The 144,179-nt window shown below is 42.8% G+C and overlaps 1 protein-coding gene and 4 long non-coding RNA genes across 7 annotated transcripts; all 5 read right to left on the minus strand.

Moving 5' to 3' along the window:
• Positions 1-1,201: 1,201 nt before the first annotated feature.
• On the minus strand, positions 1,202-28,894 carry Usp42 (ubiquitin specific peptidase 42). Of its 3 annotated transcripts, XM_059249527.1 has the most exons (18): positions 28,767-28,894; positions 19,859-20,105; positions 18,448-18,648; positions 15,556-15,666; positions 14,714-14,816; positions 13,897-13,964; positions 13,245-13,315; positions 12,253-12,335; positions 11,546-11,657; positions 11,027-11,167; positions 10,759-10,859; positions 9,136-9,289; positions 7,943-8,674; positions 7,745-7,839; positions 5,431-6,894; positions 4,271-4,572; positions 2,801-2,852; positions 1,202-2,223 (listed from the first exon to the last, which is right to left on the minus strand). In XM_059249527.1, exons 2-17 carry the CDS (start codon positions 20,094-20,096, stop codon positions 2,845-2,847), a joined length of 3,984 nt encoding a protein of 1,327 aa, XP_059105510.1. In that variant the 5' UTR covers positions 20,097-20,105; positions 28,767-28,894; the 3' UTR covers positions 1,202-2,223; positions 2,801-2,844. The 3 variants fall into 3 exon arrangements, with proteins under 3 accessions (XP_059105510.1, XP_059105508.1, XP_059105509.1); XM_059249525.1 differs by lacking the exons at positions 1,202-2,223; positions 2,801-2,852 and having other exon boundaries at positions 2,899-4,572; XM_059249526.1 differs by lacking the exons at positions 1,202-2,223; positions 2,801-2,852; positions 28,767-28,894 and adding an exon at positions 24,263-24,386 and having other exon boundaries at positions 2,899-4,572.
• Positions 28,895-30,558: 1,664 nt separating this feature from the next.
• On the minus strand, positions 30,559-51,316 carry LOC131898184 (uncharacterized). The gene is made up of 6 exons (XR_009375865.1): positions 51,237-51,316; positions 49,800-49,962; positions 43,213-43,371; positions 41,778-41,940; positions 35,289-35,447; positions 30,559-30,682 (listed from the first exon to the last, which is right to left on the minus strand). It is a non-coding gene; the product is annotated as an uncharacterized LOC131898184 (long non-coding RNA).
• Positions 51,307-67,126, minus strand: LOC131898185 (uncharacterized). The gene is made up of 4 exons (XR_009375866.1): positions 66,987-67,126; positions 60,643-60,801; positions 59,208-59,370; positions 51,307-51,395 (listed from the first exon to the last, which is right to left on the minus strand). It is a non-coding gene; the product is annotated as an uncharacterized LOC131898185 (long non-coding RNA).
• An 18,640-nt stretch (positions 67,127-85,766) lies between these two features.
• LOC131898333 (uncharacterized) lies at positions 85,767-95,309 on the minus strand. Its single transcript, XR_009375900.1, has 3 exons — positions 95,155-95,309; positions 93,719-93,881; positions 85,767-85,889 (listed from the first exon to the last, which is right to left on the minus strand). It is a non-coding gene; the product is annotated as an uncharacterized LOC131898333 (long non-coding RNA).
• Positions 95,310-111,952: 16,643 nt separating this feature from the next.
• On the minus strand, positions 111,953-117,286 carry LOC131898486 (uncharacterized). The gene is made up of 5 exons (XR_009375945.1): positions 117,171-117,286; positions 115,868-116,026; positions 114,684-114,846; positions 113,123-113,281; positions 111,953-112,106 (listed from the first exon to the last, which is right to left on the minus strand). It is a non-coding gene; the product is annotated as an uncharacterized LOC131898486 (long non-coding RNA).
• Between the last annotated feature and the right edge of the window lie 26,893 nt (positions 117,287-144,179).

Raw genomic sequence — 144,179 nt, forward strand, 5'->3', positions numbered from 1 at the left:
GAGGTAGCTGTCACATAAGATTTTGGGGATGGTGGTCAAGGCCAAAACTCCCTCATGTACCAGACTGATCACTTTTTGGTTTATTCCCATGCTTTTAGGCTTTTACTTTTACTAATACCTCAAATCTGAAACCTTTGTTTGAGCTGCCTGGCTGGTGTGTATGCAGCTTGGCTTCCAGTCTTCCATGATCTCTACCCCACAGCCTTCACCACCTCAGACCAGAGCCTGCTGCTGATTGGGCACCTGTGTGTGTTGCGGGGGCTGGAGGTGGGGAACTGACATGCCTTCCATCAGGACTCTGGTGAATCTGCCTTCTCATGTCCAACCCAGGTATGGTCCTGTGGATACAGCGCTCTTTGTTGGATGTTGAGGATGTTAAGCATGAGGCCACCTCATGGTGTCTTTAATGCCATAGTCATCTTTGAGGGGACTTTGCCTTATGGCTGTTGGTTGGCTGATGGCTGTTGGTGCTAAGAATCCTAAGTTACTGGCTCTCAGAGTATCTACATGGAGTCACCTAACTCAGGTTATGTTGTGACAGTATTAACCCCAAGGGCATCTGGCCACTTCCAGGGCTTGCAAAGGCTCGGTCATACTCACGCCCTTTGTCTGCACTTATCATCAAAGCATTAAGCCCTACTCTGGCCAAAGACAGTATCCTGTCCTGCTGGGCCCTGATGTCATTTTCAGGTGTAGGTAGACTGGCCCTGGAGGTGTCAGAACACTTGAGTGACGAGGTCCCACCGTCTACCTAGGAGCTGTTGGAGATGCAGCAGCTCTGTGCTTCGTGTCATACTGATTTCAGAGCTACAACTGTGCTTTGCTGACAAGTTAGGTCTGTTACAGACCAGAAACCACAAGTGATTTCTTTCTTTTTATCTTAGAAAACATTTCTATTTACAATAAATAGTATGTAAATAATGTACATATGTATTAATTTCTGCAGTGTTTGTTATACAATGTACATACTCCCACAACCTGCATGAAGAAATATCCTATTACTGTTGATATCAGAACTTCTGGCTCTTTTACTGCAAAGCAAACAGCTAGTAAAATGGAGGGCTTACAGCTGTCAGAACTATTGCAAATACTGTGTTCCCTAAATAAAAACATACTGCTAAAACACAACTGCCTCAGACTCAATTCTTCAAAACAGACATGGCTGTGAGTTTATGGAGAACAGAGTAAAACTGAGCCAGAGTTGTTGAATTTGCTGCCATTTATATACTATATAAATTTTACATGCCGTATATACAGTGGGGCAAGTGCTTTTTTAATCTTAAAAAAACAAAGATCAACTTTAGACATCTCTGAACAACACAAACTGTATAAACCATACAGATTATTCAGATACACACTGTATTAAATACAGTCTTTTCCCCACTCCCGTCTCCTGATGCAGGACCAGTGAATTATAAGTGTATCACAGTTTGATAGCATATCCATATTAAAAATAAAATCACAGTATGATTTTTGTCTGTAACTAGAAACTTGAAGGGATCAAGCTGACGACTCAGACTCCAATATCATATTGTCGAGACGAGACACAGTATAAAAAGTGTTAGGTAATAAAAACATACTGTAGGCTTTACAAATAATGTCTGGATTATACATTCATAATGCAAATACTCATCATAACTGGTAAATTGATTGGAATAGTTCCACAAAGTTCAAAAACAGAACTTGTCTATAAAATACATCTTCAAATCTTGAATACAACTAAAATGTGAAGCAAATTAGTTTCTAGTATCAGACATTGCAGAGGAAGCCTCGAAGGTCTAGTTGAGAGCTTGGGTCTTTAAATTAAATAGACGCACTGTGGGTTTGTCCTTTTGAAGTCCATGGTTCCCAGCTGGCTGTGCACCAGATGTCTAGCTTGGAGGAACATTACATGAAATACAAGTAGTCAACCTGAGTCTGTAGTTAAGCAGCATCTGAGATGGTCTATTCCAGGGCATTATTTTCAGTGTGGTTTTTATGTACACGGTAATTTACAATGTTCAGCAGTGTACAAAGTATCCGTTTGGAATAAGGGCAATTAAGAAAAGGTAAAAACCAAAAAAAAAAAAAAAAAAAAAAAAAAAAAAACCTTAAAAAAAAAGTTGTCCATGGTAAAGTCTGTACAGTATTTACTAAAGAAGCACCACGCAGTTTGGACAAAGTTATTTTCTATGTTTATAATTTAAGCTGGGTTGGGGATGGCTTCTGTTGAAAATGTTGAATCTGAAAGAAAAGAGGTGCAAGCATTAGCTGAAGGGAGGCTGGATGATTCCCCCAGGGCTTTGAAAAGTTCCTAAAGTGAGTTCCTTCCTGAACTGTAGCTGGGAAGCCAGGGAGGCGCCATCTGCTGGGCCCCACAGCTGCTAATCGCCTCAGATTCACTTTCACTGGGCAGAGAAGCTTACAGTCTTTGTCTTGATGACAAAGCCTGTTAATTAGCTGCAAACTGAGCTTCTGTAGCAGCTCATTTTAAAGCCCTCTTTGCAGACTGGACTGACAGACATTGTCCTTTTTGCTTCACCAAGTGTGGGCTATGAGTTCCTGTCTCTCAGGGCCATACAATAAAACACCAGCAATTAGGACCCCCGATATGGCCCCGACCCGTGTGGCTCCTCTCTGCTCTCAGATACTTAACCCCACTTCTCAGCACAACTTCCATGTCTGGACACGCTAGCTAGTGGCTGAGTGTATGCTGGAGACACAGACCCCCAGGACCCCAGTCTTTTCTTCAGAATAAACCCAACTATATCCACTCAGCACTTCTACAAACGACCAAAACAGAGACAGGAGAATTGCTTACCGTAATTTTTTTTTTTTTTTTTTTTTTGTTATGAGGCCAAGGCTTTAATCACCTGGAAGGTAAAGTGAGGAAACAATTTAATGTGTGTATAGCTGAGGACTGACTACAATCAGTTCCTGCAGTTTGATGTCAGCTGCTGAAAAATCACTCCTACAGGATGAGCAAGCAGACACTGGCTGGCAGTGCTTCAAAGAACACCAACAGAGGATGCTCTAGAGCCACGCCCGAGGACCAGGTCTCTGCCCCAGCATACTGCTGTACATTCTTATGTGACAGACAGATTTCAGCCCAAAGAAATGAGCTCAGAGTCCTACAGAGAGCTGTAGGAAGAACTGAAGTTTGTAAGGAAGGGTCAGTGGTCACAGCAGAGGTGTGGGTGCAGAGGCATTAGCTGCAAACCAGCCACCAGTTTGGGGTAGCCTGATGCAGTGTACGAGTGGACTGCCAAAGAGCAAAAGGTTCCACTCGGTCACTAACACGTCTCTGTAGCAACACACGTGCCTTTTATTCGTGACCATAATCTTTGGGTGTCTGGGGCAGAATGGACAAGCTTTTTATATCAAGGACCAGATGATGAAAACCTTTTCAATGGGACAGGCCATGTCTTACCTCTACTGAGTGGCACCAAAACAGTACAACACAAAACACGAGCTTCAGCCAAAGTCTACTGATTTCACACAGTGTTTCACTTGAACAAATACTACTAAGTACTTTCAAGTGTTAGAGCCGTTCTGAATTGCAGGTTAGGCTGTAGCCCCAGGGCTACAGTTTGCCAGCCTCTGCTCTGGCCCAACTGACATTCATATCCTGTACATTTTTTACAAGCCAAATGCTCCCATTTAGAGGAAAAGCTCACTAGAAACAGGGTAGGAAGAGAAAGGGGCAGCCAAGCACACTGGCACTGGTCTGTAATCTTAGCACTAGGAGGGTGAGGGAGGATTTGAGTTCCGGACTAGCCTGGAACCATCATTTAGGGAGAGGAGATCCAGTAAAAACACCTCAGAAACCAGCAGCCTGGAGGATGCCAGAGCCCCACATTGTAGATACATCTCTAGAGACCAAAATACTGAGTTATGGCTTAGGAAATGGGGTATGCTAGGGCCTTTAGGGATTCAGAAGTTAACACAATATACACACACACAGATGTACATGTGAGTGCACACAAATATACACACAGGCACAGAATACTTTAAAAGCCAAAGTTCTGTGTGACACACATAGGCGCTCTGAGTTCCAGGGGGTCTGAGCACATAGGTTATGCCCGGCCCAGCTCCATGCAACTCAGGCCTTCAACAGAGGTCACACCCAGCCGGAGGTCAAACCACACCTCTGCTCATCGGGAGGGTCTTGTTTGGGGGCATCTTGAGTCCACTCTCACACCCTTCTGTGCCCCTTACATTTCTGTGTTCAGGACCTTTCCCAAAACATGTTAACTCAAAGAGCTGTGTCCTTCATTCCCCATCTTCTTACCCTGGCCATACTCTGACAGATGACATCTGTCAGGCCGGCTTTCCATCCTTAAATGCTTGGTTTTCTCCCGGAGAGAGCCACTGTCTTCCAGAGGCAGGCCATCAGCCAGCAGAAAGGTGCCCTCCGTTCTCCGGAAATGGCCGACAGCCTCATAGCTTGAGGACTTCGGTAAATGCATCTCAACATCTTTCATAAAGTCCTCTGACTTCCTCGAATGTCTTTTCTTTTTCTTCTTTTTCTTCCGGTGTCTATGGAGGTCAGTGTCAGAGCATGCTCCCGAAAAGTCGGATTCTTGCTGGTGCCTACAGAAGAAGCAGCCAGAGTTCAGCACCAAGGAACACTGCAGTCCTGGTTCTCCATCCCCTGGGACAGTGGCTATGCATCTGTGGGCAAATTTCTCCTGCCAACATGTTTCCTTTCACGGAAACAAGTTTTAAGCCCAAGGTCTTCAACTACACCACCATGGTCCACAGCACTGGTTTGCCTTAGCCAGGCTTGGCACATTCTGCCACATGTCCAGGACAGGATAGAAGGCAGCCGTGACCTGCTGCCTGTTTACAGATAGCTATGGCAATCTTCCCCAGTTTTAATGTTAAGTGATGTCAGCTAAAAGATACAGGAATTGCATTCATGCTCACAATTCAGACATCAATTAAGACTGTCACCAACAGTTAAGCTCCTAAGTGATACAAAACCAATCAGGTGTGGTGACAGCCTGTAAATGCCAGCACTGGGGATACTAAGGCAGGGGATCTAAGTTGGAGGCCAGCTTGGGCCTCAAAAAGATACAAAAACATTTACGACTTCAAAATGAGAAATGGTGGCCTACAAAGGAGACAAAAGCCAAAGAAAGAAATGGGTGTGTCCTAAACTCACTCCAAGTGGGCAAGCAGGCAGAGGAGAAAATACAACAAATACACAAATATGATGATGTATGTCAGGCCAGAGAGAGTTGTTAGGGACCAACAATTTAAAAGCTGTGTGAAACTTTAGAGATGGGTAAAATAATCAAACCTCAGCAAACTCCAGTGATTAAAAAAAAAAACAAACTGGTGGAGCAAGACCCAACCCTCTGGCTTGGTATCATCAGGGCAGAGCTGGCCAGGCAAGTGCTGTGGCCACTCCAAGCTCGGCCACTGGATCCCCTCTCCAGGTCTCACCTGCCGTCTCGATCCCGATGTTTATCTTTGGACTTCTTTTTCTTTTTAGATTTTTTGTGCTTCTTCACCCTTGGCTCTTCCAAAGTGTCCTTCTCTAGACTTTTGTGGGCTTTTTTGTCTAGGCGGCCATCAACATTTTCTAGAGTCTCATACCTCCGTTTCCTCGACTTGACACTTTCGTGTTCATGAAAGCGCTCAGGGAGGCTGTGGCTGCTTTCCTGCACGTCCAGAACAGCCTTCTCCTGGGGATGCCTCTCGAGGGGCAGGGCAAGGCCAGGGGCTTCTCGTGGGTTGTGGAAGTGGGGCCGTTCCTTCCCCCGGGGTTGCGGCTCCCAGCCCTTACGGCCCCAGTAGCCGTCTTTGTGTGGGCGCCCAGGCTGGGCAGTGCGTTCATGTTCACGACCACGCAGAGGCCGCCACTCTCGGGCCGTGTACGGGGTGTACCTGTCATGGTAATACCTGCATTTGTCCCACCGCATCTTGTCTGGGTAGAATCTCTCCCTGACCCAGGCATGCTCGTTTTCCAAATGGTGGTACCGGCTCCAGTCCTGCTCTGGGCCATTCCTAACCCGTGAGTGATGGTGGCTGTATCTGCTCAGGGAGCGGCGCTCAGGGCTGGCTCTGTCACCATGGCCCAGGTGCTGGCCCCCATTGCAGTATGTATTAGCAGGGTGGCGCTCCTGCTTGGGCCGCTCTCGGCTGTAGCAGCGCCGCTTCTTATGGTGGTGGTCCTCTGTCCGGGCCCTGCCATCCCTCACATGCTCCCCACTAGAAGAACGCTCTCTCCGGCTTCGATAATGTCCTCGATCCACTTTCCGGAGGCTGCTCATCTTTTCCTTAGCTGGGGAAGGCTCTTGAACTTTGGGTCCCACCTTGCTTCCATCACCTCTGTCCCCAGTCACCTGCTCGGCAGCCCCTTCACAAGAGCTGGTGGTCCTGTCAGGCTGAGGGGGCACTGTGTCTGCAGAGAACCCTGAGCTTCTGGAAGAGTCTTCCGCTTCCTCAGATCCCTCTGTGCTGAGGTAAAGGAAGAGTTTCTGCTCACACCCATCACCTGGGAGTACTGAGGGAGCCGGGCTCAGCCTCTCCACTGCTTCAGCCACGCTGGAGTCCTGCGGGTTCTCAGCTATCTCCCCTTTCACTGCTTGGGTTGGCTGGCTCGGGCTGGTAGTCAAGTCATCAGGGTCACACAATTCGGGCGGTGGGGCATCCCCCAAGGTAGTACCGGTGGTGTTACAAAGAGCAGTGCTGGAGGGCGGAGCCTCCACAGGGTTAGCTGAAACAACAATCGAGGAGTCTTCTTTGGTACAGTTGATGGTAGGTTCCAGGGGTGACATGGTCGTAGGGGTCTTTATGCTCCCATTGGTGACGGCCTCCAGTGTCTCAAAGGGACCAGTCTCATCACTGATGGGCTCCAGCTGTGAAACAGGGTCCTTCGGGGGGCTTTCCCTTGTTGTAGTCCAACTACAGCCCCATCAAAACAAAGAAACAAAAGCGATGGTTAGACTGACGGCCACACGGGACTTCCGGACAGACAGCTCTACTCAACAGCCTGTACTTTAAGCCTATCTGATGAAATGCAGTCTGAAGCTCATCATTCCTGGAAACCAAGTTTTTCTTTTCCCTCATTAAGTATGAAAGAAATGTGCATCAGGACTACTTCCTATTTTCACAACTCTGCAGTTCTAGACACTTCATACTTTCAGCTAAGTATCTAACTCATCTGAAGAGCTACATGTAGCCAGGAATGGTGACTACACGTATTTGTAAGCCCAGCATTTGGGAAACAGGGCAAGAATTTGAAGGCAGCCTGATCTACACAGTAAGTTCCAGGCCAGCCTGGACTACACAGTGAGGCCCTGTCTCAAGATCTAGGGCTAAGGGTGTAGTGCAGTTGGTAGTGCTCACCAGCATGCACAAACCCTGTGTAGAGCAGGTGTGATGGCGCAACCTGACAACCCAGCACTCAGGAGGAGGCGGCGGCAGGAGGATTGAGAATTCATGGCCATTTTCAGCTATACAGGGGACTGGAGGTCAGTCTCAACAACGTGAGTCCCTGTCTCAAAAACAAAACCAGTGTTTCCAGGAATACCACACCTGCAAGAGGGCGTGCAGGAGGAAACGTCAGCTGAACCCGTCAAGGGAACGTGACTGCTGGTTTCCTAGGCTGGTATTTTACTCTAAGAGGTAAGCTAACAAGACCCACAGACCATCATACCAGCCTTTCCACTATGTGATGTGCTCAGGCACACTGTGTGCTCAGGCACACTGTGTGCTCAACTCACACTGGCACACTCACTGACGTGACTCCTACCTCTCTTCACCCAATGGGCCCTTTGCCTGGTTAGTAAGCTTGAAGGTCTCGAGGATTCTGTCTTCAGGAACAGACTGTAAAGGAGCAGGGGTCACCTACAAGGAAACAAAGTACTTCAGCTCCAGTGGCCAGCTCCATGCCTAATGAAATCCAGCTAAGTGAGCTATGAGAGTTGAGACCTCCCTCCCTGCTGCTTACCTTTCCAGGAAGACCATTAAGTTTGGAAAAGAGGTTTTCTGTGTGTAGATCGGGCTGGACCTGGCAGCTGGTACTGTCAAAGGCCAGGCCGTTTTCTCTCAGGTCGCTGTCTGGGCTGTTAGCACCATTTAACGTGACAGATTCTTGCAGCTCCTGAGGCGAAGCCTCACTGTTCTCATCTTCAGCTTCCGGCCCGTCACAGGAAGTGCTGCTGGCCGTCATAGCTACACCATTCTCCTTGGCCAGGCCCTTTGACTCCTCATCAGACTCTTCTGAGGACTCAGCCCCGTAGGGGACCAGCACGCTGGAGCTCACCTTAGCCTTGCCGTTCACCATGGGCTTAGAACAGGATTCACTAGGGGAAACTGATTTTGCTACTTTATTAGAGACTGATGTCACGGGTGCGTTCGAGGTAGACTGTATTGCAGAGGAGTTAGTGACGGTGGAGGAAGGTGCCGCCTTGCTAGGGGCCTCCAGAGAAGGGCCATGGAGGTTGTTATTCAGCTGTGCCTGACCCTGGCGAACAGGCAACTTGTTGTGAATACTGATGGTAATTTTTTGCTTCTTGGGGTGCTCTGGAATAACTGAGGGCCTGCTGACAGACCAGCTTTGCACAGAAGTCGAAGCATTAACAGGACTGGCCCTGCTGACGCTGGTGTTTCTGTTAGGGCTTGACATGGAACTACTTGGCGTGTCTTTCACTGGTGTGGTGCCATTCAAGTGTGGTGCATTCTATAAGGAGGAACCGAACAGTTGGGTCAGGACTCTAGACACAGAGTACACAATGGTTAGGGCCCTTCTCATTTTGGTTTTGGTAACTGACAAGCTTGACCTATGCAGAAATACCTACCACTCTGTTATCTGTTTACAAGCAAACTCTTTCCACACTGCCACACTCCTAAGATGACCCACAGACATGAACAAAGTGTCCCTGAAAGAGTTTTACTTCCCTGAGTCCAGCTTTAATTAAGAGCCCAAATACCTAGCCCACAAGAAGTGTGGGAGTGCACATAAGAGGGGCCTTCCACACACTCCCTAAGCAGCCACTGGATCATTACTCCCTCATCCTGGAGCCTTTTATGTAATAAAGGGCTACAGTGACCTCAGGCAGGAAATTCAGCAGATGAGGCAACTCCTGCAGTGATACCAGGTTAGGGATTCAAGCAGAAATGCATTCCCAACTGAAGCGTTACCTTCATGACATGGGAAGGCAGCTGGGGTCCAATAAACCCTGGTGCTGCCTGCTTGTTGTTGACGACCCGCTGACTGATTCCTGGGCGGGGAGAGGACTGGCCAGGACTATGGGTAGGATGAGTGGGTTCCCCTCCATTTTTCACATCATGTGACCTGAGGACAAAGAATGAAATAGCTTATATGAGGAAGGACATCTCCCTAGAAAATTTATTTACAAATCCAACAGTACTTAGCCTGTCAGACAGAAATGGGAAATGGAGCTTCCATGTCTCATGGACAGAGCTACACATACCATCTCCATTAGGCTGTCAGTGCTGGGTGCTGAGGCAGGACACAATGAACTGATTCAATGAGCGCCCCCGCCCCTACAAGTTACATTACATGGCCCTGGCTATCTTGGAACTGGGTATGTAGGCTAGGCTAACCTCAAACATACAGAGATCCACGGGCCTCTGCCTCTTGGGATTAAAGGTATACCACCACACCCAGCACCAACTGGGTCAAGAAATGTTGGTTTCAGTTTGGAAATTTTGTTATCGTTAGTTTTTGTCTTTTTGCTATTGTTTTGGAGACATGGTCTCATTCTAAAGCTCTGGATGGCTTGGAACTCACTAGTTTTGGCTGGCCTCTAACTTGGGGCAATTCTCCTGCCTGAGTCTGAGTACTGGGATTACGAGCATGAGCCTCCATGCCCGGCTCTTAATTATGTTTTAAACTGTATTATTTTGATAGTTCTGCTCTCTAAAAAACTATTTTTCTGTTTATGTTTTCAATTATAAATATACACCATCATAGAAAATCTACAATATCAACTGTCAATGACTCTACATCTCCCCTTCTGATTCAGAGTGTCTCCCAGGCGTTTTGCCCATACCGTTCTTTTCAGTACCAGCATTTAATATTTCAAACTGTTTCCCCTCCATATACATTCAGCACTTTCCCAGAGCATAGAAAAAATAAAAAAGGCTTTATGAAAATCACTCTCAGCAGAAAGATCAAGAAATCAAGGTCATTCTGCATTATACAGTAAAGTCCTGATCTCCTCCAACAAATTACTCTTAACACTGGTATAGTACCTCAACCTGTGGATATGATCATTCTGACCTGGTTGAGTATCTGGGGATAGTCTTAATTTTCAGCTACTTGGGATACTTTGTGGGGCTGAGAATGTGGCTGATAGAAGGCCTGGCTGGCATGTTTGAGACCCTGGGTTCTACCCCAAGTACCTTACAAAGAAAGGAGACAACTTGGAGCATGTATCAGATTTCTCCAAAAATAGAACTGGTGAGTTAAGAGCTTGCAGCCACAGCAGACAGAGTGGGCCCGAGTGCTGGCAGTGTCTGACTAGAGGCCTGTGTTCACGCTGGGGAGGTACTGGCTGAGAGAGAGCACAAGGGCACACAGCCCCCTTCCATGGCCTCCTCGGGGCTGCTGTTCCCTCCTTCTACGCTTGTCAGTGAGCAGGAAGCTACAGCAAACTTACACTCGGAAAGACCTCATGCTCAGGCACATGGCAATTAATCTTTAACTTGCCGTTTTTAAAAAGCAGCTCAAAATTATGTTGATGAGGGAAGAGAAACTGACACAACAGCAAAGCTGACAACTTGTGTTCCAGTCAATACCTGATATAGAAGAGCACATAAGCTTGCTGGTTAAGCACCGATCTAATATCACTGGTGGACACGATGGAATCATTCATCTGATACCAGAGGCCATTGCTAGCCTGTCAAAGAAACCACAGAGAGGCTGGATTGAGTCTGATGTCAAGGACCACAGTCAAAAACCACCTAAGAAAAATAGACCATCACACCTCACTGTAAAAGTCCCACTGTTGACCCCAGGAATCCAGTGCTGTCCCACAGCAGACTTACTAGCCACCCAGCAGCTTACCTTTATGTAGCAAAAGTAGTGGCCAGCATGACAGTTAAAACCAGTGTGTACCAGCACAGCATACAAAACATAAATAATTGGTTCCCCATTGGGCTGAGACATATAGGGCCGAATATCAAGGTACTCAGGATATTTCACATCCTAAAAATAAATGGGAAGAGTTAGGGCCATCATCTCTGAAGACACAGGTGGCCCATGTTTTCAGCTACAGGCATACACCTAAGGATGGTGTTTGAGGAAGGGACTTGCAGGACCAACAACCCTTGACCCCAGAAAGCCAATGCATGGAATAGAAAAGAGCTGAGGTAATCCCATTGTTTTTATTTGCCATAAATAAGGAAGGATCCACACTGTGAATCTTCAACAAAATGTAACAGGGACAACTCTAGATGTCACTCATGACTTATTTTAAGTGACTCAAGCATGTGTTATATCTTAGCCACTTTTATCATTAATTGAGAAGAAAAGGGGAAAATTCAATGTACAGTGATGAAAAAAAATCACAAATCATGTATATACCTTAGCAATTTTTCCACCAGTGAAGTTGGCAAAGCGCTTCAGTGAAATGGTGAGAACATTAGAGGACCTATGGATGGTGAATCTCTTTGAAGCTGGAACCATTTTTTTGCACCTTGAAACACATAGGAAGGAAAGGTTGGGATGCTTAGTATAGATACTTCAGTGTTTCAGTTTTTATTTTCCTAAAATACTCTAATATTTAAAACAAAGAAACTAAATAAAAACAACAACAAAACATCTCAGTCAAAACAGTAAAATTAGAAATTCCAGGAGGGCGGGGGGTGTGGGTCGCCTAGTATGGACAAGGCCCCGGGTTCAATCCTCCATAACACCCACATACACAGAGTAGTAATAATAATTAATAATGGAGGGAACTGCCTGACAACATAAAAGATACGTAATCTGATTGTTCAGGAAGATTAAAATTCAAAAGCCAGGCTGGGCCACATAAAAGACTCTGCCTTTAAAAAGACAATTCCAAACACTCAATAACTGATAACTTGGGTTAGGATACAGCTCCATGGTAGGGAACTTGCCTAGCACATGTGAGACTCTGGATTCCACACCCAGTACCCCAAGCAAAAAGGACAGAGAAAAAGAAAATCACCTAAAAAGCACTTAAAATTGAGTCAATGTCTAACTTGAAATAATCCTAGGAAAGCAAAGCCCTCTCCCCAAAGAGGGAGGAAACTGTCACCCTGGCATACTTGCTGCATTTGTAGGAGTTTTCTCCATCCAGTTGTTCCGGCTTCACAAACTGCTCTAATGCCTTGGTAACACTCTGAGCAGCCTAGGAAAGGGCATAAACATCATGTCACTATGCACACTGCCAGGGGTTGAGATGGATAGACAAATGCACACACATATACTCCTACCCTTTGGGTAGAAAAGCAACAGGAAATGTTTATGTAATTTTATGTTACTGTTCATGATGTATCTACTTTTATACATCTACACAAGAAATTATGCCCTACCCCCCACTTTAAAGACAAGCAGATTAAACAGAACAAAAGTAGATTGCAGTTTGACTTCCACTAGCATAAAAATAAAACCAACAAGAACCAGGCATGTAAACTATGGAATATCTTTACTAGACCCACTATAAAATTGCCTAGAGAACAATACTTCCAAGCAGAATCAAATGAAAACAGCAGACAGGCTAAGGCATAATCATAAACCTATCTTCATAAACAGAAAGCAATTTTGGGCTTGAGAGATGGTTCAAAGGTTAAGAGTGCTTGCTGCTCTTCCAAAGACCCAGAGTTCAGTTCCCAGCACCCACAGGCTGCTCGCATCATCTATAACTCCAGCTCCAGGGATCCAATGCCCCCTTCTAGCCTCTGCAGGAACCCACACACACACAACACACACTCACAGATACACAGACACTGAAGTTTCTAAATCTTTTTTAAAAAGCAAGCAAGCTATTGTGGAGCAGTATAGATCACACCACTCAAGAATGATTCTGAGAAACAGGTTTTGCATTTCTATACAATATTTCTCCTTTGTTTAAATAAGCACAGAACTGCATCTGTAATCAGAAAAACAAAGGTTCCAAACAACAAAAAACAAGAGTGTGAAAAGTTCAATGAGCTAAAATTTCTAAGAACAACCACCATCTATGTTTGAATGATATGAACATTCATAAAAAGTCCAAGGCTACGAAAGGATGTTAACTACCGTTAACTGCTAGACTCACCTTAATCTCCAACGTTATGTCCAGATATGGATCAAAGGTATCTGAAACACCCTTGCAATTTAAACATTTAACTGAAATGAAAGAAAATATGAACAGTAAGTTCTTGCCTTACCAACTACTGAAAGGACAGAATACATTTCAAAATAAAGAATGTAAAGGTACAACTTTTATTACAGTGAGCGAAAAGCCTGTAAGTAAATCCTACACACTGTGGATAGAAGTGCCATAAACTTAGCCCCTATAAGCCACTGGCTGAAATATAAAGTTCTATAACCTCTAGATATCTTATGATCCAGAAATCAGAAGACTTTACTCTGCACAAGCGTTTGCACACATGAAGGTATCTGATTATGAATGCTCTATAGTGCACGGATACTAATACCATCAAAACAGAAACCCATTTATTCCCCAACAGGAAATGAGATTGAATTCTGACTTCAACTGGAAGCTTTCTAGCAGTAAGAGAAATATGAAGAGCTTATGCACAGTATGCTTCCAGTTTGTGTGTGCATAAGCACGTACCGGAAGAATATACTAGAAGCAGAGGTCTGGGCAGACCTGAAATCTACTTTTCATTATTATTCCACTCCTACTGTTTGCATTTTAAAACCCTAAGTGTGTATGTTAAGATGAACCTTCAAACAAAGTTTACCTCGAGATCTTAGGTAGCCTCCAAATATCTGGCAGACCAGGGTGGTAGCTTGGGTGTGTCTGTCTAATCTGAAAAACATCCAGATAGTGACATGAGAGGAGAGCTCAGCAAGTACTGTGGCAGGATTCTAAAAGCATCTGTTTATAAAGAACAAGAATTCAGAGGAGAATCACAAACAATGACGTCAGAATGTGTGGCAGCTGGAGATTAGCCCACTGGGAGGACTTAGTAAGAGGAGGGAAGGACCTGTTAGGACGGAACTTGAGGCAGAGAACTGAGAAGATGCTCTCTGCAGAGCTGTGCTGCTTTCCTTGCTGAGGCCTGGCAAGGGGAGCTGAAGGCAGAGCACCTTCCTCTGCTCAGCATAATGGTCACTCAGACCCATCCTTGAGACTTGAGATAATGAGAGCACAGAGGGACATGTACAGGTATCTGCAACCACAAAGGTGGGTTGTGACCTTTCATTCTAGTCTTCCTGGATCTGCATCTGGGTTCTAAAAAGCTACAGAACTGATACCCGAAGAGGGCGTGGGGGGGGGGGGCGATTTCTGAGTCTGGAGATGAACAAGGAAAGCATCAGGCATGACTAAAGAGGAAAAGCAGCTAGATTCAGACCTGGAAACTAAACAGCAGCAAGACTGTTGCCCAGCATGTAGGATCAACAAATCCGAATGGGTACAGTAAGTCCATTTCCTTACAGTTCAGTCATTTTAAAAGACTGCAGATCAGGGGAAGGTACAGCAGACAGATCTTGTGCCTTCGAGGAGACAGGCTGAGAGCACGGCCTGACGAAGCAGCGCTGACTCTGCTCACTTACTTGTTGCTGCCATTTAAACAGGCTTTCTGCATGGCATCAACTGTGTACTGAAGAAATTCATGGGCGTCTTCTTGGTTTCCAAAACGGAAGTGTCTAGCTATACCTATAAGATTTGAAGAAAGACAAGGCCTTATTATTAGATACCCTGTGCCATGGTGACACCCTTAAAAGCTACACCTTGAACAATTGCCTGGAAAAATCCCTGAATGACTTGTTTTTTGAGGCTGAGTCTTATGGATCTCAGGTGGGCCTTAAACTCCCCATATAATTGAAGATGACCTTGAACTACTGATCCTCCTGACTTCAGTTTCTAAGTATTAGGATCATAAGTATTTGCATCACCACACCCAGATCACCTCTTATTTTCAACAGCTTTTTAGGCAAAGGGATAACCATATACCTAATTACCCAGCTAGAACCTTGAATGAGTTTTGTATTCATTTTTATTACAACTTGGCTAATTAAAATGATAAAAAGATATAGCACAAAAAGCACATTGATAAAAGCTAGGAGTGATGGCACATGCCTATGCTTTAGTACTTGGGATATGGAAATCAGGAGTTCAGAGCCATCCTTGGCTACACAGCAAGTTCAAGGCTAGGCTGGGACCCTGTCTCAAAAAGCATGAAGTGTGTAAGAAAACTGCATACAAGCTCTGAACAGTGTTGTACACCTGCATCCTCAGCATTTGGGAGGATGATACAGGAGGAGTGCCATCAGTTTGGGGCTAGCCTGGGCTACAGCATGAGCCTTTATCTAAAAATACAAAAAGGAGGCAATGTGGATGATAACAAATAACTAGACATGGAATACTGACATGAGCTACTGCAGTTGAAACTTACGCCGCATTTCATTGATGACGAACATAGGCTTGATAACGTCCCCAGGGTTGCTGAGTGCCTGGGTAATGTGTGTTTGCATTATGCACATCATACAAAATCCTTCTGTGTGGCCTGCAAGATAACAAGAACCCAAATGGGCAAAATGTGACAATATGCAACAGGAAGATAGACCAGAACTGAGGGGCAGATGCCCAGGATGCAGCAACAGTGCCAGCTCCCATGTGCATGCCCTGAGCTTGCTGCTGTCATTAGTTTTCATTTCATTACTCTAGGAAGCCTGAGTGATAGGTCTACACTGACTGTTTTAAGGACAAGAGAAGAAATGTGCCCAAAGTCAGATCTCTATTAAGCAGCAGAAGTGCAAGACAAAGGTTCTGGCTGTTTAGTGGAAGAAGGCTACTCTCTAAGCACAAAAATGTGAACAACTACCACAGCAGAAACCTGTGCAGCACAGTGGCAGATGCTTAGCGTGTGTGAGGCCGAGTTCAATCTCCAGCACATCACAGAAATTAACTAAAAAGGGATTTAAAGTAGGAAATGTCTAGAGGAAAACAGTAAAAATATCTCTGACCTCAGACTAGGTAAAGGATTTTACATCATATTTATTGTGTTTGTATGTGTTTGGACACACATGCCAGCGTGTGGAGGGCAGAGGACCATTTGTGGGAGTTGGTTCTTTCCTTCCACAACATGAGTCTCAGGTATTAAATTCAGGCTGTCAGGCCTGGTGGCAAGCAACCTGACCCTGAGTCATCCTGCCAGCTCAAGACTTCTTAACAGAACATTTTAGATATAACTGATAAAAAATAAAAAGTAATGCACACAAATTCGGACAATGAAAAATAAACTTTCCAAAATACACTGAGATGAAAAGACACCTGTCAGTGAAAACATTTACAAGTCTCAATCTAACATTTCCAAAATATTAAAAACAAACAAACAAACAAAAAAAAAAACCCTCAAAATTCAACAACTGTAAAACTAGCTCGTTTACAGACAGGCAGGATTTAAAAGGGTGACGGGGAGCCGAAGACGTAAGCTCATGACAGACTGCTTGTCTAGCATGCCTGAAGCCCTATGCTCCAACCCCAGCACTCCATAAACAGGACATGGTGGTGCACACCTGGGATCTCAGCACTCAGGAGGAGGCAGGAGGGTCACAAGTTCAAGGACATCCTCTACTAGCAGTACAGCCTGTGTGGGCCTGCCTGGGCTAGGAGAGCCTGTCTCAAGAAAAAAAAAAAAAAAAAAAGATTTGAATAGGTATTTCATTTCAGAAAATTAAGTATCCAGAGTTCGATTCCCCAGAAGATGTTTAACATCATTACTAATTAGGGAAGTACAAACAAAAGTCCCAACAATCAGAAGAGACTACTAAATGTCCCTGATGGTGAATGTCCCTGATAGTGAAGACTGGGGCTGAGGGTACAGCTAAGTGATAAAGCATTTGCCTAGCAAGCATGAGACCCTAGGTTCAAGCCCCAATACCAAAAATAAATAAATAAATAAATAAATAAATAAATAAATAAATAAATAAATAAAAAATAAAAGCCCTGTTCACACCATGTTAGAAAATGTATGGTGCAAACAGAACCTTCATCCCTGCTGGTCAGGACTTAAATATCACAATCCCTTTGGAAACAGTTCTGTACTGTTTAAAAGTTATGTGCCCAACATAGGATGAAGCCATTTCATTCTTACTCAAGAAATATAAAATACTTATTTTATAAAGACTGGCAAATATTTGCACCAGCTTAAATTTTTGTTGTTGTTGTTTATTTATTGGAGACAGGGTCCCAGGTAGGCCAGACTGGCTGGAACTCACTTTGTAGTAGAGGATGACCTTGAACTCCTGATCCTCCTTCCTCCACCTCCCAAGTGTGGAGCAGTGTAATTCGGGATGGCTCAAAACAGGTTAATAGCCAACCAAATAGTGGTATGCTTATTTATGGAATACTATTCAGCAATAAAAACAAACCACTGATACATGCAACCAACAGAATAACGTTGAATTAATTATGCCAAGTCAGGCAAAATAAAATACATACTTTATAACTCCATATATGCAACATCCTAGAAAAAAACCCACACTCATCTGCTGTGAAAGGGCGTATCAGGAGTTGCCCAGGGTAGAGGAAGGGAGCAGGTGCAGCAGCAGGGAAGTGGGCAGAGCAGAGGAGCCCTAGGAAACCTTAGGATAGGATGAAGGCAACTGTGGTCACAATCTCACAATTAACCTGTGAATCTGAAGTGTGTGATTTACTGTATATCAATCACACCTCAGAAAATCTGTGGAGAGGGATGGGGACAGTAGTCAAAACCTCTGAACTAAATGATTTCATTTCAAATTTCACTAGTCAACTCTGAGCTGGGCTTCTACTGAGTTAAAAGAAATCTAAAACCAAGAATGCCAGCTCACACCTCTAACCCCAGCACTTGGAAGGCTGAGGAGGATGTCTGCCTTGATTTTAAGGCTGGCAGAGCTATACAGTGAGACACCCCAACCCCTCAAAAACTAGGGGGGTTTGAAATGTCAACTGCTGACAAAATAAGCTTCTTTTAAAATATTTTACAGATCAAATTAGGTGTGAAATGCTCCTTATGCAACCCAAACACCAACCCTGAGTACCCCCCATCCCACCTTCATCCCGGTTTCTAAATCAGCAAACCAACTTCCCAGTAATCATATAACTTGGTTTCTTGGTTTGTTTTGTTGTTGTTGTTACAGGCTGAGGATTAAACCAATGCCCTGGTGCATGCTAAGTGAACACACTACCACTGAGCAAAATACCATGCCCATTTAGTATTCACTAAATACTTCATGTTCAAGACAGCATCGAGGAAGCAAACCACAGCACTGAAAACATGCATACAAAAGTACACAGCACTCACATGTCTTGGAGTGTTCATGGGATAACATGTAATTGGCGAGGGGTGGTGTGTAGGTCAGACACTGCAATGCGGCATTGGCAAAACAGGTATTGCCCAAATTCTGGAGCCCAGCGCCAACTCGATGAGTTTGCTGCCACTTAAGACAAATCTTTTCAGATGGAAATAGAACCTTTTGAGGAGGAGCAATGCCATCACCTAGGACTTAAAAAAAAGAGAGAACAAAAAATTAAAAACAAAGCTTTGCACATTTCACACGCAAAACACACAGCAATGCCTGGATCTGATCAAGCTCCTCTACCTCATTCCCAGCCTGCCACAAACACCGAGCAGACAGCCACACTGAAGTCCAGAGTCTGAGCTGAGATCAACTCCTCTCATCGGGCTTCTTCAATCATTTTCAAACACAAGGGATGGATACAAATGAAAGGATCTTAGAGATACAAATTCACTTAATGTGTAGATTTCATTTAAACTAATTAAAAACTATACTGACTGGATTTATTTGTATTTATGTGTGTCTGTTCCCACATGTGGGCACATACAAGCACTGGTTCCCATGAAGGCCACAAGAGGGTGTAAGACCCCCCTGGACTTGAAGTCACAAATAGTGACTCACTTAACAGTGGTGCTAGGAAGTGAACTAGGGTCCTCTGCAAGAAGGACCAGCACATTGAACTGCTGAACCATCTCTCCAGTCCCAGACATTCTTTATTTTTGTGAAAGAATTCTCTAAGATGTACATACTAAAATGCTTATAGACAATGTGGCATATTAGACTTGTCTAAAATACCAGGGAAAGACAAGGTGTGTGTGCCTACTAAGTACAACTCCCTAGGCACATGTGCTTGCTTATATACACATACACACACACACACACACACACACACACACACACACACACACACAGGAGAAGGGGTCAGTGGGTGGAGGTACAGCTAAGTGGCCATGTCAAAGTTGACTGATGGCTATGTGAGCGTTCATTAGAATTCTATCTATTTTCTCATACTTTTTCATAAAAAGGGTCTGGGAATGTAGCTCAGTTAATAGAATGCTTCCCTAGAAGGCACAGAAAGTCCTGCATTTGACCCCCAGCCCTGCCTGCCATCCCAGCATTCGGGGGTAGAGATGAGAGAATCAGGAAGACAAGAGAATCAAGGCCAGCTTTGGCCACATAATGAGTTTGAGGCCAAGATAAAGTTTATCCTTCAATAAATTGGGAATTTTAAAAAAAATCCATACCCTGATAACTAAAACTCAGTCTACCCTCCTATTTGTGACACATGTTAGTAGTGGGTGTGGGTGGATGAAGAATGAGTGCTCATTAGAAGAAAATGAAACAGTGGTAGACTTGAAAAGCACTGCCCTCCGAAGCATGTGCACAGGAGTTCAGGCAGCAATTCCGCAGTCATACCTTGGTCCTTTGGTGGTGATGGTTTTGATTTATCGGGTACAGATGAATTAGAATAAACTACAGCACCAGGCACTGGCCCTAATGAAAGTGTATGATTTGAAACATCACTTATTGAAGACACGGCACCCCAGCTGGCAGAGCCTGTGTCCATGTCTTCAGGTGAGACCGCCTCAGAACTGCCAGGCTGGTTCTGACAGGATGATGGGTCTGAAGGTTCAGTTTTGTCAACTATGGTCATTTTTCAACCCTGCAAAAGACAAAAAGAATGTTTGTCAAAGGGTGAGAAGAGCAGTCTACTTCGCCAGCCTGGAAATTTCTGTCTAGCCACTTAACACTATCTTCAAACAAATCACCCAAACATAAAACATTAGTGGGGGTAGAGCTGTAGCTCAGCTGGTAAAGGTCCATGAAGCCTGGGTTCCATCTCCCATATTTCATAAACTAAACTGGCATAGTGGTTCATGCCGGTAATCCCAGCATTGGAGAGGTGCAGGCAGGGGATCAAGAGTTCAATAAAAGACCCTGTCTCAAAAGCAGCAGCACCACCACCAAAAAAACGTGTATCCTATACCATATCTCCAAAATCATCTTTCAGTTTATCATTAGGCACCTCAATTCACAATTATATATATATATATAAAACTAAGAACATTTTTTTCATCTCTACTGCTTTAAGCTAGGAACATTCTACACTTTTAATATACTTGACTACATTTTCAATTCATATACCATTTCTCAGGGCAAAATCTTAATTACATAAAGAGAATATGTAGCTTTGATTTTTTTTCCCCCGGGACAGAGTGTCTCCATATAGTTTTGGTGCCTGTCCTGGATCTCACTCTGTAGACCAGGCTGGCCTCAAACTCACAGAGATCCACCTGGCTCTGCCTCCTGAGTGCTGGGATTAAAGGTTTGTGCCACCACTGCCCGGCCTAGCTTTGATTTTTAACTCAAAGTCTAAAATACCATTGTATGAAATTTGAAGTTTTGAAAAATTATAGCTACAAAAAAGTCTTATCAATTGAATGCATTTTCCTGAAGTCTACGTATATGGATTTATAACTTTTAAAATGAAACCTGTGATTTTACTAACATCAAACTTTGAACACAAATGTGTGTATTGAATTCTCTATGAATCTTATTTTCAAATCTACTAATTGAGCTTTTTCTATGTGTTGGGCATCATATTAATTGCTGAATATATATTAACTTGCTAAATTTTCATGATGAACCTTCAATCAGTCAAAATCTGCAAGGTTTACAGAATGAAGCAATAATAGCAACTCAAACTAGTCAGTGGCTGGGACAGAGAGCCAAGGCCAAGAAACTCGGCTGGGCTGTTGGTTGTCTAACCACTGTACCACCTAGTCAACACAGTGCTTTTAAGAATGGTCCAGGCAGCCAAATCTACATGTCACACCCTGAAGAAAACCTTTTAGGAGTGTTCCACTGACCTCCCTATGGTTCTTCCCAGTATCTGATCTTGGCACACTTTGGTCTCTGGAACGTTCCCACCATAGGGTCCATTTTTAGTCCCCGTTCTCACTGAGCTCCTGCAAGCTATTATCTTCCCGCTTTCTACTTTCTGGCCAGTTAACACTTTCAATCCTCAGGTTTAGAATTCACTCACTTCTCTAGGATGCTTTCCCTGACAATTCCTTTCATCTCAAGACTGTATTAGAAACCCATCCTAGAGTGTTTCCTTGACAACACTTTTCACCCCAAGACTGGGTCAGAAACCCATCCTAAAAACTGCCCTCTGCTGATATCTACAGTAGCATGCAGTAAAAACTTACTCCACCCTACCTGGCATGGGGAAAGCTTTCCAAACATGTGTTCAACAAATGAATGGAATCATGAAAACAGGAAGGAACTAGTGTTTGCTTTGAGCACTGGCTTGTGCTGAGTGATTTTACAAGGCATCACATTTAGTCCTTTAAAAACTCTGAACTAAGGAAGCACCTCTAAAATCTGGCCTTTAGATATTCACTACTGTAAAGTACGAACAGTAATAAAATCCTCACGTACTTGCCACTTCAGTGAACAGTGTCACCATGTGCTTGCTGTTCACAATATAAGGTTGTTTCTTAAAAGCTTCAACCTTCTTGTTTACAATTTTTAATTAAAGGGAAGTACAATGAGAGGACAGTTATGTAAAAATAGAAAGTCAATTATATCTGATTTGAATATTTAATCAAATAAAGATAAATGACCTTCATTCACAAGAAAAATTGAACCTATTATCCAAGTAAAGTTTACACTTTTCTCATCCTACAGGCAAAAGAAATAAGAAGTGTATTGATGAAAGAAAGAAAAACAAGAAACAGGAGGGGAGTTAGTTAAAGGAAGAAAGCCAAAATTGAGCAATAAGGAAAGGTTAATCTACCCTTAGTTAAAATAACATTAATGACAGTAAAACCCGATTTTCCTGAGATAAGCAACCTTTCCAGACAATGATTAACAACCAACCAAATAAAACATCACTATTCTAGGAAAGGTGGGGTAGCAGGCTTAAAAGAAAATATTAAGGGAAACATAATTCTAGTCATCAATAAGTATGTTATTGTTTGATTCTGGCAAGACTAACCAAATCCATTCATCATTCTTCATTTAGATATTCAGCCAATGAAATCTTACCCTAAAACTATCAGGTATCAAACTAAACTCCACCTCTTAATAGAGATAACCTTTCTTAAAACCCAACTATACTGTGTAAGACAGGATTCATGTGGCTCCTGTTCTTTATTCTTACTAAAGCTTCTCAAGGTTAGTGTTCAAAATAGGACTGTGAAAGTAACTACTTAATGAAAGTTGAGCATTTCCCCTAACACCCTCTCATGACATACAAAGTTACAAGAGACCATTTAAAAAGACTCCAGCAACCTGAACAGGGACCAAAGTTGGATAAATGAACAGGACTAAGAACTTTTACTTGCTTATGTCTCTTTTATGGGGAATAAATGCTAGGCTATGTTAATCTTTTTCATTTTAAAAAACAATTATCACTAAACACTGTGTCACTCCACATACACACACAAAAAACTTATACAGGACTTCTTCATAAACAATGTATTATATTGTTTACAAGTTCTTGTAACATTTCCATTTTAAGAAACTTTAAAAAGATGCCATTTGAATTTTAATTATATTTAGGTAAACGGAATGATTAGTCTTAAACCTCTGCAAACCAAATACTTACTGTAGTCTTGATTCAATGATTACAGAAAAGAAAGTGAAACTGTCCCTAAGTAAAAACAAGTGTAACTGATTATTCACAGACCTATGCACCTGAATGAGTGACACGTTAAAAGCAAATGTTTAAAATGCACCCTTTGAAGAAAACGTTATCCTCCATAGACAGCTATAAGAACCTGCATCGGGTTGTTACTTTGTAAAAGGGGCGTTAACTAGTTTCTCAACACTTTTTGTTACTTGAGTGTATTTACTTGAAAGAACCACAAACAAGCAAGCCCTAAGGCCTTCAAATATAAAAGAGCTATTCAACAAAAGTAATCTCAACTGTATTCATTCTAGGGAGGTTAAAGTCCTGGATTGTAAAACTTTGGTCCTGTCAAATTTTCATTTCAAACATCTGAACCCGATCCCTCCCACCCGCCTTTCCCCCCAGGTAAGTCGGTTCTTCCTGCCCCAAAGATAAAGAACGTGAGGGAGGGAGGCACACTTGCTTTTTTTGGAGGGGAATGAGCTACGGGGCTCCTCCCCCCAACACCCCCAGCCGCCCGCCTCTCCTTCGGGTGCCTGCTCCGGCGTGGGCAACTCGGGCGTTCTGCGGAGAAGCCGAGTGGACCGCGCCCGGGTGGCAAAGTTTGTCTGGGGTGGGGGCGGGGTGGGGGCGGGGAGGCCAGCCCCGAGCTCCGAGGGGCCGGAGGTGGCTCCTGAGGCCGGAGGTGGCAGTCACGCGGGGGGCGGCGGGCGGGCCCCGGACGCCGGCTACACCGTCCCGGCGTGCACACGCCCACCCCGGCAGCTCCAAACGCGCCTGGCGGCCCGGGAGCAGCCGGCTGCAGCGCGGCCCGGCCCGCTGGCCGAGGGGGCGGGCTGGGGCCCGTGGGGGTGGGAGCGCGGTGGCCATGGCAACCACGGGGGTCCGGCCCTCCCCGTGCAGCCCCAGCGCTGCCTGCGCTGCGAGCCCTCCCGCCCGCGGTGGCCGCCGCCTCCTGCTCCGCGGGCCTGACTCGGCCGGGCGGCAGCAGCGCCGGTCCCGCAGCCGTGGGGTCCCCGGGCCGCCCGGTGCCTGGAGAGGGGGCGGCGGGCGAGGGGCCGCGCCAGTACCGGCGGGCCGCGGCCGGCTGAGGGTGGCGGGGCGACTGAGGCCGCGAAGGCAGGACACGCGGCCGGGCCCCACGCCAGCCTGCAGCGGGCGGGAAGGAGGCGGGAGCTTACCTGACCCGGCTCGGCACTCGCTCCATCCCCCTCGGCCGCCGCCGCCGCCGCCGCCGCACACAGCCCAGCCGCCCGGCGGGGGACAATGACGTGCCTCCATCCGGGCACCGCCGCCGCCGCCTCCGGGTCAGCGCCGCACCCGCAGCTCGCCGGCCGGGCCGCCAGGGGGCGCGCCAGGGCCGCGCCCGCACGCGCCGCCGCCACGGCCTCCGCCGCCCAGGGGCCGTCGCTCAAGAGGCGCGGCGCGCAGCTAACGGGCCCGGCAAGCGCGGGAGGGGCCGTCGCCCAAGGGCGGCGGGGCGCGGGCTGGCCTCGCGCGTCAGCTAAGCGCCGGGCGCCGCCGCAGAGAACGCACTGATTGGTCCGACGCGCTGATTGGCGGGGCGCACTGATTGGCTGGGCGTCCGGCAGCAGGGCGGGGAGGGGCCGCTTCCGTCCAGAGTTCCCCGAGCTGCCCCAGCTGGGGCCCTCAAGCAAGGGTACACCTGAGCTTCCCGTCCGCGGAGACCGGTGCCTCCCCTGCGCTTGGCCTTACGGATGGCGACGGGGACCCTGGGATCCGCGATCTCTGGCTTTTAGGCCCACGGGCCATCACCGCGACGGAGCCCGGCTGCGCAAAGGGACAGCTCTTGCACCCCGTCGACATTGCACTTCAAGCCTTAGCGCTGCAGCGTTTGGGGCAACTGGGTGGGCTCTTGCGCCCCAGGGCTACTTATTGTCATTTCCTGGATCTCGAGGCTGGACAAGAGTAGTACATCCTTGCATCCTGTCCTCTGCAGCTCCTGCCTGTGGTGTCCATTTAGGACGCAGCCCTGAAGCGTACTCACTGCTGACCGGAGTTTTTCACCCCTTACACTCTCTACTGACCCAGGGAGCTGCGGTCCTGACCACCCCCTTGTCTCCTCTCTCACTAAGCCTGGTCTAACGGGCTCCCCTGGCACTCCAATCTGGTTTCACTTTACTATTGTAGACAGTTTTGTTTTGTTTTAAAACAGAGATCAAAGCATATAATTTCCCCTCTTTCAGAGCCTTCCTTGGGCCAGAGAAGAAGCTAAACTTCTCAGTTTGGGCATTAAAAGTCCCATGGTTCCCAGTACAGGTGAGTCTGAGGCAGGAGGATCACAAGTTTGAAGGCAGCCTGTGCTACATAGTGATATCCAGTCTTAAAACAATAATTTCCGTGTTCCAGCCACAGCCCGCTCTGCTAACCCCACCCTAACTCTAGCCCTTCTGATTACTATATTTGTAGATAGGAAGCCTATATCTACTCATTCTACCAGTTTTATTACTGTCCCTGTAGGTTGGCTATAAAATTTCTGTTGTGAGCCAGGCGGTGGTGGCACACACCTTTAATCCCAGCACTCAGGAGGCAAAGGCAGGCGGATCTCAGTGAGTTCGAGGCCAGCCTGGTCTACAGCGTGAGATCCAGGACAGGCTCCAAAGCTACACAGAGAAACCCTGTTTGGAAGAGAAAAAAAAAAAAAAAGAATTGTTGTGTATTTGGAGCAAAAAAGCTGAAGTACTTTGAGGAAATAAAAAGGGGGAAAGGGAATCCCAGTTGCTCAGATTTCAGCTCTCCTGTCAAGATTAACACCACAACATTCTTCTTTACAAAGAATGGTATTGAAATTTCACCATTGTAGCCGGGCGGTGGTGGCGCATGCCTTTAATCCCAGCACTCGGGAGGCAGAGCCAGGCGGATCTCTGTGAGTTCGAGGCCAGCCTGGACTACCAAATGAGTCCCAGGAAAGGCACAAAGCTACACAGAGAAACCTTGTCTCGGAAAAAAAAAAAAAAAAAGAAATTTCACCATTGTAGACCTTTTTAACATTAAGAGATTTGCAAAAGGTGAGTTTGCTCATGTCTGTAATCCTGGAACTCTGGGGCTGAGTCAAAAGGATTGCCATGAGTTGAAGCCAGCCTAGACTACATACAGATTGAGATCCTGCCTCAAATTAATATATAATATGTATGTAATAATATAATAAATATATTTAAATATATATGTATATATGTATTTTTAAAAAAAAAAAAAACTAAGTGTGATGGTGCATCTGTAATCCAGTTCGGCCAAGGCTACATAGTGAGACCCTGTCTCAAAGAAAACAACAGATTTGATGGAATAGAACTGACATCAGTGGGCTCAGTACTTTGCCTTTTCCAAGGATCTTTCAGGGGACTAAATCCAAATACTACAGAACTGAGGAACTAAATTGTTGCTCTTCAACCTAGCTTTTTGGTGTTTCAAAATGCTTCCCTCTGAAGTCACAGAAGTGCACGCTCTCTTTCTTCCCCTCCCTCCTTCCCTCCCTCCCTCTTCTTTCTGTTGGGGTTTATTAGGAAAGGGGTAGTTTGGTATTTGTTTTTAGAGGCAGGGTCTCATTCTATAAACTGAGCTTAAACTCAACAGTTTCCACCTCAATCTGCAAGTGCTGGGCTTAAGAATTTAATTGAGGGAAGAGCAAGAGAGACTTGCCTCTAATTTCATTTTACACAAAGTTTGATGTCCCTTCATTCTGATCACCTTAGCAATTTGAGTAGGAAAACTTTTTCATGTATGTGTGACGTGTGTGTGTGTGTGTGTGTGTGTGTGTGTGTGTGTGTGTGTGTGTAGACCAGAGGTCAACATCAGGTGTTTTTTTTCAACTGCTCCCATATTTGTGTAGTATGTATGTATGCACCCATATGTATGTGGAGTACTTGCAGGTACATGCACATTTGGAGCCAATTGTTGACTGTGGAATTCTTCCCTTTTTTTTTTTTTTTTGAGTCTCTCACTGAACCAAGAGCTTGGCTAGATGGCATCCATCAAGCCCCTGAGAGCCACATGTCCTGTGTCATCTGTGTTGTGCCCTCTCCCCACTCCCTGGCACTGTGAGGACACTCCAGCAGCTGCAGAAGACACTGCCACTGTGGCTGAAACACTGTTCCAGCTGTGACCACTTCAGGTTGCCTGCACTGGCCTTGGAAAGCAGCACTCCTAAAGCAAGACAGAACTGAGTGAATTCTACAAGTTCCTACTGCCATCTCACCCAGCTAAGAGAATCGCTTCCATGTAATTCTTGCCATATGCATCACTCCTGGCTATATGAATAGGTCTTTTTTGAGAAAGGGTATCATGTAGTCCTGACTGGCCCCAAACTTGCTATGTAGCTGACCCTGAACCAACCTCGGGAGAACTGAGATTACTAGGCTGCACCATCATGCCTGGCATCAGTGTGTGTGTGTGTGTGTGTGTGTGCGCGCATGCCAGAAAACTTTAGACATCACTAGTCAGATGCCATTGACATTTTTTGAGACAGTGACTTTCACTGGCCAGGAACATGCCATGAAGGCTAGACTGGCAGGCCAGAAAGGCACAGAGACCTGCCGGATTTCACCACCCCAGACCTAGGAAAACAAGCCCGCCTTAGCACACCTGGCAGGTTCACATGAGTTCGGACCATCTATCTCAGGTCTTTATGCTTGGAAGACCTTTACTGAAGGCTCCATGGCATTCCAGTGAAACAGCTCAGCAGGAGGAGTGCTTGCTGCCAAGCCTCAGCCCCTGAGTTCGATTCCTGGGACCAACATAGTGGGAGGAGAGAAGTAATTTCATGTTTCCTGTGGTCTCCACTGTAAGCATGCCACGTGTGGAAGCCCCTAACACTCAATAAAGGACCTATCTCCCACACCCACTGTTGGATTTGTTGGGACAGGGTCTCACTTTGTGGCCCAGGCTAGCCAAGAACTCAAAGAAACCCTCCTACCCAGCCCCATGAGTGCTGGACTTACAAGCAGGAAGTGCTAGATGTTACTTACACTTTGTATCTTAGGATGTTTGACATCACCCAAAGCTTGCAGATTTGGGGAGACTCCCCCTCTTACAGTAGGGGGAGTCCATGTTGAAAAACAGTGTATACCAGGAGGACATCTTTCATTCACAAAGTAAACCAGCTGAGGCTCCAGTCACAAAAACCTCCTTATTTATGAAGCTCAAGCTCAAATGTGTACTTTGCTTCCACTATATAAGGAAAAACAAGTAATAGGCAACCACTTCTTCCCTAAAATCCCACCAAAATCATTACAGTTTGCCAATGCCAACATGCCTGACTTTTCCTGGGTTACTTTTCATCAAAAATGCCAATAAAGATTCTTCCTCAGGCTCTCCCTTAATTCCACTTCTGTTATTGTTGTTGACAGTCCAGACTAGTCCTGGAGTACCCTTTGGTTCCCAGGATTAATTCAAGCCTGGGCACCCTGAGGATTGGGATTACAGGTCCACACCACACACTGCTTTTTGTCCTCATTCTGACACTTGATCCAGCCTGGGATCTGCCTGGCATGGCTTAAGCCCCTCTCAGGTGGAGCTGCTGTCCTTCCAGAGCCCTGTCAGATTGGCCCCTGGGGCTGTAATGGCTTTTGTCGTCCCACCTCTGACACCAGCATCCTTAATATTCTGCAGGTGTCTGGGAAGGGGGCAGTGGAGGTATAGGACAGCAGGTAAACCAGGTGTCTAACTTACCTCAAGAATTAGAGGAAGTAAAGCAGGAGACTGGGGAGATCCAGCTGGTTGGAGGCGGGCTATAGATTTGACCCTGAGGTCTTGGGGGTCTGCTGGTGTTGGACCTAAGAGCTGACCTCACCAACGAGTCTCCTAGAAGCAAAGTTGTGGTCTTGTCATTAAGAAGGATGGCTCAGCAGGTAAATGCCATTGCCCCTAAGTCTGATGACCTGAATTTCATCCTTAGGACCAACACAGTGAGAGGAGAGAACTGCTGTAAGCTGTCCACTAACCTCCAAGCATGTGGGTGTACAAACACACACAGTAAATGTAATACAAACATTTTTAAAGGAAAGATACTAGGCCTGTGGAATAAGCTTAGAAGGTAGAGTGATTCCCTAGGATGCAGGAGCCATGGGTTCCCTCCCCAGTAACAAAGGGCAAACGATAGCCCGGGCCTATACTAGCATTTCTGAAGCAACTATTTCAGGAGTTCAATGTCATTGTGAGCAACACAGTGAGTCCATGGCCATCCTACATGGTTACATGAGAACTCAAAACAGCATTAAAGGCCCTTCCTCAATCTCTGCCCTTTCGATTTTGTTTCTTTCAAGACAGGGTTTCTCTGTGTAGCTCTGGCTGTCCTGGATCTCACTCTGTAGACCAGGTTGGGCTCAAACTCACAGAGATCCACCTGCCTCTGCCTCCTAGTGCTGGGATTACAGGGGTGCACCACCACCATCTGGCTTGCCCATTCACTTTTAAGTATTCCTGAGTGTCTCTGTCTCTCCTCTTTCTCTCTCCCCCCTCTCTCTCCTCTCTCTCTCTCTCTCTCTCTCTCTCTCTCTCTCTCTCTCTCTCTCTCTCTCTCTCTCTCTCTCTGGGGGGGTAGAGGCAATACATGCCATTCTATGCACGTGGAGGCCAGTGGACAGCCTCTGGTGTTGTTCCTTACCTTTCATCTTTTAAAAAAGCAGATTTATTTTTATGTATATGAATATAAGTGTACTGTGTGCATTCCTGGTGCCCATCGAGGCCAGAAGAGGGTACCAGATCACCTAGAACTGGAGTTACAGGTGGTTGTAAGCTGCCTTGTGGATGCTAGGAATTGAACCCAGGTCCTCTGGAAGAGCATTGAGTGTTCTTTACCACTGAATCATTTCTCTAGCACCACCTTTCACTTTTTTTTTTAAGGCAGAATCTCTTCTTATCCACTGTGTATGCTAAGCTAACTGCTCCACAAGCTTCCTGATTGTTTCTTGTCTCTACCTGACTTCTCACCATGAGGAAAGCAGAGTGCTGGATTATCCCACCACCTCAGATTTGGCAAGAGTTCTTTGGAATAAAACTCAGGTCCTCATGCTTGTTGGGCATGATTTTTTACCCATAAATTCATCTTCCCAACTCTTCGAATTCCCCATTTTTGACAGTCCAGGCTAATCTGGATGATCCTATGTTTCCCAAACTGACCTCCAACTAGTAAATCTCCTGCCTGAGGCTGCAAAGTCTTGGAATTGCAGACCCATGATGCCACTTGCTGCTTTGGAGCTTCGTTCTGGTCTGTGCCACTACAGCCAACCTGGGACCTCAGCTTGACTCTGCTCCTGGTATGGGGCAACTCCGTCTCTGGGTGGGATCTGTGACTGTCTGAGCATATTCCTAACAAGTCTCCTTCCGGCGCCCTCCTGTACTGTAAGGCATAAACCTAGATCCTTCTCTAACATCTATACCCTTAGTACTCAGCAGGTGTCTAGGAAAGGGGACATGGAGGTATGTGACAGCCTATCAGCCAAGTGTCCAACTTACCTTAATAAACAGAAGTAATGTAGGAAACAAGGACTTCCCCTCAACTGGGGAGGAGACTTGACCCCTAGGGTCAGAGGTCTTGGGACCTGGTGGCCTTGGTCGCTTATAGATTGACCTCACCAATAAGCCTCCTAGAAGCAAAGATGAAAGGTTGATATTAAGAAAGGATATTGAGAGTTTACAAGATGGCTCAGAAATAAGTGTTTGCTGATAGACCAGACTACTCAGGTTTGATCTTCAGGATCTAGGTGGGTCTCCCATAGTGAAAGGGGGGAATGAGTACTCTCTGTCATCCCAAACTATATAGCGCACATACACACACACACACACACACACACACACACACACACACACACACACACACGAGGTGGGAGAGAGCAATAAAACATCTTATCAGAAGAAATGATTTTTGTATTGTCAAATAAATTCACTGGGCAGAATACTAACACAGCATACAGGAAACCTTGAGTTCCCTCCTCTGAACAGCATAAAGGGCCCGAGGTAGGTTAGGCTTGAGATCTCAACATTCCCAAATGTGCAGGGCAAAAGCTGGGAATAGTGGCATATGCCTTTTATCCCAGCACTTGGGAGGCAGAAGCAGGCAGATCTCTGTGAGTTCCAGGCCAGCCTGGTCTATAGAGTGAGTGCCAGGCCAGCCTGGTGTACACAGTGAGGCCCAGTCTTAACAACAACAAAGCTGCAGGAACTGAGTTGGAATGTCAATGTCATAGAGACACGGTGACTGCTTGGCCGTCACACATGGCTCCACGAGAAGAAGTGACATTCAGGTCTCTGTCACTGTTGTCGTTTTTAGTGTCTGTGCACTGGTGAGTGAGGATGAAATGTATCATCCTCTGCTGTGCTCCTGGCCACACACGTGCTTTGAAACAGTGTTTCCTGTTCTCTGCATCCTGTAGTTCTCTGTAGTTGTCTAGGAAAGGGGCTAAGGGACCTAGGACAAAAGAAAAGCCAAGAGTCTAACTCACAGGCACACAGAGAATAATGAATTCAATAAAAAAATGTTTTTAATTAAAGTGGGGGGGAAAAACTCAGCTGGTGGACTATTAACTTAGACTATACGAAGCAGCCATGAGTCCTCTCCCCAACATTAAATACAGGGCACAATTTAGATTAGCATTCCTGAAAGTGGAGGGACCTGGCTCTGAGATCAATGTCACTCTGGTGACGTATTGAGACATTGACCATCCGACATGCTATATGAGACTAGGAAATGCCATTAAAAACTCTCCATAAGAATCTGAAGGGCGTGTGTGTGTGTGTGTGTGTGTGTGTGTGTGTGTGTGTGTGATGAGGGTGATGGGCCATGGCACACATGTAGAAGGCACACGTCATCCTCAGGTGTTAGTCCTCACTGTCCACTTTTTTTGAGGTAGAATCTCGATCTGTGTGGCACAGACAGGCTGCCTGCCTCACAAGACTCTAGATAGTGTCCTGTATTTCTGTCTGCCCCCTTCCCACAGGGGAGCTGGGAGTGCAGATGTGTGCTCTGCACTGGACTTTTCCATGTGTTCTTGAGACTCAAAGCCAGGTTCCCACTCGTTGGCAAGCACTTTGCCTGTGGTTTAACATCTCCCCAATGCTCCTCCTTCCTTCCCTCTGTTTGAGAATCTAGGCTACCACAGAACTTCCTGTTTTTCCTAAGCTGACCTCAACCACCTGCCCGAGTTATTCTTGTCTTCTGCCTCTGCATCCAACCTGAGATTTCCCTCTAGCCCTGCCCTGTTGGAGTGAGAGCTGTCATTGTGTGCTTCACAGGCCTCCTTCATGTCCACTCCTGTGGCTGTGAACTCTTTATCATCCACCCCCAATATCTGCACTCTTAACACACTGTTGGTTAACACACTAGGAAAGGCATTGAGAGGATATGGGATAGAAGATAAGCAGTGTGTCTAACGTACTTCAAGAAATAGGGAAGTAACTGGGGAGGCTTGGAGAATCCTCCTCCTGCAGGGGAGCTTCTCTTGGTGGGTGGCCGGCAGTGGACCTGACCTCAAGGGTCAGAGGTCCTGGGACCTGCTGACCTAGGTCCCTACGACTGGCTGGGCATACCAGTGAGCCTCTTTGGACTGAAAATGTGAGATTATTATTGAGAAACATATCCCCAGTAAGGACAGAGAGATGGCTCCGAAGAGAGTCTTTTGCCACCAGTGCAACCACGTGAATGGATCAGCCGGGTCCCCAAGCCCCAGGTGGTGGCAGGAGAGAAAGGACAACTGCGGGTTGTTCTCAGATCTACCCAGGTGAGTCCTGGTGTGGGCCTGGGTGCACACAGTCCATGTAACACAACACTGCTTTTAAGAAAGGGAAGGCTGTTGGGACTGAGGACACACTCAGCTGCGTCAGTGCCGGCCTAGCCCAGCACTGACTGCATGGAGGGCACACAGGAGCTCAGGCTTACAATCCTAGCATCCCAAAGGTGAAAGCAGCTGGATCTGGAGTTCGAGGGTCATCGATGGCCACAGAGTGGGTCTTTGACCACCCTCCATGGCTAAGTGAGCCGATGAAATGCCATTTCAAGGCTCTCCCTCAGAATCCATGTTCATTCTTTTTAACCTTTGTGTTTGTGTTCAGTCTGAGGTGGGTGGATGCTGTGTACCATGACAGGAGTATGGAGGCCACGAGAACTCCTCAGGGTTGGTCCTCACCTTCCATCCATTTTAAAAAATGCAAAGTCTCTAGCCCTCTGCTGTGTTTACCATCCTAGCTGCACTAGAAGCTTCCAGACACCATTTCTGCCTGACATCTTGCCATAGAGGACTGGGAGTGTGCTGCTCCTCATGCCTCAGCTTTTACATTCCTTCCTGGAACTCAAACTCAGGTCCTTGCTTTACCAATCAAACTATCTCTTCAACCCTCCCATTGCACATTGTTAAGAGACCTGGAGAGACTGGAAGGTTCTTTATTTCCCAGGCGGACTTTTAATGGAAAATCTCTTCGCTAAGCCTCCTGAGTGTTGAGATTGCAGCCCCATACCAATACATGCTGCTTTGGGCTTTGATTCTTGTCTTCTGCCAATTCATGCAACCTGGGATCTTGTGGGCCACACCACAAGAATATTATTATAGATTCAGCTGTGTTGTAAAGCTATAGTTTGACCGATCAGGGGTCTGTCAAATGTGAAGCCATTTATCACAGAATATTTGGTGTTATACGGCTTTAACCTTATTTGGTGTTATTCACCTGCACCTTATGAATTTCTTGTGGGCCCATATACTGCTAAACCATGGGACAAACAGTTCAGCTTCTCAGATCTGCTGAAGCTCTAGGTAACTAACTCCCCCGCTGAGCTTCTTGTGCAAATGAAGTCATTTAAAAAGGATATTGGGGGTGGCTGAGGAAATGGCTCAGCAAAGAAGAGCACTGTCTGCTCTTACAGAGGACCCACGTTTGGTTCTCAGCGTCCAATACAAGGACTCACAACTGTCTATAACTCCTTTCCCAAGGGATCTGATGCCATCTATGTTCTGAATTGGAAAAGAGACCATGCACACATGTGGTGAACAGACATACATGCAGGCAGAACATTCATACAAATAGAGATATATTTATAAAAGAAAAGATATTACAAGTTGGCTAGATCCTTGGAATATAAAGGGTTTTACCCATGTGTCTGACCACTCATTTGATTCCTGAACCCACAGGATGAAAAATATAATTTATTATTTGATGGAAGGAAACAACTCCTCCCTTATCCTGTTACGTTAAGTAGGCAGACTTACAATCAATCCATAAAATAGAACACAGAATATTAGAACTAGGAATTAAACTCAGAAGAGGGCAAGCCAGGCAAACAAGAAGTTATAAATTCCTACTCAAAATGGCATAATGGACATACACTGGTTCAGGCCTGCATGCTTAGCATTTGAGGAACAGAAGTTCACTGTCCTCTGGGAGACACAGTGAGTCCTTGGCCATCCTATGTGACAACATGAACCATGGAGGACATACATTAAATGCCCTCCATTGAAATACACTCATATTTTTTATAATTTCTAAAATTTGTACCATTTTATATGCAACTTCTGTGTGTGTGTGTGTGTGTGTGTGTGTGTGTGTGTGTGTGTGTGTATGTCTAATGTGTAAGAGACAAGAGAAAGAGAGGGAAAAAGAGAGAGAGAATAAGACACACAGGACATGGAGATATGTCAATTACATAGTGGCTGACACCATGAAGTGCCATTAGAGGCTCTCCTTCAGAATGTCCACTTAACTCTGCTTCATGTCCTTGTTTGTACTTGCCTCTCTGTCTCCTGTAAACTGGACACGCACACACAGGCCTGTGAGCAGGAGCAACATGTCTCTTGCAAGTATTTGGAGGGAACCAGGCATCATAGGGTGTGGTCCTAGGCTTCCACCTTTTTGAAAGAGTGCCTTTTCTCCATTGTGCTCCCCCAGCCTGCTGCCCTATGAATTTCTCAACTGCTTGTATCAGCTCTGCCTCCCAGGTGGCCAGAGAAAGCCCTTTGATCAAGCTCCTCTTGATCTATCCCAAGTCTTCTCCCCCATGCCTAGCACAGGAAGCACTCCTTCTGTGGGGGCGGGGGTCTGTGACTGTAGAACCATCTTCCTTCCGAGTCTTCTCCGGTGCCCTCCCAGGGCTGTAAGGTCTCTACCATCCTACCTCCAGCATCTGCAACTGCAGAACCCTAGAGCTGTCTAGGCAAGAGTCAGAGGTGGGGGCCATGGTACAGATGATAATTCAAGTATCCCACTCACCTCAAGAAATAGGGGGGATAGCTTCAGAGACTTGTGGAAGTCTCCTCCTGCAAGTGAGCTCCAATGGTGGGGGTCCGGTAATGGACTTGACCCAGAGGGTCAGAGGTCCTAGGACCTGATGGCCTAGGTCCTTACTGGCTCAGCACACCAATGCGCCTCCTAGGAGAAAGATGCAGGATTGTCATCAAGAAAGTATATTCCAGAGAGTCCACCAGCTGATTGGACTAAGAGGTGAGTCTTTGTTCTCATAGCCAAACACCCCAGCCTCTAGGCTTTGGGCCCAAGTGCACAACCCTGCACCCCACACAATCACCCATTGCAGTCCCAGTTTCAGGCCAGCAGACAGATCTCCTGCAGATAGGTTGGAATACCACCATCCCCCACCAGACCCTGTAACCTACAAGACCCACCCCTTCCAAAGCCACCCACCCTCTGAGACTGCAGCTGCTCCCTGGGACAGAGCCCACCAGCACCGCTGATTAGACTAAGAGCTGCTTCCGGAGACAAAGAATTCATCAGCACCAATTGGACCACGATGCCCAATTAAATCAAGAGCTCCCATTGGATCAAGGGTATTGATCGGACCAAGAGAGGCTCCCTCAGACAGAGACACTGCTTGCACTGAGTGGAGGAAGAGATGGGTAGATGCCAGTGCAAAAATACAGTCAACAACATAAAAACCAATATGGCACCATTAGAACCTAGTTGTTCTACATCAGCAAGACCTGAACATCCCAACACAGAAGAAGCAGAAGAAATTCACCATAAAAATGACATTAAGAAGATGATAGAGGCCTTTGAAGATGAAATGAAAAATTCCCCTAAAGAATTCGAGGAAAAGACAGACAAAAAATTGGAAGAAATCAATGAATCCCTTAAAGAAAGCCAAGAAAAAAACAAACAGGTGAAAGAACAGTTCAAGATTTGAAAACTGAAATAGAGCCAATAAAGAAGATGCAAACTGAGGGAATGCTGGAAATGGAAAATCTGAGTAAAAGAACAGGAGCTACAGATGCAAGCATAACCAACAGAATGCAAGAGATGAAGAGAGAATCTCTGGTGGTGAAGATATGGTAGAGGAAATAGATTTGTCAGTCAAAGAAAACATTAAAGCCAACAAAGTCATAACACAAAACATCCAGAAAATCTGGGAAACCATTAAAAGACCAAACCTAAAAAAAAAATGGGGATAGAAGAAGGAAAGAATACCAACTCACAGGCACAGAAAATATATTCAACAAAACCATAGAAGAAAACTTTCCAACCTAAATTTGGGAAACCATTAAAAGACCAACCCTAAGAAAAATGGGGAGAGAAGAAGGAGAAGAATACCAACTCAAAGGCACAGAAAATATATTCAACAAAACCATAGAAGAAAACATTCCAACCTAATGAAGATACAAGAAGCTTATAGAACACCAAATAGATTGGATCCAAAAAAAAAAGTCCCCCTGCCATATAATAACAAATTACTAAACATATAGGATAAAAAAAAATGTTAAGAGCTGTAAAGGAAAAAGGCCAAGTAACATATAAACACAGATCCATCAGAATAGCACCTGGTCTCAGAGGAGACTCTGAAAGCCAAAAGGTCCTGGACAGATGTTATGCAGACACTAAGAGACCATGGGTACCAACCCATTATAACCAGCAAAACTCTCAATCACCATGGAGAGATTAAACAAAATATTCCATGAAAAAAACAGATTAAAACAATACCTATCAACAAATCCAGCCCTACAGAAAGCACTAGAAGGAAAAATCCAACTTAAGGAAGTTAGATACACCCATGAAAACACAGGCAATAGATAATCCCACATCATCAAATAGCAAAGAAGGGAAACACACAACACTACCACCAAAAGATAACAGGAATTAACAATCACTGGTCATTAATGTCCCTTAATATCAATGGTCTCGATTTGCCTATAAAAAAGACACAGGCTAACAGAATGGATATGAAAACAGGATCCATCCTTCTGCTACATACAAGACACACCTCAACTTCAGAGACAGACACTACCTCAGAGTAAAAGGCTGGGAAAAGACTTTCCAATCAAATGGACTTAAGAAGCAAGCTATAGCTATCCTAATATCTAACAAAATAGACTTCAAACTAAAATAAATCAAAAGAGATTGGGAAGGACATTACATATTTATCACAGGAAAGATCCACCAAGATGAAGTCTCAATTCTGAACATTTATGCCCCAAATACAAGGACATCCACATATGTAAAAGAAACATTACTAAAGCTTAAACCACACATCAAACCCCACACACTAGTGGTGGGAGACTTCAACACCCCACTCTCACCACTGGACAGGTCTGCCAGACGGAAACTTAACAGAGAAACAAGGGACATAACTGATGTTGTTTCTCAAATGGACTTAATAGATATCTATACAATATTCCACCCGAACATAAACAAATATACCTTCTTCTCACCACCCCATGGAACATTCTCTAAAATTGACCACATTCTTGGTCACAAAGCAAATCTCAACAGATACAAAAAAAAAATTGGAATAACCTCTTGTATTTTATTGGACCACCATGGCTTAAAGTTAGATTTCAACAACAAAAAAAATTTACAGAAAGCCTACAATTTCATGGAAACTGAATAATGCCCAACTGAATCACCAATGGGTCAAGGAAGAAATAAAGAAAGAAATTAAAGATTTCCTAGAATTCAATGAAAATGAAGGTACAACATACCTAAAATTATGGGACACTATGAAAGCAGAGCTAAGAGGAAAATTCATAGCACTAAAGGACAAAAAAAAAAAAAAAAAAGGAAGAAGACGTAGGGGCTGGAGAGATGGCTTAGAGGTTAAGAGCACCAACTGCTCTTCCAGAGGTCCTGAGTTCAATTCCCAGCACTCACATGGTGGCTCACAACCATCTGTAATGAGATCTGGCACCCTGTTCTGTATAGATAATAAATAAATAAATCTTAAAAAAAAAAGAAGAAGAAAATGGAGAAATCTCACACTAGTGACTTAACAGCACACCTGAAAGCTCTAGAACAAAAAGAAGCAAACTCACCCAGGAGTAATAGATGCCAAGAAATAATCAAATTGAGGGCTGAAATCAATAAATAGAAACAGAGATAACAATACAAAGAATCAATGAAACAAAGAGTTGGTTCTTTGAGAAAAATCAACAAGAAAGGCAAGCTCTTATCCAAATTAACAAATCAGAAATGAAAAGGGAGACATAACAACAGACAATGAGGACATCCAGAGAATCATCAAGTCATACTGTACTCCACAAAATTGGAAAATCTTAAAGAAATGGACAATTTTCTGCATAGGTACCACATACCAAATTTAAACCAAGACCAGATAAACTATTTAAATAGACCAATAACCCCTAAGGAAATAGAAACAATCATTAAATGTCTCCCAACCAAAAAACAAAACAAAACAAAAAAAACAAAAGAACAAAAAAAAAAAAAACAGAGGACCAGATTTTTTCAGTGCAGAATTCTACCAGATTTTCAAATAAGAGCTAATACCAATACTCTTCAAATTGTTCCACACAATAGAAACAGAAGGAATATTACCAAACTTTTTATGAGGCTACAATTACCGTGATACCCAAACCACACAAAGATGCAATAAAGAAAGAGAATTACAGACCAATCTCCCTCATGAACATTGATGCAAAAATATTCAATAAAGGGCGGTGGTGGCGCACGCCTTTAATCCCAGCCCTCGGGAGGCAGAGCCAGGAGGATCTCTGTGAGTTCGAGGCCAGCCTGGGCTACCAAGTGAGTTCCAGGAAAGGGACAAAGCTACACAGAGAAATCCTGTCTCAAAAAACCAAAAAATATATATATATATATATTCAATAAAATATTGGCAAACCGAATCCAAGAACACATAAAAAAATTATCCACCATGGCCAAGTAGGCTTCATCTCAGGGATGCAAGGATGATTCAACATATGAAAATCTGTCAATGTAATCCACAATATAAACAAACTGAAAGAAAAAAAAAACACATGATCTTCTTATTAGATGCTGAAGAAGCCTTTGACAAAATCCAACACCCCTTCATGATAAAGGTCCTAGAGAGATCAGGAACACAAGGAACCTAAACATAAAGGCAATTTACAGCAAGCCGACATCCAGTTTCAAAATAAATGGAGAGAAACTCAAAGCAATTCCATTAAAATCAGGAACAAGACAAGGCTGTCCACTCTCCTCATATTTATTCAATATAATACTTGAAGTAATTAGAAAGAGAGAAGTCAAACTTTCTCTGTTTGCAGACGATATAATAGTATAACTAAGTGACACCAAAAATTCTACCAGGGAACTCCTACAACTGATAAACATCTTCAGTAATGTGGCAGGATACAAGATTAACTCAAAAAAAATCAGTGTCTCTCCTATATACAAACGATAAACAGCCTGAGAAAGAAATCACAGAAACATCATCCTTTACAATAGCCACAATAAAATACCTTGGGGTAACTCTAATTAAGCAAGTGAAATACCTGTATGACAAGAACTTTAAATCTCTGAAGAAAGAAATGGAGGAAGATGTCAGAAATTGGAAAGATCTCCCATGCTCCTGGATAGGTAGGATTAACAGTAAAAATGGCAATCTTACCAAAAGCAATCTACAAATTCAACACAGTCCCCATCAAAATCCCAACACGATTTCTTCACAGACTTGGAAAGAACAATACTCAACTTCATATGAAAAAACAAAAAACCCAGGATAGCTAAAACAATCCTGTACAATAAAGCCATCTCTGGAGGCATGACAATCTCTGACCTCAAGTTCTACTATAGAGCTATAGTAATAAAAACAGCTTGGTATTGGCACAAAAACCAACATATGGAGCAATGGAATCAAACTGAAGACCCTGACATTAATATACACGCTTATGAACACCTGATTTTTTTAACATAGAAGCCAAAACTGTACAATAGAAAAAAGAAATTTTCTTCAACAAATGGTGCTAGCATAACTGAATGTCAACATGTAGAAGAATGCAAAGAGATCCTTATCTGTCACCATGTACAAAACTCAAGTCCAAATGGATCAAAGACCTCAATATAAATCCAGCCACACTGAACTTGATAGAAGAGAAAGTAGGAAGTAGTCATGAATGCATTGGCACAGGAGACCATTTTCTAAATATAACACTGGTAGCACAGACACTGAGAGAAACAATTAATAAATGGGACCTCCTGAAACTGAGGTTTTGTAGGGCAAAGGACATGGTCAATAAGACAAAATGACAGCCTACAGAATGGGAAAAGATAGTCCCCAACCCCACATCTGACAGAGGGCTGACCTCCAAAATACATAAAGAATTCAAGATACTAGACTTCAAAATACTGAACAATCCAATTAAAAATGGGCTACAGAGCTAAACAGAGAATTCTCCACAGAAGAATCTCAAATGGCTGAAAGACATTTAAGGAATTGCTCAACATCCTTAGGCATCAGGGAAGTGCAGATCAAAATGGCTCTGAGATTCCATCTTACACCTGTCAAAATGGCTAAGATCAAAAACACTGAAGACAGCTTAATGGAGAGGATGTAGAGCAAGAGGAACACTCCTACACTGTTGGTAGGAATGCAAACTTGTACAGCCACTTTGGAAATCAGTATGGCTATTTCTCTGAAAATTGGGAATCAATCTACCTCAAGACCCAGCTATACCACTCTTGGGCATATACTCAAGGAATGCTCAATCATACCACAAGGACACATGCTCAACTATGTTCATAGTAGCATTATTTTTAATAGCCAGACTATGGAAACAATCTAGATGCCCCTCAACTGAAGAATGGATAAAGAAAATATGGCACATATACACAATGAAATATTACTCAGCAGTAAAAAAAAAAAAATTGATATCGTAAAATTGCAGGCAAATGGATGGAACTAGAAAATACTATCCTGAGTCAGAAGGTCAAACATGGTATGTACTCACTCATAAGTGGATACTAGATGTAAAGCAAAGGATAACCAGACTACAACCCACAGCCCCAGAGAAGCTAGCTAACAAGGAGGACCCTAAGAGGGACACATAGATTGCCCAGTGAAGGAGAAATAGATGAGATCTCAATGAGCAAACTGGGTGTGGGGATGAGAACATAAGGAACACTGTTTTGGGTGTACAGGGTATCTTGGACCATTCTATCTTTTCCAGAATGATCAGCAACTACGTAATATCCCTCGAGAGCCTCCTGAGTACTGGGATTACATGCTCACACCACTCCATGCTACTTTTCCTTCTTTGGCCACTTGATCTAACCAGGGGCTCTCACGGTTAATCCCCTCTATAGGTGGGATACGGGAAAATATGTGCAACATCCATCCAAGGATGCTTCAAGTCCCACCAGGGGCTGTTAAGGCCTTTAACATTCCATCTCATACACCTTCACCCTCGTGCCTTGCACATGTCTCAGACAGGGGCTACAAGGCTACAGGACAGAAGATAAGCCATGTTTCTAACTCACCTCAAGTAACAGGGGGAGTAACTTGGGAGGCTTTGGAGAATTCTCCAGCAGGGGAGCTCCAATGGGTGTGGGGCAGGGCCAGAAGTGGACTTGACCCAGGGGGTCAGTGGTCCTGGGACCTGTTGTCGTAGGTCCCTACTGTCCAGGCACACTGGTGAGTGTCCTAAGAGCAAAGATGAGGGACTGTCATTAAGAAAGTAAATTAGGGCTGGTTGACGGGTTCAGGGGACACAGGCTTTTGTTGCCAGTCCAAGGACTGGAGTGAACTATCCAGATCCTCAGGACCCACATGGGAGGAGAGAAATGACACCCACAAGTTGTCCTCAGAACCATGCCCGTGTGTGATGGTATACCGTCACTGGGTATACAAGTCACACAATCCATGGGATGCAAATGCTTTTAATAAAGGCATGCGTATGGTTAATAGGGAATAAATTCAGTTGGCCGAGTGCCAGCCTAGCATGCAGGAAGCCATTGGTTCCCTCCTCAGCACCGAAAGCCACGTGGTAACTCAGGCCAGTGATCCTGGCTCTCCCAAGGCTGGAGGCAGCTGACAGAGCAATTGAAAGTCCTCCTTGGTGAGACCATTGGTCCCTACAGTGAGCCATCCTAGGTGTTTTTGTAAAACCATGAAGTGCCATTAGAGGCTCTCCTTCAGAATGTCCACTTAACTCTGCCTCATGTCCTTGTTTGTACTTGCCTCTCTGTCTCCTGTAGACTGGACACGCACACACTGGCCTGAGAGCAGGAGCAACATGTCTCTTGCAAGTATTTGGAGGGAACCAGGCATCATAGGATGTGGTCCTAGCCTTCCACCTTTGTGAAACAGTGCCTTTTCTCCAGTGTGCTCCCCCAGCCTGCTGCCCTATGAATTTCTGAACTGCTTGTATCAGCTCTGCCTCCCAGATGGCCACAGAAAGCCCCTGAGTATGACCTATGCTACTCCCTCAATTTTGCCTGTATTGTTGGGCCTCAAACTCACATCCTCTGCTGGTTGGCAAGGTCTTACCCAATAAGCCATCTCCTCAGCACTCCTTCTCCTCCACTGCCGAGGATCCAGGCCAGCCTGGGACATCTTATGTTTCCCAGGCTAATCTCTAAACAGTAAATCTCCGTGAGCCTCCTGAGTGGTGGCATCTCAGGCCATCACCCCTTTAACCACATGATCTTTGGCCCTCATCCTTGACTTCCACTCCTCTTGATCCATCCCAAGTCTTCTCCCCCATGCCTAGCACAGGAAGCACTCCTTCTGTGGGTGCGGGGTCTGTGACTGTAGAACCATCTTCCTTCCAAGTCTTCTCCGGTCCCCTCCCAGGGCTGTAAGGTCTCTACCATCCCACCTCCAGCATCTGCAACTGCAGAACCCTAGAGCTGTCTAGGCATGAGTCGGAGGTGGGGGCCATGGTACAGATGATAATTCAAGTATCCCACTCACCTCAAGAAATAGGGGGGATAGCTTCAGAGACTTGTGGAAGTCTCCTCCTGCAAGTGAGCTCCAATGGTGGGGGTCCGGTAATGGACTTGACCCAGAGGGTCAGAGGTCCTAGGACCTGATGGCCTAGGTCCTTACTGGCTCAGCACACCTATTTGCCTCCTAGGAGAAAGATGCAGGATTGTCATCAAGAAAGTATATTCCACAGAGTCCACCAGCTGATTGGACTAAGAGGTGAGTCTTTGTTCTCATAGCCAAACACCCCAGCCTCTAGGCTTTGGGCCCAAGTGCACAACCCTGCACCCCACACAATCACCCATTGGAGTCCCAGTTTCAGGCCAGCAGACAGATCTCCTGCAGATAGGTTGGAATACCACCATCCCCCACCAGACCCTGTAACCTACAAGACCCACCCCTTCCAAAGCCACCCACCCTCTGAGACTGCAGCTGCTCCCTGGGACAGAGCCCACCAGCACCGCTGATTAGACTAAGAGCTGCTTCCGGAGACAAAGAATTCATCAGCACCAATTGGACCACGATGCCCAATTAAATCAAGAGCTCCCATTGGATCAAGGGTATTGATCGGACCAAGAGAGGCTCCCTCAGACAGAGACACTGCTTGCACTGAGTGGAGGAAGAGATGGGTAGATGCCAGTACAAAAATACAGTCAACAACATAAAAACCAATATGGCACCATTAGAACCTAGTTGTTCTACATCAGCAAGACCTGAACATCCCAACACAGAAGAAGCAGAAGAAATTCACCATAAAAATGACATTAAGAAGATGATAGAGGCCTTTGAAGATGAAATGAAAAATTCCCCTAAAGAATTCGAGGAAAAGACAGACAAAAAATTGGAAGAAATCAATGAATCCCTTAAAGAAAGCCAAGAAAAAAACAAACAGGTGAAGGAACAGTTCAAGATTTGAAAACTGAAATAGAGACAATAGAGAAGATGCAAACTGAGGGAATGCTGGAAATGGAAAATCTGAGTAAAAGAACAGGAGCTACAGATGCAAGCATAACCAACAGAATGCAAGAGATGAAGAGAGAATCTCTGGTGGTGAAGATATGGTAGAGGAAATAGATTTGTCAGTCAAAGAAAACATTAAAGCCAACAAAGTCATAACACAAAACATCCAGGAAATTTTGGAAACCATTAAAAGACCAAACCTAAAAAAAAAATGGGGATAGAAGAAGGAGAAGAATACCAACTCAAAGGCACAGAAAATATATTCAACAAAACCATAGAAGAAAACTTTCCAACCTAAATTTGGGAACCATTAAAAGACCAACCCTAAGAAAAATGGGGAGAGAAGAAGGAGAAGAATACCAACTCAAAGGCACAGAAAATATATTCAACAAAACCATAGAAGAGGGGCTGGAGAGATGGCTCAGAGGTTAAGAGCACTGACTGCTCTTCCAGAGGTCCTGAGTTCAATTCCCAGCAACCACATGGTGGCTCACAACCATCTGTAATGAGATCTGATGCCCTCTTCTGGTGTGCAGGCATACATGCTGTATACATAATAAATAAATAAATCTTTAAAAAAAAAATTTAAAAAAAAAAAAAAAAAAAAACCATAGAAGAAAACATTCCAACCTAATGAAGATACAAGAAGCTTATAGAACACCAAATAGACTGGATCCAAAAAAAAAGTCTCCTTGCCATTTAATAACATATTACTAAACATATAGGATAAAAAAAAATGTTAAGAGCTGTAAAGGAAAAAGGCCAAGTAACATATAAAGACAGACCCATCAGAATAGCACCTGGTCTCAGAGGAGACTCTGAAAGCCAAAATGTCCTGGACAGGTGTTATGCAGACACTAAGAGACCATGGGTACCAACCCAAACTATTATACCCAGCAAAACTCTCAATCACCATAGACAGAATAAACAAAATATTCCATGATAAAACCAGATTAAAACAATACCTATCAACAAATCCAGCCCTACAGAAAGCACTAGAAGGAAAAATCCAACCTAAGGAAGTTAGATACACCCATGAAAACACAGGCAATAGATAACCCCACATCATCAAATACCAAAGAAGGGAAACACACAACACTACCACCAAAAGATAACAGGAATTAACAATCACTGGTCATTAATGTCCCTTAATATCAATGGTCTCGATTTGCCTATAAAAAGACACAGGCTAACAGAATGGATATGAAAACAGGATCCATCCTTCTGATACATACAAGACCCACTTCAACTTCAGAGACAGACACTACCTCAGAGTAAAAGGCTGGGAAAAGACTTTCCAATCAAATGGACTTAAGAAGCAAGCTATAGCTATCCTAATATCTAACAAAACAGACTTCAAACTAAAATAAATCAAAAGAGATTGGGAAGGACATTACATATTTATCACAGGAAAGATCCACCAAGATGAAGTCTCAATTCTGAACATTTATGCCCCAAATACAAGGACATCCACATATGTAAAAGAAACATTACTAAAGCTTAAACCACACATCAAACCCCACACACTAGTGGTGGGAGACTTCAACACCCCACTCTCACCACTGGACAGGTCTGCCAAACAGAAACTTAACAGAGAAACAAGGGACTTAACTGATGTTATGACTCAAATGGACTTAATAGATAGCTATACAATATTCCACTCGAACATAAACAAATACACCTTCTTCTCACCACCCCATGGAACATTCTCTAAAATTGACCACATTCTTGGTCAAAAAGCAAATCTCAACAGATACAAAAAAAATTGGAATAACCTCTTGTATTTTATCAGACCACCATTGCTTAAAGTTAGATTTCAACAACAAAAAAAAGTTACAGAAAGCCTACAATCTCATGGAAACTGAATAATGCCCAACTGAATCACCAATGGGTCAAGGAAGAAATAAAGAAAGAAATTAAAGATTTCCTAGAATTCAATGAAAATGAAGGTACAACATACCTAAAATTATGGGACACTATGAAAGCAGTGCTAAGAGGAAAATTCATAGCACTAAAGGCCAAAAAAAAAAAAAAAAAAAAAAACAAGAAGAAGATGGACGGGCTGGAGAGATGGCTTAGAGGTTAAGAGCACCGACTGCTCTTCCAGAGGTCCTGAGTTCAATTCCCAGCACCCACATGGTGGCTCACAACCATCTGTAATGAGATCTGGCACCCTGTTCTATATAGATAATAAATAAATAAATCTTTTAAAAAAAAGAAGAAGAAGATGGAGAAATCTCACACTAGTGACTTAACAGCACACCTGAAAGCTCTAGAACAAAAAGAAGCAAACTCACCCAGGAGTAATAGATGCCAAGAAATAATCAAATTGAGGGCTGAAATCAATAAATAGAAACAGAGATAACAATACAAAGAATCAATGAAACAAAGAGTTGGTTCTTTGAAAAAATCAACAAGATAGACAAGCTCCTATCCAAATTAACAAATGAGAAATGAAAAGGGAGACATAACAACAGACAATGAGGACATCCAGAGAATCATCAGGTCATACTGTACTCCACAAAATTGAAAAATCTTAAAGAAATGGACAATTTTCTGGATAGGTACCACATACCAAATTTAAACCAAGACCAGATAAACTATTTAAATAGACCAATAACCCCTAAGGAAATAGAAACAATCATTAAATGTCTCCCAACCAAAAAACAAAACGAAACAAAAAAAACAAAAGAACAAAAAACAAAGGACCAGATTTTTTCAGTGCAGAATTCTACCAGATTTTCAAATAAGAGCTAATACCAATACTCTTCAAATTGTTCCACACAATAGAAACAGAAGGAATATTATCAAACTTTTTATGAGGCTACAATTACCGTGATACCCAAACCACACAAAGATGCAATAAAGAAAGAGAATTACAGAACAATCTCCCTCATGAACATTGATGCAAAAATATTCAATAAAATATTGGCAAACCGAATCCAAGAACACATAAAAAAAATATCCACCATGGCCAAGTAGGCTTCATCTCAGGGATGCAAGGATGATTCAACATATGAAAATCTGTCAGTGTAATCCACCATATAAACAAACTGAAAGAAAAAAAACACATGATCTTCTTATTAGATGCTGAAGAAGCCTTTGACAAAATCCAACACCCCTTCATGATAAAGGTCCTAGAGAGATCAGGAACACAAGGAAGCTAAACATAAAGGCAATTTACAGCAAGCCGACATCCAGTATCAAAATAAATGGAGAGAAACTCAAAGCAATTCCATTAAAATCAAGAACAAGACAAGGCTGTCCACTCTCCTCATATTTATTCAATATAATACTTGAAGTTCTAGCTAGAGCAATAAGACAACAAAAGGAAATCAAAGGGATAGAAATTAGAAAGAGAGAAGTCAAACTTTCTCTGTTTGCAGACGATATAATAGTATAACTAAGTGACACCAAAAATTCTACCAGGGAACTCCTACCACTGACAAACATCTTCAGTAATGTGGCAGGATACAAGATTAACTCAAAAAAAAAAATCAGTATCTCTCCTATATACAAACGATAAACAGGCTGAGAAAGAAATCAGAGAAACATCATCCTTTACAATAGCCACAATAAAATACCTTGGGGTAACTCTAATTAAGCAAGTGAAATACCTGTATGACAAGAACTTTAAATCTCTGAAGAAAGAAATCGAGGAAGATGTCAGAAATTGGAAAGATCTCCCATGCTCCTGGATAGGCAGGATTAACAGTAAAAATGGCCATCTTACCAAAAGCAATCTACAGATTCAACACAGTCCCCAACAAAATCCCAACACGATTTCTTCACAGACTTGGAAAGAACAATACTCAACTTCATATGAAAAAACAAAAAACCCAGGATAGCTAAAACAATCCTGTACAATAAAGCCATCTCTGGAGGCATGACAATCTCTGACCTCAAGCTCTACTGTAGAGCTATAGTAATAAAAACAGCTTGGTATTGGCACAAAAACCAACATGTGGACCAATGGAATCAAACTGAAGACCCTGACATTAATATACACACTTATGAACACCTGATTTTTTTAACATAGAAGCCAAAACTGTACAATAGAAAAAAGAAATTTTCTTCAACAAATGGTGCTAGCATAACTGAATGTCAACATGTAGAAGAATGCAAAGAGATCCTTATCTGTCACCATGTACAAAACTCAAGTCCAAATGGATCAAAGACCTCAATATAAATCCAGCCACACTGAACTTGATAGAAGAGAAAGTAGGAAGTACTCTTGAATGCATTGGCACAGGAGACCACTTCCTAAATATAACACTGGTAGCACAGACACTGAGAGAAACAATTAATAAATGGGACCTCCTGAAACTGAGAAGCTTTTGTAGGGCAAAGGACATGGTCAATAAGACAAAATGACAGCCTACAGAATGGGAAAAGATAGTCCCCAACCCCACATCTGACAGAGGGCTGACCTCCAAAATACATAAAGAATTCAAGAAACTAGACTTCAAAATACTGAACAATCCAATTAAAAATGGGCTACAGAGCTAAACAGAGAATTCTCCACAGAAGAATCTCAAATGGCTGAAAGACATTTAAGGAATTGCTCAACATCCTTAGTCATCAGGGAAGTGCAGATCAAAATGGCTCTGAGATTCCAACTTACACCTGTCAAAATGGCTAAGATCAAAACACTGAAGACAGCTTATGTTGGAGAGGATGTAGAGCAAGAGGAACACTCCTACACTGTTGGTGGGAATGCAAACTTGTACAGTCACTTTGGAAATCAGTATGGCTATTTCTCTGAAAATTGGGAATCAATCTACCTCAAGACCCAGCTATACCACTCTTGGACATATACTCAAGGAATGCTCAATCATACCACAAGGACACATGCTCAACTATGTTCATAGTAGCATTATTTTTAATAGCCAGAATATGGAAACAATCTAGATGCCCCTCAACTGAAGAATGGATAAAGAAAATATGGCACATATACACAATGAAATATTACTCAGCAGTAAAAAAAAAACATTGATATCATAAAATTGCAGGTAAATGGATGGAACTAGAAAATACTATCCTGAGTCAGAAGGTCAAACATGGTATATACTCACTCATAAGTGGATACTAGATGTAAAGCAAAGGATAACCAGACTACAACCCACAGCCCCAGAGAAGCTGGCTAACAAGGAGAACCCTAAGAGGGACACATAGATTGCCCAGTGAAGGAGAAATACATGAGATCTCCATGAGCAAACTGGGTGTGGGGGGGTTAATGGGATGAGAACATAAGGAACACTGTTTTGGGTGTACAGGGTATCTTGGACCATTCTATCTTGCCCAGAATGATCAGCAACTACGTAATATCCCTCAAGAGCTTCCTGAGTACTGGGATTACATGCTCACACCACTCCATGCTACTTTTCCTTCTTTGGCCACTTGATCTAACCAGGGGCTCTCACGGTTAATCCCCTCTATAGGTGGGATACGGGAAAATATGTGCAACATCCTTCCAAGGATGCTTCAGATCCCACCAGGGGCTGTTAAGGCCTTTAACATTCCACCTCCTACACCTTCACCCTCGGGCCCTGCACGTGTCTCAGACAGAGGCTACAAGGCTACAGGACAGAAGATAAGCCATGTTTCTAACTCACCTCAAGTAACAGGGGGAGTAACTTGGGAGGCTTTGGAGAATTCTCCAGCAGGGGAGCTCCAATGGGTGTGGGGCAGGGCCAGAAGTGGACTTGACCCAGAGGGTCAGTGGTCCTGGGACCTGTTGTCGTAGGTCCCTACTGTCCAGGCACACTGGTGAGTGTCCTAAGAGCAAAGATGAGGGACTGTCATTAAGAAAGTAAATTAGGGCTGGTTGAGGGGTTCAGGGGACACAGGCTTTTGTTGCCAGTCCAAGGACTGGAGTGAACTATCCAGATCCTCAGGACCCACATGGGAGGAGAGAAATGACACCCACAAGTTGTCCTCAGAACCATGCCCATGTGTGATGGTAAAGCGTCACTGGGTATACAAGTCACACAATCCATGGGATACAAATACTTTTAATAAAGGCATGCGTATGGTTAATAGGGAATAAATTCAGTTGGCCGAGTGCCAGCCTAGCATGCAGGAAGCCATTGGTTCCCTCCTCAGCACCGAAAGCCACGTGGTAACTCAGGCCAGTGATCCTGGCTCTCCCAAGGCTGGAGGCAGCTGACAGAGCAATAGAAAGACCTCCTTGGTGATACAGTTGGTCCCTACAGTGAGCCATCCTACGTGTTTTTGTAAAACCATGAAGTGCCATTAGAGGCTCTCCTTCAGAATGTCCACTTAACTCTGCTTCATGTCCTTGTTTGTACTTGCCTCTCTGTCTCCTGTAGACTGGACACGCACACACTGGCCTGAGAGCAGGAGCAACATGTCTCTTGCAAGTATTTGGAGGGAACCAGGCATCACAGGATGTGGTCCTAGCCTTCCACCTTTGTGAAACAGTGCCTTTTCTCCAGTGTGCTCCCCCAGCCTGCTGCCCTATGAATTTCTGAACTGCTTGTATCAGCTCTGCCTCCCACGTGGCCACAGAAAGCCCCTGAGTATGACCTATGCTACTCCCTCAATTTTGCCTGTATTGTTGGGCCTCAAACTCAGATCCTCTGCTGGTTGGCAAGGCCTTACCCAATAAGCCATCTCCTCAGCACTCCTTCTCCTCCACTGCCGAGGGTCCAGGCCAGCCTGGGACATCTTATGTTTCCCAGGCTAATCTCTAAACAGTAAATCTCCATGAGCCTCCTGAGTGGTGGCATCTCAGGCCATCACCCCTTTAACCACATGATCTTTTGGCCCTCATCCTTGACTTCCACTCCTCTTGATCCATCCCAAGTCTTCTCCCCCATGCCTAGCACAGGAAGCACTCCTTCTATGGGGGCGGGGGTCTGTGACTGTAGAACCATCTTCCTTCCGAGTCTTCTCTGGTCCCCTCCCAGGGCTGTAAGGTCTCTAACATCCTACCTCCAGCATCTGCTACTGCAGAACCCTAGAGCTGACTAGGCAAGACTCGGAGGTGGGGGCCATGGTACAGATGATAATTCAAGTATCCCACTCACCTCAAGAAATAGGGGGGATAGCTTCAGAGACTTGTGGAAGTCTCCTCCTGCAAGTGAGCTCCAATGATGGGGGTCCGGTAATGGACTTGACCCAGAGGGTCAGAGGTCCTAGGACCTGATGGCCTAGGTCCTTACTGGCTCAGCACACCTATTTGCCTCCTAGGAGAAAGATGCAGGATTGTCATCAAGAAAGTATATTCCGGAGAGACCACCAGCTGATTGGACTAAGAGGTGAGTCTTTGTTCTCATAGCCAAACACCCCAGCCTCTAGGCTTTGGGCCCAAGTGCACAACCCTGCACCCCACACAATCACCCATTGCAGTCCCAGTTTCAGGCCAGCAGACAGATCTCTTGCAGACAGGTTGGAATACCACCATCCCCCACCAGACCCTGTAACCTACAAGCCCCACGCCTCCTAAAGCCATCAACCCTCTGAGACTGCAGCTGCTCCCTGGGACAGAGCCCACCAGCGCCGCTGATTAGACTAAGAGCTGCTTCCGGAGACAAAGAGTTCATCAGCAGCAATTAAAACAAGATCACCAATTAAACCAAGAGCTCCCATTGGACCAAGAGTATTGATCAGACCAAGAGATGCTCCCTCAGACACAGACACCACTTGCACTGAGTGGAGGAAGAGATGGGTAGATGCCAGTGCAAAAATACAGTCAACAACATAAAAACCAATAGGCACCATTAGAACCTAGTTGTTCTACATCAGCAAGACCTGAACATCCCAACACAGAAGAAGCAGAAGAAATTCACCATAAAAATGACATTAAGATGATGATAGAGGCCTTTAAAGATGAAATGAAAAATTCCCCTAAAGAATTGGAGGAAAAGACAGACAAAAAATTGGAAGAAATCAATGAATCCCTTAAAGAAAGCCAAGAAAAAAACAAACAGGTGAAGGAACAGTTCAAGATTTGAAAACTGAAATAGAGACAATAAAGAAGATGCAAACTGAGGGAATGCTGGAAATGGAAAATCTGAGTAATCGAACAGGAGTTACAGATGCAAGCATAATCAACAGAATGCAAGAGATGAAGAGAGAATCTCTGGTGGAGAATATGGTAGAGGAAATAGATTTGTCAGTCAAAGAAAACATTAAAGCCAACAAAGTCATAACACAAAACATCCAGGAAATTTGGGAAACCATTAAAAGACCAATCCTAAGAAGAATGGGGATAGAAGAAGGAGAAGAATACCGACTCAAAGGCACAGAAAATATATTCAACAAAACCATAGAAAAAAACATTCCAACCTAATGAAGATACAAGAAGCTTATAGAACACCAAATAGATTGGATCCAAAAAAAAAGTCCCCTTGCCATATAATAACAAACTACCAAACATATAGAATAAAGAAATAATGTTAAGAGCTGTAAAGGAAAAAGGCCAAGTAACATATAAAGACAGACCCATCAGAATAGCACCTAGTCTCAAAGGAGACTCTGAAAGCCAAAAGGTCCTGGACAGATGTTATGCAGACACTAACAGACCATGGGTACCAACCCATTATAACCAGCAAAACTCTCAATCACCATAGACAGAGTAAACAAAATATTCCATGATAAAACCAGATTAAAACAATACCTATCAACAAATCCAGCTCTACAGAAAGCACTAGAAGGAAAAATCCAACCTAAGGAAGTTAGATACACCCATGAAAACACAGGCAATAGATAACCCCACATCATCAAATACCAAAGAAGGGAAACACACAACACTACCACCAAAAGATAACAGGAATTAACAATCACTGGTCATTAATGTCCCTTAATATCAATGGTCTCGATTTGCCTATAAAAAAGACACAGGCTAACAGAATGTATATGAAAACAGGATCCATCCTTCTGCTACATACAAGACACACCTCAACTTCACATACAGACACTATCTCAGAGTAAAAGGCTGGGAAAAGACTTTCCAATCAAATGGACTTAAGAAGCAAGCTGATGTAGCTATCCTAATATCTAACAAAATAGACTAAACTAAAATAAATCGAAAGAGATTGGGAAGGACATTACATATTTATCACAGGAAAGATCCACCAAGATGGAGTCTCAATTCTGAACATTTATGTCCCAAATACAAGGACATCCACATATGTAAAGGAAACACTACTAAAGCTTAAACCACACATCAAACCCCACACACTAGTGGTGGGAGACTTCAACACCCCACTCTCACCACTGGACAGGTCTGCCATACAGAAACTTACCAGAGAAACAAGGAACTTATCTCATGTTGTGACTCAAATGGACTTAATAGATATCTATACAATATTCCACCCAAACATAAACAAATATACCTTCTTCTCACCACCCCATGGAACATTCTCTAAAATTGACCACATTCTTGGTCACAAAGCAAATCTCAACAGATACAAAAAAAAAATTGGAATAACTTCTTGTATTTTATTAGACCACCATGGCTTAATGTTAGATTTCAACAACAAAAAAAATTTACAGAAAGCCTACAATTTCATGGAAACTGAATAATGCCAAACTGAATCACCAATGGGATAAGGAAGAAATAAAGAAAGAAATTAAAGATTTCCTAGAATTCAATGAAAATGAAGGTACAACATACCTAAAATTATGGGACACTATGAAAGCAGTGCTAAAGGAAAATTCATAGCACTAAAGGCCAAAAAAAAAAAAAAAGAAGAAGATGGAGGTGCTGGAGAGATGGCTTAGAGGTTAAGAGCACCGACTGCTCTTCCAGAGGTCCTGAGTTCAATTCCCAGCACCCACATGGTGGCTCACAACCATCTGTAATGAGATCTGGCACCCTGTTCTGTATAGATAATAAATAAATAAATCTTTAAAAAAAAAAAAAAGAAGAAGAAGATGGAGAAATCTCACACTAGTGACTTAACAGCACACCTGAAAGCTCTAGAACAAAAAGAAGCAAACTCACCCAGGAGTAATAGATGCCAAGAAATAATCAAATTGAGGGCTGAAATCAATAAACAGAAACAGAGATAACAATACAAAGAATCAATGAAACAAAGAGTTGGTTCTTTGAGAAAAATCAACAAGATAGACAAGCTCTTATCCAAATTAACAAATCAGAAATGAAAAGGGAGACATAACAACAGACAATGAGGACATCCAGAGAATCATCAGGTCATACTGTACTCCACAAAATTGAAAAATATTAAAGAAATGGACAATTTTCTGCATAGGTACCACTTACCAAAGTTAAACCAAGACCAGATAAACTATTTAAATAGACCAATAACCCCTAAGGAAATAGAAACAGTCATTAAATGTCTCCCAACCAAAAAACAAAAAAACAAAACAAACAAACAAACAAACAAACAAACAAACAAAAAACCAAGGACCAGATGATTTCAGTGCAGAATTCTACCAGATTTTCAAGTAAGCGCTAATACCAATACTCTTCAAATTGTTCCTCACAATAGAAAGAGAAGGAACAGAAGGAATATTACCAAACTTTTTATGAGGCTACAATTACCGTGATACCCAAACCACACAAAGATGCAATAAAGAAAGAGATTTACACACCAATCTACCTCATGAACATTGATGCAAAAATATTCAATAAAATATTGGCAAACCGAATCCAAGAACACATAAAAAAATTATCCACCATGGCCAAGTAGGCTTCACCTCAGGGATGCAAGGATGATTCAACATATGAAAATCTGTCAATGTAATCCACCATATAAACAAACTAAAAGAAAAAAAACACATGATCTTCTCATTAGATGCTGAAGAAGCCTTTGACAAAATCCAACACCCCTTCATGATAAAGGTCCTAGAGAGATCAGGAACACAAGGAACCTAAACATAAAGGCAATTTACAGCAAGTCGACATCCAATATCAAATTTAATGGAGAGAAACTCAAAGCAATTCCATTAAAATCAGGAACAAGACAAGGCTGTCCACTCTCCTCATATTTGTTCAATATAATATTTGAAGTTCTAGCTAGAGCAATAAGACAACAAAAGGAGATCAAAGGGATAGAAATTAGAAAGAGAGAAGTCAAACTTTCTCTATTTGCAGATTATATGATAGTATATCTAAGTGACACCAAAAATTCTACCAGGGAACTCCTACCACTGATAAACATCTTCAGTAATGTGCCAGGATACAAGATTAACTCAAAAAAATCAGTATCTCTTATATATACAAACCATAAACAGGCTGAGAAAGAAATCACAGAAACATCATCCTTTACAATAGCCACAATAAAATACCTTGGGGTAACTCTAATTAAGCAAATGAAATACCTGTATGACAAGAACTTTAAATCTCTGAAGAAAGAAATCGAGGAAGATATCAGAAATTGGAAAGATCTCCCATGCTCCTGGATAGGTAGGATTAACATAGTAAAAATGGCAATCTTACCAAAAGCAATCTACAGATTCAACACAGTCCCCATCAAAATCTCAACATGATTTCTTCACAGACTTGGAAAGAACAATACTCAACTTCATATGAAAAAACAAAAAACCCAGGATAGCTAAAACAATCCTGTACAATAAAGCCATCTCTGGAGGCATGACAATCTCTGATCTCAAGCTCTACTATAGAGCTATAGTAATAAAAAGAGCTTGGTATTGGCACAAAAACCAACATGTGAACCAATGGAAGCCAACTGAAGACCCTGACAGTAATATACACACTTATGAACACCTGATTTTTGACAAAGAAGCCAAAAATGTACAATAGAAAAAAGAAAGCATCTTCAACAAATGGTGCTGGCATAACTGGATGTCAACATGTAGAAGAATGCAAAGAGATCCATATCTGTCACCATGTACAAAACGCAAGTCCAAATGGATCAAAGACCTCAATATAAATCCAGCCACACTGAACTTGATAGAAGAGAAAGTAGGAAGTAGTCTTGAATGCATTGGCACAGGAGACCACTTCCTAAATATAACACTGGTAGCACAGACACTGAGAGAAACAATTAATAAATGGGACCTCCTGAAACGGAGAAGCTTTTGTAGGGCAAAGGACATGGTCAATAAGACAAAAATACAGCCTACAGAATGGGAAAAGATAGTACCCCTACCCCACATCTGACAGAGGGCTGACCTCCAAAATAAAGAATTCAAGAAACTAGACTTCAAAATACTGAACAATCCAATTAAAAATGGGCTACAGAGCTAAACAGAGAATTCTCAACAGAAGAATCTCAAATGGCTGAAAGACATTTAAGGAATTGTCAACATCCTTAGGCGTCAGGGAAGTGCAGATCAAAATGACTCTGAGATTCCATCTTACACCTGTCAGAATGGCTAAGATCAAAAACACTGAAGACAGCTTATGTTGGAGAGGATGTGGAGCAAGAGGAACATTCCTACACTGTTGGTGGGAATGCAAACTTGTACAGCCACTTTGGAAATCAGTATGGCTTTTTCTCTGAAAATTGGGAATCAATATATCTCAACACCCAGCTATACCACTCTTGGGCATATACTCAAGGAATGGTAGGACAACTTACACAGCCTTAGTGCAAGAGGGAGGGGTTTGGACCTGCCCCAACTGAATGTACCAGGATCTGCTGAGCCCCATGGGAGGCCTTCCCTGGGAGGAGGTAGGAATGGGGGGTAGGTTGAGGGGGAAGGATCTGGGGTGGGAGGAGGGAGGAGAGGGGGATCTGTAGTTGGTATGTAAAATGAATTGAAAATTTCTAAATAATAAAAAAAGAAAAAATCTGGCAAGAAACAAGCCAAGCCAAATCTGGGCATTTATAATTAAGAAAAATAAAATAAAATATAAGTGTAAATTCACATGACAAATGAAAACTAAAGATATAAAAATCATCTGTGAGAAACTCAAAACTAAAAAAGTAAAACAAACCTTCATTAAAGTAACAAGCATAAAATTTATATTACAGAAAATAGAATCATCTACAAAATATGGAAAGAAACAGAATGAGAGTATAATTCCCAGAATATAGATCTAAAAGTCAAAAGTATTTTCAAGGCTATATTGAAATATAGCATGGTAGAAAGCAAAGCCAGCACTTTGTAATTTGGTTGCTTAGTGTAGGTTGTTTGTGGGACTCCTAACAGTGCGAATGTGGATGTCTCTGACTCTTACTTGCTCTTGGGACCCTTTTCCTCCTACTGGTCCTACTTTGCCTCACCCAGCCTTGATATGGGAGTTTGTGCCTGGTCTTATTACATCTTAAGATGACATTTTAGGTTGATATCCCTGGGAAACCTGTACTTTTCTGAAGGCAAAGGAGGAACAGTGGATCTGGGAAAGAGAGGAGGTGGGGGGTGCTGGAATGGGAGGAGTGGAGAGAAGAAAGGCTGCCATCAAAATATATAGTACTAGAGAAGAATTTTTTTAAAAGAACGGGAATAATAGAAAAAAGAGGAAATGTTAATGAAATAATAATTTAAGCCGGGCGGTGGTGGAGCACGCCTTTAATCCCAGCACTTGGGAGGCAGAGCCAGGCGGATCTCTGTGAGTTCGAGGCCAGCCTGGACCACGAAGTGAGTTCCAGGAAAGGCACAAAGCTACACAGAGAAACCCTGTCTCGAAAAACCAAAAAAAAAGAAATAATAATTTATTGTAATATAAATATCATATGCAAAAAAGAAAGTATATTCTGGCAAGTGTTTGTCTGAGTCATGATATTAATCTATCTATGTGATGTTTCTATTCATGTGTTCATTATAATACAGAGGCCATATATATTTTAAAAGATCTTGGGGGCCAGCAATATGGCTCAGTGGATTGAAGGTGTTTGCTGCCAAGCCTGAACACTACGTTCAAAATCCAGGAGTCAAATTGGGAGATAGAAACTGACACCCACATCTTATCTTCTGACATGGCCAAGTGCCCCATTCCATGCTAATCAGGGCACATGCACATGTGCACATAAACACATACCAACACCAACACACACACACACACACACACACACACTAACACTAACACTAACACACACTAACACACAAACACACACACACACACAAATAAAGATAAGAGAGGATGTTAAAATCAAGGAATATACTGGATTGGAATGGCACATTCCTGGCATATATATGAAGCCATGAAACCATAGGGGTGCCTTCCTCTGTGCCACACAAAGAGCAAATGGTAGTTTAGGCCTTTTAACTCTAGACACTTCCAGCTAGACGGAGCTAGATCTGGGGATTAATTACATTCTTGAAGACACTGTAATTCCTTGGACCTCCTGAGTGACAACAGGCCATTAAAGGCTCTCCCTGGGAATCTCTGCTCCTTCTCATTCATTTTAGTCTTTATATGTGTGCATGAGTGTAAGATAAAAGAGAGAGAGAAGGAAAAATAGAGGCACACTGTACGCAATACATGCCAGTGGCCTTTGTGGAGGCTACTGGATGCTCAGGTGTTGGTCTGCAACTTCTCCCTTTCTGGGGCAGGGTCTCAAGTCATCCTCTGCACAGAGCTGGCTAGCTGGTCCAGGAACTTCAAGCTTGTTGCCTAGCTCTGCCTACCATCTCACTACAGCCATGAAAGAGTCCTGAGGTGTTTGCCTTCAGCTCTTACATGTGTTCTTGGGACCCAAAGAGAGGTCCATATACTCCTTATCACTGGGAAAGCATCACATCATCTCCTCTGAACTCTCCATACTACTCTTTTGAGTGTACAGGGTATCCTGGACCATTCTATCTTTCCCAGAATGATCAGCAACTACGTAATATCCCTCGAGAGCCCCCTGAGTACTGGCATTACATGCTCACACCACTCCATGCTACTTTTCCTTCTTTGGCCACTTGATCTAACCAGGGGCTCTCACGGTTAATCCCCTCTCTAGGTGGGATATGGGAAAATATGTGCAACATCCATCCAAGGATGCTTAAGATCCCACCAGGGGCTGTTAAGGTCTTTAACATTCCACCTGTTACACCTTCAGCCTCGTGCCCTGCACGTGTCTCAGACAGGGGCTACAAGGCTACAGGACAGAAGATAAGCCATGTTTCTAACTCACCTCAAGTAACAGGGGGAGTAACTTGGGAGGCTTTGGAGAATTCTCCAGCAGGGGAGCTCCAATGGGTGTGGGGCAGGGCCAGAAGTGGACTTGACCCAGAGGGTCAGTGGTCCTGGGACCTGTTGTCGTAGGTCCCTACTGTCCAGGCACACTGGTGAGTGTCCTAAGAGCAAAGATGAGGGACTGTCATTAAGAAAGTAAATTAGGGCTGGTTGACGGGTTCAGGGGACACAGGCTTTTGTTGCCAGTCCAAGGACTGGAGTGAACGATCCAGATCCTCAGGACCCACATGGGAGGAGAGAAATGACACCCACAAGTTGTCCTCAGAACCATGCCCGTGTGTGATGGTATACCGTCACTGGGTATACAAGTCACACAATCCATGGGATACAAATACTTTTAATAAAGGCATGCGTATGGTTAATAGGGAATAAATTCAGTTGGCCAAGTGCCAGCCTAGCATGCAGGAAGCCATTGGTTCCCTCCTCAGCACCGAAAGCCACGTGGTAACTCAGGCCAGTGATCCTGGCTCTGCCAAGGCTGGAGGAAGCTGACAGAGCAATTGAAAGTCCTCCTTGGTGAGACCATTGGTCCCTACAGTGAGCCATCCTAGGTGTTTTTGTAAAACCATGAAGTGCCATTAGAGGCTCTCCTTCAGAATGTCCACTTAACTCTGCTTCATGTCCTTGTTTGTACTTGCCTCTCTGTCTCCTGTAGACTGGACACGCACACACTGCCTGTGAGCAGGAGCCACATGTCTCTTGCAAGTATTTGGAGGGAACTAGGCATCACAGGATGTGGTCCTAGCCTTCCACCTTTGTGAAACAGTGCCTTTTCTCCATTGTGCTCCCCCAGCCTGCTGCCCTATGAATTTCTGAACTGCTTGTATCAGCTCTGCCTACCAGATGGCCACAGAAAGCCCCTGAGTATGACCTATGCTACTCCCTCAATTTTGCCTGTATTGTTGGGCCTCAAACTCAGGTCCTCTGCTGGTTGGCAAGGTCTTACCCAATAAGCCATCTCCTCAGCACTCCTTCTCCTCCACTGCCGAGGGTCCAGGCCAGCCTGGGACATCTTGTGTTTCCCAGGCTAATCTCTAAACAGTAAATCTCCATGAGCCTCCTGAGTGGTAGCATCTCAGGCCATCACCCCTTTAACCACATGATCTTTGGCCCTCATCCTTGACTTCCACTCCTCTTGATCCATCCCAAGTCCTCTCCCCCATGCCTAGCACAGGAAGCACTCCTTCTGTGGGGGCGGGGGTCTGTGACTGTAGAACCATCTTCCTTCCAAGTCTTCTCTGGTCCCCTCCCAGGCCTGTAAGGTCTCTACCATCCCACCTCCAGCATCTGCAACTGCAGAACGCTAGAGCTGTCTAGGCATGAGTCGGAGGTTGGGGCCATGGTACAGATGATAATTCAAGTATCCCACTCACCTCAAGAAACAGGGGGGATAGCTTCAGAGACTTGTGGAAGTCTCCTCCTGCAACTGAGCTCCAATGGTGGGGGTCCGGTAATGGACTTGACCCAGAGGGTCAGAGGTCCTAGGACCTGATGGCCTAGGTCCTTACTGGCTCAGCACACCTATTTGCCTCCTAGGAGAAAGATGCAGGATTGTCATCAAGAAAGTATATTCCGGAGAGTCCACCAGCTGATTGGACTAAGAGGTGAGTCTTTGTTCTCATAGCCAAACACCCCAGCCTCTAGGCTTTGGGCCCAAGTGCACAACCCTGCACCCCACACAATCACCCATTGCAGTCCCAGTTACAGGCCAGCAGACAGATCTCCTGCAGATAGGTTGGAATACCACCATCCCCCACCAGACCCTGTAACCTACAAGCCCCACCCCACCTAAAGCTACCCACCCTCTGAGACTGCAGCTGCTCCCTGGGACAGAGCCCACCAGTACCGCTGATAAGACTAAGAGCTGCTTCCGGAGACAAAGACTTCATCAGCACCAATTGGACCACGATCCCCAATTAAACAAAGAGCTCCCATTGGATCAAGGGTATTGATCGGACCAAGAGAGGCTCCCTCAGACAGAGACACTGCTTGCACTGAGTGGAGGAAGAGATGGGTAGATGCCAGTGCAAAAATACAGTCAACAACATAAAAACCAATATGGCACCATTAGAACCTAGTTGTTCTACATCAGCAAGACCTGAACATCCCAACACAGAAGAAGCAGAAGAAATTCACCATAAAAATGACATTAAGAAGATGATAGAGGCCTTTGAAGATGAAATGAAAAATTCCCTTAAAGAATTCGAGGAAAAGACAGACAAAAAATTGGAAGAAATCAATGAATCCCTTAAAGAAAGCCAAGAAAAAAACAAACAGGTGAAGGAACAGTTCAAGATTTGAAAACTGAAATAGAGACAATAGAGAAGATGCAAACTGAGGGAATGCTGGAAATGGAAAATCTGAGTAAAAGAACAGGAGCTACAGATGCAAGCATAACCAACAGAATGCAAGAGATGAAGAGAGAATCTCTGGTGGTGAAGATATGGTAGAGGAAATAGATTTGTCAGTCAAAGAAAACATTAAAGCTAACAAAGTCATAACACAAAACATCCAGGAAATTTGGGAAACCATTAAAAGACGAAACCTAAAAAAAAATGGAGATAGAAGAAGGAGAAGAATACCAACTCAAAGGCACAGAAAATATATTCAACAAAACCATAGAAGAAAACTTTCCAACCTAAATTTGGGAAACCATTAAAAGACCAACCCTAAGAAAAATCGGGAGAGAAGAAGGAGAAGAATACCAACTCACAGGCACAGAAAATATATTCAACAAAACCATAGAAGAAAACATTCCAACCTAATGAAGATACAAGAAGCCTATAGAACAGCAAATAGATTGGATCCAAAAAAAAAAAAAAGTCCCCTTGCCATTTAATAACAAATTCCTAAACATATAGGATAAAAAAAATGTTAAGAGCTGTAAAGGAAAAAGGCCAAGTAACATATAAAGACAGACCCATCAGAATAGCACCTGGTCTCAGAGGAGACTCTGAAAGCCAAAATGTCCTGGACAGGTGTTATGCAGACACTAAGAGACCATGGGTACCAACCCAAACTATTATACCCAGCAAAACTCTCAATCACCATAGACAGAGTAAACAAAATATTCCATGATAAAACCAGATTAAAACAATACCTATCGACAAATCCAGCCCTACAGAAAGCACTAGAAGGAAAAATCCAACCTAAGGAAGTTAGATACACCCATGAAAACACAGGCAATAGATAACCCCACATCATCAAATACCAAAGAAGGGAAACACACAACACTACCACCAAAAGATAACAGGAATTAACAATCACTGGTCATTAATGTCCCTTAATATCAATGGTCTCGATTTGCCTATAAAAAGACACAGGCTAACAGAATGGATATGAAAACAGGATCCATCCTTCTGCTACATACAAGACCCACTTCAACTTCAGAGACAGACACTACCTCAGAGAAAAAGGCTGGGAAAAGACTTTCCAATCAAATGGACTTAAGAAGCAAGCTATAGCTATCCTAGTATCTAACAAAATAGACTTCAAACTAAAATAAATCAAAAGAGATTGGGAAGGACATTACATATTTATCACAGGAAAGATCCACCAAGAAAAAGTCTCAATTCTGAACATTAATGCCCCAAATACAAGGACATCCACATATGTAAAAGAAACATTACTAAAGCTTAAACCACACATCAAACCCCACACACTAGTGGTGGGAGACTTCAACACCCCACTCTCACCACTGGACAGGTCTGCCAAACAGAAACTTAACAGAGAAACAAGGGACTTAACTGATGTTATGACTCAAATGGACTTAATAGATATCTATACAATATTCCACCCGAACACAAACAAATACACCTTCTTCTCACCACCCCATGGAACATTCTCTAAAATTGACCACATTCTTGGTCAAAAAGCAAATCTCAACAGATACAAAACAAATTGGAATAACCTCTTGTATTTTTATCAGACCACCATTGCTTAAAGTTAGATTTCTACAACAAAAAAAAGTTACAGAAAGCCTACAATCTCATGGAAACTGAATAATGCCCAACTGAATCACCAATGGGTCAAGGAAGAAATAAAGAAAGAAATTAAAGATTTCCTAGAATTCAATGAAAATGAAGGTACAACATACCTAAATTATGGGACACTATGAAAGCAGTGCTAAGAGGAAAATTCATAGCACTAAAGGCCAAAAAAAAAAAAAGAAGATGGAGGTGCTGGAGAGATGGCTTAGAGGTTAAGAGCACCGACTGCTCTTCCAGAGGTCCTGAGTTCAATTTCCAGCACCCACATGGTGGCTCAAACCATCTGTAATGAGATCTGGCACCCTGTTCTATATAGGTAATAAATAAATAAATCTTTAAAAAAAAAAAAAAGAAGAAGAAGATGGAGAAATCTCACACTAGTGACTTAACAGCACACCTGAAAGCTCTAGAACAAAAAGAAGCAAACTCACCCAGGAGTAACAGATGTCAAGAAATAATCAAATTGAGGGCTGAAATCAATAAATAGAAACAGAGATAACAATACAAAGAATCAATGAAACAAAGAGTTGGTTCTTTGAGAAAAATCAACAAGATAGACAAGCTCCTATCCAAATTAACAAATCAGAAATGAAAAGGGAGACATAACAACAGACAATGAGGACATCCAGAGAATCATCAGGTCATACTGTACTCCACAAAATTGAAAAATATTAAAGAAATGGACAATTTTCTGGGTAGGTACCACATACCAAATTTAAACCAAGACCAGATAAACTATTTAAATAGACCAATAACCCCTAAGGAAATAGAAACAATCATTAAATGTCTCCCAACCAAAAAACAAAACAAAACAAAAAAAAAAAAGAACAAAAAACAAAAAACAAAGGACCAGATTTTTTCAGTGCAGAATTCTACCAGATTTTCAAATAAGAGCTAATACCAATACTCTTCAAATTGTTCCACACAATAGAAACAGAAGGAATATTACCAAACTTTTTATGAGGCTACAATTACCGTGATACCCAAACCACACAAAGATGCAATAAAGAAAGAGAATTACAGAACAATCTCCCTCATGAACATTGATGCAAAAATATTCAATAAAATATTGACAAACCGAATCCAAGAAAACATAAAAAAAATATCCACCATGGCCAAGTAGGCTTCATCTCAGGGATGCAAGGATGATTCAACATATGAAAATCTGTCAGTGTAATCCACCATATAAACAAACTGAAAGAAAAAAAACACATGATCTTCTTATTAGATGCTGAAGAAGCTTTTGACAAAATCCAACACCACTTCATGATAAAGGTCCTAGAGAGATCAGGAACACAAGGAACCTAAACATAAAGGCAATTTACAGCAAGCCGACATCCAGTATCAAAATAAATAGAGAGAAACTCAAAGCAATTCCATTAAAATCACTCTCCTCATATTTATTCAATATAATACTTGAAGTTCTAGCTAGAGCAATAAGACAACAAAAGGAGATCAAAGGGATAGAAATTAGAAAGACAGAAGTCAAACTTTCTCTGTTTGCAGACCATATAATAGTATAACTAAGTGACACCAAAAATTCTACCAGGGAACTTTTACCACTGACAAACATCTTCAGTAATGTGGCAGGATACAAGATTAACTCAAAAAAATCAGTATCTCTCCTATATACAAACAATAAACAGGCTGAGAAAGAAATCAGAGAAACATCATCCTTTACAATAGCCACAATATAATACCTTGGGGTAACTCTAATTAAACAAGTGAAATACCTGTACGACAAGAACTTTAAATCTCTGAAGAAAGAAATGGAGGAAGATGTCAGAAATTGGAAAGATCTCCCATGCTCCTGGATAGGTAGGATTAACAGTAAAAATGTCCATCTTACCAAAAGCAATCTACAGATTCAACATAGTCCCCAACAAAATCCCAACACGATTTCTTCACAGACTTGGAAAGAACAATACTCAACTTCATATGAAAAAACAAAAAACCCAGGATAGCTAAAACAATCCTGTACAATAAAGCCATCTCTGGAGGCATGACAATCTCTGATCTCAAGCTCTACTATAGAGCTATAGTAATAAAAACAGCTTGGTATTGGTCAAAAACCAACATATGGACCAATGGTATCAAACTGAAGACCCTGACATTAATATATACACTTATGAACACCTGATTTTTTAACATAGAAGCCAAAACTGTACAATAGAAAAAAGAAAGCATCTTCAACAAATGGTGCTAGCATAACTGAATGTCAACATGCAGAAGAATGCAAAGAGATCCTTATCTGTCACCATGTACAAAACTCAAGTCCAAATGGATCAAAGACCTCAATATAAATCCAGCCACACTGAACTTGATAGAAGAGAAAGTAGGAAGTAGTCATGAATGCATTGGCACAGGAGACCACTTCCTAAATATAACACTGGTAGCACAGACACTGAGAGAAACAATTAATAAATGGGCCCTCCTGAAACTGAGAAGCTTTTGTAGGGCAAAGGACATGGTCAATAAGACAAAATGACAGCCTATAGAATGGGAAAAGATAGTCCCCAACCCCACATCTGACAGAGGGCTGACCTCCAAAATACATAAAGAATTCAAGAAATTAGACTTCAAAATACTGAACAATCCAATTAAAAATGGGCTACAGAGCTAAACAGAGAATTCTCAACAGAAGAATCTCAAATGGCTGAAAGACATTTAAGGAATTGCTCAACATCCTTAGTCATCAGGGAAGTGCAGATCAAAATGGCTCTGAGATTCCATCTTACACCTGTCAGAATGGCTAAGATCAAAAACACTGAAGACAGCTTATGTTGGAGAGGATGTAGAGCAAGAGGAACACTCCTACACTGTTGGTGGGAACGCAAACTTGTACAGCCACTTTGGAAATCAGTATGGCTACTTCTCTGAAAATTGGGAATCAATCTACCTCAAGACCCAGCTATACCACTCTTGGGCATATACTCAAGGAATGCTCAATCATACCACAAGGACACATGCTCAACTATGTTCATAGTAGCATTATTTTTAATAGCCAGAATATGGAAACAATCTAGATGCCCCTCAACTGAAGAATGGATAAAGAAAATATGGCACATATACACAATGAAATATTACTCAGCAGTAAAAAAAAACATTGATATCATAAAATTGCAGGCAAATGGATGGATAGAAAATACTATCCTGAGTCAGAAAGTCAAACATGGTATGTACTCACTCATAAGTGGATACTAGATGTAAAGCAAAGGATAACCAGACTACAACCCACAGCCCCAGAGAAGCTAGCTAACAAGGAGAACCCTAAGAGGGACACATAGATTGCCCAGTGAAGGAGAAATAGATGAGATCTCCATGAGCAAACTGGGTGTGGGGGGGTTAATGGGGATGAGAACATAAGGAACACTGTTTTGAGTGTACAGGGTATCTTGGACCATTCTATCTTTCCCAGAATGATCAGCAACTACGTAATATCCCTCGAGAGCCTCCTGAGTACTGGGATTACATGCTCACACCACTCCATGCTACTTTTCCTTCTTTGGCCACTTGATCTAACCAGGGGCTCTCACAGTTAATCCCCTCTCTAGGTGGGATACGGGAAAATATGTGCAACACCCATCCAAGGATGCTTCAGGTCCCACCAAGGGCTGTTAAAGTCTTTAACATTCCACCTGTTACACCTTCAGCCTCGTGCCCTGCACGTGTCTCAGACAGGGGCTACAAGGCTACAGGACAGAAGATAAGCCATGTTTCTAACTCACCTCAAGTAACAGGGGGAGTAACTTGGGAGGCTTTGGAGAATTCTCCAGCAGGGGAGCTCCAATGGGTGTGGGGCAGGGCCAGAAGTGGACTTGACCCAGAGGGTCAGTGGTCCTGGGACCTGTTGTCGTAGGTCCCTACTGTCTAGGCACACTGGTGAGTGTCCTAAGAGCAAAGATGAGGGACTGTCATTAAGAAAGTAAATTAGGGCTGGTTGAGGGGTTCAGGGGACACAGGCTTTTGTTGCCAGTCCAAGGACTGGAGTGAACGATCCAGATCCTCAGGACCCACATGGGAGAAGAGAAATGACACTCACAAGTTGTCCTCAGAACCATGCCCATGTGTGATGGTATAGCGTCACTGGGTATACAAGTCACACAATCCATGGGATCAAATACTTTTAATAAAGGCATGCGTATGGTTAATAGGGAATAAATTCAGTTGGCCGAGTGCCAGCCTAGCATGCAGGAAGCCATTGGTTCCCTCTCAGCACCGAAAGCCACGTGGTAACTCAGGCCAGTGATCCTGGCTCTCCCAAGGCTGGAGGCAGCTGACAGAGCAATTGAAAGTCCTCCTTGGTGAGACCATTGGTCCCTACAGTGAGCCATCCTAGGTGTTTTTGTAAAACCATGAAGTGCCATTAGAGGCTCTCCTTCAGAATGTCCACTTAACTCTGCCTCATGTCCTTGTTTGTACTTGCCTCTCTGTCTCCTGTAGACTGGACACGCACACACTGGCCTGAGAGCAGGAGCAACATGTCTCTTGCAAGTATTTGGAGGGAACCAGGCATCATAGGATGTGGTCCTAGCCTTCCACCTTTGTGAAACAGTGCCTTTTCTCCAGTGTGCTCCCCCAGCCTGCTGCCCTATGAATTTCTGAACTGCTTGTATCAGCTCTGCCTCCCACGTGGCCACAGAAAGCCCCTGAGTATGACCTATGCTACTCCCTCACTTTTGCCTGTATTGTTGGGCCTCAAACTCAGATCCTCTGCTGGTTGGCAAAGTCTTACCCAATAAGCCATGTCCTCAGCACTCCTTCTCCTCCACTGCCGAGGGTCCAGGCCAGCCTGGGACATCTTATGTTTCCCAGGCTAATCTCTAAACAGTAAATCTCCGTGAGCCTCCTGAGTGGTGGCATCTCAGGCCATCACCCCTTTAACCACATGATCTTTGGCCCTCATCCTTGACTTCCACTCCTCTTGATCCATCCCAAGTCTTCTCCCCCATGCCTAGCACAGGAAGCACTCCTTCTGTGGGGGCGGGGTCTGTGACTGTAGAACCATCTTCCTTCCAAGTCTTCTCCGGTCCCCTCCCAGGGCTGTAAGGTCTCTACCCTCCCACCTCCAGCATCTGCAACTGCAGAACCCTAGAGCTGTCTAGGCATGAGTCGGAGGTGGGGGCCATGGTACAGATGATAATTCAAGTATCCCACTCACCTCAAGAAATAGGGGGGATAGCTTCAGAGACTTGTGGAAGTCTCCTCCTGCAAGTGAGCTCCAATGGTGGGGGTCCGGTAATGGACTTGACCCAGAGGGTCAGAGGTCCTAGGACCTGATGGCCTAGGTCCTTACTGGCTCAGCACACCTATTTGCCTCCTAGGAGAAAGATGCAGGATTGTCATCAAGAAAGTATATTCCAGAGAGACCACCAGCTGATTGGACTAAGAGGTGAGTCTTTGTTCTCATAGCCAAACACCCCAGCCTCTAGGCTTTGGGCCCAAGTGCACAACCCTGCACCCCACACAATCACCCATTGCAGTCCCAGTTTCAGGCCAGCAGACAGATCTCTTGCAGACAGGTTGGAATACCACCATCCCCCACCAGACCCTGTAACCTACAAGACCCACCCCTCTTGAAGCCACCCACCCTCTGAGACTGCAGCTGCTCCCAGGGACAGAGCCCACCAGCACCGGTGATTAGACTAAGAGCTGCTTCCGGAGACAAAGAGTTCATCAGCACCAATTGGAACAAGATCCCCAAGTAAACCAAGAGCTCCCATTGGACCAAGAGTATTGATCGGACCAAGAGATGCTCCCTCAGACACAGACACCGCTTGCACTGAGTGGAGGAAGAGATGGGTAGATGCCAGTGCAAAAATACAGTCAACAACATAAAAACCAATAAGGCACCATTAGAACCTAGTGGTTCTACATCAGCAATACCTGAACATTCCAACACAGAAGAAGAGGAAGAAACTGACCATAAAAATGACATTAAGATGATGATAGAGGCCTTTAAAGATGAAATGAAAAATTCCCTTAAAGAATTTGAGGAAAAGACAGACAAAAAATTGGAAGAAATCAATGAATCCCTTAAAGAAAGCCAAGAAAAAAACAAACAGGTGAAGGAACAGTTCAAGATTTGAAAACTGAAATAGAGACAATAAAGAAGATGCAAACTGAGGGAATGCTGGAAATAGAAAATCTGAGTAAAAGAACAGGAGCTACAGATGCAAGCATAACCAACAGAATGCAAGAGATGAAGAGAGAATCTCTGGTGGAGAATATGGTAGAGAAAATAGATTTGTCATTCAAAGAAAACATTAAAGCCAACAAAGTCATAACACAAAACATCCAGGAAATTTGGGAAACCATTAAAAGACCAAACCTAAGAAAAATGGGGATAGAAGAAGGAGAAGAATACAGACTCAAAGGCACAGAAAATATATTCAACAAAACCATAGAAGAAAACATTCCAACCTAATGAAGATACAAGAAGCTTATAGAACACCAAATACATTGGATCCAAAAAAAAGTCCCCTTGTCATATAATAACAAACTACCAAACATATAGAATAAAGAAAAAATGTTAAGAGCTATAAATGAAAAAGGCCAAGTAACATATAAAGACAGACCCATCAGAATAGCACCTGGTCTCAAAGGAGACTCTGAAAACCAAAAGGTCCTGGACAGATGTTATGCAGACACTAAGAGACCATGGGTACCAACCCATTATAACCAGCAAAACTCTCAATCACCATGGACAGAATAAACAAAATATTCCATGATAAAACCAGATTAAAACAATACCTATCAACAAATCCAGCCCTACAGAAAGCACTAGAAGGAAAAACCCAACCTAAGGAAGTTAGATACACCCATGAAAACACAGGCAATAGATAACCCCACATCATCAAATACCAAAGAAGGGAAACACACAACACTACCACCAAAAGATAACAGGAATTAACAATCACTGGTCATTAATGTCCCTTAATATCAATGGTCTCGATTTGCCTATAAAAAGACACAGGCTAACAGAATGGATATGAAAACAGGATCCATCCTTCTGCTACATACAAGACACACCTCAACTTCAGAGACAGACACTACCTCAGAGTAAAAACTGGGAAAAGACTTTCCAATCAAATGGACTTAAGAAGCAAGCTGATGTAGCTATCCTAATATCTAACAAAATAGACTTCAAACTAAAATAAATCAAAAGAGATTGGGAAGGACATTACATATTTATCACAGGAAAGATCCACCAAGATGAAGTTCAATTCTGAACATTTATGCCCCAAATACAAGGACATCCACATATGTAAAAGAAACATTACTAAAGCTTAAATCACACATCAAACCCCACACACTAGTGGTGGGAGACTTCAACACCCCACTCTCACCACTGGACAGGTCTGCCAGACAGAAACTTAACAGAGAAACAAGGAACTTAACTCATGTTGTGACTCAAATGGCCTTAATAGATATCTATACAATATTCCACCCAAAATAAACAAATATACCTTCTTCTCACCACCCCATGGAATATTCTCTAAAATTGACCACATCTTGGTCACAAAGCAAATCTCAACAGATACAAAAAAAATTGGAATAACCTCTTGTATGGACCACCATGGCTTAAAGTTAGATTTCAACAACAACAAAAAATTTACAGAAAGCCTACAATGTCATGGAAACTGAATAATGCCAAACTGAATCACCAATGGGTCAAGGAAGAAATAAAGAAAGAAATTAAAGATTTCCTAGAATTCAATGAAAATGAAGGTACAACATACCTAAAATTATGGGACACTATGAAAGCCGTGGTAAAGGAAAATTCATAGCACTAAAGGCCAAAAAAAAAAAAAAAAAAAAAAAAAAGAAGAAGATGGAGGTGCTGGAGAGATGGCTTAGAGGGTAAGAGCACCGACTGCTCTTCCAGAGGTCCTGAGTTCAATTCCCAGCACCCACATGGTGGCTCACAACCATCTGTAATAATATCTGGCAACCTGTTCTGTATAGATAATAAATAAATAAATCTTTAAAAAAAAAAAAAAGAAGATGGAGAAATCTCACACTAGTGACTTAACAGCACACCTGAAAGCTCTAGAACAAAAAGAAGCAAACACACCCAGGAGTAATAGATGCCAAGATATAATCAAATTGAGGGCTGAAATCAATAAATAGAAACAGAGATAACAATACAAAGAATCAATGAAACAAAGAGTTGGTTCTTTGAGAAAAATCAACAAGACAGACAAGCTCTTATCCAAATTAACAAATGAGAAATGAAAAGGGAGACATAACAACAGACAATGAGGACATCCAGAGAATCATCAGGTCATACTGTACTCCACAAAATTGGAAAATCTTAAAGAATTGGACAATTTTCTGAATAGGTACCACATACCAAAGTTAAACCAAGACCAGATAAACTATTTAAATAGACCAATAACCCCTAAGGAAATAGAAACAATCATTAAATGTCTCCCAACCAAAAAAAAAAAAAAAAAAAACCAAGGACCAGATGATTTCAGTGCAGAATTCTACCAGGTTTCAAGTAAGCGCTAATACCAATACTCCGAATTGTTCCACACAATAGAAACAGAAGGAATATTACCAAACTTTTTATGAGGCTACAATTACCGTGATACCCAAACCACACAAAGATGCAATATAGTAAGAGAATTACAGACCAATCTCCCTCATGAACACTGATGCAAAAATATTCAATAAAATATTGGCAAACCGAATCCAAGAACACATAAAAAAATTATCCACCATGGCCAAGTAGGCTTCATCTCAGGGATGCAAGGATGATTCAACATATGAAAATCTGTCAATGTAATCCACCATATAAACAAACTGAAAGAAAAAAAACACATGACCTTTTCATTAGATGCTGAAGAAGCCTTTGACAAAATCCAACACCCCTTCATGATAAAGGTCCTAGAGAGATCAGGAACACAAGGAACCTAAACATAAAGGCAATTTACAGCAAGCCGACATCCAGTATCAAATTAAATGGAGAGAAACTCAAAGCAATTCCATTAAAATCAGGAACAAGACAAGGCTGTCCACTCTCCTCATATTTATTCAATATAATACTTGAAGTTCTAGCTAGAGCAATAAGACAACAAAAGGAGATCAAAGGGATAGAAATTAGAAAGACAGAAGTCAAACTTTCTCTGTTTGCAGACGATATAATAGTATAACTAAGTGACACCAAAAATTCTACCAGGGAACTCCTACCACTGACAAACATCTTCAGTAATGTGGCAGGATACAAGATTAACTCAAAAAAAATCAGTATCCCTCCTATATACAAACGATAAACAGGCTGAGAAAGAAATCACAGAAACATCATCCTTTACAATAGCCACAATAAAATACCTTGGGGTAACTCTAATTAAGCAAGTGAAATACCTGTATGACAAGAACTTTAAATCTCTGAAGAAAGAAATCGAGGAAGATGTCAGAAATTGGAAAGATCTCCCATGCTCCTGGATAGGTAGGATTAACAGTAAAAATGGCAATCTTACCAAAAGCAATCTACTGATTCAACACAGTCCCCAACAAAATCCCAACACGATTTCTTCACAGACTTGGAAAGAACAATACTCAACTTCATATGAAAAAACAAAAAACCCAGGATAGCTAAAACAATCCTGTACAATAAAGCCATCTCTGGAGGCATGACAATCTCTGACCTCAAGTTCTACTATAGAGCTATAGTAATAAAAACAGCTTGGTATTGGCACAAAAACCAACATATGGAGCAATGGAATCAAACTGAAGACCCTGACATTAATATACACACTTATGAACACCTGATTTTTTAACATAGAAGCCAAAACTGTACAATAGAAAAAAGAAAGCATCTTCAACAAATGGTGCTAGCATAACTGAATGTCAACATGCAGAAGAATGCAAAGAGATCCTTATCTGTCATCATGTACAAAACTCAAGTCCAAATGGATCAAAGACCTCAATATAAATCCAGCCACACTGAACTTGATAGAAGAGAAAGTAGGAAGTACTCTTGAATGCATTGGCACAGGAGACCACTTCCTAAATATAACAGTGGTCACTGACACTGAGAGAAACAATTAATAAATGGGCCCTCCTGAAACTGAGAAGCTTTTGTAGGGCAAAGGACATGGTCAATAAGACAAAATGACAGCCTACAGAATGGGAAAAGATAGTCCCCAACCCCACATCTGACAGAGGGCTGACCTCCAAAATACATAAAGAATTCAAGAACCTAGACTTCAAAATACTGAACAATCCAATTAAAAATGGGCTACAGAGCTAAACAGAGAATTCTCAATAGAAGAATCTCAAATGGCTGAAAGACATTTAAGGAATTGCTCAACATCCTTAGTCATCAGGGAAGTGCAGATCAAAATGGCTCTGAGATTCCATCTTACACCTGTCAGAATGGCTAAGATCAAAAACACTGAAGACAGCTTATGTTGGAGAGGATGTAGAGCAAGAGGAACACTCCTACACTGTTGGTGGGAATGCAAACTTGGAAATCAGTGTGGCTATTTCTCTGAAAATTGGGAATCAATCTACCTCAAGACCCAGCTATACCACTCTTGGGCATATACTCAAGGAATGCTTAATCATACCACAAGGACACATGCTCAACTATGTTCATAGTAGCATTATTTTTAATAGCTAGAATATGGAAACAATCTAGATGCCCCTCAACTGAAGAATGGATAAAGAAAATATGGCACATATACACAAGGAAATATTACTCAGCAGTAAAAAAAAACATTTATATCATAAAATTTGCAGGCAAATGGATGGAAGTAGAAAATACTATCCTGAGTCAGAAGGTCAAACATGGTATGTACTCACTCATAAGTGGATACTAGATGTAAAGCAAAGGATAACCAGACTACAACCCACAGCCCCAGAGAAGCTAGCTAACAAGGAGAACCCTAAGAGGAACACATAGATTGCCCAGTGAAGGAGAAATAGATGAGATCTCCATGAGCAAACTGGGTGTGTGGGGGTTAATGATGGACAAGGGATGGGGAATGAGAACGTAAGGAACACTGTTTTGAGTGTACAGGGTATCTTGGACCATTCTATCTTTCCCAGAACGATCAGCAACTACATAATATCCCTTGAGAGCCTCCTGAGTACTGGGATTACATGCTCACACCACTCCATGCTACTTTTCCTTCTTTGGCCACTTGATCTAACCAGGGGCTCTCACGGTTAATCCCCTCTCTAGGTGGAATACGGGAAAATATGTGCAACACCCATCCAAGGATGCTTCAGGTCCCACCATGGGCTGTTAACGTCTTTAACATTCCACCTCCTACACCTTCACCCTCGTGCCCTACACGTGTCTCAGACAGGGGCTACAAGGCTACAGGACAGAAGATAAGCCATGTTTCTAACTCACCTCAAGTAACAGGGGGAGTATCTTGGGAGGCTTTGGAGAATTCTCCAGCAGGGGAGCTCCAATGGGTGTGGGGCAGGGCCAGAAGTGGACTTGACCCAGAGGGTCAGTGGTCCTGGGACCTGTAGTCGTAGGTCCCTACTGTCTAGGCACACTGGTGAGTGTCCTAAGAGCAAAGATGAGGGACTGTCATTAAGAAAGTAAATTAGGGCTGGTTGAGGGGTTCAGGGGACACAGGCTTTTGTTGCCAGTCCAAGGACTGGAGTGAACTATCCAGATCCTCAGGACCCACATGGGAGAAGAGAAATGACACCCACAAGTTGTCCTCAGAACCATGCCCGTGTGTGATGGTATACCGTCACTGGGTATACAAGTCACACAATCCATGGGATACAAATACTTTTAATAAAGGCATGCGTATGGTTAATAGGGAATAAATTCAGTTGGCCGAGTGCCAGCCTAGCATGCAGGAAGCCATTGGTTCCCTCCTCAGCACCGAAAGCCACGTGGAAACTCAGGCCAGTGATCCTGGCTCTGCCAAGGCTGGAGGCAGCTGACAGAGCAATTGAAAGTCCTCCTTGGTGAGACCGTTGGTCCCTACAGTGAGCCATCCTAGGTGTTTTTGTAAAACCATGAAGTGCCATTAGAGGGTCTCCTTCAGAATGTCCACTTAACTCTGCTTCATGTCCTTGTTTGTACTTGCCTCTCTGTCTCCTGTAGACTGGACACACACACACACTGGCCTGTGAGCAGGAGCAACATGTCTCTTGCAAGTATTTGGAGGGAACCAGGCATCATAGGATGTGGTCCTAGCCTTCCACCTTTGTGAAACAGTGCCTTTTCTCCATTGTGCTCCCCCAGCCTGCTGCCCTATGAATTTCTGAACTGCTTGTATCAGCTCTGCCTCCCAGATGGCCACAGAAAGCCCCTGAGTATGACCTATGCTACTCCCTCAATTTTGCCTGTATTGTTGGGCCTCAAACTCACATCCTCTGCTGGTTGGCAAGGTCTTACCCAATAAGCCATGTCCTCAGCACTCCTTCTCCACCACTGCCGAGGGTCCAGGCCAGCCTGGGACATCTTGTGTTTCCCAGGCTAATCTCTAAACAGTACATCTTCGTGAGCCTACAGAGTGGTGGCATCTCAGGCCATCACCCCCTTAACCACATGATCTTTTGGCCCTCATTCTTGACTTCCACTCCTCTTGATCCATCCCAAGTCCTCTCCCCCATGCCTAGCACAGGAAGCACTCCTTCTGTGGGGGCGGGGGTCTGTGACTGTAGAACCATCTTCCTCCCAAGTCTTCTCTGGTCCCCTCCCAGGGCTGTAAGGTCTCTACCATCCTACCTCCAGCATCTGCAACTGCAGAACCCTAGAGCTGTCTAGGCAAGAGTCGGAGGTGGGGGCCATGGTACAGATGATAATTCAAGTATCCCACTCACCTCAAGAAATAGGGGAAATAGTTTCAGAGACTAGTGGAAGTCTCTTCCTGCAAGTGAGCTCCAATGGTGGGGGTCCGGTAATGGACTTGACCCAGAGGGTCAGAGGTCCTAGGACCTGATGGCCTAGGTCCTTACTGGCTCAGCACACCGATGCGCCTCCTAGGAGAAAGATGCAGGATTGTCATCAAGAAAGTATATTCCAGAGAGCCGAGCAGCTGATTGGACTAAGAGGTGAGTCTTTGTTCTCATAGCCAAACACCCCAGCCTCTAGGCTTTGGGCCCAGGTGCACAACCCTGCACCCCACACAATCACCCATTGCAGTCCCAGTTTCAGGCCAGCAGACAGATCTCTTGCAGACAGGTTGGAATACCACCATCCCCCACCAGACCCTGTAACCTACAAGCCCCACCCATCCCAAAGCCACCCACCCTCTGAGACTGCAGCTGCTCCCTGGGACAGAGCCACCAGCACCGCTGATTAGACTAAGAGCTGCTTCCAGAGACAAAGACTTCATCAGCACCAATTGGACCAATATCCCCGATTAAACCAAGAGCTCCCATTGGATCAAGAGTATTGATCAGACCCAGAGAGGCTCCCTCAGACACAGACACCGCTTACACTGAGTGGAGGAAGAGATGGGTAGACACCAGTGCAAAAATAGAGTCATCAACATAATGACCAATATGGCTCCATCAGAACCTAGTGGTTCTACATCAGCAATACCTGAACATTCCAACACAGAAGAAGAGGAAGAAACTGACCATAAAAATGACATTAAGATGATGATAGAGGCCTTTAAAGATGAAATGAAAAATTCCCTTAAAGAATTTGAGGAAAAGACAGACAAAAAATTGGAAGAAATCAATGAATCCCTTAAAGAAAGCCAAGAAAAAAACAAACAGGTGAAGGAACAGTTCAAGATTTGAAAACTGAAATAGAGACAATAAAGAAGATGCAAACTGAGGGAATGCTGGAAATAGAAAATCTGAGTAAAAGAACAGGAGCTACAGATGCAAGCATAACCAACAGAATGCAAGAGATGAAGAGAGAATCTCTGGTGGAGAATATGGTAGAGAAAATAGATTTGTCATTCAAAGAAAACATTAAAGCCAACAAAGTCATAACACAAAACATCCAGGAAATTTGGGAAACCATTAAAAGACCAAACCTAAGAAAAATGGGGATAGAAGAAGGAGAAGAATACCAACTCAAAGGCACAGAAAATATATTCAACAAAACCATAGAAGAAAATTTTCCAACCTAAAAAGACCAAACCTAAGAAAAATGGGGATAGAAGAAGAAGAATACCAACTCAAAGGCACAGAAAATATATTCAACAAAACCATAGAAGAAAACATTCCAACCTAATGAAGATACAAGAAGCTTATAGCACACCAAATAGACTGGATCAAAAAAAAATATCCCCTTGTCATATAATAACAAACTACTAAACATATAGAATAAAGAAAAAATGTTAGCCGGGTGGTGGTGGCACATGCCTTTAATCCCAGCATTCCGGAGGCAGAGCCAGGCAGATCTCTGTGAGTTCGAGGCCAACCTGGGCTACCAAGTGAGTTCCAGGAAAGGCATAAAGCTACACAGAGAAACCCTGTCTCGAAAAACCAAAAAAAAAAAAAAAAAGAAAAAATGTTAAGAGCTGTAAAGGATAAAGGCCAAGTAACATATAAACACAGACCCATCAGAATAGCACCTAATCTCAAAGGAGACTCTGAAAGCCAGAAGGTCCTGGACAGATGTCATGCAGACACTAGAGACCATAGGTACCAACCCAAACTATTATAACCAGCAAAACTCTCAATCACCATAGACAGAGTAAACAAAATATTCCATGATAAAACCAGATTAAAACAATACCTATTGACAAATCCAGCCCTACAGAAAGCACTAGAAGGAAAAATTCAACTTAAGGAAGTTAGATACACCCATGAAAACACAGGCAATAGATAACCCCACATCATCAAATACCAAAGAAGGGAAACACACAACACTACCACCAAAAGATAACAGGAATTAACAATCACTGGTCATTAATGTCCCTTAATATCAATGGTCTCGATTTGCCTATAAAAAGACACAGGCTAACAGAATGGATATGAAAACAGGATCCATCCTTCTGCTACATACAAGACACACCTCAACTTCAGAGACAGACACTACCTCAGAGTAAAAACTGGGAAAGAACTTTCCAATCAAATGGACTTAAGAAGCAAGCTGATGTAGCTATCCTAATATCTAATAAAATAGACTTCAAACTAAAATAAATCCAAAGAGATTGGGAGAGACATTAAATATTTATCACAGGAAAGATCCACCAAGATGAAGTCTCAATTCTGAACATTTATGCCCCAAATACAAGGACATCCACATATGTAAAAGAAACATTACTAAAGCCTAAATCACACATCAAACCCCACACACTAGTGGTGGGAGACTTCAACACCCCACTCTCACCACTGGACAGATCTGCCACATTGAAACTTAACAGAGAAACAAGGGACTTAACTGATGTTGTGACTCAAATGGACTTAATAGATATCTATACAATATTCCACCCGAACATAAACAAATATACCTTCTTCTCACCACCCCATGGAACATTCTCTAAAATTGACCACATTCTTGGTCAAAAAGCAAATCTCAACAGATACAAAAAAAAAAAAATTGGAATAACCTCCTGTATTTTATTGGACCACCATGGCTTAAAGTTAGATTTCAACAACAAATAATAATTACAAAAAGCCTACAATCTCATGAAAACTGAATAATGCCCAACTGAATCACCAATGGGTCAAGGAAGAAATAAAGAAAGAAATTAAAGATTTCCTAGAATTCAATGAAAATGAAGGTACAACAAACCTAAAATTATGGGACACTATGAAAACAGTGCTAAGAGGAAAATTCATAGCTTTAAAGGCCAAAATAAAAGAAGATGGAGGTGCTGGAGAGATGGCTTAGAGGTTAAGAGCACCGACTGCTCTTCCAGAGGTCCTGAGTTCAATTCCCAGCACCCACATGGTGGCTCACAACCATCTGTAATAATATCTGGCAACCTGTTCTGTATAGATAATAAATAAATAAATCTTTTAAAAAAAGAAGATGGAGAAATCTCACACTAGTGACTTAACAGCACACCTGAAAGCTCTAGAACAAAAAGAAGCAAACACACCCAGGAGTAATAGATGCCAAGAAATAATCAAATTGAGGGCTGAAATCAATAAATAGAAACAGAGATAACAATACAAAGAATCAATGAAACAAAGAGTTGGTTCTTTGAGAAAAATCAACAAGATAGACAAGCTCTTATCCAAATTAACAAATCAGAAATGAAAAGGGAGACATAACAACAGACAATGAGGACATCCAGAGAATCATCAGGTCATACTGTACTCCACAAAATTGGAAAATCTTAAAGAAATGGACAATTTTCTGGATAGGTACCACATACCAAAGTTAAACCAAGACAAGATAAACTATTTAAATAGACCAATAACCCCTAAGGAAATAGAAACAATCATTAAATGTCTCCCAACCAAAAAACAAAACAAAACAAAAACAAAAAACCAAGGACCAGATGATTTCAGTGCAGAATTCTACCAGGTTTTCAAATAAGAGCTAATACCAATACTCTTCAAATTGTTCCACACAATAGAAACAGAAGGAATATTACCAAACTTTTTATGAGGCTACAATTACCATGATACTCAAACCACACAAAGATGAAATAAAGTAAGAGAATTACAGACTAATCTCCCTCTTGAACATAGATGCAAAAATATTCAATAAAATATTGGCAAACCGAGGGCTGGAGAGATGGCTCAGAGGTTAAGAGCACTGACTGCTCTTCCAGAGGTCCTGAGTTCAATTCCCAGCAACCACATGGTGGCTCACAACCATCTGTAATGAGATCTGGTGCCCTCTTCTGGCCTGCAGTCACATATGCTGTGTACATAATAAATAAATAAATAAATATTAAAAAAAAAATATTGGCAAACCGAATCCAAGAACACATAAAAAAATTATCCACCATGGCCAAGTAGGCTTCATCTCAGGGATGCAAGGATGATTCAACATATGAAAATCTGTCAATGTAATCCACCATATAAACAAACTGAAAAAAAAAACACATGATCTTCTCATTAGATGCTGAAGAAGCCTTTGACAAAATCCAACACCCCTTCATGATAAAGGTCCTAGAGAGATCAGAAACACAAGGAAGCTAAACATAAAGGCAATTTACAGCAAGCCGACATCCAGTATCAAATTAAATGGAGAGAAACTCAAAGCAATTCCATTAAAATCAGGAACAAAACAAGGCTGTCCACTCTCCTCATATTTATTCAATATAGTACTTGAAGTTCTAGCTAGAGCAATAAGACAACAAAAGGAGATCAAAGGGATAGAAATTAGAAAGAGAGAAGTCAAACTCTCTATTTGCAGACGATATGATAGTATATCTAAGTGACACCAAAAATTCTACCAGGGAACTCCTACCACTGATAAACATCTTCAGTAATGTGGCAGGATACAAGATTAACTCAAAAGTCAGTATCTCTCCTATATACAAACCATAATCAGGCTGAGAAAGAAATCAGAGAAATATCATCCTTTACAATAGCCACAATAAAATACCTTGGGGTAACTCTAATTAAGCAAGTGAAATACCTGTATGACAAGAACTTTAAATCTCTGAAGAAAGAAATCGAGGAAGATATCAGAAATTGGAAAGATCTCCATGCTTGTGGATAGGTAGGATTAACATAGTAAAAATGGCAATCTTACCAAAAGCAATCTACAGATTCAACACAGTCCCCATCAAAATCCCAACATAATTTCTTCACAGACTTGGAAAGAACAATACTCAACTTCATATGAAAAAACAAAAAACCCAGGATAGCTAAAACAATCCTGTACAATAAAGCCATCTCTGAAGGCATGACAATCTCTGATCTCAAGCTCTACTATAGAGCTATAGTAATAAAAAGAGCTTGGTATTGGCACAAAAACCAACATGTGGACCAATGGAAGCCAACTGAAGACCCTGACATTAATATACACACTTATGAACACCCGATTTTTGACAAAGAAGCCAAAAATGTACAATAGAAAAAAGAAAGCATCTTCAACAAATGGTGCTGGCATAACTGAATGTCAACATGTAGAAGAATGCAAAGAGATCCGAATCTGTCACCATGTACAAAACTCAAGTCCAAATGGATCAAAGACCTCAATATAAATCCAGCCACACTGAACTTGATAGAAGAGAAAGTAGGAAGTAGTTTTGAATGCATTGGCACAGGAGACCACTTCCTAAATATAACACTGGTAGAACAGACACTGAGAGAAACAATTAATAAATGGGACCTCCTGAAACTGAGAAGCTTTTGTAGGGCAAAGGACATGGTCAATAAGACAAAATGACAGCCTACAGAATGGGAAAAGATAGTCCCCAACCCCACATCTGACAGAGGGCTGACCTCCAAAATACATAAAGAATTCAAGATACTAGACTTCAAAATACTGAACAATCCAATTAAAAATGGGCTACAGAGCTAAACAGAGAATTCTCCACAGAAGAATCTCAAATGGCTGAAAGACATTTAAGGAATTGCTCAACATCATTAGGCATCAGGGAAGTGCAGATCAAAATGACTCTGATTCCATCTTACACCTGTCAGAATGGCTAAGATCAAAAACACTGAAGACAGCTTATGTTGGAGAGGATGTGGAGCAAGAGGAACATTCCTACACTGTTGGTGGGAATGCAAACTTGGAAATCAGTGTGGCTATTTCTCTGAAAAATGGGAATCAATCTACCTCAAGACCCAGCTATACCACTCTTGGGCATATACTCAAGGAATGGTAGGACAACTTACACAGCCTTAGTGCAAGAGGGAGGGGTTTGGACCTGCCCCAACTGAATGTACCAGGATCTGCTGAGCCCCATGGGAGACCTTCCCTTGGAGGAGGTAGGAATGGGGGGTAGGTTGAGGGGGAAGGCTCTGGGGTGGGAAGAGGGAGGAGAGGGGGATCTGTAGTTGGTATGTAAAATGAATTGAAAATTTCTAAATAATAAAAAAAGAAAAAATCTGGCAAGAAACAAGCCAAGCCAAAGCTGGGCATTTATAATTAAGAAAAACAAAATAAAATATAAGTGTAAATTCACATGACAAATGAAAACTAAAGATATAAAAATCATCTGTGAGAAACTCAGAACTAAAAAAGTAAAACAAACCTTCATGAAAGTAACAAGCATAAAATTTATATTACAGAAAATAGAATCATATACAAAATATGGAAAAAACAGAATGAGAGTATAATTCCCAGAATATAGATCTAAAAGTCAAAAGTATTTTCAAGGCTATATTGAAATATAGCATGGTAGAAAGCAAAGCCAGCACTTTGTAATTTGGTTGCTTAGCGTAGGTTGTTTGTGGGACTCCTAACAGTGCGAATGTGGATGTCTCTGACTCTTACTTGCTCTTGGGACCCTTTTCCTCCTACTGGTCCTACTTTGCCTCACCCAGACTTGATATGGGAGTTTGTGCCTGGTCTTATTACATCTTAAGATGACATTTTAGGTTGATATCCCTGGGAAACCTGTACTTTTCTGAAGGCAAAGGGGGAACAGTGGATCTGGGGAAGAGAGGAGGTGGGGGGGGCTGGAATGGGAGGAGTGGAGAGAAGAAAGGCTGCCATCAAAATATATAGTACTAGAGAAGAATTTTTTTAAAAGAACGGGAATAATAGAAAAAAGAGGAAATGTTAATGAAATAATAATTTATTGTAATATAAATATTATGTGCAAAAAAGAAAGTATATTCTGGCAAGTGTTTGTCTGAGTCATGATATTAATCTATCTATGTGATGTTTCTACTCATGTGTTCATTATAATACACAGGCCATATATATTTTAAAAGATCTTGGGGGCCAGCGATATGACTCAGTGGATTGAAGGTGTTTGCTGCCAAGCCTGAACACTACATTCAAAATCCAGGAGTCAAATTGGGAGATGGAAACTGACACCCACATCTTATCTTCTGACATGGCCAAGTGCCCCATTCCATGCTAATCAGGGCACATGCACATGTGCACATAAACACATACCAACACCAACACACACACACACACACATACTAACACACACACACACACTAACACACAAACACACACTAACACACACACACACACACACACACACACAATAAAGATAAGAGAGGATGTTAACATCAAGGAATATACTGGATTGGAATGGCACATTCCTGGCATATATATGAAGCCATGAAACCATAGGGGTGCCTTCCTCTGTACCACACAAAGAGCAAATGGTAGTTTAGGCCTTTTAACTCTAGAGACTTCCAGCTAGACGGAGCTAGATCTGGGGATTAATTACATTCTTGAAGACACTGTAATTCCTTGGACCTCCTGAGTGACAACAGGACATTAAAGGCTCTCCCTGGGAATCTCTGCTCCTTCTCATTCATTTTAGTCTTTATATGTGTGCATGAATGTAAGATAAAAGAGAGAGAGAAGGAAAAATAGAGGCACACTGTACGCAATACATGCCAGTGGCCTTTGTGGAGGCCACTGGAAGCTCAGGTGTTGGTCTGCAACTTCTCCCTTTCTGGGGGCAGGGTCTCAAGTCATCCTCTGCACAGAGCTGGCTAGCTGGTCCAGGAACTTCAAGCTTGTTGCCTAGCTCTGCCTACCATCTCACTATAGCCATGAAAGAGTCCTGAGGTGTTTGCCTTCAGCTCTTACATGTGTTCTTGGGACCCAAAGAGAGGTTCATATACTCCTTATCAGTGGGAAAGCATCGCATCATCTCCTCTGAACTCTCCATACCACTGTTTTGAGTGTACAGTGTATCCTGGACCATTCTATCTTTCCCAGAATGATCAGCAACTACGTAATATCCCTCGAGAGCCTCCTGAGTACTGGGATTACATGCTCACACCACTCCATGCTACTTTTCCTTCTTTGGCCACTTGATCTAATCAGGGGCTCTCACGGTTAATCCCCTCTCTAGGTGGGATACGGGAAAATATGTGCAACATCCATCCAAGGATGCTTCAGGTCCCACCAGGGGCTGTTAAGGCCTTTAACATTCCACCTCCTACACCTTCACCCTCGGGCCCTGCACATGTCTCAGACAGGAGCTACAAGGCTACAGGACAGAAGATAAGCCATGTTTCTAACTCACCTCAAGTAACAAGGGGATTAACTTGGGAGGCTTTGGAGAATTCTCCAGCAGGGGAGCTCCAATGGGTGTGGGGCAGGGCCAGAAGTGGACTTGACCCAGAGGGTCAGTGGTCCTGGGACCTGTCGTCGTAGGTCCCTACTGTCCAGGCACACTGGTGAGTGTCCTAAGAGCAAAGAGGAGGGACTGTCATTAAGAAAGTAAATTAGGGCTGGTTGAGGGGTTCAGGGGACACAGGCTTTTGTTGCCAGTCCAAGGACTGGAGTGAACTATCCAGATCCTCAGGACCCACATGGGAGGAGAGAAATGACACCCACAAGTTGTCCTCAGAACCATGCCCGTGTGTGATACTAAGGCGTCACTGGGTATACAAGTCACACAATCCATGGGATACAAATACTTTTAATAAAGGCATGCGTATGGTTAATAGGGAATAAATTCAGTTGGCCGAGTGCCAGCCTAGCATGCAGGAAGCCATTGGTTCCCTCCTCAGCACTGAAAGCCACGTGGTAACTCAAGCCAGTGATCCTGGCTCTGCCAAGGCTGGAGGCAGCTGACAGAGCAATTGAAAGTCCTCCTTGGTGAGACCGTTGGTCCCTAGAGTGAGCTATCCTACGTGTTTTTGTAAAACCATGAAGTGCCATTAGAGGCTCTCCTTCAGAATGTCCACTTATCTCTGCTTCATGTCCTTGTTTGTTTGTACTTGCCTCTCTGTCTCCTGTAGACTGGACACGCACACACTGCCTGTGAGCAGGAGCAACATGTCTCTTGCAAGTATTTGGAGGGAACCAGGCATCACAGGATGTGGTCCTAGCCTTCCACCTTTGTGAAACAGTGCCTTTTCTCCATTGTGCTCCCCCAGCCTGCTGCCCTATGAATTTCTGAACTGCTTGTATCAGCTCTGCCTCCCAGATGGCCACAGAAAGCCCCTGAGTATGACCTATGCTACTCCCTCACTTTTGCCTGTATTGTTGGGCCTCAAACTCAGATCCTCTGCTGGTTGGCAAGGCCTTACCCAATAAGCCATCTCCTCAGCACTCCTTCTCCTCCACTGCCGAGGGTCCAGGCCAGCCTGGGACATCTTATGTTTCCCAGGCTAATCTCTAAACAGTAAATCTCCATGAGCCTCCTGAGTGGTGGCATCTCAGGCCATCACCCCCTTAACCACATGATCTTTTGGCCCTCATCCTTGACTTCCACTCCTCTTGATCCATCCCAAGTCTTCTCCCCCATGCCTAGCACAGGAAGCACTCCTTCTATGGGGGCGGGGGTCTGTGACTGTAGAACCATCTTCCTTCCGAGTCTTCTCTGGTCCCCTCCCAGGGCTGTAAGGTCTCTAACATCCTACCTCCAGCATCTGCAACTGCAGAACCCTAGAGCTGACTAGGCAAGAGTCGGAGGTGGGGGCCATGGTACAGATGATAATTCAAGTATCCCACTCACCTCAAGAAATAGGGGGGATAGCTTCAGAGACTTGTGGAAGTCTCCTCCTGCAAGTGAGCTCCAATGATGGGGGTCCGGTAATGGACTTGACCCAGAGGGTCAGAGGTCCTAGGACCTGATGGCCTAGGTCCTTACTGGCTCAGCACACCTATTTGCCTCCTAGGAGAAAGATGCAGGATTGTCATCAAGAAAGTATATTCCAGAGAGACCACCAGCTGATTGGACTAAGAGGTGAGTCTTTGTTCTCATAGCCAAACACCCCAGCCTCTAGGCTTTGGGCCCAAGTGCACAACCCTGCACCCCACACAATCACCCATTGCAGTCCCAGTTTCAGGCCAGCAGACAGATCTCTTGCAGACAGGTTGGAATACCACCATCCCCCACCAGACCCTGTAACCTACAAGCCCCACGCCTCCTAAAGCCATCAACCCTCTGAGACTGCAGCTGCTCCCTGGGACAGAGCCCACCAGCGCCGCTGATTAGACTAAGAGCTGCTTCCGGAGACAAAGAGTTCATCAGCAGCAATTAAAACAAGATCACCAATTAAACCAAGAGCTCCCATTGGACCAAGAGTATTGATCAGACCAAGAGATGCTCCCTCAGACACAGACACCACTTGCACTGAGTGGAGGAAGAGATGGGTAGATGCCAGTGCAAAAATACAGTCAACAACATAAAAACCAATAGGCACCATTAGAACCTAGTTGTTCTACATCAGCAAGACCTGAACATCCCAACACAGAAGAAGCAGAAGAAATTGACCATAAAAATGACATTAAGATGATGATAGAGGCCTTTAAAGATGAAATGAAAAATTCCCCTAAAGAATTGGAGGAAAAGACAGACAAAAAATTGGAAGAAATCAATGAATCCCTTAAAGAAAGCCAAGAAAAAAACAAACAGGTGAAGGAACAGTTCAAGATTTGAAAACTGAAATAGAGACAATAAAGAAGATGCAAACTGAGGGAATGCTGGAAATGGAAAATCTGAGTAATCGAACAGGAGTTACAGATGCAAGCATAATCAACAGAATGCAAGAGATGAAGAGAGAATCTCTGGTGGAGAATATGGTAGAGGAAATAGATTTGTCAGTCAAAGAAAACATTAAAGCCAACAAAGTCATAACACAAAACATCCAGGAAATTTGGGAAACCATTAAAAGACCAAACCTAAGAAGAATGGGGATAGAAGAAGGAGAAGAATACCGACTCAAAGGCACAGAAAATATATTCAACAAAACCATAGAAAAAAACATTCCAACCTAATGAAGATACAAGAAGCTTATAGAACACCAAATAGATTGGATCCAAAAAAAAAGTCCCCTTGCCATATAATAACAAACTACCAAACATATAGAATAAAGAAATAATGTTAAGAGCTGTAAAGGAAAAAGGCCAAGTAACATATAAAGACAGACCCATCAGAATAGCACCTGGTCTCAAAGGAGACTCTGAAAGCCAAAAGGTCCTGGACAGATGTTATGCAGACACTAACAGACCATGGGTACCAACCCATTATAACCAGCAAAACTCTCAATCACCATAGACAGAGTAAACAAAATATTCCATGATAAAACCAGATTAAAACAATACCTATCAACAAATCCAGCTCTACAGAAAGCACTAGAAGGAAAAATCCAACCTAAGGAAGTTAGATACACCCATGAAAACACAGGCAATAGATAACCCCACATCATCAAATACCAAAGAAGGGAAACACACAACACTACCACCAAAAGATAACAGGAATTAACAATCACTGGTCATTAATGTCCCTTAATATCAATGGTCTCGATTTGCCTATAAAAAAGACACAGGCTGCAGCCGGGCGGTGGTGGCGCACGCCTTTAATCCCAGCACTCGGGAGGCAGAGCCAGGAGGATCTCTGTGAGTTCGAGGCCAGCCTGGGCTACCAAGTGAGTTCCAGGAAAGGCGCAAAGCTACACAGAGAAACCCTGTCTCGAAAAACCAAAAAAAAAAAAAAAAAAAAAAAAAAGACACAGGCTAACAGAATGGATATGAAAACAGGATCCATCCTTCTGCTACATACAAGACACACCTCAACTTCACATACAGACACTATCTCAGAGTAAAAGGCTGGGAAAAGACTTTCCAATCAAATGGACTTAAGAAGCAAGCTGATGTAGCTATCCTAATATCTAACAAAATAGACTAAACTAAAATAAATCGAAAGAGATTGGGAAGGACATTACATATTTATCACAGGAAAGATCCACCAAGATGGAGTCTCAATTCTGAACATTTATGTCCCAAATACAAGGACATCCACATATGTAAAGGAAACACTACTAAAGCTTAAACCACACATCAAACCCCACACACTAGTGGTGGGAGACTTCAACACTCCACTCTCACCACTGGACAGGTCTGCCATACAGAAACTTACCAGAGAAACAAGGAACTTATCTCATGTTGTGACTCAAATGGACTTAATAGATATCTATACAATATTCCACCCGAACATAAACAAATATACCTTCTTCTCACCACCCCATGGAACATTCTCTAAAATTGACCACATTCTTGGTCACAAAGCAAATCTCAACAGATACAAAAAAAAAAAATTGGAATAACTTCTTGTATTTTATTAGACCACCATGGCTTAATGTTAGATTTCAACAACAAAAAAAATTTACAGAAAGCCTACAATTTCATGGAAACTGAATAATGCCAAACTGAATCACCAATGGGATAAGGAAGAAATAAAGAAAGAAATTAAAGATTTCCTAGAATTCAATGAAAATGAAGGTACAACATACCTAAAATTATGGGACACTATGAAAGCAGTGCTAAAGGAAAATTCATAGCACTAAAGGCCAAAAAAAAAAAAAAAAAGAAGAAGATGGAGGTGCTGGAGAGATGGCTTAGAGGTTAAGAGCACCGACTGCTCTTCCAGAGGTCCTGAGTTCAATTCCCAGCACCCACATGGTGGCTCACAACCATCTGTAATGAGATCTGGCACCCTGTTCTGTATAGATAATAAATAAATAAATCTTTAAAAAAAAAAAAAAAGAAGAAGAAGATGGAGAAATCTCACACTAGTGACTTAACAGCACACCTGAAAGCTCTAGAACAAAAAGAAGCAAACTCACCCAGGAGTAATAGATGCCAAGAAATAATCAAATTGAGGGCTGAAATCAATAAACAGAAACAGAGATAACAATACAAAGAATCAATGAAACAAAGAGTTGGTTCTTTGAGAAAAATCAACAAGATAGACAAGCTCTTATCCAAATTAACAAATCAGAAATGAAAAGGGAGACATAACAACAGACAATGAGGACATCCAGAGAATCATCAGGTCATACTGTACTCCACAAAATTGAAAAATATTAAAGAAATGGACAATTTTCTGCATAGGTACCACTTACCAAAGTTAAACCAAGACCAGATAAACTATTTAAATAGACCAATAACCCCTAAGGAAATAGAAACAGTCATTAAATGTCTCCCAACCAAAAAACAAAAAAACAAAACAAACAAACAAACAAACAAACAAACAAAAAACCAAGGACCAGATGATTTCAGTGCAGAATTCTACCAGATTTTCAAGTAAGCGCTAATACCAATACTCTTCAAATTGTTCCTCACAATAGAAAGAGAAGGAACAGAAGGAATATTACCAAACTTTTTATGAGGCTACAATTACCGTGATACCCAAACCACACAAAGATGCAATAAAGAAAGAGATTTACACACCAATCTACCTCATGAACATTGATGCAAAAATATTCAATAAAATATTGGCAAACCGAATCCAAGAACACATAAAAAAATTATCCACCATGGCCAAGTAGGCTTCACCTCAGGGATGCAAGGATGATTCAACATATGAAAATCTGTCAATGTAATCCACCATATAAACAAACTAAAAGAAAAAAAACACATGATCTTCTCATTAGATGCTGAAGAAGCCTTTGACAAAATCCAACACCCCTTCATGATAAAGGTCCTAGAGAGATCAGGAACACAAGGAACCTAAACATAAAGGCAATTTACAGCAAGTCGACATCCAATATCAAATTTAATGGAGAGAAACTCAAAGCAATTCCATTAAAATCAGGAACAAGACAAGGCTGTCCACTCTCCTCATATTTGTTCAATATAATATTTGAAGTTCTAGCTAGAGCAATAAGACAACAAAAGGAGATCAAAGGGATAGAAATTAGAAAGAGAGAAGTCAAACTTTCTCTATTTGCAGATTATATGATAGTATATCTAAGTGACACCAAAAATTCTACCAGGGAACTCCTACCACTGATAAACATCTTCAGTAATGTGCCAGGATACAAGATTAACTCAAAAAAATCAGTATCTCTTATATATACAAACCATAAACAGGCTGAGAAAGAAATCACAGAAACATCATCCTTTACAATAGCCACAATAAAATACCTTGGGGTAACTCTAATTAAGCAAATGAAATACCTGTATGACAAGAACTTTAAATCTCTGAAGAAAGAAATCGAGGAAGATATCAGAAATTGGAAAGATCTCCCATGCTCCTGGATAGGTAGGATTAACATAGTAAAAATGGCAATCTTACCAAAAGCAATCTACAGATTCAACACAGTCCCCATCAAAATCTCAACATGATTTCTTCACAGACTTGGAAAGAACAATACTCAACTTCATATGAAAAAACAAAAAACCCAGGATAGCTAAAACAATCCTGTACAATAAAGCCATCTCTGGAGGCATGACAATCTCTGATCTCAAGCTCTACTATAGAGCTATAGTAATAAAAAGAGCTTGGTATTGGCACAAAAACCAACATGTGAACCAATGGAAGCCAACTGAAGACCCTGACAGTAATATACACACTTATGAACACCTGATTTTTGACAAAGAAGCCAAAAATGTACAATAGAAAAAAGAAAGCATCTTCAACAAATGGTGCTGGCATAACTGGATGTCAACATGTAGAAGAATGCAAAGAGATCCATATCTGTCACCATGTACAAAACGCAAGTCCAAATGGATCAAAGACCTCAATATAAATCCAGCCACACTGAACTTGATAGAAGAGAAAGTAGGAAGTAGTCTTGAATGCATTGGCACAGGAGACCACTTCCTAAATATAACACTGGTAGCACCGACACTGAGAGAAACAATTAATAAATGGGACCTCCTGAAACGGAGAAGCTTTTGTAGGGCAAAGGACATGGTCAATAAGACAAAAATACAGCCTACAGAATGGGAAAAGATAGTACCCCTACCCCACATCTGACAGAGGGCTGACCTCCAAAATAAAGAATTCAAGAAACTAGACTTCAAAATACTGAACAATCCAATTAAAAATGGGCTACAGAGCTAAACAGAGAATTCTCAACAGAAGAATCTCAAATGGCTGAAAGACATTTAAGGAATTGTCAACATCCTTAGGCGTCAGGGAAGTGCAGATCAAAATGACTCTGAGATTCCATCTTACACCTGTCAGAATGGCTAAGATCAAAAACACTGAAGACAGCTTATGTTGGAGAGGATGTGGAGCAAGAGGAACATTCCTACACTGTTGGTGGGAATGCAAACTTGTACAGCCACTTTGGAAATCAGTATGGCTTTTTCTCTGAAAATTGGGAATCAATATATCTCAACACCCAGCTATACCACTCTTGGGCATATACTCAAGGAATGGTAGGACAACTTACACAGCCTTAGTGCAAGAGGGAGGGGTTTGGACCTGCCCCAACTGAATGTACCAGGATCTGCTGAGCCCCATGGGAGGCCTTCCCTTGGAGGAGGTAGGAATGGGGGGTAGGTTGAGGGGGAAGGATCTGGGGTGGGAGGAGGGAGGAGAGGGGGATCTGTAGTTGGTATGTAAAATGAATTGAAAATTTCTAAATAATAAAAAAAGAAAAAATCTGGCAAGAAACAAGCCAAGCCAAATCTGGGCATTTATAATTAAGAAAAATAAAATAAAATATAAGTGTAAATTCACATGACAAATGAAAACTAAAGATATAAAAATCATCTGTGAGAAACTCAGAACTAAAAAAGTAAAACAAACCTTCATTAAAGTAACAAGCATAAAATTTATATTACAGAAAATAGAATCATCTACAAAATATGGAAAGAAACAGAATGAGAGTATAATTCCCAGAATATAGATCTAAAAGTCAAAAGTATTTTCAAGGCTATATTGAAATATAGCATGGTAGAAAGCAAAGCCAGCACTTTGTAATTTGGTTGCTTAGTGTAGGTTGTTTGTGGGACTCCTAACAGTGCAAATGTGGATGTCTCTGACTCTTACTTGCTCTTGGGACCCTTTTCCTCCTACTGGTCCTACTTTGCCTCACCCAGCCTTGATATGGGAGTTTGTGCCTGGTCTTATTACATCTTAAGATGACATTTTAGGTTGATATCCCTGGGAAACCTGTACTTTTCTGAAGGCAAAGGAGGAACAGTGGATCTGGGAAAGAGAGGAGGTGGGGGGTGCTGGAATGGGAGGAGTGGAGAGAAGAAAGGCTGCCATCAAAATATATAGTACTAGAGAAGAATTTTTTTAAAAGAACGGGAATAATAGAAAAAAGAGGAAATGTTAATGAAATAATAATTTATTGTAATATAAATATTATGTGCAAAAAAGAAAGTATATTCTGGCAAGTGTTTGTCTGAGTCATGATATTAATCTATCTATGTGATGTTTCTGCTCATGTGTTCATTATAATACACAGGCCATATATATTTTAAAAGATCTTGGGGGCCAGCGATATGACTCAGTGGATTGAAGGTGTTTGCTGCCAAGCCTGAACACTACATTCAAAATCCAGGAGTCAAATTGGGAGATAGAAACTGACACCCACATCTTATCTTCTGACATGGCCAAGTGCCCCATTCCATGCTAATCAGGGCACATGCACATGTGCACATAAACACATACCAACACCAACACCAACACACACACACACACATACTAACACACAAACACACACTAACACACACACACACACACACACACACACACAAATAAAGATAAGAGAGGATGTTAACATCAAGGAATATACTGGATTGGAATGGCACATTCCTGGCATATATATGAAGCCATGAAACCATAGGGGTGCCTTCCTCTGTACCACACAAAGAGCAAATGGTAGTTTAGGCCTTTTAACTCTAGAGACTTCCAGCTAGACGGAGCTAGATCTGGGGATTAATTACATTCTTGAAGACACTGTAATTCCTTGGACCTCCTGAGTGACAACAGGACATTAAAGGCTCTCCCTGGGAATCTCTGCTCCTTCTCATTCATTTTAGTCTTTATATGTGTGCATGAGTGTAAGATAAAAGAGAGAGAGAAGGAAAAATAGAGGCACACTGTACGCAATACATGCCAGTGGCCTTTGTGGAGGCCACTGGATGCTCAGGTGTTGGTCTGCAACTTCTCCCTTTCTGGGGGCAGGGTCTCAAGTCATCCTCTGCACAGAGCTGGCTAGCTGGTCCAGGAACTTCAAGCTTGTTGCCTAGCTCTGCCTACCATCTCACTACAGCCATGAAAGAGTCCTGAGGTGTTTGCCTTCAGCTCTTACATGTCTTCTTGGGCCCCAAAGAGAGGTTCATATACTCCTTATCAGTGGGAAAGCATCGCATCATCTCCTCTGAACTCTCCATACCACTGTTTTGAGTGTACAGTGTATCCTGGACCATTCTATCTTTCAAAGAATGATCAGCAACTACGTAATATCCCTCGAGAGCCTCCTGAGTACTGGGATTACATGCTCACACCACTCCATGCTACTTTTCCTTCTTTGGCCACTTGATCTAACCAGGGGCTCTCACGGTTAATCCCCTCTCTAACTGGGATATGTGAAAATATGTGCAACATCCATCCAAGGATGCTTCAGGTCCCACCAGGGGCTCTTAAGGCCTTTAACATTCCACCTCCTACACCTTCAGCCTCGTGCCCTGCATGTGTCTCAGACAGGGGCTACAAGGCTACAGGACAGAAGATAAGCCATGTTTCAAACTTACCTCAAGTAACAGGGGGAGTAACTTGGGAGGCTTTGGAGAATTCTCCAGCAGGGGAGCTCCAATGGGTGTGGGGCAGGGCCAGAAGTGGACTTGACCCAGAGGGTCAGTGGTCCTGGGACCTGTTGTCGTAGGTCCCTACTGTCCAGGCACACTGGTGAGTGTCCTAAGAGCAAAGAGGAGGGACTGTCATTAAGAAAGTAAATTAGGGCTGGTTGAGGGGTTCAGTGGACACAGGCTTTTGTTGCCAGTCCAAGGACTGGAGTGAACTATCCAGATCCTCAGGACCCACATGGGAGAAGAGAAATGACACCCACAAGTTGTCCTCAGAACCATGCCTGTGTGTGATGGTATACCGTCACTGGGTATACAAGTCACACAATCCATGGGATACAAATACTTTTAATAAAGGCATGCGTATGGTTAATAGGGAATAAATTCAGTTGGCCGAGTGCCAGCCTAGCATGCAGGAAGCCATTGGTTCCCTCCTCAGCACCGAAAGCCACGTGGTAACTCAGGCCAGTGATCCTGGCTCTGCCAAGGCTGGAGGCAGCTGACAGAGCAATTGAAAGTCCTCCTTGGTGAGACCGTTGGTCCCTACAGTGAGCCATCCTATGTGTTTTTGTAAAACCATGAAGTGCCATTAGAGGCTCTCCTTCAGAATGTCCACTTAACTCTGCTTCATGTCCTTGTTTGTACTTGCCTCTCTGTCTCCTGTAGACTGGACACGCACACACTGCCTGTGAGCAGGAGCAACATGTCTCTTGCAAGTATTTGGAGGGAACCAGGCATCACAGGATGTGGTCCTAGCCTTCCACCTTTTTGAAACAGTGCCTTTTCTCCAGTGTGCTCCCCCTGCCTGCTGCCCTATGAATTTCTGAACTGCTTGTATCAGCTCTGCCTCCCAGGTGGCCACAGAAAGCCCCTGAGTATGACCTATGCTACTCCCTCAATTTTGCCTGTATTGTTGGGCCTCAAACTCAGATCCTCTGCTGGTTGGCAAGGTCTTACCCAATAAGCCATGTCCTCAGCACTCCTTCTCCTCCACTGCCAAGGATCCAGGCCATCCTGGGACATCTTATGTTTCCCAGGCTAATCTCTAAACAGTAAATCTCTGTGAGCCTCCTGAGTGGTGGCATCTCAGGCCATCACCCCTTTAACCACATGATCTTTTGGCCCTCATCCTTGACTTCCACTCCTCTTGATCCATCCCAAGTCTTCTCCCCCATGCCTAGCACAGGAAGCACTCCTTCTGTGGGGGCGGGGGTCTGTGACTGTAGAACCATCTTCCTTCCGAGTCTTCTCCGGTCCCCTCCCAAGGCTGTAAGGTCTCTACCATCCCACCTCCAGCATCTGCAACTGCAGAACCCTAGAGCTGTCTAGGCATGAGTCGGAGGTGGGGGCCATGGTACAGATGATAATTCAAGTATCCCACTCACCTCAAGAAATAGGGGGGATAGCTTCAGAGACTTGTGGAAGTCTCCTCCTGCAAGTGAGCTCCAATGGTGGGGGTCCGGTAATGGACTTGACCCAGAGGGTCAGAGGTCCTAGGACCTGATGGCCTAGGTCCTTACTGGCTCAGCACACCTATGTGCCTCCTAGGAGAAAGATGCAGGATTGTCATCAAGAAAGTATATTCCAGAGAGTCCACCAGCTGATTGGACTAAGAAGCGAGTCTTTGTTCTCATAGCCAAACACCCCAGCCTCTAGGCTTTGGGCCCAAGTGCACAACCCTGCACCCCACACAATCACCCATTGCAGTCCCAGTTTCAGGCCAGCAGACAGATCTCTTGCAGACAGGTTGGAATACCACGTCCCCCCATCAAACCCTGTAACCTACAAGCTCCACACCTCCCAAAGCCACCCACCCTCTGAGACTGCAGTTGCTCCCTGGGACAGAGCCCACCAGTGCCGCTGATTAGACTAAGAGCTGCTTCCGGAGACAAAGAGTTCATCAGCACCAATAGGAACAAGATCCCCGATTTAACCAAGAGCTCCCATTGGACCAAGAGTATTGATCAGACCAAGAGATGCTCCCTCAGACATAGATACCGCTGGCATTGAGTGAAGAAAGAGATGGGCAGATGCCAGTGCAAAAATACAGTCAACAACATAAAGGCCAATATGGCTCCATCAGATCATATATCAAAAGACCTGAACATCCCAACACAGAAGAAGCAGAAGAAATTGACCATAAAAATGACATTAAGAAGATGATAGAGTCCTTTAAAGATGAAATGAAAAATTCCCTTAAAGAATTGGAGGAAAAGACAGACAAAAAATTGGAAGAAATCAATGAATCCCTTAAAGAAAGCCAAGAAAAAAACAAACAGGTGAAGGAACAGTTGAAGATTTGAAAACTGAAAATAGAGACAATAGAGAAGATGCAAACTGAGGGAATGCTGGAAATGGAAAATCTGAGTAAAAGAACAGGAGCTACAGATGCAAGCATAAGCAACAGATGCAAGAGAGAATCTCTGGTGGTGAAGATATGGTAGAGAAAATAGATTTGTCATTCAAAGAAAACATTAAAGCCAACAAAGTCATAACACAAAACATCCAGGAAATCTGGGAAACCATTAAAAGACCAAACCTAAGAGAAATGGGGATAGAGGAAGGAGAAGAATACCAACTCAAAGGCACAGAAAATATATTCAACTAAACCTAGAAGAAAACTTTCCAACCTAAATTTGGTAAAAGACCAAACAAGAAAAATGGGGATAGAAGAAGGAGAAGAATACCAACTCAAAGGCACAGAAAATATATTCAACAAAACCATTGAAGAAAACATTCCAACCTAATGAAGATACAAGAAGCTTATAGATACAAATAGATTGGATCCAAAAAAAGTCCCCTTGCAGTATAATAACAAACTACTAAACATATAGAATAAAGAAAAAAATGTTAAGAGCTGTAAAGGAAAAAGGCCAAGTAACATATAAAGACAGACCCATCAGAATAGCACCTGGTCTCAGAGGAGACTCTGAAAGCCAAAATGTCCTGGACAGGTGTTATGCAGACACTAAGAGACCATGGGTACCAACCCAAACTATTATAACCAGCAAAACTCTCAATCACCATAGACAGAATAAACAAAATATTCCATGATAAAACCAGATTAAAACAATACCTATCAACAAATCCAGCCCTACAGAAAGCACTAGAAGGAAAAATCCAACCTAAGGAAGTTAGATACACCCATGAAAACACAGGCAATAGATAACCCCACATCATCAAATACCAAAGAAGGGAAACACACAACACTACCACCAAAAGATAACAGGAATTAACAATCACTGGTCATTAATGTCCCTTAATATCAATGGTCTCGATTTGCCTATAAAAAGACACAGGCTAACAGAATGGATATGAAAACAGGATCCATCCTTCTGCTACATACAAGACACAGCTCAACTTCAGAGACAGACACTACCTCAGAGTAAAAACTGGGAAAAGACTTTCCAATCAAATGGACTTAAGAAGCAAGCTATAGCTATCCTAATATCTAACAAAACAGACTTCAAACTAAAATAAATCAAAAGAGATTGGGAAGGACATTACATATTTATCACAGGAAAGATCCACCAAGATGAAGTCTCAATTCTGAACATTTATGCCCCAAATACAAGGACATCCACATATGTAAAAGAAACATTACTAAAGCTTAAATCACACATCAAACCCCACACACTAGTGGTGGGAGACTTCAACACCCCACTCTCACCACTGGACAGGTCTGCCATACAGAAACTTAACAGAGAAACAAGGGACTTAAATGATGTTGTGACTCAAATGGACTTAATAGATATGTATACAATATTCCACCCAAACATAAACAAATACACCTTCTTCTCACCACCCCATGGAACATTCTCTAAAATTGACCACATTCTTGGTCACAAAGCAAATCTCAACAGATACAAAAAAATTGGAATAACCTCTTGTATTTTATTGGACCACCATGGCTTAAAGTTAGATTTCAACAACAAAAAATTTACAGAAAGCCTACAATCTCATGGAAACTGAATAATGCCCAACTGAATCACCAATGGGTCAAGGAAGAAATAAAGAAAGAAATTAAAGATTTCCTAGAATTCAATGAAAATGAAGGTACAACATACCTAAAATTATGGGACACTATGAAAGCAGTGCTAAGAGGAAAATTCATAGCACTAAAGGCCAAAAAAAAAAAAAAGAAGAAGAAGAAGATGGAGGTGCTGGAGAGATGGCTTAGAGGTTAAGAGCACCGACTGCTCTTCCAGAGGTCCTGAGTTCAATTCCCAGCACCCACATGGTGGCTCACAACCATCTGTAATGAGATCTGGTGCCCTCTTCTGTATAGATAATAAATAAATAAATCTTTAAAAAAAAAAAGAAGATGGAGAAATCTCACACTAGTGACTTAACAGCACACCTGAAAGCTCTAGAACAAAAAGAAGCAAACTCACCCAGGAGTAATAGATGCCAAGAAATAATCAAATTGAGGGCTGAAATCAATAAATAGAAACAGAGTTAACAATACAAAGAATCAATGAAACAAAGAGTTGGTTCTTTGAGAAAAATCAACAAGATAGACGAGCTCTTATCCAAATTAACAAATCAGAAATGAAAAGGGAGACATAACAACAGACAATGAGGACATCCAGAGAATCATCAGGTCATACTGTACTCCACAAAATTGAAAAATATTAAAGAAATGGACAATTTTCTGGATAGGTACCACATACCAAATTTAAACCAAGACCAGATAAACTATTTAAATAGACCAATAACCCCTAAGGAAATAGAAACAATCATTAAATGTCTCTCAACCAAAAACAAAACAAAACAAAACAAAAAACCAAGGACCAGATGATTTCAGTGCAGAATTCTACCAGATTTTCAAATAATAGCTAATACCAATACACTTCAAATTGTTCCACATAATAGAAACAGAAGGAATATTACCAAACTTTTTTTTTTTTTTTTTTTCCGAGACAGGGTTTCTCTGTGTAGCTTTGCGCCTTTCCTGGAACTCACTTGGTAGTCCAAGCTGGCCTCGAACTCACAGAGATCCACCTGGCTCTGCCTCCCAAGTGCTGGGATTAAAGGCGTGCGCCACCACCGCCCGGCCCAAACTTTTTATGAGGCTACAATTACCATGATACCCAAACCACACAAAGATGCAATAAAGAAAGAGAATTACAGACCAATCTCCCTCATGAATATTGATGCAAAAACATTCAATGAAATACTGGCAAACCGAATCCAAGAACACATAAAAAAAATTATCCACCATGGCCAAGTAGGCTTCACCTCAGGGATGCAAGGATGATTCAACATATGAAAATCTGTCAATGTAATCCACCATATAAACAAACTGAAAGAAAATAAAACACATGATCTTCTCATTAGATGGTGAAGAAGCCTTTGACAAAATCCAACACCCCAAAGAACCTAAACATAAAGGCAATTTACAGCAAGCCGACAGCCAATATCAAATTAAATGGAGAGAAACTCAAAGCAATTCCACTAAAATCAGGAACAAGACAAGGCTGTCCACTCTCCTCATATTTATTCAATATAATACTTGAAGTTCTAGCTAGAGCAATAAGACAACAAGAGGAGATCAAAGGGATAGAACTTAGAAAGGGAGAAGTCAACTTTCTCTATTTGCAGATGATATGATAGTATACATAAGTGACCCCCAAAATTCTACCAGGGAACTCCTACCACTGATAAATATCTTCAGTAATGTGGCAGGATACAAGATTAACTCAAAAAAAAAATCAGTATCCCTCCTATATACAAACCATAAACAGGCTGAGAAAGATATCACAGAAACATCACCCTTTACAATAGCCACAATGAAATACCTTGGGGTAACTCTAATTAAGCAAGTGAAATACCTGTATGACAAGAACTTTAAATCTCTGAAGAAAGAAATTGAGGAAGATATCAGAAATTGGAAAGATCTCCCATGCTCGGGGATAGGTAGGATTAACATAGTAAAAATGGCAATCTTACCAAAAGCAATCTACAGATTCAATACAGTCCCCATCAAAATCCCAACACGATTTCTTCACAGACTTGGAAAGAACAATACTCAACTTCATATGAAAAAACAAAAAACCCAGGATACCTAAAACAATTCTGTACAATAAAGCCATCTCTGGAGGCATGACAATCTCTGACCTCAAGCTCTACTATAGAGCTATAGTAATAAAAACAGCTTGGTATTGGCACAAAAACCAACATGTGGACCAATGGAAGCCAACTGAAGACCCTGACAGTAATATACACACTTATGAACACCTGATTTTTGACAAAGAAGCCAAAACTGTACAATAGAAAAAAGAAAGCATCTTCAACAAATGGTGCTGGCATAACTGGATGTCAACATGTAGAAGAATGCAAAGAGACCCATATCTGTCACCATGTACAAAACTCAAGTCCAAATGGATCAAAGACCTCAATATAAATCCAGCCACACTAAACTTGATAGAAGAGAAAGTAGGAAGTAGTCTTGAATGCATTGGCACAGGAGACCACTTCCTAAATATAACACTGGTAGCACAGACACTGAGAGAAACAATTAATAAATGGGACCTCCTGAAACTGAGAAGCTTTTGTAGGGCAAAGGACATGGTCAATAAGACAAAATGACAGCCTATAGAATGAGAAAAGATAGTCCCCAACCCCACATCTGACAGAGGGCTGACCTCCAAAATACATAAAGAATTCAAGAAACTCGACTTCAAAATACTGAACAATCCAATTAAAAATGGGCTACAGAGCTAAACAGAGAATTCTCAACAGAAGAATCTCAAATGGCTGAAAGACATTTAAGGAATTGCTCAACATCCTTAGGCATCAGGGAAGTGCAGATCAAAATGACTCTGAGATTCCATCTTACACCTGTCAGAATGGCTAAGATCAAAAACACTGAAGACAGCTTATGTTGGAGAGGATGTGGAGCAAGAGGACCACTCCTACACTGTTGGTGGGAATGTAAACTTGTACAGCCACTTTGGAAATCAGTATGGCTATTTCTCTGAAAATTGGGAATCAATCTACCACAAGACCCAGCTATACCACTCTTGGGCATATACTCAAGGAATGCTCAATCATACATACCACAAGGACACATGCTCAACTATGTTCATAGCAGCATTATTTGTTTTTTTGTTTTGGTTTTGGTTTTGGTTCTTCGAGACAGGGTTAGCCAGAATATGGAAACAATCTAGATGCCCCTCAACTGAAGAATGGATAAAGAAAATGTGGCACATATACACAATGAAATATTACTCAGCAGTAAAAAAAAAACATTTATATCATAAAATTTGCAGGCAAATGGACGGAACTAGAAAATACTATCCTGAGTCAGAAGGTCAAACATGGTATTTACTCACTCATAAGTGGATATTAGATGTAAAGCAAAGGATAACCAGAGTACAACCCACAGCCCCAGAGAAGCTAGCTAACAAGGAGGACCCTAAGAGGGACTCATAAATCGCCCAGTGAAGGAGAAATAGATGAGATCTCCATTAGCAAACTGAGTGTGTGGGGGTTAATGATTGGCAAGGGATGGGGGATGAGAACATAAGGGAATTTGAGGTTCGAGCTAGAACAGGGACAGAGTGGGAGAGCAAGGAAAGAGATACCATGATAAATGAAGACACCATGGTAATAGCGAGAAGTGCTAGGGAAGTTCCCAGGAATCCACAAGGTGACCCCACCTTAGACTACTGGCAATAGTGGAGAGAGTGTCTGAACTGGCCTATTCAGGTAATCAGATTAGTGATTACCCTAACTGGTATCATAGAGCCTTCATCCAGTAACTGATGGAAGCAGATACAGAAATTCACAGCCAGGCACCAGGCCGAGCTCCAGGGGTGCAATCAATGAGAGAAAGGAGGGATTCTATGAGCAAGAGACATTGAGATTATGATGGGAAAGCATACAGAGAAGGCCAGCCAAACCAGTGGAAACTCATGAACTGTGGACCATTAGCTGTGGAGCCCCAATGGGACTGGACTAGACTCTCTGGATAGGTGAGATAGTTGTTTAGCTTGAACTGTTTAGGGCCCCCCAGGCAGTGGGATTGGGATCCATTCCTGGTGCATGAGTGGGCTTTTTGGAGCCCAGAGCCTATGGTAGGACACCTTACACACCTTGGTGCAAGGGGGAGGGGTTTGGACCTGCCCCAACTGAATGTACCAGGATCTGCTGAGTCCCCATGGGAGATCTTGCCTTGGAGGAGGTGGGAATGGGGGGTGGTTTGAGGGGGAAGGCTCTGGGGTGGGAGGGTGGAGGAGAGGAGGACCTGTAGTTGGTATGTAAAATGAACAGAAAATTTCTTAATAATAAAAAAAGAAAAAATCTGGCAAGAAACAAGCCAAGCCAAAGCTGGGCATTTATAATTAAGAAAAATAAAATAAAATATAAGTGTAAATTCACATGACAAATGAAAACTAAAGATATAAAAATCATCTGTGAGAAACTCAGAACTACAAAAGTAAAACAAACCTTCATTAAAGTAACAAGCATGCAATTTGTATTACAGAAAATAGAATCATACACAAAATATGGAAAGAAACAGAATGAGAGTATAATTCCAAGAATATAGATCTAAAAGTCAAAAGTATTTTCAAGGCTATATTGAAATATAGCATGGTAGAAAGCAAAGCCAGCACTTTGTAATTTGGTTGTTTAGTGTAGTTTGTTTGTGGGACTCCTAACAGTGCGAATGTGGATGTCTCTGACTCTTACTTGCTCTTGGGACCCTTTTCCTCCTACTGGTCCTACTTTGCCTCACCCAGCCTTGATATGGGAGTTTGTGCCTGGTCTTTTTACATCTTAAGATGACATTTTAGGTTGATATCCCTGGGAAACCTGTACTTTTCTGAAGGCAAAGGAGGAACAGTGGATCTGGGGAACAGAGGAGGTGGGGGGTGCTGGAATGGGAGGAGTGGAGAGAAGAAAGGCTGCAATCAAAATATATAGTAATAGAGAAGAATTTTTTTAAAAGAACGGGAATAATAGAAAATAGAGGAAATGTTAATGAAATAATACTTTATTGTAATATAACTATTATATGCAAAAAAGAAAGTGTATTCTGGCAAGTGTTTGCCTGAGTCATGATATTAATCTATCTATGTGATGTTTCTATTCATGTGTTCATTATAATACAGAGGCCATATATATTTTAAAAGATCTTGGGGGCCAGCAATATGGCTCAGTGGATTGAAGGTGTTTGCTGCCAAGCCTGAACACTACCTTCAAAATCCAGGAGTCAAATTGGGAGATGAAAACTGACACCCACATCCTATCTTTTGACATGGCAAAGTGCCCCATTCCATGCTAATCAGGGCACATGCACATGTGCACATAAACACATACCAACACCAACACACACACACACACACACACACACACACACACACACACACACACACATAAAGTTAAGAGAGGATGTTAAAATCAAGGAATATACTGGATTGGAATGGCACATTCCTGGCATATATATGAAGCCATGAAACCATAGGGTGTCTTCCTGTGTACCACACAAATAGCAAATGGTAGTTTAGGCCTTTTAACTCTAGAGACTTTCAGCTAGACAGAGCTGGATCTGGGGATTAATTACATTCTTGAAGACACTGTAATTCCTTGGACCTCCTGAGTGACAACAGGACATTAAAGGCTCTCCCTGGGAATCTCTGATCCTTCTCATTCATTTTAGTCTTTATATGTGTGCATGAGTGTAAGATAAAAGAGACAGAGAAGGATAAATAGAGATACACTGTACGCAATACATGCCAGTGGCCTTTGTGGAGGCTACTGGATGCTCAGGTGTTGGTCTGCAACTTCTCCCTTTCTGGGGCAGGGTCTCAAGTCATCCTCTGCACAGAGCTGGCTAGCTGGTCCAGGAACTTCAAGCTTGTTGCCTAGCTCTGCCTACCATCTCACTACAGCCATGAAGGAGTCCTGAGGTGTTTGCCTTCAGCTCTTACATGTGTTCTTGGGACCCAAAGAGAGGTCCACATGCTCCTTATCACTGGGAAAGCATCACATCATCTCCTCTGAACTCTCCATACCACTGTTTTGAGTGTACAGTGTATCCTGGACCATTCTATCTTTCCCAGAATGATCAGCAACTACGTAATATCCCTCGAGAGCCTCCTGAGTACTGGGATTACATGCTCACACCACTCCATGCTACTTTTCCTTCTTTGGCCACTTGATCTAACAAGGGGCTCTCACGGTTAATCCCCTCTCTAGGTGGGATATGGGAAATATGTGCAACATCCATCCAAGGATACTTCAGGTCCCACCAGGGGCTGTTAACGTCTTTAACATTCCTCCTCCTACACCTTCACCCTCGTGCCCTGCACGTGTCTCTCAGACAGGGGCTATAAAAATACAGGACAGAAGATAAGCCATGTTTCTAACTCACCTCAAGTAATAGGGAGAGTAACTTGGGAGGCTTTGGAGAATTCTACAGCAGGGGAGCTCCAATGGGTGTGGGGCAGGGCCAGAAGTGGACTTGACCCAGAGGGTCAGTGGTCCTGGGACCTGTCGACGTAGGTCCCTACTGTCCAGGCACACTGGTGAGTGTCCTAAGAGCAAAGATGAGGAACTGTCATTAAGAAAGTAAATTAGGGCTGTTTGAGGGGTTCAGTGGACACAGGCTTTTGTTGCCAGTCCAAGGACTGGAGTGAACTATCCAGATCCTCAGGACCCACATGGGAGGAGAGAAATGACACCCACAAGTTGTCCTCAGAACCATGCCTGTGTGTCATGGTATACCGTCACTGGGTATACAAGTCACACAATCCATGGGATACAAATACTTTTAATAAAGGCATGCGTATGGTTAATAGGGAATACATTCCCTTGGCCGAGTGCCAGCCTAGCATGCAGGAAGCCATTGGTTCCCTCCTCAGCACCGAAAGCCACGTGGTAACTCAGGCCAGTGATCCTGGCTCTGCCAAGGCTGGAGGCAGCTGACAGAGCAATTGAAAGTCCTCCTTGGTGAGACCGTTGGTCCCTACAATGAGCCATCCTAGGTGTTTTTGTAAAACCATGAAGTGCCATTAGAGGCTCTCCTTCAGAATGTCCACTTAACTCTGCTTCATGTCCTTGTTTGTACTTGCCTGTCTGTCTCCTGTAGACTGGACACGCACACACACACTGGCTGTGAGCAGGAGCAACATGTCTCTTGCAAGTATTTGGAGGGAACCAGGCATCACAGGATGTGGTCCTAGCCTTCCACCTTTGTGAAACAGTGCCTTTTCTCCATTGTGCTCCCCCAGCCTGCTGCCCTATGAATTTCTGAACTGCTTGTATCAGCTCTGCCTCCCAGGTGGCCACAGAAAGCCCCTGAGTATGACCTATGCTACTCCCTCAATTTTGCCTGTATTGTTGGGCCTCAAACTCAGATCCTCTGCTGGTTGGCAAGGTCTTACCCAATAAGCCATCTCCTCAGCACTCCTTCTCCTCCACTGCCGAGGGTCCAGGCCAGCCTGGGACATCTTATGTTTCCCAGGCTAATCTCTAAACAGTAAATCTCCTTGAGCCTCCTGAGTGGTGGCATCTCAGGCCATCACCCCCTTAACCACATGATCTTTGGCCCTCATCCTTGACTTCCACTCCTCTTGATCCATCCCAAGTCTTCTCCCCCATGCCTAGCACAGGAAGCACTCCTTCTGTGGGTGCAGGGTCTGTGACTGTAGAACCATCTTCCTTCCAAGTCTTCTCCGGTCCCCTCCCAGGGCTGTAAGGTCTCTACCATCCCACCTCCAGCATCTGCAACTGCAGAACCCTAGAGCTGTCTAGGCATGAGTCGGAGGTGGGGGCCATGGTACAGATGATAATTCAAGTATCCCACTCACCTCAAGAAATAGGGGGGATAGCTTCAGAGACTTGTGGAAGTCTCCTCCTGCAAGTGAGCTCCAATGGTGGGGGTCCGGTAATGGACTTGACCCAGAGGGTCAGAGGTCCTAGGACCGGATGGCCTAGGTCCTTACTGGCTCAGCACACCTATTTGCCTCCTAGGAGAAAGATGCAGGATTGTCATCAAGAAAGTATATTCCACAGAGTCCACCAGCTGATTGGACTAAGAGGTGAGTCTTTGTTCTCATAGCCAAACACCCCAGCCTCTAGGCTTTGGGCCCAAGTGCACAACCCTGCACCCCACACAATCACCCATTGCAGTCCCAGTTACAGGCCAGCAGACAGATCTCCTGCAGACAGGTTGGAATACCACCATCCCCCACCAGACCCTGTAACCTACAAGCCCCACCCCACCTAAAGCCACCCACCCTCTGAGACTGCAGCTGCTCCCTGGGACAGAGCCCTCCAGCACCGCTGATTAGACTAAGAGCTGATTCCGGAGACAAAGACTTCATCAGCACCAATTGGACCACGATCCCCAATTAAACCAAGAGCTCCCATTGGATCAAGGGTATTGATCGGACCAAGGGAGGCTCCCTCAGACAGAGACACTGCTTGCACTGAGTGGAGGAAGAGATGGGTAGATGCCAGTGCAAAAATACAGTCAACTACATAAAAACCAATATGGCACCATTAGAACCTAGTTGTTCTACATCAGCAAGACCTGAACATCCCAACACAGAAGAAGCAGAAGAAATTCACCATAAAAATGACATTAAGATGATGATAGAGGCCTTTGAAGATGAAATGAAAAATTCCCCTAAAGAATTCGAGGAAAAGACAGACAAAAAATTGGAAGAAATCAATGAATCCCTTAAAGAAAGCCAAGAAAAAAACAAACAGGTGAAGGAACAGTTCAAGATTTGAAAACTGAAATAGAGACAATAGAGAAGATGCAAACTGAGGGAATGCTGGAAATGGAAAATCTGAGTAAAAGAACAGGAGCTACAGATGCAAGCATAACCAACAGAATGCAAGAGATGAAGAGAGAATCTCTGGTGGTGAAGATATGGTAGAGGAAATAGATTTGTCAGTCAAAGAAAACATTAAAGCCAACAAAGTCATAAGACAAAACATCCAGGAAATTTTGGAAACCATTAAAAGACCAAACCTAAAAAAAAAATGGGGATAGAAGAAGGAGAAGAATACCAACTCAAAGGCACAGAAAATATATTCAACAAAACCATAGAAGAAAACTTTCCAACCTAAATTTGGGAACCATTAAAAGACCAACCCTAAGAAAAATGGGGAGAGAAGAAGGAGAAGAATACCAACTCAAAGGCACAGAAAATATATTCAACAAAACCATAGAAGAAAACATTCCAACCTAATGAAGATACAAGAAGCTTATAGAACACCAAATAGACTGGATCCAAAAAAAAAAGTCTCCTTGCCATTTAATAACATATTACTAAACATATAGGATAAAAAAAAAATGTTAAGAGCTGTAAAGGAAAAAGGCCAAGTAACATATAAAGACAGACCCATCAGAATAGCACCTGGTCTCAGAGGAGACTCTGAAAGCCAAAATGTCCTGGACAGGTGTTATGCAGACACTAAGAGACCATGGGTACCAACCCAAACTATTATACCCAGCAAAACTCTCAATCACCATAGACAGAATAAACAAAATATTCCATGATAAAACCAGATTAAAACAATACCTATCAACAAATCCAGCCCTACAGAAAGCACTAGAAGGAAAAATCCAACCTAAGGAAGTTAGATACACCCATGAAAACACAGGCAATAGATAACACCACATCATCAAATACCAAAGAAGGGAAACACACAACACTACCACCAAAAGATAACAGGAATTAACAATCACTGGTCATTAATGTCCCTTAATATCAATGGTCTCGATTTGCCTATAAAAAGACACAGGCTAACAGAATGGATATGAAAACAGGATCCATCCTTCTGCTACATACAAGACCCACTTCAACTTCAGAGACAGACACTACCTCAGAGAAAAAGGCTGGGAAAAGACTTTCCAATCAAATGGACTTAAGAAGCAAGCTATAGCTATCCTAGTATCTAACAAAACAGACTTCAAACTAAAATAAATCAAAAGAGATTGGGAAGGACATTACATATTTATCACAGGAAAGATCCACCAAGAAAAAGTCTCAATTCTGAACATTTATGCCCCAAATACAAGGACATCCACATATGTAAAAGAAACATTACTAAAGCTTAAACCACACATCAAACCCCACACACTAGTGGTGGGAGACTTCAACACCCCACTCTCACCACTGGACAGGTCTGCCAAACAGAAACTTAACAGAGAAACAAGGGACTTAACTGATGTTATGACTCAAATGGACTTAATAGATATCTATACAATATTCCACCTGAACACAAACAAATACACCTTCTTCTCACCACCCCATGGAACATTCTCTAAAATTGACCACATTCTTGGTCAAAAAGCAAATCTCAACAGATACAAAAAAAAATTGGAATAACCTCTTGTATTTTATCAGACCACCATTGCTTAAAGTTAGATTTCAACAACAAAAAAAAGTTACAGAAAGCCTACAATCTCATGGAAACTGAATAATGCCCAACTGAATCACCAATGGGTCAAGGAAGAAATAAAAAAAGAAATTAAAGATTTCCTAGAATTCAATGAAAATGAAGGTACAACATACCTAAAATTATGGGAGACTATGAAAGCAGTGCTAAGAGGAAAATTCATAGCACTAAAGGCCAAAAAAAAAAGAAGATGGAGGTGCTGGAGAGATGGCTTAGAGGTTAAGAGCACCGACTGCTCTTCCAGAGGTCCTGAGTTCAATTCCCAGCACCCACATGGTGGCTCACAACCATCTGTAATGAGATCTGGCACCCTGTTCTACATAGATAATAAATAAATAAATCTTTAAAAAAAAAAAAAGAAGAAGAAGATGGAGAAATCTCACACTTAGTGACTTAACAGCACACCTGAAAGCTCTAGAACAAAAAGAAGCAAACTCACCCAGGAGTAATAGATGCCAAGAAATAATCAAATTGAGGGCTGAAATCAATAAATAGAAACAGAGATAACAATACAAAGAATCAATGAAACAAAGAGTTGGTTCTTTGAGAAAAATCAACAAGATAGACAAGCTCCTATCCAAATTAACAAATCAGAAATGAAAAGGGAGACATAACAACAGACAATGAGGACATCCAGAGAATCATCAGGTCATACTGTACTCCACAAAATTGAAAAATATTAAAGAAATGGACAATTTTCTGGATAGGTACCACATACCAAATTTAAACCAAGACCAGATAAACTATTTAAATAGACCAATATCCCCTAGGGAAATAGAAACAATCATTAAATGTCTCCCAACCAAAAAACAAAACAAAACAAAACAAAAAAACAAAAGAACAAAAAACAAAAAACAAAGGACCAGATTTTTTCAGTGCAGAATTCTACCAGATTTTCAAATAAGAGCTAATACCAATACTCTTCAAATTGTTCCACACAATAGAAACAGAAGGAATATTACCAAACGTTTTATGAGGCTACAATTACCGTGATACCCAAACCACACAAAGATGCAATAAAGAAAGAGAATTACAGAACAATCTCCCTCATGAACATTGATGCAAAAATATTCAATAAAATATTGACAAACCGAATCCAAGAAAACATAAAAAAAATATCCACCATGGCCAAGTAGGCTTCATCTCAGGGATGCAAGGATGATTCAACATATGAAAATCTGTCAGTGTAATCCACCATATAAACAAACTGAAAGAAAAAAAACACATGATCTTCTTATTAGATGCTGAAGAAGCTTTTGACAAAATCCAACACCACTTCATGATAAAGGTCCTAGAGAGATCAGGAACACAAGGAACCTAAACATAAAGGCAATTTACAGCAAGCCGACATCCAGTATCAAAATAAATAGAGAGAAACTCAAAGCAATTCCATTAAAATCACTCTCCTCATATTTATTCAATACAATACTTGAAGTTCTAGCTAGAGCAATAAGACAACAAAAGGAGATCAAAGGGATAGAAATTAGAAAGAGAGAAGTCAAACTTTCTCTATTTGCAGACAATATGATAGAATATCTAAGTGACCCCAAAAATTCTACCAGGGAACTCCTACCACTGATAAACATCTTTAGTAATGTGGCAGGATACAAGATTAACTCAAAAAAAAAAATCAGTATCTCTCCTATATACAAATGATAAACAGGCTGAGAAAGAAATCACAGAAACATCATCCTTTACAATAGCCACAATAAAATACCTTGGGGTAACTCTAATTAAGCAAGTGAAATACCTGTATGACAAGAACTTTAAATCTCTGAAGAAAGAAATCGAGGAAGATGTCAGAAATTGGAAAGATCTCCCATGCTCCTGGATAGGTAGGATTAACAGTAAAAATGGCAATCTTACCAAAAGCAATCTACAGATTCAACACAGTCCCCATCAAAATCCCAACACGATTTCTTCACAGACTTGGAAAGAACAATACTCAACTTCATATGAAAAAACAAAAAACCCAGGATAGCTAAAACAATCCTGTACAATAAAGCCATCTCTGGAGGCATGACAATCTCTGACCTCAAGTTCTACTGTAGAGCTATAGTAATAAAAACAGCTTGGTATTGGCACAAAAACCAACATGTGGACCAATGGAATCAAACTGAAGACCCTGACATTAATATATACACTTATGAACACCTGATTTTTTAACATAGAAGCCGAAACTGTACAATAGAAAAAAGAAAGCATCTTCAACAAATGGTGCTAGCATAACTGAATGTCAACATGTAGAAGAATGCAAAGAGATCCATATCTGTCACCATGTACAAAACTCAAGTCCAAATGGATCAAAGACCTCAATATAAATCCAGCCACACTGAACTTGATAGAAGAGAAAGTAGGAAGTAGTCATGAATGTATTGGCACAGGAGACCACTTTCTAAATATAACACTGGTAGCACAGACACTGAGAGAAACAATTAATAAATGGGACCTCCTGAAACTGAGAAGCTTTTGTAGGGCAAAGGACATGGTCAATAAGACAAAATGACAGCCTACAGAATGGGAAAAGATAGTCCCCAACCCCACATCTGACAGAGGGCTGACCTCCAAAATACATAAAGAATTCAAGAAACTAGACTTCAAAATTCTGAACAATCCAATTAAAAATGGGCTACAGAGCTAAACAGAGAATTCTCCACAGAAGAATCTCAAATGGCTGAAAGACATTTAAGGAATTGCTCAACATCCTTAGTCATCAGGGAAGTGCAGATCAAAATGGCTCTGAAATTCCATCTTACACCTGTCAAAATGGCTAAGATCAAAAACACTGAAGACAGCTTATGTTGGAGAGGATGTAGAGCAAGAGGACCACTCCTACACTGTTGGTGGGAATGCAAACTTGTACAGTCACTTTGGAAATCAGTATGGCTATTTCTCTGAAAATTGGGAATCAATCTACCTCAAGACCCAGCTATACCACTCTTGGGCATATACTCAAGGAATGCTCAATCATACCACAAGGACACATGCTCAACTATGTTCATAGTAGCATTATTTTTAATAGCCAGAATATGGAAACAATCTAGATGCCCCTCAACTGAAGAATGGATAAAGAAAATATGGCACATATACACAATGAAATATTACTCAGCAGTAAAAAAAAAAACATTGATATCATAAAATTGCAGGTAAATGGATGGAAGTAGAAAATACTATCCTGAGTCAGAAGGTCAAACATGGTATGTACTCACTCATAAGTGGATACTAGATGTAAAGCAAAGGATAACCAGACTACAACCCACAGCCCCAGAGAAGCTAGCTAACAAGGAGAACCCTAAGAGGGACACATAGATTGCCCAGTGAAAGAGAAATAGATGAGATCTCCATGAGCAAACTGGGTGTGTGGGGGTTAATGGGGATGAGAACATAAGGAACACTGTTTTGAGTGTACAGGGTATCTTGGACCATTCTATCTTTCCCAGAATGATCAGCAACTACGTAATATCCCTCAAGAGCCTCCTGAGTACTGGGATTACATGCTCACACCACTCCATGCTACTTTTCCTTCTTTGGCCACTTGATCTAACCAGGGGCTCTCACGGTTAATCCCCTCTCTAGGTGGGATACGGGAAAATATGTGCAACATCCATCCAAGGATGCTTCAGGTCCCACCAGGGGCTGTTAAGGCCTTTAACATTCCACCTCCTACACCTTCACCCTCGTGCCCTGCACATGTCTCAGACAGGAGCTACAAGGCTACAGGACAGAAGATAAACCATGTTTCTAACTCACCTTAAGTAACAGGGGGAGTAACTTGGGAGGCTTTGGAGAATTCTCCAGCAGGGGAGCTCCAATGGGTGTGGGGCAGGGCCAGAAGTGGACTTGACCCAGAGGGTCAGTGGTCCTGGGACCTGTTGTCGTAGGTCCCTACTGTCCAGGCACACTGGTGAGTGTCCTAAGAGCAAAGATGAGGGACTGTCATTAAGAAAGTAAATTAGGGCTGGTTGAGGGGTTCAGTGGACACAGGCTTTTTTGCCAGTCCAAGGACTGGAGTGAACTATCCAGATCCTCAGGACCCACATGGGAGGAGAGAAATGACACCCACAAGTTGTCCTCAGAACCATGCCCGTGTGTCATGGTATACCGTCACTGGGTACACAAGTCACACAATCCATGGGATACAAATACTTTTAATAAAGGCAAGCGTATGGTTAATAGGGAATAAATTCAGTTGGCCGAGTGCCAGCCTAGCATGCAGGAAGCCATTGGTTCCCTCCTCAGCACCGAAAGCCACGTGGTAACTCAGGCCAGTGATCCTGGCTCTGCCAAGGCTGGAGGCAGCTGACAGAGCAATTGAAAGTCCTCCTTGGTGAGACCGTTGGTCCCTACAGTGAGCCATCCTACGTGTTTTTGTAAAACCATGAAGTGCTATTAGAGGCTCTCCTTCAGAATGTCCACTTAACTCTGCTTCATGTCCTTGTTTGTACTTGCCTCTCTGTCTCCTGTAGACTGGACACGCACACACACACTGGCTGTGAGCAGGCGCAACATGTCTCTTGCAAGTATTTGGAGGGAACCAGGCATCACAGGATGTGGTCCTAGCCTTCCACCTTTGTGAAACAGTGCCTTTTCTCCATTGTGCTCCCCCAGCCTGCTGCCCTATGAATTTCTGTACTGCTTCTATCAGCTCTGCCTCCCAGGTGGCCACAGAAAGCCCCTTGATCAAGCTCCTATTGATCCATCCCAAGTCCTCTCCCCCATGCCTAGCACAGGAAGCACTCCTTCTATGGGGGCGGGGGTCTGTGACTGTAGAACCATCTTCCTTCCAAGTCTTCTCCGGTCCCCTCCCAGGGCTGTAAGGTCTCTACCATCCTACCTCCAGCATCTGCAACTGCAGAACCCTAGAGCTGTCTAGGCATGAGTTGGAGGTGGGGGCCGTGGTACAGATGATAATTCAAGTATCCCACTCACCTCAAGAAATAGGGGGGATAGCTTCAGAGACTTGTGGAAGTCTCCTCCTGCAAGTGAGCTCCAATGGTGGGGGTCCGGTAATGGACTTGACCCAGAGGGTCAGAGGTCCTAGGACCTGATGGCCTAGGTCCTTACTGGCTCAGCACACCTATTTGCCTCCTAGGAGAAAGATGCAGGATTGTCATCAAGAAAGAATATTCCAGAGAGTCCACCAGCTGATTGGACTAAGAGGTGAGTCTTTGTTCTCATAGCCAAACACCCCAGCCTCTAGGCTTTGGGCCCAAGTGCACAACCCTGCACCCCACACAATCACCCATTGCAGTCCCAGTTACAGGCCAGCAGACAGATCTCCTGCAGATAGGTTGGAATACCACCATCCCCCACCAGACCCTGTAACCAACAAGCCCCACTCGACCTAAAGCCACCCACCCTCTGAGACTGCAGCTGCTCCCTGGGACAGAGCACACCAGCACCGCTGATTAGACTAAGAGCTGATTCCAGGAGACAAAGAGTTCATCAGCACCAATTGGACCATGATCCCCAATTAAACCAAGAGCTCCCATTGGATCAAGGGTATTGATCGGACCAAGAGAGGCTCCCTCAGACAGAGACACTGCTTGCACTGAGTGGAGGAAGAGATGGGTAGATGCCAGTGCAAAAATACAGTCAACTACATAAAAACCAATATGGCACCATTAGAACCTAGTTGTTCTACATCAGCAAGACCTGAACATCCCAACACAGAAGAAGCAGAAGAAATTCACCATAAAAATGACATTAAGAAGATGATAGAGGCCTTTGAAGATGAAATAAAAAATTCCCCTAAAGAATTCAAGGAAAAGACAGACAAAAAATTGGAAGAAATCAATGAATCCCTTAAAGAAAGCCAAGAAAAAAACAAACAATGAAATATTACTCAGCAGTAAACAAAAAACATTGATATCATAAAATTTGCAGGCAAATGGATGGAAGTAGAAAATACTATCCTGAGTCAGAAGGTCAAACATGGTATGTACTCACTCATAAGTGGATACTAGATGTAAAGCAAAGGATAACCAGACTACAACCCACAGCCCCAGAGAAGCTAGCTAACAAGGAGAACCCTAAGAGGGACACATAGATTGCCCAGTGATGGAGAAATAGATGAGATCTCCATGAGCAAACTGGGTGTGTGGGGGTTAATGGGGATGAGAACATAAGGAACACTGTTTTGAGTGTACAGGGTATCTTGGACCATTCTATCTTTCCCAGAATGATCAGCAACTACGTAATATCCCTCGAGAGCCTCCTGAGTACTGGGATTACATGCTCACACCACTCCATGCTACTTTTCCTTCTTTGTCCACTTGATCTAATCAGGGGCTCTCACAGTTAATCCCCTCTCTAGGTGGGATACGGGAAAATATGTGCAACATCCATCCAAGGATGCTTCAGGTCCCACCAGGGGCTGTTAAGGCCTTTAACATTCCACCTCCTACACCTTCACCCTCGTGCTCTGCACGTGTCTCAGACAGGAGCTACAAGGCTACAGGACAGAAGATAAGCCATGTTTCTAACTCACCTCAAGTAACAAGGGGATTAACTTGGGAGGCTTTGGAGAATTCTCCAGCAGGGGAGCTCCAATGGGTGTGGGGCAGGGCCAGAAGTGGACTTGACCCAGAGGGTCAGTGGTCCTGGGACCTGTCGTCGTAGGTCCCTACTGTCCAGGCACACTGGTGAGTGTCCTAAGAGCAAAGATAAGGGACTGTCATTAAGAAAGTAAATTAGGGCTGGTTGAGGGGTTCAGGGGACACAGGCTTTTGTTGCCAGTCCAAGGACTGGAGTGAACGATCCAGATCCTCAGGACCCACATGGGAGGAGAGAAATGACACCCACAAGTTGTCCTCAGAACCATGCCTGTGTGTCATGGTATACCGTCACTAGGTATACAAGTCACACAATCCATGGGATACAAATACTTTTAATAAAGGCATGCGTATGGTTAATAGGGAATAAATTCAGTTGGCCGAGTGCCAGCCTAGCATGCAGGAAGCCATTGGTTCCCTCCTCAGCACCGAAAGCCACGTGGTAACTCAGGCCAGTGATCCTGGCTCTCCCAAGGCTGGAGGCAGCTGACAGAGCAATTGAAAGTCCTCCTTGGTGAGACAGTAGGTCCCTACAGTGAGCCATCCTACGTGTTTTTGTAAAACCATGAAGTGCTATTAGAAGCTCTCCTTCAGAATGTCCACTTAACTCTGCTTCATGTCATTGTTTGTTTGTACTTGCCTGTCTGTCTCCTGTAGACTGGACACGCACACACACACTGGCTGTGAGCAGGCGCAACATGTCTCTTGCAAGTATTTGGAGGGAACCAGGCATCATAGGATGTGGTCCTAGCCTTCCACCTTTTTGAAACAGTGCCTTTTCTCCATTGTGCTCCCCCAGCCTGCTGCCCTATGAATTTCTGAACTGCTTGTATCAGCTCTGCCTCCCAGGTGGCCACAGAAAGCCCCTTGATCAAGCTCCTATTGATCCATCCCAAGTCCTCTCCCCCATGCCTAGCACAGGAAGCACTCCTTCTGTGGGGGCGGGGGTCTGTGACTGTAGAACCATCTTCCTTCCGAGTCTTCTCTGGTCCCCTCCCAGGGCTGTAAGGTCTCTACCATGCTACCTCCAGCATCTGCAACTGCAGAACCCTAGAGCTGTCTAGGCAAGAGTCGGAGGTGGGGGCCATGGTACAGATGATAATTCAAGTATCCCACTCACCTCAAGAAATAGGGGAAATAGCTTCAGAGACTTGTGGAAGTCTCCTCCTGCAAGTGAGCTCCAATGGTGGGGGTCCGGTAATGGACTTGACCCAGAGGGTCAGAGGTCCTAGGACCTGATGGCCTAGGTCCTTACTGGCCGGGCGTACCAATGAGCCTCCTAGGAGAATGATTTATGATCATCATCAAGGAAAAATTTTTTCCAGCAAGATGGATCAATGAATGTAGGTTTTTGCTTCCATTCTTACTGTTGATTTTGATCAAGACCCATATTGTTGTATGTGATTCCTGTCCATTAGGTGTGCCCTTACCAGCTCTTTATTGTGTATTAGAATTTTTTTCTCCCCCAGAACACACAGAATTTGTGTAATGTTTTTAAATAAGAAAGGACGTTTCAAATAGTATAAAGTCTGTGTATATAGTACTGATTTGCTGAATTGGAAATAATTTTTTTCCTTTCTAGTCATGCATATGTGGCACATAAAGCTCAGGTGTTTAAGTCTATTGGTCCCAAAGATGAAGACAGTTTGAGCATTAATTCAATATCATTTTGTTTGTACCATCAGTTTAGTAATCTATCATGGCTACTTGCAACCACGAAGTGCCATTCAACGCTGTCCATCAAAATCTGAGCTCATTTTCATATACTCTTTTTGAAGTTCTGAACACATGTCATGGAACCTCTAATGGATGCCTCAGGACTTCCACTGGTGTTGCTCCTCCCCGTCCATCTTTTCTGAGTCAGGGTCTCTTTTCTAATGTGTACTTTAGGCTACTTGCATAGAAACTTCCTGATAGTCGCCTTTTTCTACTTCTCACCATAGAAGTGCGGGTCTAAGATAGTCTCTCAGCTCTTACATGGGCTTTGGGGACTTAAACTCTGGCTCCTCAAGCTTGTTGTGAATGGACTTTATATGCTTTAAGTCATCTCTCCCATATTCTCCATGCACCATGTTTGAAAGTCCTGGCTAGCCTGGAACATCCTCTATTTTCCAGGCTGTCCTGGAATTAGTACATCTTCTACCTGCAGCCATTGAGTATGAAAATTCTTAACCCACACTACCACACACTGCCTTTTTACCCTGTTTCTATTCAATCTTGGACTTCTCTGTCAGGTAACCCCTTCTTTGGGTAGATCTGTGTGACTCTATAACCATCTCCCAGGTATCCTTTATCTCCTCTCCTGAAGCTCCAAGGTCTTTACCTCCCACTTCTTGACATTTACATCCTCAGTAGACTTTCAGGTGTGTAGGAAAGATGGTACAGGGACCTAGGACATATGTTAAGCTAAGTGTGTAACTCACCTCAAGATATAGGTGATGGTAACTTGGAGGATCTGGAGAAAAATCACTGCAGGGGAGATCTTCTTGGTGTGGGTCCAGTAAGATATTGATCCTTACTGTCTACACATACCAACAAGCTTCCTAGGACCAAATATTTGAAAATTCATTAAGTATCTTCAATCTCTTACATCACCCATTTTTTATTTTAAAAATTTTTTTATAATCTTTGTGTGTGTGCATATGTATGTATGCACAAATGCCACAGTACATGTTTGGAGGTCAGAAACAACTTGAAAATGTTGGTCCTCTCCTCCTACCACTTGAATCTAGGGAATCAAACTCATGTCATCAGGCCTGGCAGCAAGCATCATTACTCACGGAGACATCTCTGCTCCTGTTGCCCAGTTTGTGTACTGTTTGCATACTGTGTATAACACCTTGGTTTCTTCTCTCTGTCCTCTGTATGTGTCGCTATGCATAAATTCATTTTCATGCATGTTGTGACCAGAGTAGGACATTGTGTGTCATTCTTTACTGCTCTGCACCTTATTATTTTAAGAGGCCCTCTCAATGAATCTGAAGCTCACTATTTTGGCTCTGCCTGTTTTGTTCTTCATTTCCTGGCATGTGTACCCATGCCTGCCTTTTACATGAGCAATGGAGATTTGATCTCATGTCCTCTTGCTTATGCTCTAAGTTCTCTTATTGACTGAACAGTTTTCCTAACTGCCAACCTTGGTTTTATTAGCATCACATGAATATTATGCAGGAGCCCATTGCTTTCCAGCACTCGTGGAAGTATTAGCTGGTGTGTCTGATTTTCAAGGTGATTTTCTGCTCCTGTGTTGTCAGCTTTCCTCCTTAGGTTGTGTGAATCTTTTAAGTCATGTAGTCATTACAACAAGACTATGTTTTAGATGTCCTTATACTTCTCACTTTATAGCTTCTAGGTTAAGTTAGTTGATTACAATCTAACAATGAGTGTCAGTCCATGTGCCTGGGGATGGAAAGTTTTTCTTGGTTGATGGAATTGCCTATGTAAAGGTAGATGTAAAAGATAGGCAGCCTCGATTGGTAGTTTGTTTCAGGTGTCATTGGACAAAAAATACATATCTATGAAAAATAAATTTACAATCCTTATTGGTTTTGCATGTATGTAAATCCAGTTCTTGGGAGATGCACATCAGAGGATGAAGAGTTCAAGGCTGTTGTCCACTATAAGCCAGCTTACATTATGTGACACCCTATCTCAAAAAATCTAACAAAGAAAGGTATCTCTGTTGAGTGGGGAGCTGCCATTCAAGCAGCCCCTTACTGTGGACTAGATGTACTGTCCTCATGGCCATTCTGATTCTGTCAACACTAAAGTGTCAACACTATAGTTCAAGGACACTCCAGTGGCTGCAGACCACCACTACAGGCATGGTTAAAGACCTGTGATAGACAATCTCAACAGTCTGCTATGGCTTAGAAAGCAGCACTCCTATCCAAGACAGGCCAGAGGAAACTCTAGATGACCCTGTAGCCATTTTCACCAGGGCTAGAGGATGCTTCTCCCCTCCCCCAGTCTCCCAGAAGGCCTTTAGTACAAACTCAAGCCTTCGTTTGCATTATGGACTATGTCAGGATTGCTATAATACACTCTGCATTTGCATTAAGGACTATGTCATGATTGCTATAATACCCTCTGCATTTGCATTAAGGACTATGTTATGATTACTATAACACTCTTGCAATATATACACTCTTAGATATATAAAGTAACCTGTTTGGCTAAGCTTTTTCAAGTAGTGTTTCATATAGCCCATGATGGCTCTAACCTGATTGTGTAGTTGATGACCTCCTCCCTAGTCTGTCTTTACCTCCCACAGGTTCTGATTACAAACATGGATACCTCACTGGGGTTTGCTAATGTTTCGAGGCAGTAAGCTGCTACCATCCTTTTACCCATAATTTTGCAACATTAGGCCCATAAATCTTTTGCTGTAGTTAATCAGTATGGCAATCCTGAGGTGGTAATATGAAGAGTAGACTATGGGTTAGTTTCAGGGCCTAGAACCATAAACTTATGAATCTCAAGACTTAGAGTTATAGCCCAGTCTAGCTCATATTTTATATTTGGGGATCCAGGTCAACTAGTGAACAGCATACCAGTGATTTCTCACCTACTCACCACTTCGTTTTCCCCTTTTCTCCTCTCTCCATCCCTCCCTCCCTTTTTTCTGAAACTGTAGCTCAAGCTCTCATCATATGGGCTATATACTCAGAATGATCCACAACTCTTGACTCACTTGCTTTCAATTCTAAGTACTGGGACTAATGACATGGACCACCATACCAAGCTCTCTACTCATGTTTGAGTAAAAGAATCAAACCCAAGTGGTTCTTAAATATATATTACATGGATGTGTAGTGTTCAGGAGGGCATTCCGGACACAGTGCTTACTTTGGGGAAGAACAGAAAGACTGAAATTAGGTGTCATAGTCAAAGGGGGTTAGGTGCTTTGAAAGAGTCTTGTAAGGGCAGCAAGAGATGAGTCCTGAGTCCATAGCCACCTGGTCTAATGTGACCCTTGGTTGCCGCCCCAAAACGACACCACTAAAATATTCCAGCCAGTTTTCGCCCATGTGGGACCAACTCATTCTTCCCTACCGGAAGTGGAAGGGGACGGAGCCGGCGGAAGTTCTAGCTCCACCAGTGCAAGAAGCCAATGCGGAACTTCCGCTCGGGGAGGGGATACTTCCGGTTACTGCGCCCCGCCCAGCCCTACGGGTGCCGAGTAGGGAGCCTGAGCTCAGTGAGCCTGCGGACTGTCCCTGCATCCCGCGCGCAGTGGGCGTTACTAACGGACAACTCCTGCCTCTGGGAGCTCAGATACAGTGATGCTTCGGGAATTGTGGACCCTCTTGCCCGTTATTGACTAATCCCTCGGACCCAGCCCCTGGTGATGGTGAAGGTACCAGGATGTGAATCTAGGTAGCTGCAACTGTGGCTCTAGCTAAGGACCGCTCAAAGGCTGTTGGAGAATGTTTTACTAGCTCGCCTCAGTTTAAAAAAAAACAAAAACAAAACAAAAAAAAAAAACAAACTCAGCCAGGCGGTGGTGGCGCACGCCTTTAATCCCAGCACTCGGGAGGCAGAGGCCTACGGATCTCTGTGAGTTTGAGGTCAGTCTGGGCCACAGAGTGAGTTCCAGGGAAAGTAGAAAGCTACACAGAGAAACCCTGTCTCAAAAAACCAAAAAAGAAATCAACAACAACAACAACAACAACAAATCCGGACCGGACGCACAGATTCTCTGACTTGACAGTCGAGTAATATCGATCTGGAAAAAAGACAATTGGTGCACGTTAATTTGAACCAAATCTCCTAGGAGCCAAGACTAAAGGATCAGAGCTCACCAAAGGAGATCACCATATGGGGTACGAGTTCCTGAGAACCTGCTGTAAATACGCCAGCGTATTTAATGTCACCTGGAACCTGCAAGTTAGGTAACATCCAGATCTCCTTCCCAAATGAAGGACCATGGCACAGGTTAAGTAAAATTTCATCCTTATTCACCAACGTGTGCGTGTGCGTGAATATATATAATAAAAATTTCTAAACTCTGACCAAAACGGACATTATTTGAGGACCCACTATTATAATGGTACTAAAAGTATAAGGTGGTGTTTTTTTTTCCCCCTCATTGATTTTCGAGACCAAGTCCTGCTGTGAACAGGCGCTACACTTGTTCTGCTCCTGTCTTGGCCTTACAGTTTTACAGACTGGATGCCCTTTAGCCCAGCTAGTCTTAAACTTGGTATGTAGCTGGGGTTGGCCTTGAAATCCCTGATCTTTCATCCTGTTTAAGTGCTGGGAATACAGAGTTGTGCTACCATGCCTGGCTAAGTTTTCGTGTTAAAGCTTTGCTGGAAGCTTTGTGTAGTTACATGAAATGTTTTTTTTTCTCTTTTTTAAACAACAAGCTTGTAATAATATGTCCTTTGCCTCTTGTACCGACATTAAGACCTCAAAGCTGAAAGGACAGAAACTGGAACAGCCCTCTCCTTCTGGCAGTTAACTGTGGAAATCACTTAGTTGACTCAAGGAATAGCAAGAGTCAGTTTCAGTGAGGATCCCTTAGTTATTCACCTTTGGGGAAACAGAGGCAAGCCAGGTGTGCTGGTACACTCCCATAATCCCAGCACTGGGAGACTGAGGCAGAAGGATCACTGACTTAGAGGCCAGCCTGGACTATACTGTATTCTAGACCAGCCTGGGCTATAGAATGATACCTTGTATCAGAAAATCATAAAGAGGAAAAATATTTTTTAAAGAACCAGAATATAAGTGGTGGGGATGTAGCCCAGCAGTACATTGCTTGTCTAGGTTAGGCAAGGGTCCTGGGTTGGGGCCCCAGCATCACCAAATCAAAAGGAGGAGGGGGGAGCGAAAGTAAGTGTGCTCACCTGCCAAGTCAGGCTGAATCTGAGCTAACTGTCACTGTGTAGGTAAGGATCTACCTAGTGAGGGTTCTGATCCCGATGACATCATAAGCGTTGCTTGGTAGCAAGTAAACAAAATTTTTACTGGCCAGTCCTCATGCCAACATGATGCTTAAAATACAGTTTAACTTATTTATTCTTCCTGTGCCACAAATTACCCCTAAACAGTTATTTACTCAGAGTCTCTAAAAGTCCAAAAATCAGTATGATTTTTTTTCTTCCCTTAAAACAGAGATGAGAGAGACAAGATATGTACCATTATGTCTTTTGAACCCCACTCCCCCTGCCAGACAAGGTTTCTCTGTGTAACAGCTCTAGCTGTCCTGGGACTCGCTCTGTAGAGCAGGCTAGCCTCATACTCACAGAGATCTGCCTTCCTGTACCTCCCAAGTGCTGGGATTAAAATTGAGCACCACCACTGCCCGGCTTTTTTGAACCCATCTTAAAGTCACATAGTATTCACTTTGAGACAGGGATCACACAGACCAAACTCAACAGTGTCCAGGAATCTTAAAAAGTTCTTATTAATAAAATCAAACCTGAGGCCAGTTATTGGGGTGAAATACTGGAAGGTCACAGAGACAGAACAAGCCACAGCTAACCTTACCTGGCCAACTTCTCATCTGGTCTTGTTTCCTCAGACTGGAAGCCTCTGTGTCCTCATCCCAAATGGCTCTCAGCTGAACTGTGCTGCTAGAAGCCTGAAAGCTTAACCAGCCAAATGCTTCTAGTTTCTGGTCCTCACGCCTTATATACCTTTCTGCTTTCTACCACCACTCCCTGGGATTAAAGGCTCGCTTTCTGGGATTAAAGGCGTGTGTCACCATGCCTGGCTGTTTCCAATGTGGCCTTGAACTCACAGAGATCCATGCCTCCAGAAGGCTAGGATTAAAGGTGTGAGTGCCACCATTTTCTAGCCTTTGTATCTAGTGGCTGCTCTGTCTCTGACCCCAGATAAGTTTATTAGGGTGCACAATATTTTGGGGAATGCAATACCACCATACAACAGAGTGAGAGGGAACTTGGCAATGGTGTGACAGCCAGAAATGACTATTGGTAGGAACCATCTTGAAGGCTAGCTACTGCCATTTCCCAAACTGATTTAAAAGCACAGGCACTCCCTCTCTCTCAGGCCAGGCAGGGATCACATCTCCAGTAATCTGCCTACCTTTGCCTCCCTCGTGCTGGGATTATAGGTGTGTTCCCTCATGTCCCACCTTACCTGATCCTCTTAATTTTTGGAGGCCAGTTATCATGTAACCCAGCTGATGTCATTGTTGCTATGCAGTGCTCGGTGACCTCAAACTTGAGGAGGCAGTCCCCCTGCTTTCACCTGCCGAATGCATGTATTACAGAGATGTGACACTGCATGGCTAGGTACTTTTTAATTAGGCTTTGCCAAAAGTCTGATACCTGATATTTTTGTGATCCTGTACTAAGACAAAAAAAAAAAAAAAAAAAAAAAAACCAAAACCCTCCTAACAATGTCTTTGACTCTTGAACTGACATTGAGACCTCAAAGCAGAAAGGATTGAAAGTTAACTGGAAATCAGCATGTAAGATGTCTTAGCTGACTCAAGGAATAGCCAGAGTCAGTTTCAGTGAGGATCCCTTAGTTATTCACCTTTGGGGAAACAAAGGCAAGCCAGGTGTGCTGGTACACTCCCATTATCCCAGCACTAGGAGACTGAGGCAGAAGGATCACTGACTTAGAGGCCAGCCTGGACTATACTGTATTCTAGACCAGCCTGGGCTATAGAATGATACCTTGTATCAGAAAATCATAAAGAGGAAAAATATTTTTTAAAGAACCTGAATATAAGTGGTGGGGATGTAGCCCAGCAGTACATTGCTTGTCTAGGTTAGGCAAGGGCCCTGGGTTGGGGCCCCAGCATCACCAAATCAAAAGGAGGAGGGGGGAGCGAAAGTAAGTGTGCTCACCTGCCAAGTCAGTCTGAATCTGAAACTGTACAACACAGGCTATGATCTATGATGCAAATCTTGACGACATTACAAGCATTGCTTGGTAGCCAGTCAAATCAACAAAATTTTTATTGGCCAGTCCTTACCCTAATAGGATATTTTAGTTTAACTTATCTATTGTGTCTTCCCTTGCCACAAATTACCCCTAAACAAATACTTAAGTTTTTAAAAGTTAAAAATCAGTGTGCATTGGTGGGTTTCCCACCCCCCCCCCCACCTCAAAACAGAGATGAGAGGTGACAAGGTGGCCACCACGATGTCTTTGGAAGCCATCTTAAAGTCACATAATACTCTCTGTGACAGGGATAACATAGATTAGTCTCACTAGGGTGAGAGGGAACTGGGCAAGAGTATAAAAGGCCAAAAGTGGAGATGGCTGGGTGCCATCCTGCAGGCTAACTACCTCTATTTCTCAAACTCTGTCATAGATAATTACTAAATACCTACAAAGTACCCAGAACTATAATGAAATGAAGGAATATGAAGCACAAAAACACTGGGTCTTGGTGGGGAAAAAAAAAGAAGAAAAGAAAAAAAAAAAAGCTTGATTCCTTTAACATCAAGTAAGCACTCAGGAAACACATGAAGTACATTCAAACATGATTATATGTCTAACCCACTATTTGCTGTCTTATATAATAACATCCTTACACACCCAGGCCTAGCAGTTAGTAACCATATTTCAATATCTGTGCAATCATGACAGGTAGTGATGGTAGCTAGCTCAGTTTTCTTTTGGACTATTGACCTCTAATAATTTAGAGAGCTGACCCGTGGTGCTAGTGGTTGAAGCCAGAGTCTCATGCATGCAGAGTCTCAAGTCCTGTGCCACTCAGTCACATCTCTAACCTGAGAGGACTGACCTTAAGTCCCCAGGGATGTAGGTGGAAGGACCCATATTAGAGTGTGCATTATTGAGGATGTTCGAGGAGACTGTAGACAATCCATGAATACAAATGTGTAGATATGCACAGATTACAGACTAGTGTCACTTTAGAGCTTGTCATTACTGTGCTGTGAAGGAAATCTACATTGTGCATATGATCTGGGTGGAGAAGAACATTACCCAGCTCCAGTGGCCAAGTTACCTATTCACCTAGATTTCTATTTTTGTGGCACTCAGGGCTTCATGGATGTTAGGCAAGCACTCTACTGAGCTATCCACAGCTCTTCAATGTAGTTTTAATTCACATTTCTCTGATGGCTAATGATGCTGAAATTTTTCAAGTTTATTGGCTAACTGTGTCTTTTTAGAACTGACTGATCATTTCATTAGCACATTCATTGATTGGGTTGTTCGAATTAATTGTATATATTGTAGCTCTAAATCCCAAGTCAGATGTGTAGTCAGCAAAGATATTTTTCCCCTTCTGCAAGCTGTCTTCATTCAGCTGGTGCTTTTGGTGTCTAGAATCCATTCAGTTTTATGTAATCCTATTCATTGTTAGCAGTATTTCTGGGTGATTGAAGTTCTTTTCAGAAAGTCCTGGCCTATGTGTATCCTACTTGATCGTTTCAGAGTTAGTCTTATATCAGGCTCTTTGGTCCACTTTGAGTAGGAACAAAAGATACGTATCTAGTTTCATTTGTCCACATGTGCAGAGCTGGTTTTCCCAGCACTGTTGAAAGAAGCCATCCTTCCCCAGGGAATATTCAGGTGTCTTTTTCAAAAATCAGGTGACTGATTATGTAGCCTTAAATCCAGATCTCTATTCTAGTCTGTTACCTACGTGCTGTTTTGTTACTGTGCCTTAGAAGGTTCCTTAAATAAATAAAAATGCCTCCAGCATTGCTCTTTTTGTTCAGTATTGTTTTGTTATTAGGGTGATTTTATTTTTATTTATTTATTGACAGTCTTGTGTAGTCCATGCTAGCCTGGAACCTGCTGTGTGGGCAAGGATGACTTCCAGCTCTGCTTCTACCTCCTGAGTGCTGTGATTCAGGACTGCACCACCATATCTGGTTTAATGTGGGACCAGAGATTGAACCCCAGGTTTCCTGCATGCTAGTAAAGCATGCTACCAAGCTGCACCCCTGGCACTCTCTTCATTTTTCGAGACAGGCTCTCATAGTGTAGGCAAGGCTATCCCTTCTTAGCCACAGCTAGATTGAACTCAGCAGTCCTCACGCTCCAGCCTCCTAAGCACTACCACATTTCACTCTAAAACATTTTAGAGATTATATCCCATTATGTTGCTCAGGCTAGTTTCAAATCCCTGAGCCCAAGTGATTCCCCTGCCTCAGCCTCCTGAGTAGCTGGGACTAGAGTAGGCTGGCGCCTCCCCAGGCTGTTCTATAATCGAAGGGACAGCTTGAAAGAAGCCGCCTCCGTTGGGCTAGTCCGCCATGCTTGCTTCTCAACCTCTTTTTTATGGTGTTTCTGCATACTGGTTAATTGCAGGCAGGGGGCCTGGTGGTGGTATTATTTGAAACAGAGTCTTAATCCATAGCTCAGGGTTGATCAAACTTAAAATTCTAGCTTGATGTTGTACCTGAAGCCTGAAATCCCAGCACTTGGAAGGCTGAGGTAGAAGGAGTTCATTATAGTTGAAGTCACAGCCTGTGGCTTACATAGTAACTTCTATCCAGTCTGGGCTAAGGCTATGAGGCATTCCCTCAAAATAACAACAGACAAACAAACAAAAGGACAGACAAATGAATGAACTCACAGTCTTCTTGACTCAGCCTTCCACGTGCTAGTGTTACAGGCAGACACTGAACTACATGGCCAGCTAACTTTTATTAACACCTCCCCCCCACCTTTTTTTTTAGGTGTCCTTGGATGGCCTGGAACTCACCACATGGACCAGCTTGGTTTTGGACTCATTGGCAGTTATACTGCCTCAGCTTCCAGAGTGCTGGGATTATAGGCATGTGCCACCATACACAGCTCTGTTCTGTATTTTGAGACAGGGTCTCACAAGCCTCCTGCCCTGGCTTCCAGAGTGCTGAGTTTTCAGGTGTATATGACCACACCCAACTTACTTTTCTGTGTCTTAGGATGTTTTGGCATTTCCTAAAGCTTGAAGGCTTCGGGGAGACTTATGCTTTTAGGGTAGGTCATTGTTTGGGGCCACAGGAAAAAAAAAAACGCTCTCTACCAGGGGCGTGGCTGTCCTGAACAAACTAACCAATCCTGAGTCTGTATTCCCAACAACTTCCTGATTTAAGTCTCACACTCCAGTTTTTCTCTTCCCCTAACTCACCCAGGGCCAGGTATCAGGCAACCAGCCACCACTCTTGTACCCAGAGCCACTGAACTATTCCAGTTTGCCAGTGCTGAGCGGCTTCTTGTGCCCAGGTGGGCCTTTTCCTCAGAAATGCCAGCCAGGACTCTACCTCAGACTTCCCCCACACTCTGCTTTGTTGTTGTAAGAGCCCGGGTTCCTCTGCAACTTTCCACGTAGCCTACTGACCTTGTGATTCTCCTGCGGCAGGCTCCTGAGTGCTGAGCTTGCATGTGCACATCTGCACACTGAGCATCCTCCCATCGACTTGTGTTCTGCTCCTTAGCACAAACTTGGTACTTCCCTTGGCCCTGCCTCGCCGTGGACCACACCCCTCTGTGGGTGAGATCTGTGACTGTAGAACCATCTTCCTTCCAAGATGCCTTCTGATCCCCTCCTGGGGTTGTAAGATCTTTACCAACCCACTTTCAACGTCTGCATCCTTAAGAAGGACAGGTGTCTAGGAAAGGGGCTGTGGGGGCCTAGGATAGATGATAAGCTAAATGTCTTAACTCACCTTGAGAAATAGATGGAAGAGACTCGGAGACTATTGGGAATTCTCCTCTTTCCATGGAAATCTTGTTCGGGGGCTGGCAGCAGACTTGACCATAAGAGTCAGAGGTCCTGGGACCTGATGACTTGGTCACTACCTGTCACACCAATATGCCTCCTAGAGACAAAGATGAGGGGTTGTTATTAAGAAAGGATACTAGGGGCCAGAAGATGGCTCAGTGGATAAATCCTGATGACCCAAATTCTACCCCCAAGTCCCACATGTTAGAACAAAAAGTTGACTCCTCTGAGTTGTCCTCTGAGGTCTGCATGCCTACATATGTTTCTCTTTTTGTTTTTTTTAAAGATTTATTTATTTATTATGTATACAGTGCTCTGCTTGCATGTATCCCTGCAGGCCAGAAGAGGGCACCAGATCTCATTACAGGTGGTTGTGAGCCACCATGTGGTTGCTGGGAATTGAACTCAGGACCTCTGGAAGAGCAGTCAGTGCTCTTAACCTCTGAGCCATCTCTCCAGCCATGCCTACATATGTAAGACGAATGTGATGTAGCATTTAAAGAAGGTCATAGGACTGAGGAACAAATGCAGTTGGCAGAGTGCTACCCCAATGTGCAGGAAGCTGTGGGTTCCTTCTGCCAAACTACATAAAGGGTGGCCAGTAGCTCAGTACTGTACTCCTGCACTCCTGAAGCTTGGGTAGCTGGATCAGGAGTTATTGTCTTCTCTGGGACACAGTGAATCCTCTGCTATCCTGCAAGGCTACATGAGATCATGAAATGCCATTAAAGGCTCTCCCTCAGAATTTCTGCTCATTCTCATTCTTTTTAATTTGTGTGTGTTGTAAAATGGGGCAACACATGACTTGGTGCATGTTGTTCAGGCCACAGGGCCCCCCTGGGCATTGGATCTTGTCTTTTACCTTTTCTTGAGGCAAAGTGTCTTGTCCTCCTTTGCCTATGCCAGGCTGCCTGCCCTGTCACCAGAGAGGAGCTGGGAGTACTGCTGTAAACTGTCCTACTTGCTGGGATTGGAGGTCCACTGATCACCACATGCTGGATTTGGCCCTCATTATCCTTTGCCACTTAATCCAATCTAGGACTTCCCATTGACCCTGCCTGCCATGAAGCGACCCCTCTCCATGTGAGATCTGTGACTGCATAACCATCTCCCTTCCAAGACTGCTTCAGGTCCTCTCTTGGGATTCTGAAGGCTTTTCCCATCCCACCTCCAACATCTGCATCCTTAGTGCACACTGCAGGTGTCAAGGAAAGGGGATGGGTGGGGCATAGGACAGAGAACAAACCAGGTATCTAATTCACCTCAAGAAATAGAGGGAAGAGACTTGGGACTTCTCTCTAGAGGGAGATCCTAATGGTGAAAGATAATGAAGGGCAATGACCACTAAGGTCAGAGGTCCTCTGACAAGAATGACCTCAGTGAATCCTAGCAGCACAGCTCAGCTCCTAGAAGCAAAGGTTCAGCATTGTTCTTAGAAGAGATAGGAGGGCTGGGGGTCTAACTCAGGGTACAGTACTTACCTAGTCTGTCTAAAGCTGTGAATTGATACTTAACATCAGCCAAATAAACTAAGCATGGTTGCCCCTGCCTGTAATCCCAGCTCTTGGGGAAGTGGAGGCAGGAGGAGCAGGTCATCCTTGTTACTATTCTGATCCTGCCCCTTTGGTGCCACCCTATGCCCTGACGTAAAAGCTTATTCTTAAGGAAAAACTCTGCCAATTTCCCTCTCCTCAATTCTGCCTCGAGGTGAGCACCTCCCGCCCCCCCCCCCCCCCGCCTCTATCTCTCTCCCCTCTCTCTTACCCCCACCAAATAAAACTCTTCACTGAGTGCCATCAGCATGGCATCTCTGTCTCTCACCCACCATGGGGCACCTTGGCTCTACCCACCCCAGCCCTCAGACCAGGACCTCCCGCCAGTGTGTGTAATTCATAACAACCCTGTGCTACCTGCAAGGTTGTCAACAAAGCAAAGGGGATTGCAGAGGAGTGCTCAGGATGGTGTCAGAACCCAGATCTTCTAGCTGCTGCTCCCTCCCCCCAAAATCAGGCCACACCCCCAGCAGTCTCTCAAGGCCAGCTACAGAGATCTGCAGTGACCTGACAGCCCTTAGGGAGTTTGGTTCTCTCTATCCCCATTAAGGCTGGAAGCCCAGCCCCTCTGATGCCCAGACAACCTTGAATTAAATGAATGAGAGCAACATCCTCGTCTCCCATTGTTCTCTGGAATTGAACTGCTTGTCTCTTTCCCTTCAGGATCCCCATCATGCTATAGTGGTGGCTGTCTTTCCTCTGCTCTCCTAATTCAGACCCCATCATGGCTGCTTCTGTCCATGAGCCTGTGGCTCTCTCCCCCTAATAAAGCTCTAAAGGTGAACCACTCCTGCTTCAGTTTCCTGTGATCTGTTATTATTTACAGCAGGTAGCTAGCTTATCGCTTAGGAGTTACTAGAGGCAATTCACAGGTCTCTGAAAAACACCTGTAGAGCCAGCCACGGTGGCTGTGCCTGTCATGTTAGCACTTGGAGTTGGAACCAGGAGGATCAAGCCTTCAGGGTGATCCTCAGCTACAGGCCAACCTGGGCCACGTGAGTCCCTGAAGACTGTCAACAACAAAGGTGTTCTTTTGAGCGAGGGACTGTCAGCCAAGCAACCCTTTTACAGTGGCTGCACTGTGCTCACCACAGCCCCGCTGTTTGAGATTGTTTATAATCACTGTGAAGTTTTAAAACCCAGCAGTTTTAGAGGTCCACCACCACCATGACAAAAGACCAGTACAGACAGCCTGCATTGACTCTGAAACTCAGCACTCCTAAGCAAGAGAGGGCTGGGTAGACTCCATATGACCCTGCGGCTATTTTCACCCCAGCCAGAAAGGGAGTAATTCATCCTACTAGCTAAACTTCTGAAGGCTTGTGATTGATGGAACCACAGTCCTTAATTTGAGTGATACATTGGGTCATTGGTGTAATACCCAGCCATACATTATACCCTGGGTAAATAACTAGGCTACAAGCTTAAAAAAAATTTAAGTTTTGACACAAGGTCTGGATTCAAGCTGGTATGTAGCCAGAGTTATATATATATATATATATATATATATATATATATATATATATATATATATATATATATATATATATATATATATAATTATTTTTATTTTATGTGCATCAATGTTTTGCCTGCATGTATAACTGTATGAGGGTGTCAGATCCCCTGGAACTAGAGTTACAGACAGTTAGGAGCTGCCCTGTGGGCAATGGGAATTGAACCCAGGTCCTCTGGAAGAGCTGCCCGCACTCTTACCTGCTGAGCCGTCTGTCCAGCTCCCAGCGTTATATTTTGAACTCTTGATTGTCCAGCTTTAACCTCTAGCCTGGGACTATTGGTGAAGCTTGCTTTTGGTTGGTTTATTTGAAACACTGTTGCACTTTGTATCCCAGGCTGCCCTGCAACTCACAGCAGGGGAGTAGGAAGAGCTCTCTACCAGGAGCATGTCTTTCAGTGACAAACCAATCCCGAGTCTATAATGGAACAACTATGTAACCTAAAACAATGGGTTCACAATTTAGTGTATTCAGAGCCAGTAAAGCCTTGCCGGCACAGGAATGAGGTTTAAGAAACGTTAAATACTAGTCTTTTCTATCAAATATTGTAGAAATAGTTATGACAAAGAATTCAATCTTTTTATATCCACCACCTTGTAAGAGTTTTATGCCAATGTTTTAATCTCTCCCCAACTAGGTAAAACCTTTGTTATATAAAGTGACTTTAGTGGCAGACCTCTTCCAGTTTTCCCTCATTTCATTTGCTCTGATTCTTTTCAACTAGCCAATCGAAAAATCCTGTGACATCAGATCCCAGCCAATGGGAAAAAGACACAGTCACAACCTGCCTTAAAATAAAAACCAAAGGTTCTTCCCAGCCCGTGTGCTTACATTTCTGAGCGCACCCTCTTGGCCTTACTGAGATGGATTGGCTTTTTTGTGTGTCCCTTTGTGCGACCCTGAGAATATTTTTAATGATTTGGAACTTGTCTAGGATTCCAAATCCATCTGGGGGGAGTGTTCAGATCCCTTCCCTTGGAAGAGATGTGTGGCCTGCCATGTTATGGTGACAGCTGGGTTTGTTGATTGTCAATGCTCCTTCATAGGAAAAGAGAATAAGGAGGGTTACTGGACCGTCACCTGAGTAGCCAGCCTCTCCTCCCAGCTGGATGTAATTCTCCTCCCAGAATATGTAATTCTGTCCTAATGTTATATTGCCTTGTGGTTTGGGGGGAGGAACTAGAGTATATAGGCTAAGAAAAATTAGGAAGAGGAGGGGGCTCCACCTATGCATCTATGGGGAAGCTGTAATACATACTGGGTGAAGAAATCCAGTTGGAATAGACATTGCTTAGTGGCCCATACCTCTACAAGGAAAATTATCACAACAAGTGATAAATTTATTTGTTAATGTGATTATGTCTTGTGGTATTAAGAAAAGAAACCAGTAAGTAAGAAACAAGTATTAGAAGAATATAGAAATGAAAACATTTTGGTTTAAAAAAAAAGATTTGTGTGTGAACATTAAGATGGCTGGATATTTCCAGAATGTAAAAGAAAACTAGAAAGCGTATTCACATTATGAAGATCTGAGTAAGTTATTTAAGGTATATAAAAGATGAGACTTAGAGATGGTATGTATAATATTAAAGGTCAAAGCTCAATATTCTGATGTTAAACCTCTGCTTAAATCAATGGAGCTATCAACTGCTCTTGATAACAATTACAAGAACTGGTTAAAATGTTTCTCTAATCAAAGTTTATTTTGAAGTGTTTGGTTTTTGCCCAAGTTTTATCTAACTACTACACAGTAGTCAAAAGTACCAGGCTGGTGTGCCCGACCTTCTGGGTGTTTGTGGTGGTTTGAATGAAAATAGCCCCCATAGGCTCATAAGGAATGGCACTATTAGGAGGTGTGGCCTTGTTGGAGGAAGTGTGTCACTGGGGGTGGGCTTTAAGGTTTCAGAAGCTCAAGCCAGGCCCAGCACCTCACTCTCTCTTCCTGCTGCCTGTCGATCCAGACTTAGAACTCTCAGCTACCTCTCCAGTACCATGTCTGCCTGCATACCACCATGCTTCCTGCCATGATGATAATGGACTGAACCTCTGAAACGGTAAGCCAGCCCCAATTAAATGTTTTCCTTAAGAGCTGCCGTGGTCATGGTGTCTCTTCACAACAATAGAAACCCTAATTAAGACAGTGTTCAGTATCTATACTTAGAGGCCTATACTGATGTGGTAAGAGGGATTTGTTTTATTTTTTGAGACAGGGTTTCTCTGTATAACAGCCCTAGCTGTTTTGGAACTCAATTTGTAGACCAGGCTGGCCTCAAACTCACATAGATCCTCCTGCCTCTGCCTCCCAAGTACTGTGATTAAAGGTATGCGCCACTACACCTGGCTTTGCTTTTTGTGTGTGTGACAAAGTTTCTTTGTGTAGCCCTGGCTGTCCTGGAACTTGCTCGATAGACCAGGCTGGCCTCAAACTCAGAGATTCCCCTGCCCCTGCCTCCTGAGTGCTGGGATTAAAAGCATGGGCAGCCACTACCTGGTAAAAAAGATTTAAAGGGAGAATATTTCCCCCCTTGTTCTCCAAAGTCAGCTGGATCCCAGGGGACTGCTCAAATGTTATATAACTGTGAGATGTCAACAGTTCTCTTGTTGAGAAGGCCATGGAGACCCCACCCAGTGAACTCTAACCAGTCCACAAAAAGGAGGAAATTTCTCCTTAATGCTTCCAAGCAAAGCCTGAGTTAAGCAAGGCCTTTGATTTATTCTCATATAGACAATAAGCAAAAGGAATGCTAGAAGAGCCAGAAGTTCCTCTCAAACCCAAGTGAACCCTGAAGACCAGATCCTCAACTGGCCTTGTGATTAATTTCAGTCACTGATATGATCTTAAACACTCAGCCAAAAAAAACAAAAAATACCACCTCAAACTAAGATGATTAGTACGTTGGTTTATTGTTATTGTTTGTTTTGTTTTTCGACAATCCAAGGGATCACATTCCCCAGACAGGGACTCAAATACACATGAGATCTCATTTAGATAACTATGTCTCACTAAGAATTTTCTCCTTAATAAGAAAATGCAACCTAGATGTAAGACCTCAGATCTTACCTCAGCTCAAAACTGCTGTGTCTAGCTGCAGCCAAGAGAGACAGGTTACTATTGCTTTAACATAATCATCAAATGAGGCTAAACAGCTCTTCTCTCCTGAGAAGCAGTTCTTACGAGCTTGAAAAGGCAGTCTAACAGGCTTTGATTTGGACATTTAAAACATCCTGTGTTCTGACTTCTCCTGATGCTTTGCCTAGGACTTGTAAAACAAATAACTCCTTTCTTTTCGTCTCCATCCTAACTCTCCAGGCACCAGGAAAGGACTTCTTTTCCTCCCTTTACCTGGCTGTTATTCCTAGGGTTACCTCCTGGAGGAAGAAGGGGATGATAAAAACAGGAGGTGAGATTTGGCTAGGCAGATGAGTGGGGGGGGGGGAAAAAAACAAAGAAAAGTAACCAGTTTATCTTTTGGCTAAAAGCCAGAAAGTTTCTTGGGACTCTTGGCTGCCTCATCCTTGCCAGAGGCCAAAGATGCCAAAAATCTGATCCGGTTCCTAAATGATTCTAGGATTACCTCTGTGTGTGTGTGTTGGGGTGGGTGGGTCACTGGGGTGGGTGTTAAAATTGGCAATGAAGGCTTATTAAGAGAAAACTGGCCCTCCCGGCATGGTGTAATTTTTTTTATCCCAGCACTTGGGGAGGCAGAAGCCAATGCATCTCTGAATTTGAGGCCAGCCTGGTCTATATACAAATTCTAGGACAGTAAGGACTGCATAGAAAAACTCTGCTAAAAAAAAAAAAGAAAAAAAAAAAAAAAAAGAAAAGAAAGAAAGAAAGAGAAAAAAAAGAAACTCCTCCTTCTGGTCCTCCTCCTTCTGGTCAAGAAAAGTTGGGCCAGGCCAATCTTCTGGCCTATAAAGTACCCCTAACAATGTGGGCTCACCTTAAACCATGCTAAAAAATTAATTCCTTGTCCTAGGGAACTAATTCAGATGCTTATCAAGTCAGCTATTACTAAACAGGCCTTCCTCCTGAGGAGTTTCTCACTCCAAGATAGGACAGAAAGAGAGCCAACACCTTCTTACTGTGTTTGAAGAATGATTACAAATGAGGGATTTGGTGTCCAACTCTTGGGGCATAAATCTGTGAAAAAGCTGCAACGCCACAGGCACACACCGGAGCTGCGGGGTCGGGGTGGGGTGCTCCCACCAGAGTCACCACCTCACCTGCTAGGTTTTCTTTTTTGCCCCAAGTCTCTGAGCTAGTTTGGGATTTTTCTGTTGCAGCCTCTCTAGAGCAAACTCCACAGGCACTTGGGCCCCAAACGCTGCCTGGCTGGAGTTGGCCACTTTTAGAGATGTTTCCCTATGCAGAAGGCTGGCTCTTTGGCTTTTTCTTTCCTGGTGGGTTGTGAGCTTTTCCTGGACCCCCCTCCTCAGGCTGCTGAGGAGCTACTAGGCAGCTGCCTTGACACCTACTGTTCTATGCAGCAGCAGTCAGCCTCATACTTCACCATCATGGTGGACATTATCATCAGCGGATTCGGTGAGACAATTGGGAATTCTTAAAGGGGGGAATTAGTTTTAAAAAAATAGGTTTTGGGCTGGTAAGATGGCTCAGAGGTTAAGAGCACTGGCTGCTCTTCCAGAGGTCTTGAGTTCAATTCCCAGCAACCACATGGTGGCTCATACGCATTTGTAATGAGATCTGGAGCCCTCTTCTGGTGTTCTACATGTACACAGGCAGAACACTGTGTACATAATAAATAAATCTTTGGAAAAAAGAGGGTTTTTTTCCCTCACATTAAAAAATAGGAAACACTATTACGATAGAGTTAGGTCTCTATATGATTACACAATGCATGGTTAAAAAATGGAACAATTAAATGAAGGGATGATCAACTTAACTGGGATTGACATAATGTTAATTATCATTTTGTTAATCCTTATTGTCGGTTTGATAATTCTTGGTTTATCTCTAAAAAAGTTGGTTGATATGAATGCCAAGATACAGGCCATAGAAGAACTTATTAAAGCAGAGGTTTAATCATAGAGATATTCAGACCCAGCCAAAGGAATTTAAAGGAGAACCAATCTCATCATTATATTATAAAATTAGAGAGAAACAGCCCAAGATTTTCAAACAACCAATCTTAATTATCCAATCACCTTATAGGAACAATTGCCAAATGACAGATATCTCCAAGGCTGTGTAAGAGCTGACTGGATTCCTGTGGAAATGTTAGATTTAAAGAGATTTAAGGAAGCAATAGTTTCATATGGTGTGCATTCACCTTTTATGAAGCAGATAGTTTTTGTTTTGTTTTGTTTTGTTTTTTGTTTTGTTTTGTTTGTTTGTTTGTTTTGGTTTTTTTTCGAGACAGGGTTTCTCTGTGTAGCTTTGCGCCTTTCCTGGAACTCACTTGGTAGGTCAGGCCAGCCTTGAACTCACAGAGATCCCCCTGGCTCTGCCTCCCAAGTGCTGGGATTAAAGGCATGCGCCACCACCGTCCGACTTGTGAAGCAGATGTTAAATTCATGGTCAACTAGTAACACAAGACTGGAAAGACTTGGTTACAGCAGTATTAGAGCCTGGTCCTCAATTACAGTGGAAGACTGTGGTAATATATTGTTTGTAATCTAGGAAATAAAGCTTGCCTGAAGATCAGAGAACAGAGCTACCCACAGAATTAGCCATAGAGGCCAGGCAGTGGTGTTACACACCTTTAATCCTAGCACTCAGGAGGCAGAGACAGAGATCCATGTGGATCTCTCTTAAGTTCAAGGCCACACTGGACTACACAAGATTAATCTAGAAAAGAAACAGAGCCAGGCAGTGATGGCACACACCTTTAATCTCATCACTTGGAAGGTTGAAACAGAAAGTGATATGGATGGGCAGAGAAAGGAATAAGGCAGGAGGAGACAGGAATTCACTCTCTTTTGGAGGCTCTGTTAGGCTGAAGAGTTGGTGAGATAAGAGGTAGTAGCTGTGGCTTGCTCAGCTTCTCTGATCTTTCAACTTTCAGCCTGATATCTGGCTCTGGGTTTTTATTATAAGATCATTTAGGATTCGTGCAACAGAGGACCTGGTGGAAAGAAGACACTAGGACCATTGAACAATTAAGTAGGGCTAGAGGTATTAAAATCTCCCAAGACCAACTTCTTGGAAAGGGTGATTATGCTGATGTACAAAGACAGTCTTTATATGATGACCACACCCTAGCTCTATAATGTGCAGCAGCCTTGAATGCTTGGGACAGAATTGAAGAAGTCAGAAAGATAACTGACTCATTTACTAAATTATACAGGGCCCAAAAGAAACCTTCAATCATTTTTTACAAAGTTTGACTTCAGCTGTAAATAGAATGATACCAAATTCTGAAGCTAGACAAATAAGAAATGCATCTTTGGCTTTTGAAAATGCTAATTCACAATATAAAAGGGTGTGGTGGTATTGTGTTACCCAAAATATTATGTATCCTAATAAACTTATCTGGGGTCAGAGACAGAACAGCCACAATATTAAACATAAAGGTTAGGCAGTGGTAGCACACGCCTTTAATCCTAGCATTCAGAGGCAGAAATCCATGTGTTCAAGGATACAGCCAAGCATGATGACTCACACCTTTAATCCTAGAAAGTGAGCCTTTAATCCCAGGGAGTGAGGCAGAAAGCAGAAAGATATATAAGGCGTGAGAACCAGAAACTAGAAGCATTTGGCTGGTTAAGCTTTCAGGCTTTGGAGCAACACAGTTCAGCTGAGATTCATTCTGGATGAGGACACAGAGGCTTCCAGTCTGAGAAAACAGGACCAGCTGAGGAATTGGCAAGGTGAGATAGCTGTGGCTTGTTCTGTCTCTCTGATCTACCAGCATTGACCCCAATAACTGGCCTCGGGTTTGATTTTATTAATAAGAACTTTTAAGATTCATGCTACATCTGGTGCCCAACGTTTGTGCTACGAATTCTTGTAAAAGCTACTTGGCGAGGGCCTTGCGGGCCCCAGCTCAGTGCCAGTTGTGATGGCACACGTCGGTAGGATTTACTGAAGGAGGCAGAGGCAGGAGGATCCCGAGTTTGAGGCCGGCCTAGGAGGCTAGGGAGAAGCTTCGGCCTGGACCGAACCACAAACAGTGGCTGTGGAACCACGGAGGCAGTGACTGCTGCTCCACGCTGCTGGCTACTTCTCATCATGTTGGTGACTGCGGTGATGCTGCTACCTGGGACGAAGGGTTTACCGCTGCTTGTTCAGAGAACAATTGCCAGGACCATTGTGTTACAAGAAAGCATTGGCAAAGGTCAGTTTGGCAAGACAAATGGTGGGGAGAAATTGCTGTGAAGATTTGCTCTTCTAGGGAAGAATACTCATGGTTCCAAGAGACAGACATTTATCAGACTGTGATTGCTCCAAACCACAAAAAAAAAGAAAAAAAAAGTCTTTAGGGAACCATGACCATGCCTAATAGTGACTTTGAAATCTTCAAAAAAGATGACAGGATACTACAACGATGATTCCACATGGACTATGATAAAGCCATGAAGCCAATTAACACTATGGAAAAATCGACTTTGGACTACAAACTGGTCAGGACAATTTCAAGATGACTAGCTGAGATGATCCAGCCTGACAGACTACTCGAGCAAGGACTTATGACAAGCCCTGAACTTTCATTTTATGCAGAGACTGGACAAATGATACAGAACCTGACAATTAACCCAAAAATTTTCTTTTCAGGATCCCTAAAGATGGAAGTAATTTTAAGAAAACGACGCCCACATTCCCAAGAGGTGGGATGGGAGGTTTTTGGTCGTTTAATGAATTATGGATATTGTCATTGTTTATGATGGTTGGTTACAAGTTGTTAATTGTTAATGGTCAGGAAAAAAGCTGAACATGGAGATTAGATTCAGAGGTTTTGTTTAAAAAAGAAAGATAAAAGAGAAAAGAATATAGATATGAGATTGATCACTGAATCTATTCTGAGAAAAAAAGATAAAGAATAATAGGATAAATGGGTAGATCACTGAATCTACACTAAAAAGAAAAAGAGGAAGATATAAAAATGGAAAAAGGTAGATGACTGAATCTATTATGAAAAGAAAGAATACACCAGGCAGTGGTAGCGCACGCCTTTAATCCCAGCACTCAGGAGGCAGAGCCAGGCGGATCTCTGTGAGTTCCAGGCCAGCCTGGTCTACTGAGCGAGATCCAGGAAAGGCGCAAAGCTACACAGAGAAACCCTATCTCGAAAAAAAAACCAAAAAAAAAAAAAAAAAAAAAAAGAAAAGAAAAGAAAGAAAGAAAGAATACTTTTAAAAAGGATTACTTGTTTTAAATAAGATAAGTAATGAACATTTTTTGTCTGAATTTGTCAAATGTTACTGGACTGGACATTGTTATATATTAATGGAGTTTTTTATCTGAATCTGTCAAATGTTAATGGACTAGACATCGTTAATGTAATGTTGACTGTGTATATATTGTATATACTTATTGGATAGTTTTTCTTGTATTAGTTATAAGCTTTTTTAAATTTTAGACAAAAAGAGAGGAAATGTGGTGGTATTGTGTTACCCAAAATATTATGTATCCTAATAAACTTATCTGGGGTCAGAGACAGAACAGCCACAATATTAAACATAAAGGTTAGGCAGTTGTAGCACATGCCTTTAATCCTAGCATTCCAGAGGCAGAAATCCATGTGTTCAAGGATACAGCCAAGCATGATGACTCACGCCTTTAATCCCAGAAAGTGAGCCTTTAATCCCAGGGAGTGAGGCAGAAAGCAGAAAGATATATAAGGCGTGAGAACCAGAAACTAGAAGCATTTGGCTTGTTAAGCATTTGGCTGGTTAAGCTTTCAGGCTTTGGAGCAACACAGTTCAGCTGAGATTCATTCTGAATGAGGACTCAGAGGCTTCCAGTCTGAGGAAACAGGACCAGCTGAGGAATTGGCAAGGTGAGATAGCTGTGGCTTGTTCTGTCTCTCTGATCTACCAGCATTGATCCCAATAACTGGCCTCAGGTTTGATTTTATTAATAAGAACTTTTAAGATTCATGCTACAAAAGGATAATTAGGTCTTTAAAGGCAAGATCAGCACCCACAGAGGAATGGATCCAAGATCTAGTCAATATTGATTCTGATAACCATGATAATGCTTGGATAGGAGAGGTGATTTCCAGAGGCTTGAAGAAAAATCAAAACATCAGGTGTTTAAATTGTGGCAAACAAGATCACGTAAAAGGGGATTGTCAACAGGGTGTTCCTAGAAATAATGTTTTTTTCTAGGAATAATCCAAACAGAATGCTTCTCCCTTCTGGAGTATGGAGAAGGTATAGCAAAGGCAGACATTGACCAATGAGTGCAGATCAACACGGGACAGACAGGGCAATACTTTACCATTGGGAAACACCTTGGGGGGGGCCTCTCACAGGCCCCCATGTCATTCCCTGTTACGGTGAAGGAAACTCCTTCCCAGAGCAATGGAAGTACCTAATGTCTATTGTGAAAAACCATACTGCTCTGGATGCTAGAACAGCTTTAGAAAATATAATAAAAATTTCAGGAAAAATCATAAATCAACATTGATAAAGATTAGATTTTGTCAGGCGGTGGTGGTGCACACCTTTAATCCCACCCCTTGGGAGGCAGAGGCAGGCAGATCTCTATGAGTTTGAGGCTAGCCTGGTCTACAAAGCAAGTTCCAGGAAAGGCACAAAGCTACACAGAGAAACCCTGTCTCGAAGGAAAAAAAAAAAGATTAGATTTGAACAAGAGAGATCTCTTCATCAAACAGCATGACAACTCAAACCACTCAAGATAAACTAACTTATAAAACGAACAAATGCTTTTCAGTTGATCAGATATAACTTGCCAACAGGGAAACTCCCCAAAGTTAGGGTTGGGGCAGGGTTTTGTTTTTGTGTTTTCAGTAGAATGACGGCATTCAACTAATGAATCTGAAGACCATTGGACAAATGAGACATCTGAAGAAAAAGAATGAATCATCTAGAGATAATGTTCCAAGAAAAGGACGATATCTGGAGTCTTTAAAAACATGATGGGGCCCTACAACGACAATTCCACCTGGACTGTGGTAACACCACTAAGCTGACAAACACCACCTAAAGATTGTCTTTGGACTATAAACTGCTCAGGACAGTTGCTGTCCAAATTGGACAAGCAGGACACAAAAGAAAGTGACTGACAAACTTTGCCAAGACAAGGCAGGACAGTCTTTCAAAAAATCCTGCTTCACAGAAAAATCTGTCAGATATTCTAGGCCTATATGCTGAGGATGGATGCCCGAATATTGCAGAGGAGTCTTGGGTGTCTGTCCAGGCAGCCAACTGTTTCTGTCATTTCTTATTTTTGGAAGTTGTTTGCTCTGCACTTCTTGTTATCAGGTAATATATCCTTCTCAGATCTCTGGTAGAGTTGAAGACTAGATTGTTATAGTTATAGTTTTCCTTTTTAACAAATTCAGAAAAGAAACTCATAAAAGAAGTATAAAGTGTATAAAGTTGAGAGACATAAAAAGATAGTTTTGTGTTGATAATGCAAGTTAAGATAGAAAGTGAATTAGGTACAATACTTTGGGCTCACAAAGGTAGGGTAGACAATGGAGTAGTTTCTCTGAATTTGTCAACTGCTAATGGACTAGACATTGTTAATGTAATTATTGCCTCTATATATTCACATATAGTTATTGTACTTATTGCATATAGTTTTTCTGTTATTTTTATCTTTTTATTGATAGTTAAAACTTTTGCTTCTTGTTTAGACAAAAAGGGGGAAATGTTATATGATATTTTATTTGTGTTCTAACAAATAAAGCTTGCCTGGAGATCAGAGCAGGGAGCTAGCCACTAGTTAACTATAGAGGCCAAGCAGTGGTGACACACACCTTTAATCCCAGCACTTGGGAGAAGGAAGCAGGAAGATCAGGAGTTAAAGCCACCCTGAGCTACACAAGACTGAACCAGTCTAAAAGAGAAACAGAGCCAGGCGGTGGTGGTGCACACCTTTAATTCTAGCATATGGGAGGTGGAGACAGGATCTCGGCCCATTCAGTCTGAGGTTTTCTAGAGACAGGATCTCCCCCATTCAGCCTAAGATTTCCTAGAGGTAAGAAGTCGCTAGGTGGATGGGCTGCTCTACTTCTCTGATCTTTCCGCTTTCACCCTAATATCTGACTCTGGGTTTTTATTGATAAGATTAATTAGGGTTGGACAATTTGCCAGAAACAGTAAATATATGACTTTTCTATCAAATACTGTAAAACTTGGGTTATGACAAAGAATTCAAATCTTTTTATCTCCCCCTCCTTATAAGACTTTTATGCAAATGTTTACCCTCCCCCGACACACACACACACAAGACCTGGTAAACCTTTGTAGTGGGACAGAGTCCCCTACAGTCTCAGAACCTTGGTGACTAAAGCCGCAGACCCCTTTCCCGTTCCCCTCTTTCCTTTGCCCTGACTCTTTTAAAAACAGCTAATTGCAAAGGTCTGTCAGGTGATGGTGAAATGACACTGTCACCTGTGTTAGAATAAAAACCTTGTGCCCACAGCCCTCCAGTTTACTTCTTGCTCTTCTGCATGCACCCTCTTGATCAAGAGTAAAGTTTTGCCTTACTGAGTCCTTTGTGTGGCAATGAGAATATTTCTACCAGAGGAAAAGCCTTTTATTTTGTTTCTTGAAGGCAAAAAAAAAAAAAAAATCCACATAGTTTCTAAAAATAGTATATACTCTTCAAACAAAGAAAGGGTGAGAAATTTATATTTGTGAACCTATTTGGGGAAAGGCACTTTCCTGAGTATGCTCAATTTGAGATACACTTCTGGGTATGCTCAGTTAGGATCGTAGTTCAAGGGAAAAAGAGATGGCAGAAAGAATGCCCCCAGATATTGTAAGTGGAAGAAGATGATTCTCTGGGTTTATTCAGTTCACAGCAACTTGCTGGTTGCTCCTGGGTTGTGGGTGTCATCAGTTACCGTCCACTATGGTAGTTAGAAAACAAAGCGCATGACAGCAGACTTCTGGAAGAGGTAACACAGACCTCTTTCCCCCACTGCTCAGGCTTCCACAGACTCATCCCAACTTAGGGCCTCTCCCAGCTTCAAGACTTCAGGGTCTGAGCTGTATCCATAGTGACGGCCAGATTTGTGTGTTTTGAAGGCTCTTCTGTTTGCTGCCAGCCTGCTCAAACTGTTCAATTCCAAACAGCAACCCTACACAACACCAGTTCACAGGCCTTTATGGCCAAGAGGAAGAGCAACTTTGAAAAGAGTTAAACAAATCTGCTGCCAGATCCCTTTTTGGCTACTAACACATTTGCTATTGGAGATACTTTACTCCTCATTCCTGAGAGGCTTTAAGGGCAGAAGTCATCCATTGTACCTTTCAGGTTAAAGAAATGAAATTCTTGCATGCCAGAGTAAGGTATATCCTGGGATGGCTAGAGACAGTGTATCCATGTAGCTTGGGTTCCGTTCATAGCTTTTCTGCAGTACTTCAAGGCACATGCAATTATTACATAAACCTTGAATAAGATTAGTATTACAATGTCCCTAACTTTACTGCCCAGAAAGTCCAAACTTAATGCCCTGAGGAGCTCAGAAAAACATTCCTAATCACTTTCTCCTGGTGCCTAGGGGTGGAGGTATTTGTTCAAGACAAGATGAATTTTTCAAGATGGGTTTCAGCTTCAGCAGAAGCAATCGAGTAAACCCAGGAGGTATCTTCAGCAACTCCAACCAACCCTTTCTGCTCAGTCAGAAAACAGTCTAAAGCAATTTGCTCATCTGGCATTGCTTTAGCTGAGGAATTTATTCCTCTCTATTGGGCAGAAATGACCCATGAAGTTTCATTTTCTATTTTTTCTATGTTTTTTAAAGTTTATGTTCATGAGCTCCTACCCCTGCCTAAGACTGAAGTATTCTACCAAGGTCGCCTGGAGGATGTCTTCCTGGTACCCAAAGTTAATAGTCAGAGGGCTCTCTTTTAACTATTGAGAAGAATTTCAACTCTCTAGATTCAATTTTTAGTTTCTTGAAGCTGGTAGAAAAGGTACAGACAGGTGTCCTGGTAGACAAGTTCCCCTGATCTTCCAGCCATCCAGACATGTATAAACCGGGGCTTTCCCAGATCCCCACAAGCAAATACATCCTGCTTGAGCACATATAATTCTTGACTAACTATGTGGAAGTCTGAATCTTGAGGCAAAGATTTCTGGATTGGGTCACACCAATTATCAATGAACGATGGAGTCTGGACTTGGCAGCCGATGTTCTTCAGGGTCCATGGTTATTTTGCAAATCTTTAAAGATTAATAGTGGTGGGGATGTGGACTCCATGCCCAAATATTAAGATTGCCATAAGCCAAACACAAGAGGAAGATAAAATGATTCATCTGGCAAGCTTTATCCAAATAGTCCAGAGGGAACTGGAGAGAAGGCTCAATGGCTTAGAGCACTTGCTTTACTTGCAGAGGACCCAGGTTTGGTTCCCAGCACACACCTGGTGACTCTCAACCACGCATAACTCCAGTTCCAGGACATCTGACCTCCTCTTCTGGCCTCTGTGGGCACTGGCTATATCCATGGTGCACATGCATCAGGCAAATACATAAAAAAAAAATAAAAAATTAAATGCTCCCAGGAGACAGAATGCTACTTT

The sequence above is a fragment of the Peromyscus eremicus genome, chromosome 23, assembly GCF_949786415.1.
Source record: "Peromyscus eremicus chromosome 23, PerEre_H2_v1, whole genome shotgun sequence".
NCBI classification, from domain to species: domain Eukaryota; kingdom Metazoa; phylum Chordata; class Mammalia; order Rodentia; family Cricetidae; genus Peromyscus; species Peromyscus eremicus.

Bases quoted from the DNA above. Each gene is read 5' to 3' on its own strand.
- Usp42 (XM_059249525.1), bottom strand. From the start codon at position 20,096: ATGACCATAGTTGACAAAACTGAACCTTCAGACCCATCATCCTGTCAG. The intron at 18,649-19,858 runs GTATGACTGCGG...CTTTTTTTTAAG, and splicing joins ATCACCACCAAAGGACCAAG to TCCTAGGTGATGGCATTGCT. The intron at 9,290-10,758 runs GTATTGACTGGA...CTTTGTCCTCAG, and splicing joins TATGTGCTCTTCTATATCAG to GTCACATGATGTGAAAAATG.